Source organism: Schistocerca cancellata, chromosome 3 (genome assembly GCF_023864275.1).
Source record: "Schistocerca cancellata isolate TAMUIC-IGC-003103 chromosome 3, iqSchCanc2.1, whole genome shotgun sequence".
Classification (NCBI taxonomy): Eukaryota; Metazoa; Arthropoda; class Insecta; order Orthoptera; family Acrididae; genus Schistocerca; species Schistocerca cancellata.
The window spans coordinates 665594875-665739053 of NC_064628.1; positions in this window are offsets into that span (position 1 = coordinate 665594875).

Below are 144179 nucleotides of genomic sequence, written 5' to 3' on the forward strand. Positions count from 1 at the left end.
ACGTTCCATGCCTTGCACTCCATCTTCACAGAGCTGTTTCCTGGGCCCTTGGCGGACTGAGGCGTGCCGCGACGCAATTTGCGCTCGGAGACGTGCTCTACGCGTTTTTAACCGTCATTCTATGATGGCGAACATTATTCGTTATAAACAGTTGCTTGTGCATTGTCGTCGCGTTCTTCAGAATAGCAAAATCGGTAGCTGTGCTTCATTTACTAGTTTTTTAATAGTTCCGCTGGCTCTTCCGTGGTATTGGCAAAGGTCCGACGGCTGTCTGGGACCAATGTCCATTCCCCAATTTCCGGCCCAGAAAGGGCCGCCATACCCGTAGAAGTCCACCCGGTGGGATTCATATAATTTCTAGTGGTGCAAGAGGCAGTGGCCGCCTTTGATTCTTCAGAAGCGTAATCTGGTAATATGCCTGGTTAAGATCCATAAAAGAAAAATAGTGGGCACTGGAAAACCATGGTAAACACCTGTGTAGATCAGGAAGATGGACAGACTCCAAGATTATTTTATGATTAAGGACATAATAGTCCACAACGAGACTTAACCCCCCTCCCATTAATCTTGGCACCAGAAGTACTGGTAATGCATACGGGGAGGTGGACGGCCTTATAAGCCCCTCAGCGAGCATTTTATCTACAAACGCAATACTTCATCCTAGGTGCAGATAGCCAGTAGAGTGACTACCTGACTGGAAGTCGCTCCTAATTTATCTCTCAAGACTTCCGGGAAACCACACTGACTCTGAAGGAGAACCTCAGACTGATCGGGACGTGAGTGCGCAACGTCGAACTCCGCTCCACTAACGTTAGTATTGCAGAGACCTGCCCTCCTAGAATGGCGGCACAAGCGAAACTTCACGTCACGCCTAAACCGAAAACAGAATTTCCCAAGTGCATAATCCAAAACTAATCCGTTTTTAGTTACAAATCACACTCCAAGACGAGGTCGATGAAACCCTCCTCCACCAACACCTCCATCACCCAAGAAAATTCGTCGACATGACAAGAAATGCGCCTGTTCTACAAGTTTTATCCACTGGCTTTCAATTAGGAAACATACAAATGATCCAGTATCGGGAGTAACAACTACGACTCATTAAAGAAAGACTGCTGCCATAATCTAATGGCACGCAGAGTGGCTAATCATAAACGGACGCACATGCAAACGTAACTCCTTTTTTAGAAATAATTCAAAAGCCAAGATCGCTTAAATACTGTTTACTGGTTAACCGGTTTCAGCATACTAAAGGTGCCATCATGGGATCTGATGGCATCTTTAGTGTGTTGAAACTGGTTAGCCAATAAACAGTATTTAAGCGATCTTGGCTTTTGAATTATTTCTACAAGAGAGTGATCGTCCCACTACGCACTATGTGGTTACTCCTTTTACTTCATTATCTGCACTCAGCAACGTGAAAAGATGCCACGCTACCCTTGCCTAAGGCGCCATCTTTCGAAACGCCTTTTTCCGTTGGCCTCGCACAGGTGAGCAAAACGCCCCGGCCGACCACAGAGGTAACACCTACCTTAAAGGAATCTCATCTTACAAGCAGAAATGGCACCTGCAGTGGGTTTGACATAAGACCGAGGTAATAGTTGACCATGAACGTAAGTAAATGTAACATATTGTATATATGCAGGAAAAGAAAGACACCACTGTACAATTACACTGTAGATGAGAAACAGTACCTAAAACAAAATATTGAGGACTAACTATCTAGGGCGACCGTAAGTGGAATGAGCACATAAAACAAATAGTAGGAAAAGCAACTGCAGTTCATAAGAAGAATCTTAAGGAAATGTAACTCATCCTCGAGGAAACTGGCTTACACGGCGCTCATTCGACCGATTCTTCGGTCTTGTTCATCAATATGGGATCCTTACCAGTGAAACGTCCCCTTTGAAAAATTATACAAGACTGCTTAAACTGACACACAATATTTTTAGCGCAACACAATCTCACTTTCAGAAACCCCTACAAAAGAATGGCCCTGACTAACATTAACCTATGCGTTTCACAAATCGCTTACCTCACAAAAATCTTGGTTACTCGAACTACTGCAATACAGCGAGCGCCACTACTGCCAGCTAAATAAAAGATTCAAACTACAGAAGGCACTAACTACTGATAGGCATAGTTAGCAAATGAAAGATTTTAATAGAGAACAAACAATGAATTTACCTTAATAGTGTTGAAAAATCATAATATACATAGCAGTTCATGACCTCCAGTCTTACAAATTTCAAAACTCCGCCATTTCTCTCCCCACATCCACCACTGCTGGCGGCTCACCTCCAACTGCGCAACGCTACGCGCTGTTCACGTCCAGCTGCCCAACACTACAATGGCAGACAACAATGCAAACTAGCCACAGACTGCACACAGCACAGCCAGTGATTATCATACAGAGCGCTACGTAACGTTGCCAATAAGAAAACACAAACAGCCTACTTACATAGCCCCCATGCTCCCCACAAAAAATTTTACAAATTGTTTTGGGCAGTGGCCAATAATGATTTGATAAAATTTTTCATAATTACAATAACAAAGATATCAAATGCACACACTTATTTATACAATGTTGGTCAAAAGCTAAAATTTTCTCACAGTCCATAAAGACAGTCCAGATTGTTCATCACAGTAACATTTCAGTGTTTTTTTTTTCAAATTCTGAGCAGTAAAAGAAAATACACACGGAAGTAGTGGATTTCCATGCAGTCTTGAACAAGTAGTGCTGTCCTTCCAACGGAAAGACAGTGCTGACTCTTGACATGCAGACAGGTAATGGGCACAACAGAGCAAACCCACAGCAGAGTCAGTCGAAGTTTTGAAGAATATTGGTCGGTAGGTCATCACAGAGTAGACCCACTGTAGTCCTGGTAGAGATTACGGTATTGGTGGGCCACCAGAGGTGCAGACCCACTGCAGTCCTTGTAGAAATAATGGTACTGGTGAGTCAGCAAAGGTGTAGACCCACTGTAGTCCTTGTAGAAATGGCCAGCCGCCATCTGCTGCGACTGTGCAGGTGCACAATCACCATCGAAGAGTCTTGCAGAGAAGATAGCAAGTCCATAAACCACCACTTGTGCACGCACAAAGTTTTTGGAATTGTCCTTAGAAGTCTTGCAGACAATATAGCAAGTCCATAAACCACCACTTGTACACTCACAAAGTTTTTGGAATTGTCCTTAGAACCAGCAATGCTGTTATCCAGTCCTTTGCTGAATTAGTAACACACGTGCAAACACTAACAGTCCCAACTTCTCACATATTGTGCATTACTATGACCAACAGAAATGTGTGCAGTGAAATGAATGCTTACAAGTCACTTAATTTGATGAACTGGTGTCAATTACAATATTATAACATGAGAATACAATAACAAAGGTCCAAAATACATCATTAAAGAACATAACAATACAGATAACATTTGTAGTAATACAGGCTTTACAAAACAATAGAAATAAACATATGCATTAGTGTTACAGGAATTATGACGTAAGTAAATACATAAAAGATCAGAATAACTTTTGAAAAACATAAACTTCACACATGAGCATTAAAACAAAACAGAATAAATAATGTCTAAACATCTTTACAAAGAAAATAACATATTATCAGAAAAATTCTACAACATAGCTCTCATCAGCTATACACATAAAGACAGGAAAAAGACAAATAAACATGGGTACATAAACACATAGTGGGATAACACAAGGAAAGGACAGGTTTTGTTTTATTGCAGTATTTTGCAAACAAAACTTTCTTTGCTTCTTGGAGATCTCCCTTCATTCATCATTATTCCCAAAAAGTCCTATCTATACCTCCTTCCTGTATTCTATTCATATTACTTTCAAAATAATTATTTCTCATTGTACAATACTCATTTTGGCCCAAATCTTTTTCATATAACTTCGCAATGCATTCTTTACCTATTCTCCATAGTCAGTTTCTTATATAGTCTACCCCTCTTAAGCTAACTGAAATCTACTGAGCTCAGGTGCTAAACTAAGGGACAAGGCAATGCAGCAGCACAAAACAATTAACGCAAACAGCAATGAAAAAAATGCAGATTTGCGAAGCAAGCAGCATTATAGAAATTAGCAAAGCAATTGCAATATTACAACTAATATAAGGCAATGTGCAGCAAACAAGAAAAATAAATCAGTAGTAAACTGGCTTAGAAGAGTAACACAAAGTCAAATTCAGTAACACTATGCCTGGCAAACAGCAGCAGCAAATGAAATAACTTATATCTAAACATGACATAGCTCAAGCAGAAAAAAAACATTACACTAAAGACAATAATGCAGACAAGGGAAATGTATATTCACATCTTAATGTCTATGTAATTAAAGTGGTGCACCACAAGAAGTTATTCTACCAAAAAAATTACCAAGTAGTTGCAAAGAAAATTCCATATGCAATTCCTGTGAAGGGAAATGTCTTTTTAGGCTCCTTCGTTTTTTGAATAGGTCATAAAATTATTTACTGGATCTGTAGGCATAAAATATTTATATTAGAACATCTATTAAATTTTATTTTAACCAATGCTGCTGCAGCTAGAAACTTGATATTAAACAAAATGAGTAAATCAATACATAAAGCAAGCCATATGGCATTTCTCTCAACTAGCAAGACAATAACCATGAAATGTTTCTCATCGTTTCATTAGGCATTTTAGTAAAATCATAAATTAAGAGCTTCACAGTATAATCATATGTTTTCAAGTTTGAGCTTGTCGTATTTGCGATGCTTTCTACAAAGGAATGTCAATAGCGAGGAAATGGCCTCCCTTTTTTTTCTACCTGTGCCTCTGAAAAGGCACACACTAATGGCTTGTTCTCCAGGCATCTGACACAGATGGGTGCCCACGACACATTACGTGCAGGTGGTCACTTAACTTTCTTACGGAAATATTTACGACAGCAGTTTCCGCTACAGTGACAGTCTCATATAAAAATATTTCACAGGTCAAGAATTTGCGTTACAAATCTGTAGAAACAAAATCCTATTGATGTAACAGTGTCCAAAAAATTTTCGTCGGCATTGTGATACATTCAGGCATTTACATACATTTCATACGATTCTCGGTTTCCAACAACCTTTTTCACAAATCAGCGTCCCTAACCACTACTCATTATTCCTTACCTTATTACACATATACATATTCGTAGACATTCTTCAATATTTCATCATAATAAATACGTGGCATAATCAAATTCCTCATATAGGATCATCTATCAAATGGCTCTGAGCACTATGAGACTCAACATCTTAGGTCATAAGTCCCCTAGAACTTAGAACTACTAAAACCTAACTAACCTAAGGACATCACACACACCCATGCCCGAGGCAGGATTCCAACCTGCGACCGTAGCAGTCCCGCGGTTCCGGACTGCAACGCCAGAACCGCTAGACCACCGCAGCCGGCTATAGCATCATCTCATTGATCATAAACATACCTCAACAGCATAATACACATCGTCGTCATAATAATAACATCATAACAAATCATTCACATCTCAAAATCGTCGTAGCTTTCTGAATATTTTAAAACCTACAAAAAATTCTCTGCTCATTTCAAAAGTCTCATCTACCTCAAACGTACTTTAAAAATCATGATCCTATACCAAATACATCATTCAAAGCTCTCATAGTACCACAATGGTTCCAAATAAATATGAACAATTCACAAAGTACAGACGAAATACAATTTCGTAAGTGTGAAGTTATCCAACTGTGTAATTGTGTAAACATGTGTCACTGACATAGTAAAAATAATGTTTATCTCTCAGTTAAATGATCAGATAGCTGTGTAATTTGTGTGTTAGAGAAATATGGTACTGACGTGTAAAGTTGTATAAGCAAATACCATATTAGCTAGGGCTCCTTGTGCTTGCCAAACACATGGTACACAAAGTAGGCGTGTACCCCCTGAGGATTAATGTAATTATACCCTCAGGTGTTACAGATTACAACAATGGAATGAAATGTATTACGGAAAACCTTTGTATCATTGTACTTCAAATATCTTTAAAAATAAATGATTTAAGTACAAAATTAATCTTTCAAATACATGTCCTGTAGCGCTAAATGTGCGTCTTGTTGTAAGATAATCTCTGTGGAAGTGTCGTAGTTATCGTCCTCCGAAATCTAAGTTCTGCAGAAGCCAAAGTACTTACCTCATGATACACAAAAGTGAAATGCTTCGCGTATAGATATCTTAGTTATTATGCTTATTGCTGTGATGAGGAAAGTACTGTGCTGTAACGTATTGTTGTCCTACGGAAAAGGCTGTCTCCTTGTAGCCATAGCACAAAAGTCACCACTAAAACATGTCTCACTTTACAGAAGAATTCAGAAAAAACTGTGCAGATATAAAACAGATACACCGCAAAAGCAACATTGTAAATTGTCACTCATTAGTAGTGTCGTGATAAAATCGTGTAGCTGTCACATAAACTAACCACTGTGTCATCTGGTATCTCACAGAAAGTACTTTAAATCCAGAATGTATTTTCAAGTAAACCAAAATGTTGCATTAAAATCTCATTAGCAGTATATGTTCTAAGTATGTAAGCCGTATATATGTTACGTAATTGTGTAACTAACAAGGAAGAATGTATAAATAACAACACTGTGTCGTCTGTTTGCAATAACAATGCATTCACAATTACTTGTCTAAGTTACCTATGTTCTTGACTGGATAGTTTGTTAGCTTTAAAACATAGTTGCAGGTTAACAGTTTGTAAGTGTGACAAAGAGTAGTAGTAACGTGAAGTGAAAAATTTTATAGCAAAGACTAAATTAAAAAACAGTTTATCTCTCAATAAACGGTTTTACATGTGGGATGTGGTGTAACCCTTTGCTCTTTTCAGTACGCAGAGATTCAACTTGAATGCAATTATCATGTGGTATTCGTCCGTAAAGAATACTGGAATTTTGCTCAAGGTTAGCGTCAATGTTATTTTTCCCTGAGCCAGCGGGCGCAAGTGGCTGCCTGCGGTGCGAGTCATTGTCTGTTTCTTTGTTGGCGCGCGTCGTTATTGGGATTAGGAGACCTAAGTTCTACAAATTCGCCTTGCCGAGAGGGCCCAGCCCTGTTTAAATCCCGCCAGTTCTGATGAAATTCACGTCTGTCGTTACGATCACATCGTCTGTTATCATGTCGGTAGTTCCTGTAGTTTCTTTCTTGTCGGTTAAGTGGTGGAGAATTTCTCCCTGAATTATCACTGCACGGTGGACCGTTGCGTCTAAAGTTATTCTGTCTCCCGTGATAATAATTGTTTTGGTTGTCAAATTGTCTGTTTCTATGAGTGTCTCTGTCATATTCATTATTACGAAAATGCGATCTCTCTACTATTACTCTGCCAGTGGTTGTCATATGGGTGGTGTCTCTTTTGGTCACGATTTACGTTGTAAGAATAGAATTGTCGTGTCCAGTTATTGTTTCTGTCGTCACGGAATTGTGACGGATGTGACCTGTAGTGATTGTTTTCCTGTTTTCGCATCCCGCGACTGTCTGTGTCGATTTCTAATTCTTGTAAGAGTCCCTGAAAAGCTTCAATGTCGTCTTTGCAACGTCCTGCCAAAATAATATTTCTTAAATGTTCAGGCAATTTCACTAAGCAAATGCGGTTGAGTTCTGAGGGGCTGTATGGGTTTGACAGGTACTGATTCTTGTGCAACATGTCTTCAAAATATTTCACAAGACTGGAGAATTCAGATTGTTCGAAACGTTTCATCATTATGATGCTATGTTTTACTCGGTCTTGTGTAGCTTGAGACCAATACGCTGAGAGGAAGGAATGATAAAATTCTCCTTCACTGTGACAATCGTGAATGACCGATCGCATTCTTACAGCTGGTTCATTCTCTAAGTAGCCACACATAAATTCTAATCTGTGTTCTAACGACCAGTTGGGAGGAAAACAATGAGAGAATTGATGGAGCCACGCTTGTGGATGAATGTCGTTGGCAGAATTCTTAAACGTTTTGAATTTACGTGTAGTAATGAACAGCTTATAGTCAAAATCATCATGTCGGCGAGTCGCATGTCGGTCATTGTTACGTCGTTTCGGCGGTTCCATCTCAAAATTTGGTGTACCTTGCCTATTTCTTTCATAATTTCCGAAGTGCCCTGTGTTATTATTTTGTGGCTGTTCCGTATTTCTATGTCCCTCTTCCCGTATTGGAGCGCAAGTGTCCTCTTAAATATGTAATTCTTGTATTACCTGTGTCAGCTGATCTTGTACTTCCCGGATTTCTCTTTGGTGTTGCGTATTAATTTGATTCAGATTTTGTTCCAGTTTCCTAATTCGTTCACACTCTTCTGTGTCATTAAAGACTACCGGTTTTGTGTCATTCAGATTATCATCTACCTTCGTAGATAAATTATTTAGCTGATCCGAAAGTTCAACTACTTTCTCTGATAACGAACTAATTTCCTCCATGTGTCTTTCTGAACCAATTTTCAGAGTATCTACTGTGTCCTTTAAATTTTCTTGAGTTTTTGCAAGTTGCATAACCGAATCGGTAGATGCAACTGAGTCAATTTTAGCTTGCAGGGTCTCATGATTTTGAAGAACAATAATTTGCAGTTCTTTTATGGCTGCTTCGTGATTCTATAATGCATTTTCATGACGCGAAAAAATAGGTTGGAAATGCTCACAAATTTGTGTTTTACAGACTTCTGACATTTCGATTCAATGTTATGTAACTCAGTAGTTAAATCTTCACGTGTTTGTTCAAGTGTGGTGTCTAACCTTTGAAGCTTTTGCTGTATTTGTCTCTGATTTTGTTCCATTGTGTCTAACTTTTGAAGATTTTGTTCCATTGTGTCTAACTTTTGAAGCTTTTGCTGTGTTTGTCTCTGATTTTGATCCATTGTGTCTAACTTTTGAAGCTTTTGTCCCATTTGTTGCATTAATTGTAATAACAATGCACTGGTGTCTGAAACATGTTCCTCAGTGCTATTCGGCAATGCATTTGAACAGGCAATATTCGCAGTTTGAAAAGCAGAAAATGTGTCTTGACTTATTTGAGAAAACGGTGAGGACCCAAAACCTAAGTCTACAGTATTTGCAAGATTGTGTCCTGTCATTTCGGATTCCTGAGGCAAGCTGTTGCCGACCGATCGATCGATAATGCTTCCCTGTTCACTAATTGTTTCACTGTCTACACCATTGTTTGCAGCCCGCTCCATTTCCCTATGTACAATTACCAAATTGCTACTTTGAACATTAGTTAATTCATTACTCGGTGGCGCTAACGCACTGCTTTCATCTTCACTGTCATTTCTCAGTTTACTTTGGAGCCTAGTACTACGTTTTTCACACGCCATTATTGTCACAATATTTCACACGATAACACAGAAAAACACAATTTGAAGAGCAACAATAAGAGAACATATTAACATAGCACTGAAAATAATATCTCGTTAATTGCAAGCGCAGCTTTGAAATACTTGCTGCAAATCTACATGCGTGCCACAACTGTTTTACTGTACAACAATGAAAAACTACAACTACAAAGGAAATTCTCTCTATAATTACGTGCTAGCAATAAACAAAATCTACACTAATTACACAAACTACAAGAAGAAATCAGAAGATCCCAGTGAGGTATCCTCGGCTAAGGGTCGACATATGAAACGTCCCCTTAGAAAAATTATACAAGACGGTGCTTAAACTGACACACAATATTTTTAGCGCAACGCAATCTCACTTTCAGAAATCCCTACAAAAGAATGGCCCTGACTAACATTAACCTATGCGTTTCACAAATCGCTTACCTCACAAAAATCTTGGTTACTCGAACTACTGCAATACAGCGAGCGCCACTACTGCCAGCTAAATAAAAGATTCAAACTACGGAAGGCACTAACTACTAGTAGGCATAGTTAGCAAATGAAAGATTTTAATAGAGAACAAACAATGTATTTACCTTAATAGTGTTGAAAAATCGTAATATACATAGCAGTTCATAATATCCAGTATTACAAATTCCAAAACTCCGCCATCTCTCTCCCCACATCCACCACTGCTGGCGGCTCACCTCCAACTGCGCAACGCTACGCGCTGTTCACGTCCAGCTGCCCAACACTACAATGGCAGACAACAATGCAAACTAGCCACAGACTGCACACAGCACAGCCAGTGATTATCATACAGAGCGCTACGTAACGTTGCCAATAAGAAAACATAAACAGCCTACTTACACCAGGTAAGACTGATAGAAGAGATAGAGAAGATCCAACGAAGAGCCGCGCGTTTCGTCACAGGATCGTTTAGTCAGTGCAAGAGGGTTACCCAGAAGCTCAACAAACTCCACTGGATGTCGATACAAGAGAGGCTTTGTACATCGTTTACTACGTACATCAATTTACTATTGGAATTCTGAGAGGACACTTTCCAGGAAGAGTCGGACAATATGTTACTTCCTCTCACTTTCTCTCACATACATCTCGCTTAACGACCATTAGGAGGAAATTCGAGAAATTAGAGGCAATACAGAGGCTTACCGAAAATCATTACACCAACGCGCCATTCGCGAATGGAACGGAGTAGGATGGATCAGTTAATGGGACCAGACGTACCCTCTGATGCGCATTATAGGTAGCTTGCGGAATATGATGTAGAAGTAGGTGTAGATGAGTTTATATGGCTAGAAGACGTCAATGTTAAAATATTTTCAAGGAGCTGCTTGGAGCTCAATAGACCGAGGTGGCTGTAGTAGTTTGTGGCGGATGTAATTTCTATCAGTGTGTGCACTTATCGAGTTGGAAGTACGCCATCGTCATTTATCAATAAATTTGTTTTGACAGAACGAAACGCTTTGAAAGGGCTTTCAAGGGCGTTCCCAGGCACCTGTGTGGCAGCCTAGTGAGTCTCCTGGTTCTATAGGCGAGTTTTCCAGTTCGTTCACGTACTTGGTGGGAAATGCGAGCATGGGAGAGCATGGAGCCATGGGTTAGCTGAAACTTGTCTTTAGGAAACGAGGTGGAATTAGCGAGGCAGTGTTGAAGCAAGTTCCCTTTTCTTGGAAATTTGAAATGTGATATTTATTTGTGTGTATCTTTCTCCATTTTGACTTTAAACAGAGGTCCTGTTGTTTTGCCACTGGAGGTGGTGTAGTGACACTTACCGTACGTTTTCCATTGTAGTGGTCGGGTCTAGAAATATTCTTTGAAAGAGATTAAACTGCTGCAGAGCGTTTATTAGTGGTTTTAGGTTTATTGGCAATTTTAATCCTGTCTATTTAGTCAAAAAAAGAGGCTGGTGACCTTTATTTACATTGATTTAGTTCCATAGGAGTGCAGAGAATTAAGCCGGGTTCTCAAGTATACGTATCAGAATAAAGCTGTGGTAGATTACATTGACGGCCGGAGTGGCCGAGCGGTTCTAGGCGCTACAGTCTGGAACCGCGCGACCGCTACGGTCGCAGGTTCGAATCCTGCCTTGGGCATGGATGTGTGTGATGTCCTTAGGTTAGTTAGGTTTAAGTAGTTCTAAGCTCTAGGGGACTGATGATCTTAGCAGTCAAGTCCCAAAGCGCTCAGAGCCATTTGAACCATTTTTTACAATAGATTGAGTAAATTGTCGTGCGCTCTGCAAACCGCCACGAAAGCTCCGAGGACAAATCGAAAGGAATGTTACGTCTTATTTTAAAGTTTAGCACGCCCATGCATTTATTATTCAGTGGCGTTGAAAATATAAACTATAATAATTTTAACTGTCAATTAATATTACGTTGCTGGATGTATGTGGGTGCCCCAGTGGAATGGTACGAGAATGTAGTATTTGGTTCTGAGACTTTATTTCGAACACAGTCTCCATAGCCGGCCGGAGTGGCCGTGGGGTTCTAGGCGCTGCAGTCTGAAACCGAGCGACCGCTACGGTCGCAGGTTCGAATCCTGCCTCGGACGTGGGTGTGTGTGATGTCCTTAGGTTAGTTAGGTTTAATTAGTTCTAAGTTCTAGGCGACTGATGACCTCAGAAGTTAAGTCGCATAGTGCTCAGAGCCATTTTTGAACAGTCTCCATAAGGAAACTGGCTCGGGTGATCTTATTTTTAGTACGGATTTAATACGCGATGTGTAAGCGGCACTGGTGTATGTGACTAATTACAACTGACTGCTGGCCTGGGATTCGAGCCTTCATCAATGAGTAACGTGACCATTGTACTACCACATTCGCCATCCGAGCATACTCTACATGCCCAATCTATGCTTCAACCTGTCATAGGCCCCTCCCCTTTCCTTCCAAATTGTGCACATTATTGTGAAACTACTACCTCATACAGAACGGATATAGTGACGAATATGATAATGTCTTTAACCTCAGGGTTGTTGCAGATAATGAATTCTGTTACTATACAGAAAGCAGGACCATGTTGTGTGCTTATGTTTTCTCGGTATTCTTTGTTTTTTAGTCCTGCAGGCACGACAGGCAATAAGGGTCTGCAGTCGTGGCTGCCACGGGAAAATGGAGGGATGTAAGGTTTAGATAACTTGTTAACTCTTTGTTGTGATGTGCTCTACATTACTGTCACAAATCCACAGCAAAGTGGTTCAATATGGTTCAAATGGCTCTGAGCACTATGGGACTCAACTGCTGTGGTCATAAGTCCCCTAGAACTTAGAACTACTTAAACCTAACTAACCTAAGGACAACACACAACACCCAGCCATCACGAGGCAGAGAAAATACCTGACCCCGCCGGGAATCGAACCCGGGCGTGGGAAGCGAGAACGCTACCGCACGACCACGAGATGCGGGCCACAGCAAAGTGTTCCAATAAGACAGCAGGTCAATCTGCATGTCCTCTCCAAAATTGTTTAAGAATTATTCCATTATTTTGTTCCAGTTTGTTGCTTTTGTATTTACAATGATTACCGATTTCTTTCAAATATCAAACACTTTACGATTCACATTATAGATGGAGAGTACACTTCAGTTATTTTTGTGTTGTTCACGGCCTCCACATTCGAACTCAAAGCCCCGCGCGCAGCGACACACCGCCTTGAGGCATTTAAAATGCAATGTGGAGATGGTGTAGTGCAGGCCAGAGGTGGTTCTGCGATGTTTTTCTGCCCAGGATTTGCACACACTCATACAGATTATCATGAATTTGAGATGGGATGTGAGCCGTGAGGACCTGCGATGCTCTTGGCAGCACAGTTTCTCTGTCGAAGTTATGCGCTTTACGACGTTCTGGTTCTATTTAGGACGGCCGCGGCTTGGGAAGTGCGACTCGGTCGATGCAGCGACGGGGCTCGGTCGGGGACAGAGGGAAAACAGCGACGGAGCATCGTGAGTAGTCAGTCGGCGCTTGGTGTACTGCGAGAGCGCACGATGTTGACATTCCGGCGCCTGAGTCTGGCGGCGAGCGGAACTGAAGTGCAGAAGCAGTCACCGGTCAACATAGGCTCTGTTTAAGAGTCGTGTCCATCTCGAATCTTGAGGAGAGCGTGGGAATTTACCCAGGCGTGCATGTTAACAGGGAGCTCCTGGACTAACTTTAAATGGTGAGCACAGTCAGTGTGCTCCCTGCCGCCGTTGGATAAGCAGCTGCAGCAGCAAGTCGTATACTCCTAGCTCACTCGTTTGTTACATAGTTTAATTCTTAATTTCTTTGCGTGTTTTTGGTACTTGCATTGTTTAATTCATAAATTTCGGGCGTATTATAGTATTTGAGAGTTGTAGCATCGCGTTTCAGTACCTGAATAGTGTAAAATCGCGTAGTCTCCTTCCGCCGCCGAGCAGTGTGTCAGCAGTGCGCAAGTAGCAGCATTACTGCATTTACTAGGCAATCTTGTATTTTAATAACCGTTTAAATTTTGTGTCAATTTGTTTGCGCTCTCTGTAGATTAGTTCAGACGTTCTTTGCACAACAGTTTATAGCATGGATAGGGACTGCAACTGCTGTGTTCGGATGCAGGCTGAGTTGGCATCCCTTCGCTCCCAGCTTCAGGCAGTGTTGGCTTCGGTCACAAAGCTTCAGGCTGTTGCCAATGGGCATCACTGTGGGGGTCCGGATGGCGGTTTGTCGGGGACGGCCTGCTTGTCCCACGCATCCCCCGATCGGACTAAGACTGTGGTTTCCCGGGATACTGCCCGCATTGAGGCTGATCCCTCACCTGAGGTAGAGTGGGAGGTCGTCTCAAGGTGTGGCAGGGGGCGAAAGACATTCCGGAGGGCTGAATGGAAGGCCTCTCCAGTTTGTCTGACGAACCGGTTTCAGGCTCTGTCTCAGGCTGATACTGATCTTCGGCCTGACATGGCTGCTTGTCCTGTTCCAGAGGTTGCCCCTCAGTCTGCAAGATCCGGGCGGTCGCAGAGGGTGGGCTTATTGGTAGTTGGGAGCTCCAACGTCAGGTGCGTAATGGGGCCCCTTAGGGATATGGCAGCAAGGGAGGGGAAGAAATCCAAAGTGCACTCCATGTGCATACCGGGGGGACATTCCAGATGTGGAAAGGGTCCTTCCGGATGCCATGAAGGGTACAGGGTGCACCCATCTGCAGGTGGTCGCTCATGTTGGCATCAATGATGTGTGTCGCTATGGATCGGAGGAAATCCTCTCTGGCTTCCGGCGGCTATCTGATTTGGTGAAGACTGCCAGTCTCGCTAGCGGGATGAAAGCAGAGCTTACCATCTGCAGCATCGTCGACAGGACTGACTGCGGACCTTTGGTACAGAGCCGAGTGGAGGGTCTGAATCAGAGGCTGAGACGGTTCTGCGACCGTGTGGGCTGCAGATTCCTCGACTTGCGCCATAGGGTGGTGGGGTTTCGGGTTCCGCTGGATAGGTCAGGAGTCCACTACACGCAACAAGCTGCTACACGGGTAGCAGGGGTTGTGTGGCGTGGGCTGGGCGGTTTTTTAGGTTAGATGGCCTCGGGCAAGTACAGAAAGGGCAACAGCCTCAACGGGTGCGAGGCAAAGTCAGGACATGCGGGGAGCAAGCAGCAATCGGTATTGTAATTGTAAACTGTCGAAGCTGCGTTGGTAAAGTACCGGAACTTCAAGCGCTGATAGAAAGCACCGAAGCTGAAATCTTTATAGGTACAGAAAGCTGGCTGTAGCCAGAGATAAATTCTGCCGAAATTTTTACAAAGGTACAGATGGTGTTTAGAAAGGATAGATTGCATGCAACCGGTGGTGGAGTGTTCGTCACTGTTAGTAGTAGTTTATCCTGTAGTGAAGTAGAAGTGGATAGTTCCTGTGAATTATTATGGGTGGAGGTTACACTCAACAACCGAGCTAGGTTAATAATTGCCTCCTTTTACCGACCCCCCGATTCAGCAGCATTAGTGGCAGAACAACTGAGAGAAAATTTGGAGTACATTTCACATAAATTTTCTCAGCATGTTATAGTCTTAGGTGAAGATTTCAATTTACCAGATATAGACTGGGACACTTAGATGTTCAGGACGGGTGGTAGGGACAGAGCATCGAGTGACATTATACTGAGTGCACTATCCGAAAATTACCTCGAGCAATTAAACAGAGAACCGACTCGTGGAGATAACATCTTGGACCTACTGATAACAAACAGACCTGAACTTTTCGACTCTGTAAGCCCAGAACAGGGAATCAGTGATCATAAGGCCGTTGCAGCATCCCTGAATATGGAAGATAATAGGAATATAAAAAAAAGGGAGGAAGGTTTACCTGTTTAGCAAGAGTAATAGAAGACAGATTTCAGACTACCTAACAGATCAAATCGAAAATTTCTGTTCCGACACTGACAATGTTGAATGTTTATGGAAAAAGTTCAAGGCAATCGTAAAATGCGTTTTAGACAGGTACGTGCCGAGTAAAACTGTGAGGGACGGGAAAAACCCACCGTGGTACAACAACAAAGTTAGGAAACTACTGCGAAAGCAAGGAGAGCTTCATTCCAAGTTTAAACGCAGCCAAAACCTCTCAGACAAACAGAAGCTAAACGATGTCAAAGTTAGCGTAAGGAGGGCTATGCGTGAAGCGTTCAGTGAATTCGAAAGTAAAATACTAGGTACCGACTTGACAGAAAATCCTAGGAAGTTCTGGTCTTACGTTAAATCAGTAAGTGGCTCGAAACAGCATGTCCAGACACTCCGGAATGATGATGGCATTGAAACAGAGGATGACAAGCGTAAAGCTGAAATACTAAACACCTTTTTCCAGAGCTGTTTCACAGAGGAAGACCGCACTGCAGTTCCTTCTCTAAATCCTCGCACAAACGAAAAAATGGCTGACATCGAAATAAGTGTCCAAGGAATAGAAAAGCAACTGGAATCACTCAACAGAGGAAAGTCCACTGGACCTGAAGGGATACCAATTCGATTCTACACAGAGTACGCGAAAGAACTTGCCCCCCTTCTAACAGCCGTGTACCGCAAGTCTCTAGAGGAACGGAAGGTTCCAAATGATTGGAAAAGAGCACAGGTAGTCCCAGTCTTCAAGAAGGGTCGTCGAGCAGATGCGCAAAACTATAGACCTATATCTCTGACGTCGATCTGTTGTAGAGTTTTAGAACATGTTTTTTGCTCGAGTATCATGTCGGTTTTGGAAACTCAGAATCTACTATGTAGGAATCAACATGGATTCCGGAAACAACGATCGTGTGAGACCCAACTCGCTTTACTTGTTCATGAGACCCAGAAAATATTAGATACAGGGTCCCAGGTAGATGCTATTTTCCTTGACTTCCGGAAGGCGTTCGATACAGTTCCGCACTGTCGCCTGATAAACAAAGTAAGAGCCTACGGAATATCAGACCGGCTGTGTGGCTGGATTGAAGAGTTTTTAGCAAACAGAACACAGCATGTTGTTATCAACGGAGAGACGTCTACAGACGTTAAAGTAACCTCTGGCGTGCCACAGGGGAGTGTTATGGGACCATTGCTTTTCACAATATATATAAATGAGCTAGTAGATAGTGTCGGAAGTTCCATGCGGCTTTTCGCGGATGATGCTGTAGTATACAGAGAAGTTGCAGCATTAGAAAATTGTAGCGAAATGCAGGAAGATCTGCAGCGGATAGGCACTTGGTGCAGGGAGTGGCAACTGACCCTTAACATAGACAAATGTAATGTATTGCGAATACATAGAAAGAAGGATTCTTTATTGTATGATTATATGATAGCGGAACAAACACTGGTAGCAGTTACTTCTGTAAAATATCTGGGAGTATGCGTGCGGAACGATTTGAAGTGGAATGATCATATAAAATTAATTTTTGGTAAGGCGGGTACCAGGTTGAGATTCATTGGGAGAGTCCTTAGAAAATGTAGTCCATCAACAAAGGAGGTGGCTTACAAAACACTCATTCGACCTATACTTGAGTATTGCGCATCAGTGTGGGATCCGTACCAGATCGGGTTGACGGAGGAGATAGAGAAGATCCAAAGAAGAGCGGCCCGTTTCGTCACAGGGTTATTTGGTAACCGTGATAGCGTTACGGAGATGTTTAACAAACTCAAGTGGCAGACTCTGCAAGAGAGGCGCTCTGCATCGCGGTGTAGCTTGCTCGCCAGGTTTCGATAGTGTGCGTTTCTGGATGAGGTATCGAATATATTGCTTCCCCCTACTTATACCTCCCGAGGAGATCACGAATGTAAAATTAGAGAGATTAGAGCGAGCACGGAGGCTTTCAGACAGTCGTTCTTCCCGCGAACCATACGCGACTGGAACAGGAAAGGGAGGTAATGACAGTGGCACGTAAAGTGCCCTCCGCCACACACCGTTGGGTGGCTTGCGGAGTATAAATGTAGATGTAGATGTAGATTTTGTGGTGGAACTTCCAGATGTGACTGCCCCGTGTAGCCACTTTGATTTTCCCTAGTGATTCCTTAAACCACTTGCACGTGGGTCCGGGATACTTGGTATTGCAAGTCCACGTAAGTGCGCTATGCTCTGGTTCCATTGCATTTATCTTGAATTACAAGTGAGGCCGATATTCGACGATTACTTTTTTTATTATTATAATTTGTTAAGTAGCCAATTTTAGGAATCAAAGTTTATTCTCTGTATAAAACTTTAGCCACTAGTTTAAATTGGAACTGCTAACTTCTTCCTTGTTGGCAACTGTAATAGTAACCATTTTGCGCTGTCAAACGGTGCTTTCATATTTAAGGTTGTGTACAGATTGTCTGGCCATCATCACCTTGAGCTAGTTATGGTTTATACACTACTGGCCATTAAAATTGCTACACCAAGAAGAAGTGCAGATGATAGACTGGTATTCATTGGACAAATATATTGTACCTGAACTGACATGTGATTACATTTTAACGCAATTTGGGTACATAGATCCTGAGAAATCAGTACCCAGAACAACCACCTCTGGCCGTAATAACGGCCTTGATACACCTCGGCATTGAGTCAAACAGAGCTTGGATGGCGTGTACAGGTACAGCTGCCCATGCAGCTTCAACACGATACCACAGTTCATCAAGAGTAGTGACTGGCGTATTGTGACGAGCCAGTTGCTCGGCCACCATTGACCTGACGTTTTCAATTGGTGAGAGATCTGGAGAATGTGCTGGCCAGGGAAGCAGTCGAACACTTTCAGTATCCAGAAAGGCAAAACTGCAACATGCGATCGTGCATTATCCTGCTGAAATGTAGGGTTTCGCAGGGATCGAATGAAGGGTAGAGCCACAGGTCGTAACACATCTGAAATGTAACGTCCACTGTTCAAAGTGCCGTCAGTGCGAAGAAGAGGTGACCGAGACGTGTAACCGATGGCACCCCATACCATCACGCCGGGTGATAACGCCAGTATGTCGATGACGCATACACGCTTCCAATGTGCGTCCACCGCGATGTCGCCAAACACGGATGAGACCTTCATGATGCTGTAAACAGAACCTGGATTCCTCCGAAAAAATGACGTTTTGCCATTCGTGTACCCAGATTCGTCGTTGAGTACACCATCGCAGGCGCTCCTGTCTGTGATGCAGCGTCAAGGGTAACCGCAGCCAAGGTCTCCGAACAGATAGTCCATGCTGCTGCAAACGTCGTCGAACTGCTCGTGCAGATGGTTGTTGTCTTGGAAACGTCCACATCTCTTGACTCAGGGATCGAGACGTGGCTGTACCCACCGATTCCATATGATGCTAACAGTCATTGGATCTCGACCAACGCGAGCAGCAATGTCACGATACGATAAACCGCAGTCGCGATAGGCTGCAATCCGACCTTTATCAAAGTCTGAAACGTGATGGTACTCATTTCTCCTCCTTACACGAGGCATCACAACAACGTTTCACCAGGCAACGCCGGTCAACTGCTGTTTGTGTATGAGGAATCGGTTGGAAACTTTCGTCATGTCAGCACGTCGTAGGTGTCGCCACCGGCGCCAACCTTGTGTGAATGCCCTGAAAAGCTAATCATTTGCATATCATAGCATCTTCTACCTGTCGGTTAAATTTCGCGTCTGTAGCACGTCATATTCGTGGTGTAGCAATTTTAATGGCCAGTAGTGTAAATTTATCAAGTGAAGTTCAACGTCACTGGAGACTGATTAATGAACTATTGCTTTAAAAGTAACTGCGATAGTCACACTATAATGTTTAATATCTCTTCCTGTATTTGGCGCTACCCAGTGCTTGAATGTTGGTTTAAATCGTAGTATTTTAGTGAACTGTGTATTAATACTGAGTTTTTGTGTTCTAGAAACCGTTATTGGTGTGCGCAGTCCCTCCTGCTTGTTCTTGTCACTTGAGTTTTGAAGCACGGAATTCAGACGCGCGCCGATGTGAAGGCCAAACGTTGAGAATTTGCTGATTGCTGCGTAGATCTATCAGGCTACCATAACACCATATTGCCGAATGATTTCCATAATTGTTAGTTTAGGTATTTATGCGATCTTACTATCTGAGTATTTTTGAATCCTAATAGCTTCTATAAATTGTTATTTTTCATTTTCATAAGGCCTGATAATAGACTTAATTTCACAACTAGTGAGTTCAGATCTGTTAAAGTTATATTTGTCTAAAGTAAAATTTTATTAATTTAAAGTTTGTGCTATAAGGCTGTTTCTCTTTTAAATTTTTTTGAATTATTCTCATTGCTTTTATACAATTGAATAATCGGTGTAGATCACAATTTGAAAATGCTAATTAATCATTGTGTTGTTACCAGTGATCAATTTTAATTAACGTGGTGAAAGTAAATTTTGGTATCCTCAAATGGGGTCAGTATTCACTCCAGCAGCCCACGTGCCCTGCTTACCAATCCTATACATTACCAGGATATTTATTTGAACGTTCTCTGTGACCCTGCGTTAACCTTCCTTCTACAACTTCATCAATATTAGTATTCTGTGGATGCTACCTTATTCAAAGACAACAGCTTCTTTGACAGGGTTGTACGCATACTTTCCTGGCTTGACGACAACTCAGACAGCCTGTGGCACGTCAACTGGCAACGTAAGTCATCAGATCTTTATGCCGCATCTGGGTTTATAAGCTACAGCAAATGACAGTCAGCATGCTCACCTGGTAGCTCTATGGATCAAGTGACCAAGAACTCGGCTCGTGAGCCATGCCCTGAGAGAAGTACCATAGCACTCATCCTGGCTAGCACACTTTAGCTCACAGCCACGCCTAGATGTGTGTGCGCAGGGAGAAGGGAAACTGTGAACGTGTCAAATTTAAGTAGGAATGCTGTCGTACTGCATACGACTTGTTTTATATTTCAGGTTCCTCAAAAACACTGATAAAAAGTGGAACAAATTTTCAGTATTATTTAATTATTTTTGTTACACGGAAGACATAGTATACACTCATGCCCATAAATTAAGAATAATTGCGGAATGTGGTGCCACAGAACGTGGCACTACACAAAACTGGCGCTAATAGCATAGGCACATAGGGAGCACACACGACACAAATCTGTAAGTCCACGGTATTGGTGATAAGTTGAGAAAACCGTCCCGAAACACATGTGCTACAAAACGCCACTGTTTCCTGCCCATGTACCCCGACATCAATATGGGATATGATCACCATGCACACGTACGTAGGCTGCACAATGGGTTGGCTTACTCTGGATCAGGTGGTCGAGCAGCTGCTGGGGTATAGCCTCCCATTCTTGCACCAGCTCCTGAAGTGTCGTACGTCGACCGAGAGCATCCCAGACGTTCTCGATGGGATTTAGGTCTGGAGAACAGGCAGGCCACTTCATTCGCCTGATATCTTCTGTTTCAAGATACTCCTCCACAATGGCAGCTTGGTGGGGCCGTGCGTTATCATCCATCAGGAGGAAGGTGGGACCCACAGCATTCCTGAAAAGGTGGACATACTGGTGCAAAATGACATCCCGATACACCTCACCTGTTACAGTTCGTCTGTCAAAGACATGCAGGTAGCTCTATGGATCAAGTGACCAAGAACTCGGCTCGTGAGCCATGCCCTGGTACTTACCATAGCACTCATCCTGGCTAGCACACTTTAGCGCACAGCCACGCCAAGATGTGTGTGCGCAGGGAGAAGGGAAACTGTGAACGTGTCAAATTTAAGTAGGAATGCTGTCGTACGTGCGCCAATCAAAACCCCACCCCACACTGTCAAACCACGACCTCCATACAGGTCCTTTTCAAGGACATTAAGGGGTTGCTATCTGGTTCCTCGTTCATGCCAAATGAAAACCCAGAGAGAATCACTGTTCAGACTGTACCTGGACTCGGCCGTGAACGTAACCTGGGACCACTGTTCCAATGACCATGTACTGTGTTATTGACACCAGGCTTTATGGGCTCTCCTGTGACCAGGGGTCAGTGGAATGCACCTTGCAGTTCTCCAGGTGAATAAACCATGTCTGTTCAGTCGTCTGTAGACTGTGTATCTGGAAACAACTGTTCCAGTGGCTGTAGTAAGGTCCCAAGCAAGGCTACCTGCAGCACTCCGTGGCCGTATGCGGGCACTGATGGTGTTATATCGGTCTTCTTGTGGTGTTGTACACTGTGGACGTCCCGTACTGTAGCGCCCGTACACTTTTCTGTCTGCTGGAATTGTTGCCATAATCTTGAGATCACAGTTTGTGGCACAAGGAGGGCCCGTGGTACGACCTACTGCGTTTGACCAGCCTCCAGTCGTCCTAGTATTCTACCCCTCATAACGTCATCAGTATGTGTTCTTTGAGCCATTTGAAACACACAGTCACCATTAGCATGTCTGAAAACGTCTGCACACTTACTAGCTGCACCGTACTCTGACATGCACCAACACACCTCTGCGTATGTGGACTGCTGCCAGCGCCACCGTGCGAAGACCGCAGGTCAAATGCACCGCACCCTTAAACGCGCAAACCGCCCACCAGAGAGTTGTTTCGCCATGTATCAGCATTATCCTTAATCTATGAGCATGAGTGTATTTTGTCTGGTACAAACTGTCAGCATATAGACAGACGCAGACAGTGTCAAAGATTTTCGGATTCTGGTTGCTAAGTAACCGACATTTATTTCGTTTTGTAATACAAGAAACGTCTTTCACACACTTACGTTGCCCAAAGTACTGTAGCACTTTTGCAGTTTACTGTGGAGACGTGCAAACTCTACCTCAAGAAAGCACTGCAACGTCTTGAACATTTTTATCGTTAAAGGGATTCTTTTAAAACTGGAATGTCCTTGCAGATCAGTCAGTTACGTCTGTAGATGCACAGCGGCGCTTTCAACTGAAACAGCAAGTGTTCTCGAAAACGACTCGAAAACAGATGTAAGAGAGGCAGTGTCCTCCAAACGTTTAGGAAACTGTCCTTTTAATTCTTTCAAAGCCACGATAAATTCTTCAATTAACGTGTTTTATTTAATGCCAGTGGGTTAGGGAAATGGACTGTGTTTATCAGCATATGTCCCTTCTACAAGACTTTTTTTAAATGCATCCACATCAAAGAGGAGAGAAGTTGAAACTTATTGGCAGATTAAAATTGTGTGCTGGACCGAGACTCGCACTCGGGACCTTTGCCTTTCGCTGGCAAGTGCTCTACCAACTGAGCTATCCACCCACGACTCACGCCCCGTCCCCACAGCTTTACTTCTGCCAGTACCTCCTACCATCCAAACTTAACAGAAGCTCTCCTGCGAACCATGCGCCTCAAGCAGGAGAGCTTCTGTTAAGTTTGGAAGGTAGGAGACGAGGTACTGGCAGAAGTAAAGCTGTGAGGACGGGGCGTGAGTCGTGCTTGGGAAGCTCAGTTGGTGGCCGGCACGGTAACTCAGCGCGTTCGGTCAGAGGGTTAGCTGCCCTCTGTAATAAAAAAAAACTGAGTTAATGGAACAACGACGAACTGATATGGGTGTCTTGCGACGTCCGCCCCGAGCAGATACAACGAACGAAAACGAACTAAATGAGATTAAAAAATAAGAAAATTTTGGTAGAGCACTTGCCCGCGAAAGGCAAAGGTCCCGAGTACGAGTCTCGGTCCGGCACACAGTTTTAATCTGCCAGGAAGTTTCATATCAGCGCACACTCCGCTGCAGAGCGAAAATCTCATTCAGGAGAGAAGTTGTTTCTCACCTTGCAATGTCTTAATGTGGGCAGTATGCAACCAAGCCCACTTAAAATGCGAGGTCTGCAATTCATTCCGGATGGTCTAATTTTCGTTCGTGCGCTCTTTGATATTCATAATTTCTACAATAGTGAATTTTAAATCGAAAAATCGTTCCACGTATGACCCTTGACTTAAGGAACGTATTTTGCCGCAATGTTTGTTCAGTTTCGTTGGAAACTGTTGCAACTGATATGGGAGTAATGCGTACAACTTCAGAAATTTTACTATCGTACTACCAGTTTCTTCATGTGCCCCATGCCTGCAAATTTAGCACGATGTTCTTCTTTATGTAAAATACAATGAATCCTGTCTGTCGATCACTAAATTTTTTTGCGTTTCAATTAAAACTTTAAATTCTTTCTATGTGGTATTACAACGTCGTTTCATAGCAAAATACCCGTCGCTTATGAGACTGCATTGTATGTATTGACAATCTCTATACCCCTTTTCTGTGATTCCCATTCATTTTTAATGGCTTGAGACGACAGATCGCTAGACTGCCCCGTTCTGTGCAAACAGTCATTGGGCCTGTGTACGTCGTCCATACCATGAATGAATAGTAAAAGGGCAACATTACTGACACTTCACTTCTGGTGAACTGAAGAGAGTTGTGTCGACCGAAAAATGCCAAGCCGACATACTCAGTGAAATGTCATGCTGTTCTGGATACATCCGAGAAGGGTCGAGCAAAGCCAAGATACGTCGGCCCTTGGCCCGCACGCAAGCCACACATTCTGCATGGTCGGCTCTTGTCTACGGGATCTGATTATCAATGACAGTCTTCAACAATTACACCTACATATTTGAAAACCACAGTGGTATTCATGGCGGGGAGTAGCTAGCACTGTACACCATACTAGGGTTTTGGCAGGTTCCGATAACATATGAAGCATGAGAAGAGTTACTGCTTAACTACCCCTGTATGCATTGTAATTAATTTAATCTTGACTTCACGGTCCCTTCTGGATTGGAACATAGAACGTTGAAGAATATCTCCAGATTATTCACTCTATACCGGTTTCTGAAATGTTGTAAGGTAAGTTTGGCGCCACGTCAGGTTTTTTTGGTATGGTATTACTGTGACACTCTCCAGTGAGTCAAACATGTGACTGTTCTTTCCGCCTTTTACTGTTTATGTTGAATATCCCATAATTGTCCTAGCTGAGTAACCCTCTAAGATGGACACCAAAAAAGTGATTTGGTAAGCAGTCTCCTTTCTAAACTGACTACATTTTCCCAGTATCCTGAAAGTTCCCAAAGTATGTTACTATCCTTACCTGCAGTTGAGCCTTACAAATTTCATATCCATACAAACTATTATATCCAGATATTTGTACAAGTTGACTGATTCCAAAAATTGTGGCTCACTTACTCTGCGTTTTTTTTGTGAAAGAACAATTTTACATTTCTAATGACTGAAAACATGCTTCCAGTTTTGTGAAAGGAAGCATTGTCCGTAGTAGTCTATATTGCTACGCTATATTTTGTGTGATTGGCCAACATCGACTCTAAGTCATTTTCCACCACCTACAAAAACACATTAACATGGACAAGTATCACATTGTCATACATACACTATCATTAACTATAAGTGTAATTGTGTTTATATTCCACAGATACAGTCTTACTTACTTATTCATAAGCAGTATGTCTTTTGGCATACAAACATATTCATTCATAAATGGAAGACTACATCTGCCCCGCCATATGAGTTCGAAAACATCGTACTAGTAGGACACAGCCAATTCGTTTCATGTGTAATTCACAAGATTTCCACATTCAGACTGTGGCAGAAACCAGGTTATATAATTTCTAGCAAAGAATACACTCAAATATAAGACAGATGACTATCGATAATGTATGCCTGTTTACTTTACACGCTTTGCGGCATGCCACTATGTGCAATTTCATCTTATGTCTAAAACCATATTTTGTGAAACATTTATTACAATGTCAAAATGGAGTAATCAAACAAATAACACAGCTTACATTGAATTCCTGAAACAGTTCCGGTTAACTCGATATGTCATATGACATAGTTATGTGAAAATTTATGAATTTTGTTGATATGCAGAGCAAAGCATATAAACAACCCAACATTTCATGAATATAAACCACAAACACTCACACTAGTAATTGCAGACAGGTAATTTCCCCAACCCGAGCTATGGGATGGAGTTCTGAGGGGAAGGAGAATTGTACTACGGCACGCCGTCCCGTGTGGAAGGGACTCTTGCCACGGGATACATAATGGACACAGTGAGACACTGGAGCCACTGTATAGAACATCATCAAAAGCCGCCCCTTGTCCTTGCTTTTAACAATGACCCTTCGGAAAGCCTTTCTACATGAACACGGCGGGAGATGCCAGATAAAACGTCTGGAGAAACCCAACTCAAAACATTGGTGACTCACTGTAGCCACCTTTGTTAAAACTCGCATGAAAGATAAAGCTGTTTATCTCAGTGTCACGTATCAGAAGTTAAACTCTTCCCTACGAAAGAAACGACACCTGTCGTAGGCTACAAAAACTGTAGTGGGTGGAGATACGAGAGTTGGAACTTAAATAGTGGCAACTATTTATTCACAACCAATACAAAAGAGTTACATGTTTGCACCTGTTACTGTCCTTAAAAGTAGTCACCAGCGTTGTGTAGAACCTGTTTCCATCGATGTGGAAGGCGTAATGTACCGTTAGCAGAGCCTGTTCTGTTGATGGTGCGAATGGAGCGGCACGCCTGTCGAATCTCTGGAATATTTCTGAAGCGAATGCCACGAAATGGTTCCTTCATCTTCGGAATCAAATAAAATCCACAAGGACTTAAGTCCGGGGAGTATGGTGCATGGTACAGTACTTTCCAGTCCCATCGGCTGAACAGAGCAGCCACAGCTTGCGCTGTATGCGCCCATGCATTGTCCTGCAAAATGATGGGTGGGGTGCGTAGAAAGTGTCGCTGCTTCTTTCGCAAAGCTGTTCGTAGGAGCGAGAAGATTGCGTGAGGCAATTTGTGAACTTAACTCATAAGGAGTTAAACTGCAAAGTCTCCTAGTATGGAGAATCACATTCAGCACTGACAGTTAACGCTTGCGAGCGATTTTAGGGCAATGATATATGTGCTATTCCAGCCAAACAGCGCGTACCATGGCAGTTAGCTAGGGAATAAATAGGAGTCTCGACTTAAACAAAGATGTAGGAAATGTATCAGACTGTTGTTTAACAGTCGAGAGAGATGTTATAATAGATTCTCAGATTCACAGCTCATGTCGACAGCCGACATTGCCACGTCTGATGCAAAGTAATCACACTTGCTCACACCATGTCAGCGAGTGATGTTCAATTGACACTAGGACTGCAATCATCTCCGTCCCACCAAATTTCGTACATTCAACCATAACCTGCAGTTAACCATATTCACGACTGTCGCGCTTAACTGAAGCAGAAACAGGAGATATCCGATCTAACAAAAATATTGCTTCTTTTTGATTCCTCTTTACTGAGTCCCATTCAATTTTGGGTGTATTCATTGTACATTTTTGCGTAATTGATATTTCTAGCTCCAATTGTAATTAATTATTTTGTATTTTTATCGACCCCCAGATATGATCATTACCATTAAAGAACCTTATAACTGTTATGAATTTCGCTTCAATGTTTTACGATCCTGTACGTGATTTTGCTAACACTGCTATGTCATGAAGTCATACTTAGAGTAAAAATAAACCTTAATAATGAAAATGTAAGATTTTAATTTTTGTTAACATGCAGTTACGCCTTAACCTATATACTAATTTCTGTTAGCGATAACGTTTCCTTTACAGGGAGTGTAGTGGAACCGACATTGAGATCATTTTCTGATTACATCACTGTCCATACTGCTGCACTCTTCTGCTTTCTGCATTCGTGAGATGGTATCTTTCTACCTAGCAGGCTGTAGGTTCAACAGCAAATTCCTACAACACTCACAGAGCGCCCTTGCACAGCTGTGGTAGGAAGATAGATCAGAACCAGTCTCATGCATGTTAGAGATGTCATGGCGATAAAATAACGTACATAATCTTGCTGATAAACAAAGAAATGGACATCATTTTAGTTCACCTATAGGGTCCTTGGTGGCCGGACTGGAACAGGGTGCATTCAGCCACTTGACGCCAAATGTGGAACTAATTGACCGAGCAGTGGCGGCTCCAGGTCTCCTAACGTGGCAACGGCCAGGAGAGCTCTGTGCTCACCATACAACTCTCCATACTGCATCTTGATGACGACATTGGCTAAGGATGACACGGCGGTCGTTCGGGTCCCATACGCCTGTCTGCGACCTGAAAGGTGCTGATTTCCCTTTCTTCCCTTTCAGACAGGACTTCGTTATAGATAACAGCATCATCTGTAAAAGAAATCTAAGTTTCCTATTAACATTTGACTGCCACGTTATTAACATTCATTCAGCGCACTTACCTGTGGCACACCTAACATTACTCCCATCATAGATAACATGCTGTATCCTTCCTACCAAGAAACCCTCAGTCCAGTCACAAATTTTATTTGAAACCCCGTGCAAACATACTTTTGTTGATTAACGTTGATGTGAATATCAAGTACTTGGAAAAACTGGTGGACTCTCTCGCCGAAGTGAAACCATCATCAAGGCTAGAGGCTGTGTTACATGGTCTTGTGTACAAAGGACGTATGTAGACCAACAAATGACATAAACACATATGGTCAGAACGAGAGCGTAGTTGGTAGTCATCTGAACACTGACAAAGATAAAACATGAAAGATATTTTAATAATTTTACACGGGACCGCTAGTAGGTACCATATAAACATCCTAGAAGAAGTGGAAATCTTGGTTCATGGCAAAAGAGAACGATAACATTTGCTTAACGAAAAAAATGATTTCGTATTAAATTGGTACTCTGACATCTTGCAGGATTTACTAGTGTAGGGGAGGCTGGGTCGAGGATGGTGCTTGCCTGTGGTCCATCTTGACTGCATTACCGCGAACATTGCCAGGTGTGACAACGCTTACAGAGGCAACATCAAAAGTAAACACAACAGCCGCGAGATGATGACGGTAGCAAATTAGTACATCTGTAAAGATGTAATGCCCTCGCTTTAGGCTTTAATAAAAAAAGCATTATGGGGCCAGAATGAAATTTTCACTCTGCAGCAGGGTGTGCACCGATATGAAAATCTCTTCCAGATTAAAACTGTGTACGAGACCAAAACTCGAACTCGAGACCTTTGCCTTTCTCGGACAAGTGTTCTACCCACTAAGCTATCGACCGTCACAGCGTTGCTCCCACCTTGCAAACTCCACAGAAGTTCTCCTGCGAAACTTGCGGAAATAGCTCTCCTGGAACAAAGTATATTTACGAAACATGGCTTAGCCAATGCCGCAGGGCTGCGTCTTGGTCCAGCACACAGTTCTGGTGTGCCAGGATGTTTCAAACGCGTTATTCATTTTATCTTCATGTTACAAAAAGAAAAAAAAAAAAGATTGCGATGCTGCATATTTTACAGTAGAGGAAAAGATACGTTTTTCTCTGTCTTATTTAAGCCTTAATATTAAATTATTTTCATCTTCAGACTTTTCCATTTTATTACATTCTAAGGGGAAAAACACCTCGATGGATTTATCCTTGAATGTGAGCAAATCGGCAGATGTGATGAACGTGTACAGACAAACAGATGATTAAAATTTCTGAAGAATGGGTGATTTATTCAAGAAAAAGAGCTTCCCAAAATGAGCAAGCCAATAACGCTCTATTCCATCTGTGGCCCACATGCAAGCAGTTATTCTGCTTGGCACTGTCTAATTTTGTCGGATGTCCTCCAATATCGTGCCAAATTCTGTGCAATTGGCGCGTTAGGTCGTCAAAATCCCGAAATGGTAGGAAGGCCTTACCAATAATGCTCCACTTGGGAAGGATCCGGTGGCCGTGCTGGCCAAGGTGGCGGTTGGCAAGCGCGAAGGCAAGCAGCAGAAATTCTCGGGGCGTGCGGGCGGGCATTAACGTGTAGAAATGTAAGCCCAGGATGGCTTGCCGTGAAGGACACCAAAACAGGGTGCAGAATATCGTAGACGCACTGCTGTGGTGTAAGGGTGCCTGCTATGAAAAGAAATAGTGTTAGATGTCTGGCCGAATGGCGCGCAACAGTCAAGTTGATATCCCGCCACTGCTCGGAGCGTCTCCAGAGGCGTCTTCGGCCTGGAATCTCGTTGACTGAAGAATCGTGTTCCCGCTTCGAACTCAGCGTCAGTGAGTAGAGAAGACTTGTCTGTGGTAGGGGGCCAGCTTAACCCTCCCCCGTCATTCGGTCCGACTATGAGGAATGATGCTCTAAGGTGCCATTTCTTGTCATAGCAGGGCCCCCTTGTTTGGAATCCCTAACACCCTTACAATACAGCGGTACGTCGACGATAGTTTACGTCCCGCCTTTTTGCCCTTCGTGGCAAGCCATCCTGGTCTTACATTTCTACCTGATAATGCCCAATCACACACGGCGAGAGTCTCTACCGCTTGTCTTCGTGCTTCTCAAACACTATCTCGGTCGGCGAGGTCGCGGGATTTCTCCTCCATTGGAACATTATGGGCAGGGCCTTCCAAGCAGCTCGGGATTTTGACGATCTAACGGGGCCAACTGGACAGAATTTTTTTCCTTAGAGTTTACAGTATCGTTATTTATTATTAAATAACTGTTAATTGTGGATGTCCATATTACTGCATGTCCGCCCCCGGTAGCTGAATGGTCACCGTAATGGATTGTCAATCCTCTGGGCCCGGGTTCGATTCCCGGTTGGGTCAGGGAATTTTCTCCGCCCAGGGACTGGATGTTTTGCTCTCCTCATCATCATCCTATCATCCTCACCGACTGCAGCCCGCCGAAGTGGCGTCAAATTGAAAGACCGGCACTCGACGAATGGTCTGCCGGACGGGGGGGGGGGGGGGCTAGCCATACAATTAAATAAATCTTACTGCATGGACGAGGGACTTCAGCTGATGAAGTGTAAATATATATAAAAACTACCATCTCAGCTCTATTGAAAATATCTATTCTATCACATGACTAGCTTCAATGGCACATTACCGCCATGTTCAGGCCCCACCACTGCCAAAAGAGTATTTGATTTCCTTGGTTCATTTATTGTGGGATCCTTGTTACTAGCACATGTGGGCTAGCTTCAAAGAGGCGTTTATACTCGACACCGTGTTGTCTTCAATGCAGTCACACGTCAGGTACGTGTGACTGAGTTGTGCTACTAACAAGGATACCACAGTAAATGCGCCAGGGAAATCAAATGCTCTTTCGGCAGAGGTGGGGGCAGCAGTCTGCCGTCGAAACTAGTCGTGTGGCTGAATAAAGATATTCTCAAGAAACAGCTGTGGTGGTACTTTTTCTCATAGAACAGTGTGATTAATTTGTACTTATTAATTTTATTTTTAACGTGAAAAGTCCAATGATATTTAACGTAATCTAACGGCCACAGAATGTGACCTAAGATAGGTTGCCTTACTAAGCAACACCAGTCTAGAAGCGCACATATCAGCTGACAAGGTACAGTGTATAGGGATTTTAAGCGAGTTGTGTGTTCAGTTTATTCTATAAATGTATTATTATAATAACTGTAGAGACACTACTTCTCATTTGTTCTCTGTATTTGACACATTTTGATGACGGCTGTAGCTGAAACGCTGTAAGATGTAAAATTAAAAAAAATAAATAAGAAAGTGCAGCGATCAAGGCTGTGTTACACGGTATAAGCGAAATGCCTCCTAGAGTTGACTGGTGTGCCTACTTTTAAGTTTTTTCTGAGTTCATGAGTGCCACATGGACTTTTAAGTACGATTTTTATTTTTGGCTAAGAGCGACAGCATAGAGCGCTAAGTATGCCTTTGTTAAGAGGATTATTGCACGTTCATATCTTTCCCCTGGCACGCCTTCTTTCCTTTTGCCTAGCTCGAGGTCGTCATGCACTTTTCGTTAGCGCTATGGAAAGCAGTCAGTGTGAGCTCCGGTATTAGCCCGTCCACCACACGGCGGGTGTCGTAGAAGCGGGAGGCTAAGCGCAAAGCCGGCCAGCGGCTGCACTCCGCCCACGCCCAGCGGAGACCGCGAGGTCGGCAGGGCAGCTTAGGCGGGGGCCAGGCACAGGTCGCTGTTTCCAGAACACAAGCACAGTGGTGCAGTCCGGCCGGCCGCCCGGCTGAGCGAGAGGGCGGTCAGCTGATCGATGCGGCTCCGCCACCTGCGCGCCATTAAATTGAATTACTACGTGCGATCGGCCGGCGCCGCTTCTAAGCAGTCGCAATAAAAGTTTTAATTAAACAGTAATTGGCGCGCAGTTTTACGGTGGGCGCGCGACCGGTTGCCCCTGCGTTTCCACTCCCGTGCCACCTGCAGTACACCCTGTTGTACTGCTGTCCTCACCGGACAGTGCTTCGTCCGTCCCTGTATTCGAGACGTGGAAACTCTCCTGTTACTGGCAGAAGGGACCTTCCTGTTTTACACGTTGAACACACAACCACGCAAATGGCGACAAGTATCCATATTATTAGTCACACTTCTTTATTTTTGCTTTTATTTACTACAGTGAAGTTTTGTTAATCATCACACTTTTTTTTTTATCGGACGCATTTGAAGGAAGTACCTGGAATAAGAATTTTTAGCATATTGCAGCCCCGTCAGCAACTGTGATAGACTAAAATTTTGAAGGAATCAACTTCAGTTACGCAAATTTTCCGGTCTTTACCAAGTTTCGGCTAAATTAATCTACTCTTCTTCAGAAGCATAAAATTACTATAACATGAGAGAGTAAGGCACAGTCAACAATTAAATTAAAACCTATAGTACCGTGCCATGTCGAATTAAAATTACTTAACTGAAGCCAACGTACTTACCGCTGCCAACCGACCGCGTGGTGAAGTGATACCGGGGCTGGACTTCAGTTAAGTAGTTTTAATTGGACATGGTACCACGGTACTATAGGTTTTCATTTTAATGATGACTGTGCCTTACTCTGGCATTTTATAGTAATTTTATGCTTCTGAAGAAGGCTAGATTAATTTAGCCTTAGCCGAAACCTAGTAAAGACCAGAAAATTTCCGGAACTGAGGCTGATTCCTTCAAAATATTACCTGGAATAACCTAAAACTGCCAGATAATGTATAAAGTGAATCTCTATACGTTACCTATTGCTGTTGTTGTGCTGTATCTGGCTGAAATTCCAAAAACTAGCCATTTCAGCGTTCCAAGCTTCATTTGTAATGTACTTCCTGAGGAACGATTACATTATACAGCACATTATACATAACGTTCCGATAAGTGCTTATAATGTCTTGTTGCAGTTCTGCAATATCTTGTAGCCAGGCGACCAGTGCGAAATTTTCGTACTTTTTATAGTTTTAAATAATGACAGTTTTTATAATCCGTGTAGTCGTTGTAATAAGGATATTTGTGCGATGGAATCGAAAAAGTCATTAAAAAATGAACCGATATGTAATTATAATAATCATGAATTTATGTTACATACTTGTATATACATATTATACACTCCTGGAAATGGAAAAAAGAACACATTGACACCGGTGTGTCAGACCCACCATACTTGCTCCGGACACTGCGAGAGGGCTGTACAAGCAATGATCACACGCACGGCACAGCGGACACACCAGGAACCGCGGTGTTGGCCGTCGAATGGCGCTAGCTGCGCAGCATTTGTGCACCGCCGCCGTCAGTGTCAGCCAGTTTGCCGTGGCATACGGAGCTCCATCGCAGTCTTTAACACTGGTAGCATGCCGCGACAGCGTGGACGTGAACCGTATGTGCAGTTGACGGACTTTGAGCGAGGGCGTATAGTGGGCATGTGGGAGGCCGGGTGGACGTACCGCCGAATTGCTCAACACGTGGGGCGTGAGGTCTCCACAGTACATCGATGTTGTCGCCAGTGGTCGGCGGAAGGTGCACGTGCCCGTCGACCTGGGACCGGACCGCAGCGACGCACGGATGCACGCCAAGACCGTAGGATCCTACGCAGTGCCGTAGGGGACCGCACCGCCACTTCCCAGCAAATTAGGGACACTGTTGCTCCTGGGGTATCGGCGAGGACCATTCGCAACCGTCTCCATGAAGCTGGGCTACGGTCCCGCACACCGTTAGGCCGTCTTCCGCTCACGCCCCAACATCGTGCAGCCCGCCTCCAGTGGTGTCGCGACAGGCGTGAATGGAGGGACGAATGGAGACGTGTCGTCTTCAGCGATGAGAGTCGCTTCTGCCTCGGTGCCAATGATGGTCGTATGCGTGTTTGGCGCCGTGCAGGTGAGCGCCACAATCAGGACTGCATACGACCGAGGCTCACAGGGCCAACACCCGGCATCATGGTGTGGGGAGCGATCTCCTACACTGGCCGTACACCACTGGTGATTGTCGAGGGGACACTGAATAGTGCACGGTACATCCAAACCGTCATCGAATCCATCGTTCTACCATTCCTAGACCGGCAAGGGAACTTGCTGTTCCAACAGGACAATGCACGTCCGCATGTATCCCGTGCCACCCAACGTGCTCTAGAAGGTGTAAGTCAACTACCCTGGCCAGCAAGATCTCCGGATCTGTCCGCCATTGAGCATGTTTGGGACTGGATGAAGCGTCGTCTCACGCGGTCTGCACGTCCGGCACGAACGCTGGTCCAACTGAGGCGCCAGGTGGAAATGGCATGGCAAGCCGTTCCACAGGACTACATCCAACATCTCTACGATCGTCTCCATGGGAGAATAGCAGCCTGCATTGCTGCTAAATGTGGATATACACTGTACTAGTGCCGACATTGTGCATGCTCTGTCTCCTGTGTCTATGTGCCTGTGGTTCTGTCAGTGTGATCATGTGATGTATCTGACCCCAGGAATGTGTCAATAAAGTTTCCCCTTCCTGGGACAATGAATTCACGGTGTTCTTATTTCAGTTTCCAGGAGTGTATATGATACAGACTTGTATATACATTTTGTTATTACATGTGGTTTTCAATGTATGTTCCAGCCTGTACGGCGGGCACGGCTTAGGGATTGTCAGTAGTGCCACATAACCTGCAACTTTGACTTGACAAACATTTTCAGCTACATTGTGCACGTTAAGCCGTAGCAGCGACTCGTAAATCACAACTCGAGGCGACAATGCCAAATACGTTCGTTGTTGCGGAAAGTATATTATTAAGTCACACTAATACCCAAGAAAGGAATTAGGACCGAGCGAGGTGGCGCAGTGGTTAGCACACTGGACTCGCATTCGGGAGGACGACGGTTCAATCCCGCGTCCGGCCATCCTCATTTAGGTTTTCCGTGATTTCCCTAAATCGCTCCATGAAAATGCCGGGATGGTTCCTTTCAAAGGGCACGGCCGATTTCGATTTCCTTCCCAGTCCTTCCCTAATCCAACGAGACCGATGACCTCTCTTTCTGGTGTCCTCCCCCAAACAACTCACTCAAAGGAATTGGAGTAATCCACTGAATTACAAACCCGTGGCACTAACGTTTATTTGCAATGGGTTTTTGTTACCGTCTTCGACCATAATGAATTACCTCTAAGGAAACGATTTATTGACAACCAGTCATCACGGATTCGGAAAACATCATTCTTGTGAAACACAACTAGCTCTTCATTCCAACGAAATAATGAGTGCTATCGACAGGGGATTTCAAATTGATTCCATAGTTTTAGATTTCCAGAACACTTTTGACCCCTTTCCTCACATTCGTCTGCTAATCTAATTGCTTGCCTATGCAGTATCGCCTAAGTTGCGTGATTCGCTATGTGATGTCCTGTCAGAAAGGTCACAATTCGTAGTACCTGATAAGAAATCATCGAGTAAAACTGAAGTAATACCTGGCGTTCCCCAAGGAAGTTTTGTAGCCATCTACTATTCCTGATCAACATAAATGACATAACAGGCAATCAGAGCGTACTTCAGAGATTGTTTGCAGATGATGCAGCCATTTTCCGTCTTGTGAAGTCATCAGATGATCAAAACAAATTGTCAAATGATTTACACAAGGTATATGTGCGCAAATTGACTCTAAATAATGAAAAGGGTGAAGCCATCCACATGAGTACTGAAAGAAATCCACTAAATTTCGGTTGCGCGATAAAACACGCATATCTAAAGGCTGTAAATCCAGCTGAATACTTAGGAATTACAGTTACGAATAACTTAAACTAGAACGATCACAAAAAAATGTTTTGGGTAAACCAAACTAAAGACTGCGATTTATTGGCTGAACGCGGAGAAAATGCATCACGACTACTAAAGAGACTGATTGCACTACGCTTGTCCGCCGTCTTCTGGAATAGTTATGTGCGGTGTGGCACCGGCATCAGATGGGACTGACGGAGGACATCGAAAAAGTTCAAAGAAGGGCATATCGTTGCGTATTATCGCGAAATAGGGGAGAGAGTGCCAAAGACATAATACGAGAATTTGGGTGGCGCTCATTAAGAAAAGAAAAAGTCGTTTTTCGTTGCGGGAGGATCCTCTCGTGAAATTTCAATCACCAACTTTCGCATCCGATTGCGAAAATATTCTGTTGGCTCCCACCTACGTAGGAGGAAATGATCATCTTGATAAAATAAGAGAAATCAGAGGCCGCGCAAAGAGATTGAAGTGCTCGTTTTTCCAGCGCACCTTTCGAGAGTGTAACGGTAGAGAAATAGCTTGAAGGTGGTTCGGTGAATCCTCTGCCAGGAACTTAATTGTGAATTGCGGAGCTATCATGCAGATGTAGATGTGGAAAAGTCAATGTGTACGACAGGCAGAAGTAATAGACTACCGTAGTGGTCACGGCAATTATCTATGACAATGCTGTATACAAATTATTCAATTAACAAGTACTTTAGTGATTATAAGTTAGATTCGAAAATACAGGTGCCCTTTTACCTATAGTAGCTAAAAGTCTCTTTTATATTAAAATTTTCCACAAATATTAAGTTTTACCGGTATGCAGTCTCATAAGGTGGTTGAAAACCGTTCTAACAATACCTCATTCATCTCTGTATGATTACTATGTGTTGATGATTACTATGTGCTGAGAAGAAAGGGTGTGTTCCATCGGAAACTGTGTGACAAATCAGGTTTGAAATGCAGAATTCTCTGTATTGTGCGGTTCCAACGACATGTAGCACTGCATCACAACAACAGCAACAATAACAACAGCAGGTACTAACACGAGTCGACCTCGCGTCCTCAACCTCCCTTTTCTCTCACCCTACACCATTTTAGAACACGAACACATAAGGTACAGGTTAGGTTATACGTTATCAGTCACTTAGATTTAGATATTTCAGTAACTATTTTCATAATCATGCAATAAAACCGACGTACTATTAGCAAAATATGCTAGAAACTCATTATAATGCACTAAGTTAAAACAAAATAGTAATGTCATTGACGGCAGTAGGAAACCAATAATTTGTTCCATATTATGTCGCGGTAACTACACTTAGACACTATGGCCACATTTTGGTATACAAGTGATCTTGCAAGGAATAATAAATATTTGAAAGGGACTGATATAATTTCAAGTTCAAATTCATATAAGCGTTCGCCTAATTTTCGCTGCAGCATGCGGTCAATATACCCTGGATTGGTTCTCATTATTGTCAAATTTACTGCAATGAAATTACAGAGTTGGTGTTTAAAATTTTTCCCAACTTTTCATTCCTTGTTGACACCATAAAATATTTATTGTCGGTGCAACATGTAGCTCTTATAATATTTAACTTCCATGATTTAAATTACAATATAGTGTAGTAAGCCAGCCTTAGTTATATTGCATGAACTTTTCGAAACTGCGTCTATTTGTGGTAATTCAACTGCAGCAACTAAACTCTTCTTTCCGGTCTTGTGGTAACTCCCCGTCACTAATGAAGGTGACATTGACAATGTTTATAAAATCAAACGAGGATTAGTATTTTATTGTTTTTAAAAATATTTCTCTTTAACATCAATACATTGTTCCATTCGATAAAACCAGTCAGTCCTTAAAGCAATGATGCCCTTCTAGAGGCAATTCAGAAACCATATTTTTATAATGTTCCACTACTTCATCTGATGGCAAAAAGTCATTCCATGCATTTTATCTTTAAATTTATGAAATGAACGCACTACCAAATGAGTAAAAACGTTTTATCTTAAAAAGGAGCAGCCTGATGTAATAATTTCTTTAAAAATTTAGCTTTTCACAGAAACTGTTTTCGACACTGGGAAGAGTAAAATGCCTTCCGAGAGATTATGGTTGCATCCTGAAGCACTATAATTACTTCTTAGAATTAATGATAAAATACACTGAACAAACAATGACGGAATGCTAATCCGCATTTAACGACCAATATGCTTTGGAAAAGCAAAGCACAAGAGCTTCAAAAGTCGATGTTTTATTTAACGGCACATATTGAGAAAATAGAATAGTAGAATGGAGAAGTCATTTTCCTTACACGGAAGTTATTGTAAAGAAATTACAATGGTAGATGTTTCAATACGTTGATTACAGAGATAATACTTCAAGTTCTCTGTCCCGATGTTCATGACTGTAAATTACTTTTGTTCATTTATTTAATGCTTTTTTAACCTGAGCATAGTATGACCTTAAGACTTCTCTTGCATCTGACCAGGAGGAGCTTATAGAAAAGACATTACAAAACCTTCCATTAATAATAATAATAACAATAATGATATTAATAATACGACACTAATAAAAATAATTAGAATTATAATAGTAAAGACCAAAGTAAACATCGCAAAAAGTTTCACAAAATTCTCACATAAATATGGAGTACAGAGAAAATTCCACAGGAATGGAAATGTGCATTGATTCACCCGTTCCACTGAAAGGGCAGGGCAAGCACTCGTAATTACAAAGGTATCTCGTTATTACCAGTCACGTACAAAATTCTCTCCAAGGCATTACTCAACAGTGTAGAACACAAGCTGATACAAAGATAGCAGAATACCAAGAAGGCTTCTGAGATGAAAGATTCTGCATTGAACGGATCTCGAGTCTGCAAGCGCTCATGAAAAGCACAATGTAATTACGTTCGTGTACTTTAAGAAGGCCTACGACTTCATAGACTGGCAGACTCTCTTTGACGCACTAGAAGAATATTAAATAGGCAGGAAAACTAGGACACTCATAGGACATCACATCCAAAATAAAATTTACAGGAGAAATATTACACACATTCGAATTACGTACAACAGTCAAAAAAGGAGATGGTCTGTCACCGCTTTTATTTAACATGGTCTTGGACAAAATTATCAAACAACGAAGAAGAAAACGTTAAAGGAATTTAGTTAGGAAGAACATGTGGAAATAAGCAATCATAAAATGCCTAGCATTTGCTGATGACGTGGCAATACTCAGCAGCAATCGACAAGAAGCACAAAAAGCACTTACAGGAAGTCTCTGCCAAAAGAGGTCTACAGATATCATATTAGGAAAGAGCAACAACACACATGCCATGCACACAAAATACGGCAAGGTTAACAGAGTGGAAGATTTAAATATCTTGAATATTTTGAGCAATATGTACAATTAGGAGGATCAAACAAGGTATCCAACATAGAAAGAACAGAAAAACTTCAAAAAAGGGTACATGGCGGCATGGACCCCCTACAATAAAAAATGAAAAAAAATGAAAAAAAGTCTCAAGGCGGGCCAAACTCGGGCACTCTGCCGGAATCACTTTACGAGTCAGCAATCAAACACTGCAGAGATAGAAAAAACTGAGCGTAAATTCCTTGCACTATCTTAAGAAGAGGAGAGTGTTGTACCTTGGAAGACTTGTCAGTTTCGCCACTTGCCAGCTCTGTAACAGAAATGTAATGTATTTTCTTATTCCATTTTTTAATCATAGCACGCACTTTTGTGTGCAACAGTCTTTCTCTGAAAGTACAAAAATTACTCCGAAGTATTAACGTTTTTCCAAAGGTGAATAAATATTCTAAGGCAGACAGTAGTAAAAAACCTAGGAACAAACGTTCGATTGAAATTTAAAAGCGTTATAATGAGAAAACCTTGTCAGTATTGAATTTAATAGTTTTCCTGTTACATTTTTACTCCACTAATGACCAGTAAGTCAAGGACAACCGCCGTCGAGGACAAGGAACACAGTGTATCAGCTGCCTTATACTCCTTAATAAACAGAAGGTCGTCTCTAAACCGGAAAAAAGTCTCCTACTTTATAAATCTGTAACTTAACCAGTCACGTTGTAATCCTGCCCCATATGGGGATAAGCCTGGTCTACCCGTGTCCACAAACTTCAGGTTAGCATACTACTGAATGCTCCATGGTTCGTTAGGAATACCATGATTCACAATGATTTACAAATAAAGACTGTTCCAGAGGAGATCCGATCCAAATGTGAAAGCTTTCGTGCCAAACTTCCAGCCTCCAACACACAATTCGTGAATTGTCCACGTGTGATCACAATGGCCAGCACAGACATAAACCTCTTAAACTGCTGCTATTATCTCATCTGTAATCTAAGCTGAGGCTGCCGTCCAGTGTGCAATGTTCCAACCATTGTCTCACACATTTATGTATGTCCCAATCACACATCAATGTAAGTAATATTTTGTAATATTGTAAATTGTCATATTGTACATTACAAACTATGTTTTCCTCTTTTATTTCTCAATGTTTACTGTCCAACAGTTATGTATAACACTACTTGTAAATCTTCCATTATTTGCGGTTGCTAATGACCCAGTCATTGTAACTCAAAACTTGAATCTATGTTCTGCACTTAGTTGTATTTTGTGATGTTGTGGTGTTTTTATTGTCAGTCTGCCAAACGTTTTACGCCATTACTGTCACGTTCTAGTAAATGTAAGAAATGTTATATAGTTGGATCTAAGGACCCTCGGATCGGAAATATATAAAATAAAGTAAGTGACAGAAAATTAAGTAGTAGTATTACCAACAACCAATTACAAATAAAAAGCATTTTGAAATACAAGCGATTGAAAACTAACGCAGATCTTCAGTTTCAGTACAGGTGAAACTGTCAAGATATTAAAAAAACTCAGTCAATTTGCAAATAGCAAATTTTTCGTGGTAAACGACTTTTTCAGGTTTCAAGAAACAAGACTGTGTGACGGTGTAGTATTAGCTTAACGTTATGTAACTAGTTTTGAAAATGTGTAGGACTTTGCTCTCCATAAAATTCTATAACTTAAGAATTAAAATTTGGTTTAATATATAGGGTGTCATAAACTAAAGTTCCGGTTTCAAAACGCAGTGGGAAGAGAAACACTGCTCCGAATAACGTCAGAATATACACAGCGACAGTCTTGCGGCACACGGCTGTTCCTCAGTTTGGGTCCGAGACGCCCAATATGATTTCTCCATGAATAATCTCGCGCTGCTAGCAAAACAGAAAAAAATTAACGAATATTTTACCAATAGATGACGCTGTAAGTGTCATAAAGGCTACAAATGACAGCTGAATCGCAATGCGACGGCCACGGTTTGAGTTGCACATTATACCGTAAGTATATGTGCGTGACTGAACAAGTTCGGGAGGAAACAGTTGTACAATGTTAGTTACGTAAGCCCATACACCACGGTAAACACTTATGACGTTTGATTGCAAAAATCTGTTTTCAACTGTACTGAGGCTAAAAGACGCATAAAAAACGCAAATGACATTTTAATTGTCCTGGGGCCAGAAATATAAAGAGCGAAATAACATCGGTTTTTTATGGTCCTTGGGCCAAAAATGAGATATAAAGCGAAAGAAATCGGTTTCTAACTGTCGTGAGACTGGCGCAAGACATGTTCAATATCCTGTCCACCGTTTTCTGCCATACGTTGAAATCGAGAAACAGCACATTCCACAACGGATTGGAATGTCTCGGGGCTCACGTTCAGAATGCATTGGGCATTGAGTGCCCTCAATTCAGCTACGTTCATAACAACATCCTTTACACCGAAGCGCCAAAGAAACTGGCATAGGCATCTGTGTTCAAATACAGAGAAATGTAAATAAGCAGAATACGGCGCTGCGGTCGGCAACGCCTATATAAGACAAGTATGTGGCGCAGTTCTTAGATCGGTTACTGCTGCTACAATGGCACCACGAGCGAATGGACACATCATCTCTGAGGTAGGGATGAAGTGGAAATTTTCCAGTACGAGCATTTCAAGACTGTATGGCGAATATCAGGAATCCGATAAAACATCAAATCTCCGACATCGCTAGGCCGGAAAAAGTTACTGCAAGAACGGGACCAACGGCGACTGAAGAGAAGCGTTCAACGTGACAGAAGTGCTGCCCTTTCGCAAATTGTTGCAGATTTCACTTCTTGGCCATCAGCAAGTGTCAGAGTGCGAACCATTCAACGAAACATCACCGATACGGGCTTTCGAAGCCGAAGGCCCTCTCGTGTACCCTTGATGACTGCACGACACAAAGCTTTACGCCTCGCCTGCGCCCCTCGACACCGACATTGGACTGTTGATGACTGGAAACATGTTGCCTGGTCGGTCGAGTCTCGTTTCAAATTGCATGGCGCAGATGGACGAATAGGCGTAGGAAGACAACCTCATGAATCGTTGGACCCTGAATGTCAGCAGCGGACCTTTCAAGATGGTGGAGGCTCTTTAATGGTATGAGGCGTGTACGGTTGGAGTGATATGGGATCCCTGATAGTCTAGATACGACTCTGACAGGTGACACGTACGTATATACCCTGTCTGATCATCTGCAACCGTTCATGTCCATCGTGTATTCCATAGTCCAGAATTACTACAGAGTGGCTCCAGGAATACTCTTCTGAGTTTAAACACTTCCACTGACCACCAAACTCCCCAGACATGAAAATTATTGAGCATATCTGGGACACCTTGCAAAGTGTTGTTCAGAAGAGATCTCCACCCCTTCGTACTCTTACGGATTTATGGACAGTCCAGCAGGATTCATGGTGTCAGTTCCTTCCAGCATTACGTCAGACATTAGTCGAGGCCATGCCACGTCGTGTTGCGTCACTTATGCGTGCTCGCGGGGCCATATGCAATATTAGGCAGGTGTACCAGTTTCTTTGGCTCTTCAGCGTATAAAACCCCACAGCTAGAAATCCCAGGCCAGGCCAGGCTGTAGTGAAATGGCGGCTGATAATTTTAGCATTTCCGAAATGCCTCTTCAGCTGCCGTTGTGCAATGTACGGAAGAGCGCCATCTTGCATAAAAATGATGTTACCCACACACTCACGCTGTTGGCGGGTTGGAATGACGTTGGTGCGCAAAAGACTCTTACAGCTGTTACCAGTGATGTTACACGTAACAGGACTCGCAGGACTCATCTCCTCGAAAAAATATGTCTCTAAAATAAACGATGCCGTCAACCAGCGCCACACAGTCACCTTTGCACAATGAGGTGATACTGACTGACGTAGTGCGAATTTTCCGTTCCCCATATTCTGCATTTTTTGCGTATTGACATGTTTGTGGAGATGGAAATAGGCTTCGTCTGTCCACAGAATGTTCCTTGGCCATTTACTGCCCACTTTCATGCGAGCAAGAAATTCCAGAGCGAACATGTGCGACGTTCGGGCAATTCCCGGAGCACTACCTGTTTGCACACCACCGGACGACCCCGCCTGCAGCGCTGTGACACATCGTCGACGGATGTCGGAGAAACTGCTTTCCACCCTCTGCCACACTGCGCTTGAAAAGCACCTGTCATTTTCTCCAGACCCTTAGTACATATTCGATCAATGCCTTTTTTTCATGCCTTTGAGTGTTCGGGACTCCTACAGGGCTACAGGCGCACAGTTACCGTTCCTGTAAAAGAGCTTTGCCGTTACCGCGCCACCCTTCGTGGAGACAGTCATGTTGGGTACCTCAGACCCAAACTGAGGAACAGCTTTGTGTCGCCGGTCTGTTGGTGTGTATATTCTGATGCGCATATTCTGACGTTTAAGGTAAAACTTCTGTTTTTTTTTTTTTTTTTTTTTTTTTTTTTTTTTTTTTTTTTTTTTTTTTTTTGTTACTTGCCGTTTCAATCTGCGTTAATAATATGCTGTTCAAATTCGATGTTATTCCGAGAAGTAGTTCTCAGTCTCTAGCGTTCTGAAACTGAAACTTTAATTATGGAAATCCTGTATTATATAGAACTTAAATGTTTAGAACCAAAAATATTTGCACATTTTGCACAAAACACGACCTCATGTTTCACAACAACAAAAGCAGTGGGATAATGACCGGACCAGCTTATGGCGGTCTCTAGAGCACATTCCTTGACGTGGTTCTAAAACTGGTGTTTCAATTCTGTCAGTCTCTTGCAACAAAGTTACCTACTTATCGCGATACCACTTGCACGAATAGAATATGTTAATCAAATTATCTTCGGATGTTAGTGGCATGAACAAGTTGCTGAATCTCTGAAAACTATCCTGTGGAACTTAACGGGGAAGTTTCATTATTGGAAGGGCAGCCTGATAATGGATTCTCTGTCTCGCCTACCATTTGTCCGTGATATTCTAAGGAAGTAGGTTGTACTGTACGGTAAGGCAGTTACTCTGCCAACGCCTTTCTTCCCAATCTTCATTCCACGCGGTACATACCCTCCCTTTGCTCACCGATTTGGTCACGGATACATAACTGCTCGTTGAGCGTTGCGTCCATTGAGAAGACGTCCACGTTCTCACAGGGTTCAGTGGAGCTTCCTACCGCTTTTGCTGAGATACGTCTGCTTTATGTTCAAAGATAAACGTTCTTGTCCCTCCGTATTGTTGTGATGCTGACACTTGGTAATGACAAAATTGTTATGGTTTTCGTGGCCACTTCTTGGCAAACTGCCTGATGGTTTCTGCTTCGAGTTCTTCGGCCGACGTTTGTCTGATGATTTTTCTGATGTTTCTCAAGCGCGAGAGGCTGGCATTGTCAAAGATTCATCCTCCTTTGCTGTTGGTAGACTGGACCGAGCTCGCGGGCGCAGACTATCATGTATTTAGCGCGCCGACGTCCAAGGACTTCACCGCGGGCATTTCCGATGCGGTTCTCCTCTTCCTACCTGCAACGGTCGTTCGCTGCAGCACGGGAACCAGGATCCGTTTACACTGAGGCTTTTTTTTCTTTCTTTTTGAAGCTATTCTCGTGTTTGTGTATTTCTACAGCTTCTCTAAACAAGTGGGTGGGATAGCTCTTTTCTACAACCAGAACTTCCGTGCCGGCGAATTTTACAACGTGGTCGGTGTCACATACCGCGAGCTCTGCCATTGACGATTCCTCCGCCTGCCTCAACCTGCAATGTCGCTTATGTTCTGTGATCCTGGTGTTGATTGATGCCGGCCGGTGTGGCCGTGCGGTTCTAGCCGCTTCCGTCTGAAACCGCACGCCTGCTACGGTCGCAGGTTCGAATCCTGCCTCGGGCATGGATGTGTGTGATGTCCTTAGGTTAGTTAGGTTTAAGTAGTTCTAAGTTCTAGGGGACTGATGACCACAGATGTTAAGTCCCATAGTGCTCAGAGCCATTTGAACCATTTTTGTTGATTGATCGTCCAGTCGTTCTAACATAGACTTTCCCGTATGTGCATGGTATGCGGTATATTCCCAACATTGCAAGTAAGTCCCTTTTCAGCTTTGCCGATCTGAGACACCCTTTGATTTTCTTTGTCGGTTTGCAAATAGTCTTTAGGCCACGTTTGCACAATATACGTCCGATTCCATCCGTCACTCTCGCAATGTATAGCAGAAAGGCCGTATCCGTTATTTATTTTTCCAGTGAGTCACTTCGCCGAGCGTTTGACTCTGTAATACTTCTAATATAACTTGTGGAGTCCCCAATTTTCAGGTGTCGCATTTAGCGTGTGAGGTGCTGCGGCTCACATATTCATCCTGTTCACGTTACGACCTTCTGGCTCGGGTGGTGATCTGAAAGTTTATTCTGGTATCGGTCCGCGGGTGTCGGTTTTCTGTACACGCTGTGTCCCAGGTTTTCACCCTCCCATGTGACCAGCTCATCTAAAAACCGAAGTTGTTTGTCCTGGCCACGAAACTGTCGTGATTTTCGTAAATGTAAACTTAACAGAACAATTAAATTTTTGTCTCCTTTAATCATATCACAATAAAACACTGTGCCTGGAGTATGTCGAATTGCAAACTAATGAGCAAGAGACAGACGTAATATCAGAAAGCGTGCCTAGTATTACACTGCAGTAAAAATAATCTTTAACACGCAGTGTAGGATACAGATACTGGAACAGTCACTCATTTTCTATGGTCAGTTGTTCGGAAAAGATTCAAGAATTAGGTAGTTACTGTTTCTTTCTGTGGTATGGCTTCTTCAGTGACCTATTTTTTACGGATAAACTGGTATAACATCCAGTAATTTCATCAATTTTTACTGGCAATCTCATCGTTTTCAGCCGACTTTATGAAGGCGGAAGTGAAGTGCTGTGAATTATTATTCTACTGAAACTTGAGCAAAATGACCAACAGCCAACCATATCTCTGCGCAGTGCAGTGTAATTCGTGTTTGCGCCAGATCTTCCTAAATAATCATCACTGACTCTGTCTTGATTAAAATAAAGGGACTGAGAGGCTGAGTCTATTTCTCAGTGTTCCGCTGAGCATCTACAGTTACTGAAAACCTAGTCTGCTGCACGGAACTTACAACAGCTATGCCACGGATGTCTGCTGTACTAATTCTACGTCTGCCGGAGCAGACAAGTATTACAGGATGGTTTTACTTATTTTGTGCTCTGCAAAAATACCTCGAGAAGCACATGATTCATGGTACGATATTCGGGATGAGTGTTTGCCAATATGAGTTTCTAGTACAATACAACTAATCACCGGTCCGTAGCGTTGGCATAACAAATAGTTGCCTTTTTTTTACATTTGCTTAATGGCCTTACTACGCTATGTGTTCAGTTTGGTGGCATCTGATGGTGCTTATTGCCAATTTTACTACTGACGACAGCCTGTAATGGATCAACATTTTCGAACTGTGTGAAACCGCTAAAAAAGAAAGAAAAAAAAGAAACAGGTGTCCCTAGTAAAGGACTACACAACTGCTAATGCGGCTTGAGGAGTCTTCAGTCACTGTGAAACCCACAACTTTGTAAGAAGATTTTAGTGAAAAGAAACATTTTAAACATTTCTTAATATTAACAATGTCCTGTTTTTGGCTGTGGCTACCCTATGTACAAAATAGTACGTAATCTTTTAAAACAACCTCATTTATTCATCAGCCTCAGTTGCACACTTTTCAATGCATGTTATGTTTCAATCTCTCTATATCACCTTCCGATGTGTGTGGTTGTGCCAGGAGCCCATCATGTCTGCGTAAACATTCTGATACGAGGTTCTGACGGTTGTCTCTGACAGGTCGCTGACGCAACTGCATAGATATAAAGATGATCTAGACAGATCGAAACGTTTTCTGTATTTAAAAATGTCCAATTGCGGCTGAGGAAAAATGAGAATTTCCTTAAATATCAATACACTTGCTGTTTTCTCGCGACGAATGTGTCGGCCACAGCTACAAGCACTTTTGTTGTAAAATTCAGAAATACGAATTCTTTTCGCTATGTCTACGTGGCACAGAGGCTTCGATGGCTACAGCAGAGTCAGAGGGGTTGACTGACGTGCAGGCGTTAAGCAGAGAGAGAGAGAGAGAGAGAGAGAAACACCGTAGTTCCGGCAGAGAGTACAGAGGGCGCCGACTTTGCCGCACTATATCGCAGCGCCTGTCACGTGTGCGAAATTAGAGCATTGCTCAGTGTCCTTCCCCCTCGCTGGGCGACGACAGAAGAGCGAAGTGAACCGGAGTTCAACTCGAGAGTCAGCAGGTCTACTTCTGGGACCGACGTCCTGCCAGCGGATCACAGGTTATCACCGTGTCAGACGGCTGCCGCTCTGTGAATGAAATTAGAACTTCTGGACACTGTAAACTAACCTCATTACGATTTCGATACGAAGTGATTAACAGTCAAGTATTGTTTCTAGCGTCGATGCTCTTCAGACGTGAGTTAAGTGCTGTATATACAACACTGAAGCGCCGAAGAAACTGGTACAGGCACGTTTATTCGAATAGAGAGACATAGACATGTAAACAGGCATAATATGGCACTGCTGTCAGCAACGCCCGTGTAACACAACAAGTGTCTGGCACGGTTGTTAGATCGGTTACTGCTGCTACAATGGCAGGTTATCAAGATTTCAGTGAATTTGGACGTGGTTTGTAGTCATCGCACAAGCGATGGGACACAGCATCTCCCAGGGAGCGATCAAGAGGGAATTTTTCAGTACGACCATTTCACGACTGTACCGTGAATATCATGAATCCGGTAAAATATCAAATTTCCGACTACGATGCAGCCGGAAAAAGATCCTGCAAGAACGGGACCAACGACGACTGAAGAGAATCATTCAACGTGACACAAGTGCAACCCTTCCTCAAATTGCTGCAGATTTCAGCGCAGGACCATCAACAAGTGTCAGTGTGCAAACCATTCAATGGAACATAATTGATATGGGCTTTTGGAGTGCAAGGCCCACTCTTGTACCCTTGATGACTGCACGACACAAAGATTTACGCCTCACGTGGATCTTTCATGACCGGCATTGAGCTGCTGATGACTGGAAACATGTTGCCTGGTCGGACGAGTCTCGTTTCAAATTGTATCGAGCGGATGGACTTGTACGGGTATGGAGACAACCTCATCGCTCCATGGATCCTGTATGTTCAAGGGACTGTTCAAGCTGGTGGAGGCTCTCTAATGATGTGGGGCGTGTGCAGCTGGAGTGGTTTAGGACCCCTGATATGTGTATATACGACTCTGACAAGTGAGACCTACGTAAGAATCTTGTCGGATCACCTACATCCATTGATGTCCATTGTGATTTCCGACGGGCTTGGACAATTCCAGCAGGACAATGCGACACCCCGCACATGCAGAATTACTACAGAGTGGCTCCAGGACTAATCTTCTGAGTTTAAACACTTCCACTGGCCACCAAACGTCCCAGACATGAACTTTATTCAGCATATCTGGGATGCCTTGCAACGTGCTGTTCATAAGAGTTCACCACCCCCTCGCACGGTTACGGATTTATACACAGCCCTGCAGGATTCATGGTGACAGTTTCTTCCAGCACTACTTTAGACATTGGTCGAGTTCATGCCACGTCGTGTTGCGGCACTTCTGCATGCTCCCAGGGGCACCACACGATATTAGGTAGGTGTACCAGTGTCTTTGGCTCTTCAGTGTATATTCAGAAAAAATGTGGACTCTTACTCAGAACTGTCACTCAGTAGTTTTGCTAGCCACCTCGTGAGAACTGGTATAATATTTTATGAGTGCTCTGAGCAGCAAATGGTGGAAATGGAATATTTCACAAGCGCTTTATGTACCACATTCACCAATCTAATTCGAGCTGGCGTCCCTAAAAGGCCCGTCGCAGAAAACTGTCACAAAAAATGTCAAATGAAAGTCATGGAGGTAAAAAAAGAAGGGAGTTGTCATTACATCACAGACGTGAAGCCGACTTCCGATATCCTAAGCAGCCCAAAACGTTAGTTTCACTGCATTCATACCTCCATGGTTCTCCGCGGTGGCCGGCCGTTGTGGCCGAGTGGTTCTAGGCGCTTCAGTCTGGAACCGCGCGACCGCTACGGTCGCAGGTTCAAATCCTTCCTCGGGCATGGATGTGTTTGATGTCCTTAGGTTAGTTAGGTTTAAGTAGTTCTAAGTCCCATAGTGCTCAGAGCCATTTGAACCATTTTTTCTCCGCGGTGATACTTCTCCGTACCATCACCCAGACGTGCCCGTGCCCAGTTTCCACCGTGTTGGGTACTTTGATTGTGTAGAGACTTAGTTTTTCCATCAAAAATGTCATATTGCGTTGTTTACTGTCGTACTCAGCGATCAGATCTAATCTATAGTTTAAAGGAATCAGATTTCATTCCTAAGTGGAACCGTGAATGCAATATTCTGTCTCGTATACATGAATTTTTGCACTGTATACTTTTATTGTAGTGGTTTTATTTCTGTCATTTGACTTTAGAGTTGCCTTACTATACTCAGTGTCCCTTCTTTCTCTTCTTCCCTGTGTGTTTTTTTTTCATTGCCCTCCAAATCGCAAACGCTCCGCCACACCAACCACACTGTATCAACAATCTACACGCCGCACAACACACGGCTGCGTAGACGCGCTGATTTTTGGGGCATCATCTCATTTCCTAAAGTCCTCCCACCGGTTATTATTCATTGTTCGCATGGACTCCCTCCCTTAAAAAATATTCTGGCTAGAACAGCCGGAGACAACAACCGTGGGTGAGTTTTGTGTGATGATTGTATTAATGTGTATGTGTACTTTGCACCCTTTCTGAAGAACGTTTTTACTGAAAAATTATGCGAACACACTTCTCGTTGTGCCTGCTTGCTGCTCAGTGTGTGAGTAGCAAGCTATCCGTTTTACAGTTTAGTTATCCCTCATGAAGCTTGCTGTAAATAATCCATCGCACTGCAACAGGAATAATGATATATACAATTACAATACCGGAAGTAAAAATGACATTAAAAACGCCACATTAACGTTGTCTGTAGCACAAACAGGGCTTCACAATGCTGCAACCAAAAGTTCTGATCACTTGTCCATTGATTAAAACGACTGACAGCAAAGTAAAATTTGAAACTAAACTGATAACGTTTCTCTTTGACAGCTCCTCCTATTCAGCGGAAGATTGTCTGTTATTGTAATGTGTTAATCGTGATGGGTAGGAATTACTGATTAACATCTGTCTGACTTTAATCAAAAACCAAAAAATTAATAGATGATCAGCATGGAGGCATAGTTACATTTGAATGTAAGTTTGGTTATTGCTGAAAAACTGACAGAGTTACTGGCGAGAGATACTCAGGAAAAAGAAGCAAGTAATCTATTGCTGGAAAGACAGGCCTGCATCTTACACAGGCTGTGCTATCATTACCAAAAAAAAAAATTACTTTCATACATGTTATAGAAAAAGGTCCATTTTCTGGGGTCTTAAGCCTTTGAGACCATTCCCTTAATCACGTTTGTAGCATTCCGTAATGCTGAAGATGTGTAAACTACTGTGAGACTAATGCACTGACCATCTAACAAAACAAGAACTCCATTCCGCGTGGAGGCATGCCTCTACGCAGTTCTGCTTCTTTGATATGTCAATAACTGTACACTTTGTTGACATACGCTAGATTCAATAGCATGCTTTGCTTCTTTCTTCATTCCATAGGTTTATGGGCTTACAAGAACACGTAGGTACGTTTTTCGCAAACCTGAACATTATAAATGTTGTGCATAGTAGCAGTTACATTAACGAGACCAAATTACTAGAGCAAATTCCCATTCAAGAAAAGAAAAACGTTCGAAATTGCCTCCCCTGCATTATGTTATTCATGTAAGCACTGTAACTTTAGTATTTAAAACAGCTGTTTCTCGCACACGACAGAAATACTGAACAAGAAGCAATCGTCAACAGTGGTCTACTAATGTTTTGGGCTGTTTAAGATGGTGGTAGGCCCCGTCCATTTTGGTTTCAAACAACGTACTGCGTAAGTCTGTATCGCTATTTTCCTTCTTTTTTTACCTGCATGATGACACTACCATTCCAAAAAAATGGTGCAAATGGCTCTGAGCACTATGGGACTCAACATCTATGGTCATAAGTCCCCTAGAACTTAGAACTACTTAAACCTAACTAACCTAAGGACATCACACACATCCATGCCCGAGGCAGGATTCGAACCTGCGACCGTAGCGGTCACGCGGTTCCAGACTGAAGCGCCTTTTACCGCACGGCCACACCGGCCGGCACTACCGTTCCGTAATAATACCTGTGTACTTTGATATTTCTGTATTCCGCGCCGAATACATTATATCGGTTTTTGTGACCGTACTGACTCATTACAAAGGCTCGTTGGTGACTTCAAATGGCACTTGTCGTTAAAAGTTATGGCAAAATACAGTACCGTGCATTTCAAAAGTTGTTGCAAGTGATTTAGTACATCGGCTTTTACTGGTTTTTATTGTGGAACGATAATGAGAACTTATCATTGAATGTTTGGATTGATCTCTGTTATTTTTGGACGAAGAATAAGATGTTTACTTTCGTAAATAACAATTCGTTTATCCAACCCAGGTGAGTTAATTTGAGGAACAGGTAATTTCACACCAGACTTGGATCATTCCAAGTTCCTTCTCAGCCATTCCTGTGTAGTCAGATATAGTAAAACAAGGCTGGAATATTATCGGAAAATAGTGAATATTAGGGGGATAGTAACACAGGCTCAGCATTCATGTGGAGTTCCTTTAGGTCGATGGCTCGATCTAGGTGCGTTCAGGTCCCTTACGGAGTAGTTGTTTGATAAAACAACGTATCCTGTGTAAAGTTAGTCCACAGAAGAAGTCGGGGTGCCACAACAAGATCCACAGTGAAGTGACATACTGGCACTAACAATGTGTCATCTTGTAAGGAAATGCTGCAACAAAGTTGTTGGATATCTTGAAACTTTAAGAGTTACATTTGAAACGGTGCCTTACTCCCTTTCATTGTACACGATACACACGTCATAATATTTGTATAGGCATGTGTAAAAGAGCTTGTAACGTAGGATTTGGGTGGTGAGTGGTTCCAGCTCGTAATGTGCAGGAGTGATATTACGTTGGCAAACAATGTTTATTAAAAATAATTCCTCTAGAACGAATATAACACCAGACTAACAATCTGAACTCAAATATGCGGCCCAGTTATAGTTCATGAATTATTGGTATTAGAAAAAAACAATAAACGAATTAAAATTTCTTCAGCACAATTATAAAACAACATGAAATTCTCACCGCTCCGATATGGGATGATAACAAGAACACAAATGCTCACTATAGTGGGCCCTTTGGTCTGAAAATGCTATAAGCACAAAATGAAGAATAGCGTTCAACCAGAACTGTCTTAATTTAGTCAATAAATCAGGTTACCAGCTCTCAGACTTTATAACTTGGCAATCATACGTTTACAATAAAACCAAACACTCACCAGCTACTGACTACTAGCTAAAGTCTTACCAACCAACTAGGATACGACCTACGCAAAATCGGCAATTACAGTTCTGTGTTCAAATACACATACAATCTTGGTTACGATCAACGTAATGATTACACCGGGGTTTATGGAGGACGCCTAGCCTGCAGATAAACGCACTGAGCCATAAAACACAACGCTGTGAATATAGTCCCTACTATGACTTGCAAAATTGTTACACGCAGTGCGTATGCTTGCACCCTTCAATGTACGCTATTCACAACAGAATTAAACTGGTCGGATAGCATTGTCGGCCACCAAAGCAGTTAGTGATCTTCCTGTAATAAGGAAGCTTCAATTTGTGTATCCGGGGTTTATGGAGGACGCCTAGCCTGCAGATAAACGCACTGAGCCACAAAACACAACGCTGTGAACATAGTCCCTACTATGACTTGCAAAATTGTTACACGCAGTGCGTATGCTTGCACCCTTCAATGTATGCTACTCACAACAGAATTAAACTGATCGGATAGCATTGTCGGCCACCAAAGCAGTTAGTGATCTTCCTGTAATAAGGAAGCTTCAATTTGTGTATCTTCTGGAGTCACTGTCCTCTCGTCCGGAAGACAGACAAACTGCAATCCCGGTCTTTGTGCCCACACTCTGCGGCCAACCCAGCGTTAGTGGATTCAAAGTCCCGACTCCTCGGCACACCAGCTCTGCGGTCGACTTCGTTCTACATCTACATCTACATTTACATGGATGGTCTGAAAATGACATTTAAGTGCCTGGCAGAGGGTTCATAGAACTACCTTCACAATTCACTATTATTCCAATTTCGTAAAGCGCCCGGAAAGAACGAACATCTATATCTTTCCGTGCGAGCTCTGATTTCCCTTATTTTATCATGGTGATCATTTCTTCCTATGTACGTCGGCGTCAACAAAATATTTTCACATTCGGAGGAGAAAGTTGGTGATTGGAATTTCGTGAGAAGATTCCTCCTCAACGAATAACGCCTTTGTTTTAATGATGTCCATCCCAAATCCTGTATCATTTTAGTGACACTCACTCCCCTGTTTCGCGATAATACAAAACGTGCTGCCCTTATTTGAACTTTTCCGGTGTACTCCGTCAATCTTGTCTGGTGATCTCACACAGCGTAGCAGTATTCTAAAAGAGGACGGACAAGCGTAGTGTAGACAGTCTCTTCAGTAGATCTGTTACATTTTCTGAATGACCTCCCAATAAAACGCAGTCTTTTCTTAACATTCCCCACAACATTTTCTATGTGTTCATTCCAATTTAAGTTGTTCTTAATTGTAATTTCTGGGTATTTAGTTGAATTTACGGCCTTTAGATTTGACTGATTTATCGTGTAACCGAAGTTTAACGGATTCCCTTTAGCAGTCATGTGGATGACCCGACACGTTTCGTTATTTAGGCCCCATAGCAAATTTTCGCACCAAACAGATATATTTTCTAAATTATTTTGCAATTTGTTTTGATCTTCTGATGACTTTATTAGTCGATAAACGACAGATTCATCTGCAAACAGCCCAAAAGGGCTGCTCAGATGGTCTCCCAGATCGTTTATATAGATAGGGAACAGGAAAAGATCTACAACACTGCCTTGGGGAACGCCAGAAATCACTTCTGTTTTACTCGATAACTTTCCGTCATTTAATACGAACTGAGACCTCTCTGACAGGAAATCACGAATCCAGTCACATAACTGGGACGATATTCCATAAGAACGCAATTTCACTACAAGCTTCTTGTGTGGTACAGCGTCAAAAGCCTTCCGGAAATTCAGAAGTACGGTGTCCATTTGAAACCCCTTGTCAAAAGCAACACTTCGTGCGAGTAAAGCGCTAGTTGCGTTTCACAAGAACGATGTTTTCTAAATCCGTGTTGACTGTGAGTCAATGGACCGTTTTCCTCGAGGTAATTCACAAAGTTTGAACACAATATATGTTCCAGAATCATGCTGCATATCGACGTTAATGATATGGGCCTGTAATTTAGTGGATAACTCCCACTACCTTTCTTGAACATTGGTGTGACCTGTGCAACTTTCCAGCCTTTGGGTACGGATCTTTCGTCGAACGAACGGTTGTATATGATTGTTAAGTTTGGACCTATTGCATCAGCATACTCTGAAAGGCACCTAATTGGTATACAGTCTGGATCAGTAGATTTGCTTCTATTAAGTGATTTAAGTTGCTTCACTACTCCCGGTCGGCTGCCCACCGACCTACTGCCCCTTCACTTGCTGGGTGCTCGCACCTCCACCCTAACACCACTGGAGTCGATGACCACGCAGACAGCGAGCTATCTGGTGGTGCGCACCCGTAAAAGCAAACAGAACTCTCTCTGACCGAAAGCCAAGCGAAAAGTTCTGCTTGACATGAGTGATGTCCTCAGATCTTCATAGCAACTGCATATATTAGTATTTCTTTGATTTAAATGCCTTAGCGATGAGTTCAAATATTAGTAAGAGTGTATGATCCTCCGTTGCTCTTTATGGTCTTCTGTTTGGCGGCGTGGTACCCAACAGTCACGTACCTTTGAATACCCTAACCGAAGGGCTAGTGTGTCATCACTACCAACAGAGACGTGAAGTTGAGCACCGAGGTTTTTGATTGTGATCCGTCGATCATCTTGAATCAGAGTGTTCGCACGTTCCACGATTGCAGGAATCACAGCTGTGTGCGGCCAGCCGGCACGTGGGGGATCGGAGAGGTTTGCACGACCTTGTTGCGATGACGATTGAATCCTCGCTCGACGGCTCACCGTGCTTTTGTTTTCTGCCACATCTCCGTAAACATTTTGCAAGCGCGTTGGCATATCTCTGATAATCCGGTTTTCCGCCAAAAGAAACTAAATGAAAGCTTTCTGATTGGAACGCACCTCCGTAACAGACGCCATTTTGGACGCTACGTATAATGTCGCCACCTTCCGGAACTTCATGAAACTATAGGGGCTGCAGCGGGAACATTCCACGAATTCCTCGATGCAATAATTTACCAACAGGCGTATGTATTGTAGAAATTTATTTTATGATCTTACGTGCTACCAGTTTCGGCATTACATTGATGCTATCTTCAGGCCCCACACGTCATAGTCGTAAAATCGCTAGACGGAAGGAGCCATATAACTGGATCTGTGAATCTGTCTGTGTCACCTGGCCACCGAGAGCCATATAACTGGATCTGTGAATCTGTCTGTGTCACCTGGCCACCGAGAGCTGTTGCATAACTACACTACTGGCCATTAAAATTGCTACACCAAGAAGATGACGTGCTACAGACGCGAAAATTAACCGACAGGAAGAAGATGCTGTGATTTGGAAATGATTATCTTTTCAGAGCATTCGCACAAGGTTGGCTCCGGTGGCGACACCTACAACGTGCTGACATGAGGAAAGTTTCCAACCGATTTCTCATACACAAAAAGCAGTAGACCGGCGTTGCCTGGTGAAACGTTGTTGTGATGACTCGTGTAAGGAAGAGAAATGCGTACCATCACGTTTCCGACTTTGATAAAGGTCGGATTGTAGCCTATCGCGATTGCGGATTATCGCATCGCGACATTGCTGCTCGAGTTGGTCGAGATCCAATGACTGTTAGCAGAATATCAAACCAGTGGGTCCAGGAGGGTAATACGGAACGCCGTGCTGGATCCCAACGGCCTCGTATCACTAGCAGTCGAGATGACAAACATCTTATCCGCATGGCTGTAACGGATCGTGCAGCCACGTCTCGATCCCTGAGTCAACAGATGGGGACGTTTGCAACACAACAACCATCTGCACGAACAGTTCGACGACGTTTGCAGCAGCATGGACTATCAGCTCGGAGACCATGGCTGCTGTTACCCTTGACGCTGCATCACAGACAGCAGTGCCTGCGATGGTGTACTCAACGACGAACCTGGGTGCACGAATGGCAAAACGTAATTTTTTCGGTTGAATCCAGGTTCTGTTTACAGCATCATGATGGTCGCATCCGTGTTTGACGACATCGTGGCGAGCGCACATTGGATGCGTGTCTTCGTTATCGACATACTGGAGTGTCACACGGCGTGATGCTATGGGGTGCCATTGGTTACACGTCTCGGTCACCTCTTGTTCGCACAGACGGCGCTTTGAACAGTGGACATTACATTTTAGATGTGTAACGACCCGTGGCTCTACCCTTCATTCGATCCCTGCGAAACCCTACATTTAAGCAGGAGAATGCACGACCGCATGTTGCAGGTCCCGTAGGGGCCTTTCTGGATACAGAAAATTTTCGACTGCTGCCCTGGCCAGCACATTCTCCAGATCTCTCACCAATTGAAAACGTCTGGTCAATGCTGGCCGAGCAACTGGCTCGTCACAATACGCCAGTCACTACTCTTGATGAACTGTGGTATGGTGTTGAACCTGCATGGGCAGCTGTACCTGTACACGCCATCCAAGCTCTGTTTGACTCAATGCCCAGGTGTATCAAGGCCGTTATTACGGCCAGAGGTGGTTGTTCTGGGTACTAATTTTTCAGGATCTGTGCAACCAAATTGCGTGAAAATGTAATTACATGTCAGTTCTAGTATAATATATTTGTCCAATGAATACCCGTTTATCATCTGCATTTCTTCTTGGTGTAGCAATTTTAATGGCCAGTAGTGTATTTGATTCACGGGCCCAGTTATATGGCTCCTTCCGTGTAGCGATTTTATGACTCTGACCTGTGGGGCCTGAAGATGGCATCAATGTAATGCCGAAACTGGTAGCACATAAGAAGTTCATAAAATAAATTTCTACAATACATTCGGCTGTTGGATAATTATTGCCTCAAGGAATGCATGCCAGCCATTTTCCCATGGTCCATAAAGGATCAACGAAGACATTCCACGAAGTCCCACAGTAAATTCAGCATTTTTTCTACTAAATTTGGCGAAGAAAAGAAATGTTGCATTGCATATTAAACGCCCCTCATAATACCTCTGTCAGCAACAGTGGCTGCAGCCAGTATGGGTAGGAGGCGAGTTTTGATTAAAAGACTAAATCATCTGTATTGTTTATGCCAGAGTTCATAGATCTTAGTGGCTTGCATCTCTCTCAGCAACGCATGATAAAATGTTTTCAGTGGGTTGGAGACGTGGAGAACATGGTGACGACCCCTACGTCGACATTTGAGGGACAGCAAAGGATATCTGTTGAAAGATAGACACAGTCACCTCAGACGTAGAGCACAGACAACGGCATCAACACGTGAGACACGTAACGCCTGCAATACAAATCACGAGATATGCTTACAAGAGATTATCTTCATGTGTAACTAGTGGCAAGCAATACTATCACTCCAGGTGCTGACATCTACGACACGATGTTAACGTTCGTTCTCCATGGAGTCTTCTCTCAGGGAGATGTTCACTGTGATGCTGTACACACAGAGGAAACTCGATGGAAAAAAATTTTGCCTCTCCCGTATCCTGTGTTGTCGATAGGTGTACCACTCATGTCGTAACGTTGTTAAGCGTTGTGAAATGGAACAAGCACATTAAGCAGGTAATAGGGAAGAAGGATGATCTACGACGGATTCTTAAGGAATATGCTGCTCGTCTACGAATGATACCGCGTATAGAACACTTGTGCGGTCCATTCTTGAGTGCTGCTCGAGTATTTGTGACCCCCACCAGGTCGAATTACAGGAAAATATCCAAGCAGTACGGAGACGTGTTGCTGGTTTCGATCAACACGCAAGTATTACGGAGATGTTTCGTGAACTTAAATGAGAAGCTATGGAGTGAATACAACGTTCTTTACGCAAAACAGTATTGAGAAAATTTAGAGAATACGCACTTGCAGTTGACTGCAAAACTATTTGTACGGCCAGCAACGGACATTCCACGTAAGGACCGCGGAGTCCAGGTAAGAGAAATTACGGCTCGTACAGAGGCATGGAGACAATCGTTTTTCCATCGTCAGGAAGGGAAATGACTAGTAGTAGTAAGGGGTACCCACGGCGATGTATTGCAAGGTGACGTGCGGAGTTTGTAGATAGATGTGGATCTAGATGAAGTACGTCATGTGATACTAAGAGAATTAGATAAGACGCTGAAAATACTACTGGAATTTGATATTTGGGTAGACAATAATTGTTAATCGCCAGAGACCTGAAGTATAGACTGACACCATCAAGAAAGGCGTCCCCGGGAAAGACACATAAGTTAACGGACGATAATAGGTTTAAGTGCGAGAAGTCTTTTCGGAAACTGTTTGCCTGGAATATAACCATATGCGAAAATGAAGAGTGGATGATAAAGAATACAGATAGGAAGAAATGTGGAGACATAAATGAATGATACAATTTGGTGGTAGATCGGATTATAAATGAAGAGGAACTGGAACGCATCGGAAAAAATGGTATTTAAGGTACAACTCTTGATCAGACGCACCAAGAGGGATCAAAGAACAGCCAGTTGCGTAACGGAGGGAAATATGGTAGAGGCAGTGGGTAAAATTTTAGATGGCAACCAAGGCCTGAAGCAGTAAGCAAGTGCAAGTGTATCTAGGTTTGCAGTAGCAACGGAGAGAAGCTCGTTCAGACAATACTAGCGTGAAAAGCTGCATTAAGGCGAGGTTCCGGTCGAGACCGATGAAAAAATGGATTTCCTACGTAATTTGCATCCATGAGGTATATCGATTATGCCTACAAGAAGATTTTTTGAATGTGTAACTATTTTAGAAGCTACAGCTTGTTCAATGGAAACGAGAGTTGATCGAAACATAGACATCTGTAGGCACTCGATGAATCAGTTCAAGAAAAGATTCGACTAGTATACGAACTTCTGTTCAATCAAGGTTTGCTTAAAAGATGCACCGGTGCCAATACGAAAATGAGAACGAGAACTTCAAGGCGTGTGTTTGGGAACTGGTATCGAAACGTCTTCTTTGAGAGGCGAAAGACTGTTGAAATACCAGCCTATAGGGTGATTCAGTTGCCCCTATCTATAGGTTTTATTCACCCCCCCCCCCCCCCCCCCCCAATGCCTTCAAACACCACACGCAATATTTTCATATTTTGTCTTTCGGTATGCGCTAACTATGAGTCTTACAGGAAAAAAATGAAGAGGACCCTTTTGTAGGAAATTTAATGTAGGGAAGTTTTGTATTTTTACAACGGTACGTTTTCGCTGGAGGCTTCGAATTATTCAAGAAAACTATACAGAAGGGATCTTAAGACGCGGTTTTCTTGAATAACGCTAAAACCGGGGCCTCCAACGAAAACGTATCCCATTACAAAATTTAACTACATTAAATTTCCCATAAAAATATACTGTTCATTTTACCTGTGGGACTAACAGAATACGAAAATCTTACGAGTGGTTTTTTCATGGTGTTGCGGGTTGTATAAAACCTATAGGTAAGAGCAGCTGGGTCACTCTGAATATGGCTGCAGGAGAACTCAGTGTATGTCATTGATCATTTCTGAAGACCATAAATGTGTTAGGAATCGTTCTTCGCACAAACAGCGAAATCTTCGTGGAGTTATTTGACAGGAAACGTGCAGTCGCCGTGGAGCAAATTTGTTAAAGCAACCCAGACTGAAAAAATGCAGCACCAAATTCAGAACCAGAGCATCTCTGAGGAGGAGAAATGATACCTCTATGGTCCTGGGATAGCAGATTAACCGTAAGTTTTGAAACAACGTTTTTTTCTGCTACCCTAAACTTTAAACGCGTTTTCCGCGAAACAACATTTTTAAGCACACGAAGCACTACAGAGCCTCAAAGACTAAACGATTCATTTGATTCTTTTAAACGAAAGATAATTAAATTAAGTGATCTTAGAGTGACCTTTTTTATTCTAATTTAAAATTTCTTTGAACATTTGAACTCAGAAAATAACCAACGAAGTGACAAATTTTTCAAATAGGTACCACTTTTTTGAGATATTTTTGGAAACTCCGTCGTTATGCCCTCCCCCCCCCCCAAATTCATTCTGATTTCAAAATTTCCTATTTTTGTAGGTTTCAGAAATAGCCATGAGTCTGTATAGTGCTTTGCGTGAGGCGCATACTTTGACAAGGACTGCAGCTGCCATTTTTAATTTGTTATGAGGTAAAAAATGTATTTCATACACGAATCTGTGTACAATGAAGTGGTAAAATCCCCATTTTAATAAAGACAATCCTTATATGAAAAACAGTTCTGAACTTCATCCATTTTTCATGCCTCTCAACTACAACCGCCCTTAAACCAATCTCCGCAGTCAAGATTATGGAACCAACATTCAACTTGTACTTCTAAATGATGCCCACTTTTCCTATTTCTATCCGATTGAATAAAGATTGTTAGTAATTCAAAACTGGGACCCTTAGTTTCGAAAGGCTACAGTACGACTGGTCCACTACATACAGTTGTTATTTATCTGAAACAGCTTCTTTTTCCTTCAGGAGGAAAGCAGAGTAGGATATTTGCTACCGAAACGGTGCCACGTTACATTCACCCGGAGCGACTCCTGTAGATCACAGCGTACTAATATGAAAAAAATTGCGAAACGAGCCGTCTCTTTAGGCCGCGTCTCTGTGGGGTGGCTGTGATGCTGGCGCGGAGGGAGCGGTGCGTGGGGTGTGCCAAAGGCGGCGGTGGCGGCGGCAGCAGCAGAGGCGGCTGAATAAGCTAATGGAGGCGGCAGCGGTGGCGGCGGCGGCGGAGGCGGCCGTCCCTGGGGGGCAGTAAACTGGCGCGAGCCGCCGCGCCCGCCATCTCGGGGGCCGTGCTCACACTACGCTACCGCCCAGCGCCGTTCGCTTGGGATCTCTTTGAAAATGCGTCACATTCTCTATACTAGATCGGTCGGTTACTTAGGAGCCACTATACTATTTTGACTCGGGCCAGACGGCTCAACGTCATTCGTCCCGCACTCCGCACCTCACGTGACCATTCCCTCCACAATGGCTCCCCCCCCCCCCCACTCTCCCCTCTCAAAGTGAAATATCCATCTTGTCTGCACCTATACAAGAAAAGTACGGGAGTGAGTCTGTTCGTTTACGTTTAACATGTGAATAACATCGAATCTAAGTGGTATTAGGCGACAGTCTAAGAACACTGTGTACAAAATATATAATGTTTTCAAAGAGGTGGAAAACAGCCAAGAAAAATTTTGCTATTTTTTTTAGAGATACGAGAAAAACAATCGCAGAAGCATGATAGATCATGGTAAAACAGTACCACGCGTCAGCGAGGAATCCAATAAAAGTGTAATCGAAAATGAAGATGTCCCAGAGCCAAGCTTACCCTCTCAAATAAAATACATTACACGCCAAAAATCTGTCACAGGGTTAGATGATTTCCACAAAGACGTAATCCGTCGCTCAGGTCCGAAATACGAGGGTGAGTCAAATGATAACCTTAAATTTGTAATAACAAATCGAAATTTCGCGCCGTTATCCTGTAAGTGCGTCCTACAAACATCGTGCAGAATGGCCTGTAGGTGGCAGCATAGTGCAGATGCACACATACCGTCGCAATATCAGTATAAAGATGGCTGTCACACTTGCGACTTGCACCAGGGAAGAATAGCGTTCTGTTATTCGATTTTTGTGTAGTGAAGGTGTGAAACCTATTGAAATTCATCGATGAATGAAGGTTCAGTACGGTGATGCATGTTTGTCACAGCAGCAAGTCTACGAATGAAGTAGGAAGTTCGCAATTGGCGTGACTTAAGTGGAAGATGCTCCTCGTCGCCGGCCGCGGTGGCCATGCGGTTCTAGGCGCTCAGTCCGGAACCGCGCGACTGCTACGGTCGCAGGTTCGAATCCTGCCTCGGGCATGGATGTGTGTGATGTCCTTAGGTTAGTAAGGATTAAGTAGTTCTAAGTTCTAGGGGACTGATGACCTCAGATGTTAAGTCCCATAGCGCTCAGAGCCATTTGAACCATTTTTTTGCTCCTCGTCCAGGTCAGGCACAACGAGTTGTGACTGCACAGAACATTGCAGCAGTTGAAGCCATAGTGGAGGAAAACCGTCGAGTGACACTGAATGACATTGCAGCATGTTTACAGATCAGTCATGGGCCAGTACGCCACATTGTGCATGATGTGATCCAGTTTCACAAAGTGTCTGCAAGGTGGGTCCCACGGCAGCTGACTACTGAAATGAGAGAACGACGTGTTAATGCTTGTGAAGAAATTCTTCGGCGCTTTGAACGAGAGGGTGATGGCTTCCTTGCAAGAATCGTTACTGGGGACGAAACCTGGGTTCACATCCACCAACCGGAAACGAAGAGAGCGAGCAAGGAATGGTGCCATCGCCAAAACCAAAGAAGTTTCTAACAGAAACATCAGTAGGGAAGGTTATGCTGACTCTCTTTTGGGATGAAAAAGGCGTCATTTTGGAGCATTACATGCCTAGAGGGATCACTGTCACCAGTGCATCATACACAGATCTCCTAAAAAATCATCTGTGGCCTGCAATCAAATCAAAGCGACGTGGATTGTTGTCAGCAGGTGTCCTTTTGCAACCTGACAATGCAAGGCCCCACACTGCCCATACAACAGTTGCAACAATCACACACCTGCATTTTGAGTGTCTTCCTCAGCCACCATACTCACCAGACCTTGCCCCAAGTGATTTCCCTTTGTTTGGACCACTCAAAGACGCAATGGGAGGAAAAAAGTTCCGTTCTGATGAAGAGGTACGCCACGCAGTGCATGAGTGACTCCACGGACTATCAAAAGAATTTTTTCTAACGGAATTTATGCACTTTGTAAGCGCTGGAGGACTTGCATTGAGCGTGGGGGAGATTATGTTGAAAAGTGATACAGCTTTGTACACTTCTGCACAATAAATAACATTTAAAAAAATATTTAAGCTTTTCATTTGACTCGCCCCCGTAATATGATAATGGTGAATACTACCACTTAAAAAACATAAAACTATTTTAAAAGCTCATATAACTATGCGGCAGTCTTTGCGTAAAATGTTAAGAAAACTTGGCTTTAGACATTGAAAAGCTAATGACGGTCTGAGATTTTTTAAGGAGAGAAATGATATTGTAGCCACAAGAGCCTCATTTACAAGAAAATTGCAGAAGGAATTAAGGTCATCCTCTGTCTATTTTTTACATCAACGAATGGGGAATTCAAAACCACTCTAAAATTTTTATCTGGCGGGATTTTAAAAGAAAAGGTATTCTAAAGATCCGGTTAGAATACGCCAGATACGGTTTCGAAGAGGAGGCAGAATTGGTGTTTCAGTCTAAAGGCTGTGCTGATTCTCATCAAAAGATGAACAATGTAGTGTTTACGGATTGGTTTACCGATCTCCTTCGAAGCCTGGAAAGAAGGATGTGTGATAGTCATGGACAGTGCCAGCTATCACTGCATGCGTAACGAATTCCCAACACAAATTCCTAGAAAGCTGACATTTTAGAATTTCTACAAAGCAAAACATATCTCGTGACCCTACACACACTATAGCCAAATTGGTTTGCATTCTTAGGCAACACAGCAGCAATTACAGGCGATATGAGCTTGATGATCTAGTTGCAGAAATGGGATATGATGCAATACGGCTCCCTCCATATTACTATCAGTATAATCCTACTGAACTGATATGGCCTCAAATGAAGCGAGATGTGGCAGACAAGAATTCTACATTTGAAGTTAGAGACATCAGAAATTTCCTGGGGTACGCCATTAAGCACGTGACGATAGAAGATCGACAGAAATGCGTTGCCCGTGCAGAGCGACTGCAGTAAGAAGACTTTGCGAAGGAAGGACTTCGGAATGAACGCATTCAAAACATTCTATTAAATCTACGTGAAGATAGTTACGACGAATGTAGGAAAGATGACGTCGGCCCGCTATAATTTCTGTTGCTGGATAAAATTTAAACTATTTCTTTTCTTTCTCTTTATTGATATAACTATTTTAACGTAATAATCACTAGGCCCGCGTATAAACGCATTGAAGCGTGCGAAACAAAGTTCACAATAAATGCTTATTTTTGTTGGTACCTTGTTTAAGCGGCAATTGCTGTTGACTGTGCAGTGTGCTTGCAAGAAAGAAGGGGGGAGTGTGAAGTGATACAGGACGTGACCTTGGGCAGCCAGACCAGAGTGGAAAAGAGTATAATTTTATATCTTTCAGTGTCTTGGGATCTATGAGTGCAAGACACCTTTGGATAATACATTTAAAAAAAGAATGTCGTTACCATCATCACTTCACTGCCTGTTACGTCTTCAAAGGTTATTGTTGAACATATCTCTTTTCAGGCCTACAAGGATTTGTCTTCCCCTTTGCCTGTATCTCAGTAGTTGTTTCGTCAGTATTTCTTCTAGCATGCTGCTCATATGCTCTTTCCACCTAATTTTATACTTTTCTTTTGGGTTGCTTATCCCTTCAACATTCACATTTTCTCTAATTGTTATTGTTGAACATATCTCTTTTCAGGCCTACAAGGATTTGTCTTCCCCTTTGCCTGTATCTCAGTAGTTGTTTCGTCAGTATTTCTTCTAGCATGATGCTCATATGCTCTTTCCACCTAATTTTATACTTTTCTTTTGGGTTGCTTATCCCTTCAACATTCACATTTTCTCTAATTTTTTGTTGCTAATCCGGTCGGCGTTTGCAACCTTTAGAATTGATAGAGGAAATAGAGAAGATCCACAGAAGAGAAGAACCTTTCGTTACAGGTTCATCTAGTATGCGCGAAAGCGTCACGTAGGTCCTCAGTCAACTCCAGCGGTAGACGCTGCAACACAGGCGTTCTGCATCACGTTATGGTCTACTGTTACAGTTCCGACAGCATACATTCCTAGAGGTGTCAGTCAACGTACTGCTTCCTCCAACGCATATCTTGCTAAAAGACCGTGAAGATAAAATTAGGGAGGTTCGAGCCCACACAGAGGTTTCGGTCTTCCCGCAAACCACACGTCACCGGAACAGGGAAAGGGACAAGTAACATCGCTACACAAAATACCCACTGTCAAACACCGCAAGATGGCTTCCGGAGTATAGACGTAGATGTAGTTGTTCTTCGAAACCTCACTTCAGCTGACAATATTTTGCTCTTATCCATCTTTGTGAGAGCTCAAGTTTGACTCCTGTGCAGCTGAGACGTCGCTGAGGCTGTTGAAGCTTGTCGTCTGTACCTCTATTATGTTGGTAACTTATTTCATTTTCTAAATAATTAAAATGTTGTTCAATTATTTCGTTATTGATAACATCTGTTGATCTGATTGGTTCAACTCCTTCAAATGCCATTACCTTCGATTTATAAAGCAAGATTTTCGTATTATTTTCTTTTTCCAGCATATACTAACCCATTTTCATCATCAAATGTAATAAACTGACCGCCGGAAAGAAGAAAGGTGTTTGTATTTCCATACTGTCATGTCTGTAACTCAGGATGTACTTCTTGTTTCCGGCTTCTTAAGATGTCGTCAATGCAAACATTAAATAATGTCGGTGATAAACTACACCCGTGTCTTACACACAGATTTACATGAAATTTGTGCTACCATTTTATTATTTTAGTTTGTGTGTATGCTCCAAATATTTTCCTGTTTACACTATTGAAGGCTTTTAAGTAACCTAGAATAGCATACCTAGAAAAGCTGTTCGCTTTTCTATATTAAGACGAAACTGAATCACTGGCAATCTTCAGAGGAAAACAAAAAAAAAGAATGTAGCACATACTTTCCATTTTTCCAGTTAGCATGACATAGCTGAAACGATAGAAGCTGCGAACTGTTTCGATCTCCCCTTCGGCCTCTAAACAAAATCACGTCTTATTAACTATGACCGCCTGACCGTATCATTTCATCTACATCTACACGTTCACTTAAGCGTTTGGCTGAGGGTTCACTGAACCAATTGCAATAGCACCTGGGAAAAACGAGCACCTAAATATCTATCTACGCGCGAGATCTGATCTTATATTTTTATTATGATTCGTTTCTCCCTACGTGGGCTGAACCCAATAAAATATTTTCGCTTTCGGAGGAGAAAGTGCCTGAAATTTCGTGAAAATATCTCATTTCTCTTTCTTTCCGATTCCTGGACTTCTTTGAAGTTTTTTATGTCCTCCGTCAATTCTGACTGGTCTGTCTTCCTCTTTTTTTCGAGTCATCAGTCTGGTTTGATGCGGCCTGCCACGAATTCCGCTCCTGTGCCACATCTTCATCTCACAGTAGAACTTGCAACCTACGTCCTCAATTATTTGCTGGATATATTAAAATCTCTGTCTTCCTCTACAGTTTTTTCCCTCTGCAGTCCCCTTTACTACCATGGAAGATATTCCCTGATGTCTTAACCGATGTCCTACCATTCTGTCCCTTCTTTTTGTCAATATTTTCCATACATTCGTTTCCTCGTCAACTCTTCGGAGAACCTCCGCATTCCTTTTCTTATCAGTCCACCTGATTTTCAACATTCTTCTGCAGCACTACATCCGCAGTGCTTCGATTCTCTTCTTCTACTGATTTCCCACAGTCCGTGTTTCATTACCATATAGTGATCTGCTCCTAACGTACATTTTCAGAAATTTATTCCTTAGATAAGGCCTATGTCTGATAATAGCTGCTCTTGGTCAGGAATGCCCTTTTTGCCAATGGTAGTCTGCTTTTCATGTCTTCCTTGCTCCTTCCGTCATGGGTTGCATTGCTGCCACGGTAAAAAATTTCTTAACTTCAACCCTGATGTTAAGTTTATCGCTGTTCTGTTTTCTGCTACTTCCATTAGTTTCATCTTTCTTCGATTTACTCTCAGTCCCATACCACGCAGCAAACTTAAGAATATGAATAAGCGTAGTGTAGGTAGGCACTCTCACAGATTTGTTGGATCTTTTAAGTGTTTTGTCAATAAAACACAATGTTCGGTTCATCTTCCCCGTAAAGTTTTCTGTGCCGCAGTTCCAGTTTAAATTGTTTTAATCCCTATTCGCATGTATTTAGTTGAATCTACGTCCTTTAAACGAGCGCATGTCGTTAAGGTGGCTGTGTCGCATAAAACGTCATACACCATGTGAAGGATGACATTATTGGTCACAAAGTACGCATGACGCGATTCGTAAGTAGTTCCACCCTCGGAAATCCAGGTGCAAAAGTATCACAAGGACAAGAGCGTTTCCAGTTTTGTGCATAACATTTCGCTGGGGAATATAATGACCCACTTTTTGGCATTTTGAACAGTACTAACTCCTGTACCTTCCATCCTTCTGCAGACGCATCAGGGGTTGTGTCCTCGCAACGTTTCCCTTACGTCCTCTACGCTGCCGAAATGCCTAACCCACTTGCTCCTGTTCACCTCCATCTGTACGATGATAACACTGCTTCCATAGCCCTCTACCCTATATTTCAAAAATACTAACGATACCTTCAACTCCATGTCTATCAGTTTAACACGTGCTGGAACCAGTGGTTCCTCAAGCTCAGTACTCAGGCAATAACCATAGAACAAACCACCTGCAACTTCATCCCCCATGACTTGTAACTCACTTTTCACAACCCTCCTGTCCAAGTTACACAATAAAATACCTAGACTGTAAACTAAGATGCAAACTGCACTTTCTAATTGTATAATAAAGAGTCAACAATATACTAAAATTACTACTACTACTAATCACAATCCACAAGAAACCACTATAAGAGTATTATGACCTGACCTAACCTCTGCTACACCAGTGTTGCCTGTATCCACTCCACCGAAGTTCTGTCACTCCATCCAAATCCTTTCACAGCTTGCACTTTGCCTTACCTTTCACATCGATTTACCATCTCACATAATTCCATCTCTCCTTGCCCAAACTGAACATCCCCGTACATCCCACTTCATCTTCAAACTCCAGGTATGCTGCCACGCTTACATCGGCTCAGACATCCTCTCACTGCTAAACTCCAACCAAATTCCTAGCCTGTGCAATGAAAATTAACAAATAAATAAATAAATAAATACGCAGCTTTAGGTTTTTGGGGTGATAAGTAAAACTTAACACTACCCAGTGTACGTCTTTACGCCGTTCATTGCACATTTAGGTGATACTAAGTAACACCAACTGTGCATTAATTTGATAAAGTACTTTTCAAGATATCTTACTTTTGTAGTAAATTTCAGAGATACTGTAATCAACACCACCATGTTAGAAAATGTGTACACTCTAAGACAAAACGAAAGGACGCACTACGAAGGAGTTATGCAAATTGATCACAAATTGATGTTGATACAGATATAGACGGAAAATTCACCATTTTAAACTTTGGCTCCAGGTGGATGAATGTGTAACGCTGCAACGCAGCTTTATCGCACAGTCAGCAAGGATTGTAAACAGGAAATATGTCGATACCAGGGCATAAAGTCTTCGCGAATTCCATTCCGGTACTCAGTTCGGCAGTAACTATGCCTCGCAGACAGGCGTTTGAACAATATACGCAGATATCAGCATTTGAGAGAGGACGTGTGGTTGGGCTCAAAGAAGCCAGTCGGAGTAATCGGTGGACCGCTCGGCATTTGAATAGGATAGATAGCACTAGTCGCCGATGTTGGCAGGAATCGGTGAACCATGGCCGAACATACCATCAAGAAGGAAGCGGGCGACCTAGAGGGACGACAGAACGTAAGGACAGAGCTATCATCAGAGAGGCACTCTGAGCCCCGGATCCACCTTTATCATCGATCCAACATGAACTGGTGCTTCAGTGACCGCAAGAACCATCAAATGGTGTCTCACTGATAGGGAGTTGAGATCATGGCGCCCCTTGGGCCGACTACCGTTGACCTCTGTCTGCAGAGATGTCGTGCACATTCGACCTGGAATAACTACAGTTGGTCTTCAGTAATGAGGCCCACTTCGAGCTGAGCCCAAATGACCAGCGAAGACGTGCCTGAAGACGCCCCGGACAGTGATGGCAAGGGGTCCAACTTGACTGTCGTCCGCCATACGGTCAGACAGCCAGGAGTGATGGTTTAGTGATGTCATCTCATTTTATAGCAGGAGCCCTTTATTGTGATCTGCAGCACTATTACAACTCAACGGTACGTCTGCGATATTCTACGCCCCGTTTTGTTCCCATTCATAGCAAGCTACACTGGACTTAATTTTCAGGATGTCCACTGCATCTCTCCCCAACTGAGAACGTTTGACGCCTTTTTGGCAGCCCTCCACCAGCTCGAGATTTTGGTGATCTCACGAGGCAGTTTCACAGAATTTGGCAAGATATCCCTCAGCAGGACACCCAATAACTCCATCAATGAATTCCAAGCTGAATAGTTGCTTGCATAAGAACCAGAGGTAGATCAGCGCGTTATTGACTTGCTCAGTCTGTGAAGCTCTTTCACATGAATAAATCATCCAGTTCTTCTGAAATTGAAATCGTTTGTCAAACTGTAAATATTCATTTGTCTACACAAGTACATCATATCTACCGATCTCCGTTGCATTCGAATAATTAATTCGTGGTGCAACGGTTTTTTTGTCTAGTATATTACAGAAGCGCTCTGAACATAATTTAGCAATACTTTCAGTATTTTGACATCGCTACAATCTTAGCGGTTAGTTACTACACTTGGTAACCAATAGAAAGAGCCTGTAAATATCCAAAAACTTAATTATGAGCCTGCAGAGTCTTGAATGTGGTTAACTGGGAAGTTAGAAAATAAGTTTTTGAAGACGTTGGCTGCATTTACAATACAAATAATTCTAAGCAAAGTCAAAGCTCTTATAGTCCAGAAGGAACAAGATACATTTGGACGCCATTATTTGGATGCTGCGTTAAGGCGAAACCCTGTATATATGACTTTCAGATTGGCTATCCAGTGGGAATCGAAGGGCGCTCAATCGGAAAAGTAGGTTTGTGCTCAGAAAATGCTTAGTGCTGAAAGAGGGCACATATTCTCTGACAGAGAACCATTGTCGGCGGACGAAGTCTACAATTGGACTTTCCCAGAACCCTCAATAAAGTAAGATAAACACAAGGGGCTACCCGCAACACAAATAATGTAATCACTGTGTACAGAGTTGCGAATCAGGAGTACAGTAAAAGGAAACCGCAATTTTTAAATCCTCTTGTGATGGCTGTTGCGATTCCGAGTGTGTGAAGGATGATGTGTTGCCGTCTTTCAGGCTAATTACCTTCATAGTGTCAAAAACTATTTGCCTTATGTACATGAAAATCATGGACTCGGACTTTACACCACTTTGAGTGTCGGATGATGATGTTATGAAGAAAATAGTCGCAGCATATTATTACAAATAGCTGATTTCGGTAATACATGAAAAAAGTATTTCATGCAACATACCTGTATTGAAACTAAGGAGCACAATTTAAACACAGTCGTAAGGTAGCAGTGCTTTACCGCTGTGACAGAATCGACCTGCCCATCCAGCCCCTCACCGCTTTGTGTCTAATCTCATTTTATTTGAAAATCAAAGAAGGTAACTTCTTTTTAATAGCTCTATAAAAAATAAAACTTCCTTTTTAATTACACTGTATCGGTTTGCATTTATATTAAAACCATTAGGCTGAAGAGCGGAACGTTTGTACTGCTGACAGCCCATCCCCGCCCAACGGAACTGCAATGAATGAAAAAACGCCAGTAGATGAAAGAATGGAAAAAAAATTCCGCAGTAACACATTACTAGACTGGCTTGAATTTCTCCGTAGTTACTTATGCGACCTGACAGAAATTGGATTCTCAAATTTCCATCTCAACAAAACAGATGGCAGGAAGTGGTCAGGGTAATCAAAGCACAAAGAAAGTGTGTTTGTGACTCGGTATTACAAAAGGCGAGACGGGATGTTTAAAAGACCACATTGTTGTCAAGTAGTGTTCGAGTGACATGACGTTCCATTCCTCCTCAATCGCAGTTGAAAACTGATGGAAGGCCTTTAATGTGTGTGGACGTGCTGCAATATCTATCCTCAAGACATCCCACACGTGCTCGACAGGATGCAAGACGCGGGAACGGGTAGGCCAGCCCATTCGCCCGAATATCCTCTCGATCGAAGAAAACATCCACCTGCGTTGTTCTAAGCGGTCGTGTTTTGTCATCCATAAAAATGAAGTCAGGCACGAATGCACAGATGAAAACTTACACCTGAATTTAGAAAACATATTTGTGTACACATTTTTATGGCGTCACATTAGTAATTAAAGTCTGTGAAATGTGTAAAAGCAAGCATATACAATATCGCGGGGAGAAATGAATAAGAACCGCGCTTCTTGTATCTGGAGCCTGCGAGTTCTTCTCTGACGTTTCGTGGAAAGCATGTAAGTTCGATCTCTATGTTAAATTAATTTAAAAATTATTATATTATATTATATTATGTCGAACATTTCAATTCAGTTACCTGTCCGATATCTTCCCGTACGCCGTGTTTTTAGAATCGTAATTCAGGCTTCAGAAAAAGAGGGATTGTTGACGAATCGTTGGACGGTGATAGATCGAACGCTAATCGTATTTGCTTATTTAAATGAAATTAAAGCTTGCCTGAGATGTTTTGTACCGGAAATTCTTCATTAGCTAACGTGATATTTTTGGTAAGAATTGTAGTAGCTTGATCAGCCACCCGCCGTCTAACAACTTGCTCACTGGTCTGATGCATATGCATTAGTAGAGAGAGCTTTTGAGATAAAAATATTAACAGAATGTTAACTACCTCTATCACACTGAGACATAAGACGCAGTAAGGTACATTTCTGCCGCCATCTTTAATGCGGTTATCTCTAATACATATTAGTTCATTACAGCAAACCTCACAAAGGACACATTCGTATGTCTTCGAATGCTGTGGACGTTACACCTGATTCATCACGGGTTTAGATTACGACTCTTGACACAACTGAAGGAATCACTGATCCCTATAAAACGTCTACATTTGTTTTACTTCTTGAATATTGCATATCACGTTTCCTTGGGATGTGTATTGAATGATTCACATTTGAAATTTAGTTATTACAGTATTTTAATTACAAGCTTTAATCTCTTTAATCCTCATCGTTGCGAAAAGTTGTGATTAAAATGGCCACTTATGGGCAACACGAAAGCAAAATGGAACGTGTTGTCAGTGTGCTTTTTTAATATGGATCATCGATCTTGTCTTGTTGCTTGTGAATTAGCACTGCAGCACATAAATTACACAAACCTCTTTCTGTGTACTGTAAAATAATTAATATCAAGTTTATTTATTATTGTTGGGCATGTCTAAAACTAGGAAGATAGTGAAAATCGGCACGGTAAATGAGGAAAATGTTGAATTTGATGTGGATGGCAGCAGTAACGCCAGGCCGACATCGCCGGAAATAAATCCACGCATTTTCGAGATAGAATCGAATAAAGAGCCTCAATGTACTAAGGAGATTCTTCAAATCGCTCAAGATGTTGACCCATTTATTGAATTACTTAATAAAATTTCTGCCATGATGAGTGGGCGAAGAAATAATTTGCGGCACAACTTTCGACAGCAGTAAACACTACACTTGAAACGCGAAATAAAGAATTAGCCAACCAAATAAATGTTACCGTCACATGAGAGAGACAAAACAAACTGGCAGCACAAATTACGACACAGGTAAATACCACATGTAAAACTTGTGATAAAGAGAAAATTGCGAACTGAAGCGCGAGACAAAGAGTTGGCTGCACGGATAAATAATTGTCGGAAATGTCAGAACAAATTTCAAACGTAACGGAGACTTGCAAAGGTATACCTACTGGCGCTGAATAATTATCTAATGAAGTTCGGACACAGCGGATGGCTAAAATCGCAAATGAAAGTACCATACAACAGGTTTTTAAATATTTTCTTATTTATTTTCTTGAAACTTTTGTGATTTTGTTAGATAACTGGCTATAGACAGTAGAGAACTTGACACTCAGACACAAATCGGTGTTGTGAGTGTGTGTCGATGCTCAGGTGGAGAGAATTACAAATGAATTTACTAAACGGCTAGACGAGAAATATAAACAAATTAATGATAAAATAAATACATGCGGAGTGAAAGGAGGCCATGCAACGTACAGGTGCCGAAGCATTCACTGAACAGTCTGATTCAGGTGAACTGCTTCAGGTGAAGTTATACAAAAAGTGAATTAGAAAATACTAAATATGTGTTTAACGACGATATTCCACAATGGGGAAACGATCTTACCTCTCAGGTCACAGACATGCATCAATCACACTATCGCGGCTGTTCAGACCCCGCAGCATGAAGCGTCGCGCGTCGCTACTAGGGCTCCCGAAGTTAATGAATCGAAAGGTCCACGTTACCTTTCGTATCGTAGCTAAGATGGCTAAGTCAGCCCGATCAATGAATGTTCTACTGAACTGAATACTGCTGAAGAAATCCTCTTGAAGTATCGCCAGTTCCAGATGTTTACACTAAAAAAGAAGTCCAAACGGTTCAAATGGCTCTAAACACTATGGGACTTAATATCTGAGGTCATCAGTCCCCTAGACTTACAACCACTTAGATCTAACTAACCTAAGGACAGCACACACATGCATGCCCGAGACAGGATTCGAACCTGCGACCGAAGCAGGAGCGCGGTTCCGGACTGAAGTGCCTAGAACCGCTCAGCCACAGCGGCCGGCAAAAGAAGTCCACCCATCAGGTTTTCTTGTAAGAGCTTTCAGGAACGTGCCTCCGAAATCAAGGAATGTAGGACAAAAGACAAAGATGCATTCAGTCCGACGAAGCCTTACGGGGGATGGAAACCGCTGAAAATTGTATCACGCATGACCAATGTGAAAAAGACATATCTGGCCACATATTTTTCAGGATATGATCGGAGACGATTATTTAACCAGATATTCAATCCTTAAATTTATAACCCAAAACTGTAGTTTAAGGAAATACTTTGAGAGCTATGTTAGCAAGAAACACCACTGGGAGGATCAGATAGCTCACAAAGTAATGTTGAGAATTCTGAAGGCAAAATCGCCTCTCCGTACTCGACAGAAGCTAATCAGTGTAACAAATCACAATTTAAATTTGTTATGAATGTGGGATCATAAGAACTGGAACCTATCGATAAAAACGAATTGGATATGGCTCTGGAACAAATAATGAACTGTAAGGTCAGGAGATCAGATCACGTGCGACAGCCATGAAACTGGAGGAGGGATGAAGAAGAACACCTAATTCTAAAGGACGTTGTTAACAGAACATCCACAGCTGAGATGCACGGTGAGATTGAAAATCTCCACTTCAGTTGTAACTTTATTTTACTATAAACACGACCTTAAATCAATTCATTTTATACTTGGTTTGAAAAATTTGTACCGCACCCAAGCTATAAATTTGAGTTTCAAATATACGTATCTTCCACGTAAGCTTCGAACCGAGTGACGCATGTATTTCTGAACTCTAGAACACTTCCAGTGTCACATATGATAAACGAACACTCTCAATATCCTAAGTCTATCGTTGGCAGTCTGTAATAACTGGACAAAGATATCCAGACACCCCTTTATAACACTGGATGCGTGAGGAAACAAACATACCTAAAGCAGGACCAGGCACACTTTATCTACTGACAGGCAGGGGCCGTCGAGTATTAGAGCATTATGATTCGTGAGTGCCAAAGTGCTACTAGCAGCAGTCCGGGTAGTACCACCACTGAGCGTAGGGTCATAACTGACACATTTCTGTAGTTAGTGCTAAGTGACTCTTCAAGAGGTAAAAAGAGTGACGCTACTGGACAGCGAATGACTGGAAACGAGTGACAAAACACTCTATACCCTGTATCAGTCCATCTGAGTGGTGTGGATTTGGCAGACGCCTGGAGAATTTTACCTGCCATCATGTGTTGTACCAACAGTGATGTACGGAGGAGATGATGTTACCTTACGGAGGTGTCTTTCGTGTTTAGGATGGTGTCCCTTTATTATGCTTAATGAGATGCCAAATGCGAAGAGATATTTACAACCCTTACAACATTGTGTGCGCTATACGGTAAATGAATATTGCAGTGACATGACTGTATCTGGATGACAATGCACCCTGTCAAAACAGCATCTGTAAACCCAATGGAACACCTTTTGAATAAACGTCGATTTTTCTCTAGACCCCAGTGTTCAACATGACTACCTTATCTGGTTTCAGATCTTGAAGAATATAGGGCTGCCATTGCTTAAGAGTCATTCAGACACATCGCTGAAAGTGTCCCCACCAGAATTCAAACCATCATAAAGGGGAAGAGAGGGGTGATGGGGCGGAGGGGGGGGGGAGGGAAGGAGAGGGAGGACACCAAATTGTTAAAAAATTTTAATAGTCCTGATCGCATTAAGAAGTATTACAATTTGCTGATAAACGGTTTCGATTGGCTGGCAATCATCTTCAGCTTACTCGGCCTGACTACATTCAGAGCATTTGATGACGTCGAGCTAGTCCACATTACTCACAACACGGAAGAGCATGCAAAAGAATGGACACATCTAAGCTATAGAAACGCTGGATTGGATGACTCCAACAGCTATACGCCCCCGCTGCACTTCTCCGGATTGCGAAGGAAAATCGGCCACTGGCACAACAGATGAGGCGTCCCGCGCTGGCCCAGAAGTGTTTTCAACAGTGTGCAGCGCATCTGTTGCTAAGATGCAGAGAGTCAGCAATGAGGCCTGTTCCCACTTTCACCTTCCTCCCTGAGACACGTGAACCCACCGCTGTCCACTACTCTCTCTCGAGTGAAGACAGACCTGTTGATGGCTTTGTATCCGAAGACACAGCGAGAACAGGGTTGCCGGGGGATTCCATCGTCACCAAAGATGTCGCAAAGCCCTTAGACGCCCCAACGTCGTAGCAGTCTTGAACAGTGGCCTGAAGCCTGACAACGCTGGCCAACGCAGCTTCCAGCTGTTTACACCTCTAGTGTTTAGATGCAATAAACGGAGTTCCTATCCACATCGTGGTGTGTAACACAAAATAAAAGGAAAAAAACTGTATAAATTCTCAAAACTAAATTAGCCAGACTAATTAAGAAATAACAAACAGACCCCTATGGAACAGATCTGTAAAGAATAGATCTATGAAGACCTGACAACAGCAAAAACTTCAGAAACTACAAAATTTTCCTTAATACTAGGCGATTTTAATGCCAAGATAGGAGCAAAATACGCAGTATGCCATCCCTTCATTGGAAATTAAGCACTTTAAACGCCAAAGCAGAGGGGACAGATGATGGTGAATTTTCTTAACAAAGATCGTTTAAACTGCATCAACACATTTTACGAGGAAAATGCGAAACCAAAGTAGACTTGGGGAATCCCTGACGGGACAGTTAAGAATGAAATAGACTGCATCCTCACATCGAACAACCGAATGTGCGCAGATGAGCTTCAACACTAGTAGCGACCATCGGCTACTTACAACCAGCATCCTTATTAAAAATCAACTCGAGAGAAAGACTATGACGGAAAGGAAGAAACGATCTGCCATAAATAAACTGAAAGAGAAAATAGCCGAGCGGTTCTAGGCTCTTCAGTCCGGAACCGCGTTGCTGCTACGGTCGCAGGTTCAAATCCTGCCTCGGGCATGGATGTGTGTGATGTCCTTAGGTTAGTTAGGTTTAAGTAGTTATAAGTCTAGGGGACCTCAGATGTTAAGTCCCATAATGCTTAGAGCCATGAAAGAGAGAGACAATAACTGAGTTCGACTACCGCATAAACAAGGAACTACTACTAACAGAAAGGTTAAGAGAAATGGAACTGAATGAACTCTCGACAGAAATTGTCAGCAGTGTTCGAAGAGCAGCAAAGGAAATAAAAAAATGGTTCAAATGGCTCTGAGCACTATGGGACTTAACATCTTAGGTCATCAGTCCCCTAGAACTTAGAACTACTGAAACCTAACTAACCTAAGGACATCACACACACCCATGCCCGAGGCAGGATTCGAACCTGCGACCGTAGCAGTCTCGCGGTTCCGGACTGCAGCGCCTAGAACCGCAAGACCACCGCGGCCGGCAGCAAAGAAAATCATTGTACTTCAAAAACAAAAGTATTGGAGATTTAGTCTCTAAACAGAACAGCTTATAGAAGAAAAGTGAAACTCTGACAAAATGCACCCAGATAGAGAGACTTCATAAAAACGGGAAGAAAGCAACTAGAAGAAAAGTGAAAGCAAAACACAAAACATATCGAGGAGACCATCAAGATTAATGTGAACATGTGCGTCCTCCGTTCCAGTCAATCAAAAGGGAAGGTTGTCATCCACAACATTCGGAACTGCCGAGGGGAAGTTGTTACTGAAAGAGACAAAATTATAAAAACTGTCGTGTACTTTCATCGAAAGCTCTGCAGTAAATCACCGTCAAGCCAAAGCCTCCGTAATGAGTCACGAAGATTTGTTATGAATGAGGTATCGGAAGAACTGAACCCTATCGATAAAAACGTGCGAGATGCATGAAATTGGAGGAGGGACGAAGAAGCACTCGTAATTCGAAAGAATTTTGTTAACAGAACATCCCAAACTGAGCTGCACCGTGAGATTGAAAATATCCGCTTCAGTGGTAAATTTGTTTCATTACAAACACGACCAGTTTCGGGAAAATTTTATTCCCATCTTCAGGTGTACAAATTTAGTAGTCAGTTGCGAGATGGTTGCATGGGAAAGGTTCCCACGAGGAGAGAGGCCACACAAGGAGACACAGTCTCACATAAGGTATTCATCTTGGCTCTGGAGGATGTGACAGAGTTTGCACCCTGGGAACAAAAAGGTATGAACGTGGAAAACATTTCAACCATGCTGCTTTGCAGACGATTCTTTAGCAGTGACATAAATGAACAGTCAATAAATGTCCGAGAACTCAAAGGTGCTACCAAAGTTTTAGGTCTCAAAATTTACGTTCGAAAGACCGAAGTCCTGCCAGTGTTACGCACTCCATCGAAAACCATCCTCTGGAAGTAAAATACACTCCTGGAAATGGAAAAAAGAACACATTGACACCGGTGTGTCAGACCCACCATACTTGCTCCGGACACTGCGAGAGGGCTGTACAAGCAATGATCACACGCACGGCACAGCGGACACACCAGGAACCGCGGTGTCGGCCGTCGAATGGCGCTAGCTGCGCAGCATTTGTGCACCGCCGCCGTCAGTGTCAGCCAGTTTGCCGTGGCATACGGAGCTCCATCGCAGTCTTTAACACTGGTAGCATGCCGCGACAGCGTGGACGTGACCGTATGTGCAGTTGACGGACTTTGAGCGAGGGCGTATAGTGGGCATGCGGGAGGCCGGGTGGACGTACCGCCGAATTGCTCAACACGTGGGGCGTGAGGTCTCCACAGTACATCGATGTTGTCGCCAGTGGTCGGCGGAAGGTGCACGTGCCCGTCGACCTGGGACCGGACCGCAGCGACGCACGGATGCACGCCAAGATCGTAGGATCCTACGCAGTGCCGTAGGGGACCGCACCGCCACTTCCCAGCAAATTAGGGACATTGTTGCTCCTGGGGTATCGGCGAGGACCATTCGCAACCGTCTCCATGAAGCTGGGCTACGGTCCCGCACACCGTTAGGCCGTCTTCCGCTCACGCCCCAACATCGTGCAGCCCGCCTCCAGTGGTGTCGCGACAGGCGTGAATGGAGGGACGAATGGAGACGTGTCGTCTTCAGCGATGAGAGTCGCTTCTGCCTTGGTGCCAATGATGGTCGTATGCGTGTTTGGCGCCGTGCAGGTGAGCGCCACAATCAGGACTGCATACGACCGAGGCACACAGGGCCAACACCCGGCATCATGGTGTGGGGAGCGATCTCCTACACTGGCCGTACACCACTGGTGATCGTCGAGGGGACAGTGAATAGTGCACGGTACATCCAAACCGTCATCGAACCCATCGTTCTACCATTCCTAGACCGGCAAGGGAACTTGCTGTTCCAACAGGACAATGCACGTCCGCATGTATCCCGTGCCACCCAACGTGCTCTAGAAGGTGTAAGTCAACTACCCTGGCCAGCAAGATCTCCGGATCTGTCCCCCATTGAGCATGTTTGGGACTGGATGAAGCGTCGTCTCATGCGGTCTGTACGTCCAGCACGAACGCTGGTCCAACTGAGGCGCCAGGTGGAAATGGCATGGCAAGCCGTTCCACAGGACTACATCCAGCATCTCTACGATCGTCTCCATGGGAGAATAGCAGCCTGCATTGCTGCGAAAGGTGGATATACACTGTACTAGTGCTGACATTGTGCATGCTCTGTTGCCTGTGTCTATGTGCCTGTGGTTCTGTCAGTGTGATCATGTGATGTATCTGACCCCAGGAATGTGTCAATAAAGTTTCCCCTTCCTGGGACAAAGAATTCACGGTGTTCTTATCTCAATTTCCAGGAGTGTATGAATACATTTATTTGGGTCATAAAATACGACGCGGAAAGTATAAGCAGAGAGCAGAGATCACGTGGTGAATTGGCCTCACCTTCATAGCTTTGGGGAAATTTGGTTGTATACTCCGGAAAACGAGTTGAGCCGTGCCTCGTGCATCGATAGCCGTGTCACGCCTTAAGTGACATGTTTGCTTAAGAGGGGCGGAAGTGGTCTCGGGTAGCGAGCAGAGGCGATGGCCCTCAGTTGGTTCTTAGCGGGCTGGAGGGAGGCTTCAGAAGCTCCGAGACAGATCTAGTTACAGCGTGTATGGTGAGTTGCCTGTGCCACGCCCGCAACGGCGTGTCCGGAGTTCATTACTGACTCGAGGCGTGTCGGCGGCGCCTTGGGAACGTGAGGAAGGCTGCTTCACCGGGCTTGGATTACTCGCACCTTCCCAGTGGTGTTTTCAGCCGTCTACCGCGGTGGTTTCTTGATGTCAACTGTGCCTTTATAGCTGTTGTACCCGTTACGCCCGCTGGAAGGTTGTTCCCTGATATGCGTCTCTGAGCATCGCCACAGTCTCTGATTACTTGGTGAGCGGATCTTTACGTACTGCTTGGTGAACTGTAGCCTGCTCAACCTTAGCAGAATTTTGGAGAACACGTGACGTTAGTTTGTCCATCAATCCGTTGCCGTTTGTAGTAGTAGTAGTGCCGGGTTGCCTTGTGCACCTTTAGCCAGTGCTGTTTTGTGTTGAAATTGACTGTCGAAGACTCGTACTCTGCTCAGACTCTCGATTGATTAGCCTGCATAATTTCGCTTCGAGGAGCTTTGAAATAGTAGAGGGTGCTAATGTTTGTAAGTTGCCCTCGCTGATTAAGTTGGATCTGGTAGTCGCTGAATTGTTTCTTCTCGCTGGAGCCCAATGGACATTTTGTCCTAATAAGTTATTTTCATTATTGGTTTATGATATACTTCCATTGTGTGTTGTGGTCTGAAAGGGTGTTGTCATTTTGGGGGGAATAGTTCGGTTCCTTGAACCCACTGTTAAGGAATTTTTAAATGTGCTACTGGCTTCTGCCATTTATCTCAAGCTGTAGACATGCGGTTTACACTTAAGTGTGAACTAAAGAAATCCTTCAGTGTTATAATTAATATGTGCTTTGCATTTCGTGCATTCCCACTCGCCTTCTGTATTAAGTTTCATTTCCTTTGAAGGCGATTTAACTGTGTTTAGTAGAAGCTTGAGTTCTTCCAGGTTGCCTGTGTTGTAAGACGTCCCAAAATTTTCTGGTGACGTCAGGCTGGTATCTCTAGTGCCGGACATTTCCTTATTTGGTATATTTACCTCACATTTTGGTGTTACGATTCAATTGGTCAAGTCGGTCGTAAAGTTTATGATGAATTAATTTCATTATGTCAACTGATATTTCAAAAGGTTGTTTAACTTGTGAAATTTTAAGGGGTTGCAAAATTTCTGTTTAACTTCACTTTACGTTTTTTTTTTTAGGAAACAAAGCTGGTCATTTACTTGGGATTTAAAATTCATTCCTTAATTAGTTAAAATTAATATTCACTATTATTGATAAATGCTTATATGTATGATCCTTAGCAATGAGGATCAATCCTTTGGTTGTACTCACTCCTAGAAATTCAAAAAGTGTCTATCAAAAGGCACAAGAGAGAAGAGAGAGAGAGAGGGGGGGGGGGGGGATGGAGAGAGAGAGAGAGAGAGAGAGAGAGAGAGAGAGAGAGAGAGAGAAATGCTTGGAGTGAGGCAAAACCTAGTAGTCAACTCAATGATCACTTAAATCTTTGTTTTAAATGGATATGGACTTAGTGATAAGTTGTTCCCTCCTGTAGTGAATTATCAAAGCTATCCCATCAACAGGCCAATTTATGTCCGAGTTATTCTGAAACAGGATGTGTCCAGACTTGGGAACTATAGTCGTTCCACCTTTGATTTTCGACTTAGTGATTTCGAGTATGACCCATCTGATGTTCTGCAACTCATGTTCAAAAAAGCCGAGATGTTTACCAAGTCTCATGGTGCGAATATGAGATAAAGTTTTATTCAAGTTGTTCCTATTCTAGCCAGCCGAAGTGGCCGAGCGGTTCTAGGCACTTCAGTCTGGAACCGCGCGACCGTTACGGTCGCAGGTTCAAATCCTGCCTCGGGCATGGATGTGTGTGATGTTCTTAGGTTAGTTATGCTTAAGTGGTTCTAAGTTCTAGGGGACTGATGACCTCAGAAGTTAAGTCCCATAGTGCTCAGAGCCATTTGAACCATTTTTTGTTCCTATTTTCTTGGCATTTATTATGTTGTTTAATTTTATTAGTCGAGTTTTTGCTACCACCTCTCCCCTGCCCAGGCTCCATGGAGCAGACTGACATTTCAGTGCATAATTCCAATCTTGTAGTTCTATTCGCCTCAGGTACGCCTCTCTCGAAGTTCAACATTTCTGTTCTCGTGTTGGTCCAGTGTGGTTGAAGTATAATAGGAGGATTTTATAGGAATTAGTAGATATCTGCAGGGATAGACGTTTTGGGACATGTTGCCTTAAGGACAATGAGTGCTCTCTGTCTTTAAGCGTACTGCAAGATACAATGCTCTTCAGCATATACGCTTTTTTCTTTTATTCGTTAAGTATCGGAAGCGGTAATATTGTAATCATTACGAGTAGATTGTCCATCTTCTAGTACCTGTATACTGTATGACAATTTTGCTTAAAGAAGATTTAGTCTAGACATTACAGTCAGTGTTATGTTTTCCTTGCCCACTTTCTCTATGGCAACTAATGTTAGCTGGTTTGTGTTTCTCCACTCCTTTTCGAGCCAGCTTTTTCAGTCATGATGTTCGGTTTTCGTGCACAGTAGAATTTTTTCAATTGGTAGCTTACAAAGTGTCTCCGTGGATGTTCACATTCTGCAATCAATGCAGCTTCTATTCATTAGTGTTCCTATGTTTTGGGAATAGTATCAATGACAGCGTTCTTTAGAAAAGTGTGTTCAAAGCCTATAATGATCAAAAGACCTGTGGCGTATTCGTAATATTTATAGTGCAAACACTGGAAGGCTTCAAATATTTGAATCCCGTTTGGTGAATGAGCTTTGTAGTTTACAGTACGCTTAAGGCAGAAAAATACATATAACTGTGACACTTACTGATTTATGATGTTTATTTTTGCAGCTGGTGCTCTGATTATTAATAGTAACTACACTACAGTCCCTAAACCTTGTTACACAAGTGGAAATAAATTTTTACCATTGGTATTCAGACCTTCGGCAGCCGCATTTTTGAGATACAAACCGTAGTGACTTCAGAGCCCACTCAAGGAATTTATCTGGTATTCTTCCTGCTGGCAGTATAAGTGAATCTTGGCAACAATGCAGAACATGTTTGGCAACTTTGTGACCGATGAGTTACTTCTTTGTTAACACAGAATTATCCCGATGAATTCACTTGATTTTTAGTGTCGTTTCCACTATATAATCTTATGTGACATACGGTAATCAATGCATCATTTTGAGTCCTGGAAATTCGTTCCACACGGAAACCTCAACAAATCTCTTATTTTACATTTCGAGTTATCTGTCCTTGTGACTACAGGGGTAATAAGCGAGAGACGAAGATTGCAGTCCTTTACTAGCTCTGACACAGTATGGCCACCTGTAACGTTGAGCCTGCTTTGGATTACGTTTCCGGTCCCGCTGAAGGCCATATTTTTAGTCATTCTGCTGCGGATCAACAAACAGTGGCATCAATAATCAGTAAGGAAATCTTAAGGAAACATCCCCACCAAACGTCGTCTTGCTACTTGCAGTACCTCATAGTGTAAGAACGAAAAACTTATGATCCTGTACAATGGTAATGCCTCTTCCAGCTGCTGCTGACTAATTTTTGATAGCTGTGAATACACAGTTTTAGTGATGAGATGGCACATTTCCGCACTACCTGAGTCTGACATATCAAAACATGTAAACATAGAACAAAATACAAAGTACAAATTAAGTAATATATTACTAATTCATGCCAATACAGGCACTCTCGTTTTACAACAACTTTACGTTTTATTGAAATAGACTTTAGTTGTAAGGTTATTGTGGTAAGTTATGTTATGTAAGTATTAGTAAAATGCATATTTTAGTAGCGCTTTCCATTAGTTTATTGTGCGTAATAATAAACATCAGAAAGAAATTACTCAACAATGCATTCTGTCACATTATCTAAACTATTTTGACAATGATCAGGTGGTTTACTGATTTCACGCATTTAGAAACTTACTGGTTCTAGGTTAAAGACATCTTCGAACCAGATTTGAACTGCATTTCCTTCAGGAGCAGGAAAGGTAAACATTTGAGAGCATAAGATCAGAAGAATATGTGTATAATGGATGACTTCCCAAACAAACTCCTGAGAATATTTGTACGTGATATCAGTAGACTGTATTATTGTCTACTAGTAACACATGATGCTGTTTTGTCGGTCGTGTTTTTTACACTACGAGGGAAAAGTGTTTCATTTGTTGGTAACAAATATCAGTTGCGTGTCCAGGGGTACAGTTCGCAGCATAACTTTTTTTGAGCCTGCAGATGCAAACTATTATTTTCACACTTCTCTATGCTCCAGTATATGTGTTTGTTGGGGCTGAACTATTAATTTCTTATTAACAAGTTAACAAAGTTAACGTAAACGCATCATAACCCATCACCAGTAACAACTTTGCACGGGAATACTCAATGAGCGACATGATAGCGTTCACGAAAATATGCAGTGATATCACCCCTTTAGATTTTGTTGCTTTGAATCAGAGCATCCTGTTCTCGTAAACTGTACTTCTAAACCTTGTCTATTGAATCAAAATGTCACACTAAGCTTAAATTGTCATATGTCATCACATTTGTCAATTATCAATACTTCCTGCTTTTGGGATATCGCCAGAACGATTTTTCTTCAAACAAGAACATTCTTTTCTGGCTTGTTTTGTCTGCGTTTACTCTTCCCGCGCACAATACAATAGATTCGAACCGCCACGGTTGCATTCCTCTCTCTACTACACCCTAAGAGAACAATATGTCACATATGTTAGAACTTTTTCTACTTGCGACTCTGTTTTACGTGGCATAAACAACTGTCACAAGTTTATTTTTGGAGGGGATTCTGAACAAAATACAAGTTTTTCTTTTCATCTATTATCTAGACATGTTTCAGCATCATCAGTGGGCTTTTATTTTCTTTCCATTAAACAGGAAAAATGTTTGTTTACTACTTGTACACACATAAATTTTAGTTTCAAAGAACACAAATTTGAAAAATAGACACAGCTTTGTGTATACAATATACCTTTTTACCACTAGCTGTGGTTTTCCTGGATTTTTATGTTTGTGCTATGCTTGCTTTCCTTTCAGAGTTTGTCATCTGCATTCATGCAGATCTTAATGTAGAAAATTTATTTACTTCTAAATGTTTGCGTGTATGTGGGGGGGGGGGGGGGGGAGGGATGGATGGATGGATGGGTTGATGTTGGCTGATAGTTCTTTTAGGGCAGAGAACAGAGTTCCATTACAGAGAGCTGTGTATTCATTTGTTATTTGTTTTCCTTCTACTATGGCTCTTTGTATTTGATAGTGTTCTTCAGTTACCAGTTTTTGTTGCGGGATGTTGCTGCATTTGAGAATTTTCAAATCAGTGTTGATTTCTGTTGGGCTGTGTTTCATGTCCATAACGTAATCATCAAATGTAGGACGACAGCTGTTACTTTTTAATGCTCTTTTGTGTTCTGTGTACGTGGTACTAAACTTTCTGCTTGTCTGTCTTACATAAATTGATTTGTAGTCCTGGGATGTCAGCTGGTAAATACCAGATGTGTTGTGCCCTTATTTGTATTGGTTGCCCTCAGTTTCTTTATATTGCATTATCTGTTCTATAGCTAATTTTCACACCTTGTTTTTTGAGTATGTTGCCTATTCTGTGGGCTGACTTGTTGTGTTAAGCGAGAGTGTGCCATTTATATTCTATGTGTCTGTTTTTGTATGTTGGTGAGGAGTTGTTAGTTTCGTGTGCGAGATGCTCCATTGTGATTCGGTTTCTTTACAATGTTTGTATCGTTTTCATTCTCTAGAACTATTTGTTTGATTATCTGTAATTCATTATTGTAGTTGTCTTCAGTGAGTGGAGTTTGGTTCGGCCTGTGCAGTATGTATCAGATACCAGTTAGTTTGTCTGTAATCAGATAATTAAAGTATTTGTGTACGCCTGTGCTGGGGGTGGTGGTGACTTCCTGAATATGGAGAACTGGTATTGGTTGTAGTATCCGTGTATTGTGAAGTGAAGGAAATTCATTTCATCGTTTTCTGTGTCTATGACAATTTCATTTTTGGGTGAAATGTGTCTACGTGGTTGTGAAGTTGTTGGATGCGACTGGGTGTTTCATCAAGAAGGCATATGACGTCACCTGCATAGTGGTGCCAATATACTACCTTATGCTGTTTCAGTGCTACTATTGTTTTAAGTATTTGTTCTCAGAGTGACTGAGGAAAATATTGGCTAGGAGCCCACTGAATGGTAATCCCATGGTAAGCCCATTTTTCTGTGAGTAGAACTGGTGAAATAAGATGAAGTTTGGTCTGTGACTAGTTTTAGAAAGCTTGTTATTCATTTTATGTGTCATTTGAGAATGATTTTATTTCTCTAATTGCTATTTCATGATGTTAAGATGCTGAAAAACTTGCTAAAGATGAAGGATATATGTTTCAAATTAACCCCATTTTCAGAAAGTGAGTTGTTGGATTATTTCCAAAATCTATGGACAGGTTGTGACAGAATGTGAAAAATGCATATAGTGACAAGCATGTTGATCTTATATCAGTGGAAGAACAAAAGGTTGTTTAAAAAATCTAAGAACAGAAAATCCCCATGGGCAGACTACCTCAATTGAGATATCATTTAAATATCATTTGGGATCATTACTCACAAAACCACTGAGTTTTGTAAATAACTGAGTTTTGTAAATACGTGTTGGGAATACAGCAACATACCAGAGTACTGGCAAACAGCAGTTGTTATCCCATTATTTGAAAATAAGATCGCAGAAAATGTGACAGTTATCAAGGTATTAGTCTTCCGAATTTTGGATATGTGAAATATGCAAAATTAATACGAAACAGGCTAATGGTACTCCCACAAGCGTTTCTTACTAAAGAACAGAATGAGGTTTGAATTGGAATATCATGCTTAGACAATGTTTTCCAGTCTGCCAAATTACTGAAGAACAAGGAGAATAAAATCATCCCACATACATAATCTTCACTGACAATGAGGAAGCTTAGGGTAAATTTAACAGAGTTAAATTATGGCAAATTATAGAAAATAATAACATACACTAACATCTAACAAGCGTAATTCAAAGTACGTATATACACAACAAAATCAAAGTACAAAACGAAAGTCCGTTTGTTAGAAACATCTTTCAAGGAGTGACGTTATAAATACATGGCAGAATAAAGCAGAGCATCATATGAAGCTTAATAACAAAGCTATATATACACTCCTCACTGAGATGATCAAATGATCTCAGCGGCCTCGGAAAATAAATTACCGAGTGCAATTTGTCCTTGCACAGATTGGCAAATTATTTAAAAATGAAAATATCTAAAGGTGAATCTAAGATAATGGCATTTCGTGGTAAGAGCATGTAAGCCAAGAATAATAGTGTATGATAAGTTGCTAGAACAGATAAATATTTTTAAATACCTGGGGCGTAAGATCTTATGTATCACACACAACGATCATGAATACAAACTGCCAAAATTTCAGCAGCTGGTAGGTACTATAAATCGCGCTCTCCTCAAAAACATTGGAAAAGAGACAGTACTAAAATTTTACAATGTGATGATAGTACCAGTTCTGATGTATTGCTCAGAGACTTTAAGTGCCAATCAAAGGAGGATTGACGAGACCCTTAAGACCTCTATATGGTTGCAGACTCATAGATGGGATAAAAAATAGTGAAATAAGAAATGAACTGGATGTCAAAAGCATACTTCAGAAATATAGGAGTACAGAAAGAAATGGCATGAACACATTCAAAGGATGCCAAAAGATCGAATACCTAAAATAACGTGCAAATATATACCGCGAGGGAGAATGATGGTTAGGCATCCTAAGAAGAGATGGAGAGATTAACTATAATCTGCTTGAAACTGGAACCGTACAAGGATGCCTCAACCAAAACTGGATAAGATGAGATGATGATAACACGGCACAGTCCGACATGTTTATTGTGGAGCAGCCGACATTGGGCTGGCATGGCATGGACCAGAAAATGGCAGCCTTCCATGAGAAGCTAGCCTTCTGTTAAACATTTGGGTGTGACACAGATTGATGTGTTCACTGCGGAGCTGCCAGTGATGGATTAGGAAAGCACATACCTCAAAAGCCAGCCTTCCGTGAAACATCAGTCCTCGTTTTCACAAGTGGGCGTGGCAGAGTCTGACGTCTTCACCCTGAAACAGCAGGTGCCAGGCCAGCATGCATGGTCTGGGATATAACAGCCTTCCTTGAAATGCCACTGACGTGTTTGGCATAGTGAAATACCTGTATGTTCACTGCACAACAACCAACTCCAGGACGCAACATCGTGGGAGGGAAAACCCTAGCCTTTTCTTAAAAACCAACCATCCCTTGCTCTGCTGATCATGGCGCAGTCTGTTGTGATGCAAAAGAGACAGCCAGAGTTGCAACTAACACGGATGTTTATTTAGCTGGTGACCGGTTTCAGGATATGCCCATTCTCAAACCAAACAATAGCAAGTAAAATACCAGTTCAAACACTGATTAGTCTGAGAAGCCCTAAACCAGTCACTGACTAATTAAACGTGTATTTTAGTTGCAACTGTGGCTGTCTCGTCTTACATCATGATCTTAGATGGACTGCTGTAACACGAGCCCCAGCATACTGGATTATGACAGTCTGTCGTGTTCACCGCAGTGTTCGCCATGGAGCAGCTGATACCACGCCAGCACGACACGGGCCAGGAAATTCCAGCCTTCCCTGAAACGCCAGTCTTCTCTTACACTGCTGGGCGCCGCACAGTCTGACACGTTCACTGCCGAGGAGACAGAGCTGGCCTGACTCAACACGATCATGGATATGCCAGCCGCCTCTGAGACGCCAACCCTCAATTACAACGGTGGGCAAGGCATAATCAGACGTGTTCACTGTCCAGTGTGTTACACAAGGCCGGCAAGACATGGTCCAGGAAACACCAGCATTACCTGAAAAGCAATCCTTCCCCTAATCGCTAGGGTTTGGCATGGGGGGGGGGGGGGGGGCGTGAAGGAGGGGCATGATGTGTTCACCGCAGGGAAGCCGACATCTGACCCGCATGGGCCGGTAAATGTCAAATGTCAGTTCTCCGTCCCTCGCACTGCTGACCATGGCCCTATCTGAATAGTTCGCCGTAGAGCTGTTGACCTTCTGACGTCGGTCTGACATGACAGGGACCTATAAGGGGAAGGGAAAGACGAGAAGCTGGTCCCTGTAAGATCGACTCACATTTTACGAAGACAGTGGGGAGCTGCTTATGAGGACAGATGATTTAAACTCCAAATAACATCAAGAACTTGCCTTAATTCGTTCGTAATTAACCAGAATATTCTGGTACTAAGTGTAGGTAATGGAACAGAGCTGCAGACGCCGACGCCGACGTTTCAGTAACACCAGCGTTCTGTTAGAATGTTCACATAAATTAAGTTTGGCATACACAGTGAATTTTAGCGCAAACTAAATAATAACGATAGTTGTGTGAACTTCTACCTCCCTGATTTTGTTATTAACGTCAGTCACAAATGCCTAGACTAGAATCCTCTACCTTTCCTATTACATTATAATATAGGGTCGTTAATCTGTGAAAAGGACACTATATTTCAAAATTTTGTGTCAGTTTTCTTTTTGTTGAAATATGATCTAAATTATTCAGTAATCATACGTCACTAACTAATCAAATTTATTAAATATAACACTCAGTGGTAATACAAGTAATTATCAATTGAAGTATCAGTAAAGTAATTTTAAACGAAACAGAACTGCCAAATTAAACTCTGATTTTTCAGCTTGGCAAATCATGATTTATTTTGCGAAAGCTTTTCCTTGTGGTTCGTATTTTAACGTTGCAACTGCACTGCATTTTGGTTATTATTAATTAATGCAAAGACTTGTAAATGCCGTGAAATAGTGAAATTGTGTAATCTTTATTCGAGAAGTAAATGAGTTTTGCCTGTGTAGGTAAACGTTATTGTGAGGTGACACAATTCTGTTTTTAACAGTGATCTCACCATTTAACGGTTTCCGCAGCTATTATTTGCACATTTTTCAAATTTTTAAATTTGAGTTCCTTCAACAATTTAAACCAAAACTTAACATTTCTTTTTGTTAGTTCGTACAGTATTCTGTGTTGGTTTCATGTACGAAGTGTTTCGTTATCACATATTGTTCAAATAAGTTAGATAATAATTTACTGTTTTGATAACCGACTGATTAATGAACAGGGTTTGTCCACCTGGACTGGGGTCTATATTTATAATTAATTTCATTGATTTACTGTGTGTTGAAATGTGTCCGACAATCAGTACGTATTTCTGAACGGCGAGTGTTCATCGGAGACAATGATAGCGTCCGAAATGTGACAGGACAGCTCATGTTCTCCGTGTACAGAAACACTCAGCCGAACAATGTGAAACTGTTAGCTGTATACATTGTTGTGCTCTGCAAGGTGTCACAATTGAGTGTAGGAGAATTCAGGACTAAAAATAAAACCGTAAGGTATGCAAAGTTATTTTCGTTTAAAAATAACGAACTTTCATCCTTCTGGAGTAACATGGGTTAGTAAATTCTATTAATCCATAGAACAGAAAACCAGTTCAAGTTGCAAACGTTTTATTTTTCATTCGATGACTATTTTCTGGCGGAGACCCATTTTCTAATCAGCATAACAAAGTCAAAAACGGCGTTTCCGGAGATGTTAAAATATGCGCAATGTACATTTACAGTGCCCGAAACTAGTCATCGAATGAAAAATAAGATATTTGCAACTTGTACTGGTTTTTGGTTCTATTAAAAATAACGACTTTCACCGCGATTCAGGGCTGTCATTAAAGTACGAGGGACTGGAGATCTCTTATGAACACCACGTTGCAAGATATCCCAGATATTCTCAGTAATGTTCATGTCTGAGAGTTTGGTAGCCAGCGGGAGTGTTCTTGGAGCCACCCTGTAGTAATCCTGGACGTGTAGGGTATCGCATTGTCCTGCTGGAATTGCCCACGTCCGTTGGAATTCACAATGGACATGAATGGACGCAGGTGATCAGACACGATGCTTACGTACGTGCCTGTCAGAATAGTATCTAGACATATCAGGTTCCCACATCATTCCAATTGCACACGCTCCACATTATTACAGAGCCTCCACCAGCTTCAACAGTCCCCTGCTGACATGCAGGCTCCTTGGATTCCTGAGGTTGTCTCCATACCCGCACACGTCTATCCTCATGATACAACATCAAACGAGACACGTCCAACCGGGCAATATGCTTCAAATAACCGACAGTCCAATGTCGGTGTTGACCGGCCCAGGGGAGGCGTATAGCTAAGTCTCGTGCAGGCATCAAGGGTATACGAGTGGGCCTACAGCTCCGAGAGTCCATATCGATGATGTTTCGTCGAATGGTTCGCACGCTGACACTTGTTGATGGCCCAACATTGAAATCTGCAGCAATTTGCGGAAGGGTTGAACTTCTGTTACGTTGAACGATTTTCTTCAATCGTCGATGGTCCCGTTCTTGCAGGATCTTTTTCCGGCTGCAGCGATGTCGGAGATTTGATTTACCGGATTCGTGATATTCACGGTACACTCGTGAAACGGTTGCTCGTGCGCCGACTATAACGCCACGTTCAAACTCACTTAAATCTTGATAACCTGCCACTGTAGCAGCAGCAGCCTATCTAACAACAGCGTCAGACAATTGTTGTCTTATATAGGCGTTTCCGAATGCAAGCGCAGTATTTTGCCCTGTTACATATCTCTGTATTTTAAAACGCATGCCTGTACCAGTTTCTCTGGCGCTTCAGTGTAGAATTCCGGATGACTTGAACAGCATTTCTATATAGTCTGATTGGGGCAGCCTCAGTTAAAGCTGGATATCTGTCAGATCGGATGGTAAGAGAACACCTGTATTAACGACGCTGCTTAATTCAGTCACGTCTATAAGTATGTGTGTGCAGCATTGTGAAACAGTATGAAATGCACGAGCGCACAGTTGTAGAGAATGCAAATGACTACAGTTTACTGTAAGAGTACTACAACAGAGGCGGCGTATAGAATGTTTGTGCGACCCATTCTTGAGTGCTGTTCGAATGTTGAATTGAAAGAGGACGTCGAATCAAGTGCGTGCCGATAGATTTATTAAAGCTCCGTTCCAATAGTACCAGAGAGTTACGGAAATGCCGTCTGACAATCCTTGGAGAAAAGGACATCTTTCTTGGAATTCTTCTAAAGATGTTTAAACAAGTAGCATTTGCTACAGCAGAACAATTCTACTAACGTTTGTTTCACTTACTGACCGTGAAAACAGTGTAGGGGAGATTACATCAAACAGATGCATGCATGCAATATTTTTTCGTCGCTCTCTTTACGATCGGACGTGGAAAGACAATGGCCGGCCGTTGTGGCCGAGCGGTTCTAGGCGCTTCAGTCCGGAACCGAACTGCTGTTACGGTCGCAGGTTCGAATCCTGCCTCGGGCATGGTTGTGTGTGATGTCCTCAGGTTAGTTAGGTTTAAGTAGTTCTAAGTCTGGGGGACTGATGACCTCGGATGTTAAGTCCCATAGTGCTCAGTGCCATTTGAACCATTTTGAAAGACAATGACTGTGATTTGATTGAAATTAGTTAGCAGTTGACTCTTCATTCTTTTGAATTTGGATCCCCCAGTAAGAGTTTCCAACGCCATACAGGAACGGTGCGCTTTTGTCAGTCGTTCTCTTTCAGTTTACCAGCAGTGTTACCGGGAAATACCGGCAGTCTGTTTAGTCTTACCTGATATATGCTCTTATGTCATAATATGCTGATGAGGCTGCAAAGTGCAAAGTGTTTCCTTTCTGCGTAATGCGTGATGTAGCATATTTAAAGAAAATCCTCAATAATCTCTGGAGGCATTCTTGTGAGTTAGTGGTCTGGGTAATTGAGAGCAAGGCAGCATTTTTGTCGTTTTTGTTTTCGGGACTGTGAACAGTCCTTTCAAGCAACAACACGTTGTCGCACTGATTATTTTCATATATTTGCAGTATGTTGATATATTCTTTCAATGTGATAAAAATATGTAAGCATTAGATCATAAAAGCAATAGCTTTCCTTTACTGTGCTACAAAAGTGCTTAAAAAGTCGTGTTAAAATGTTTGTAATATTGAGGAGTGTACATGACAGAGCGGTTCTAGGCGCTTCAGTCTGAAACCGCGCGACCGCTACTGTCGCAGGTTCGAATCCTGCCTCGGGCGTGACTGTGTGTGATGTCCTTAGGTTAGTTAGGTTTAAGTAGTTCTGCGTTCTAGGGGACTGATGACCTCAGAAGTTAAGTCCCATAGTGCTCAGAGCCATTTGAACCATTTTTGTACGTAACAAATTATTTTATTTTCGCAGTGGTGTCACAAAATGCTAAAAATTAAAATGACTAAACGTTTCTCATTTTCGTAGCTATCCATTGAAAATATATTTTCTATTAGAAAGCACCTGGTGGCAAAGCGATAACCGATTTATACTCAGATGATGGTGGTGGCGAGATAGTTGCACTTATGACAAGTGATTTGCATTTTTTGCGAACCAGTTAGCGTTCTACACCGTATAACATTCGGACTGTGCAAAAGCGACAAGTACGTATTGCCTTACTGCGCTCTGGGCATTATCAGCTTGTGTTTCGTTTATTTCTTCTGTATGAATTACTTATCCACAAATGCAGTATATTAATATACTCCATCTTTTCCCATCAAAACTGAAAATAAAGAAGCCAGTTTTAAGTCTAAAAATAAACAAAAATCGGCAACTGCTTCGCTGTGTACTTTATTAATTGGCATGTTTTTGTGTTAGAAGTTGTAAACTGCAATAAATGGAAATACTAAACACAATTCCCGTCTTACTATATTTTATACACTAAACTGCAGAGTTAGGTTGCATATTTAAAAGTGAAGAAACCGATAATAAGTAGTTTGTATGAGAAGAATTTGGGACAAATTTGGATGAAGCTGGTTATTATAGGGCTAACTGTCGTCCCGACGCGAACAGAAACTTTCCTGTACGGCAGCTCGCTCTCTGTTATCTGTGTCTTAACTGAGGTGCAGTTGACAGACAAGGTGGCAACGTCATTAGACCACGAAAAGAACGTCACAAAACAATCAGTTTGAAGTAGTGTGTTCCAATGATACAAAATACTCTCTGCCACGCACTGAACAGTGGCTTGTGAAGTACCGTATGTATGCATATAAAGACATAGAGCCAGATATTCTAAATAGTTTGCACCATTATCCTTCCCGATAAAATCCATTCTGTTGCCTTCGGGATTGAAATACATCGGGAAAGCCTTATTTCAGTAACGGCTCACGTATTGCAGTTCCTTTGGTTGCTTTACATTACTACAGTGAATGTAACCAATTCTACTGGAACACAACGGAAACTGGCTTAACTGAAAGGCTAAGTCATTAATTAGAGTCATCCACTCTGCTGTGCAACAACCGATTTACGTCGCTTAGCACCCATTTACGCAGAATTTTTCTTCCGCGGCAATGTGTACGTCGCTTAGAACCCATTTATGGAGTGATTTTTCTTCCTCAGCTATGTGCGCACTAACGGACAAGATAGTTGCGAAAGATGATGAACGGTGTGTTCCGCCTCAGCTTAAGAACCGACGACGAGAGCAAAACCACCCAGGGCTTTTTGTATGATCTTCAAGAGGCTTAAATGGCCCTGTACCAGCATCATGAGAGTAACGAAGCCTCTTCTTCCACGGTTAATGAGGGAGCACGCTGTCACTTCGTTACGAACGAAACTGCGCCAAGTAACGTAGACGCTCTCAGTGCTGCGATGCTTTACACCGCTTTGTTTCAAGTTTTTCTAAGCTACCACTACACCTCTTTCCCGCTTCTGTTCCCTGATATGGTAGTTCCTTACATTCTTGTGCACATCCAAGCTCCCATGCCCTATTTCACAGAGGGGTACTGCTCTATATTACCTTCTTCGAAGCATGTTGCACAGAAATTCCGTTATAACTCGCAAACTCTCGAGAGAGCCGAACTGATGGCGCCATGATGAAAGACTTCTTAGTGAAACAGTTCCCAGATACGTCACACAGTTACAGACTTGTTACAAAAATTTCGGTTATTTATTCGTTCCTTAAGACAGACCGAAAACATTTTGTACCATACGGGTTTCTTTTCGTGGATTGTGAAGCATACTTCATAGGATTAACGGCTCTTTATTGTTACGGATTTAAAACGCTTACTGTAAAGTTCCACTTCCTTCACGCTGTATTTCGCTAGAATGATTATTGGTAGCGGGTGAATAGCCGTACCTTAAAGCACCCGAAGCGTATCTCCATATCAGACCAAGATCCCACGGCCGCCACACGTAACTTATTTTCTGAGTAACGAAATGTGTCGTAGAGAATAGTAGTAGTAGTTTATACTCTGAAAGCGTTCATACCTGATAGCTTGGGCCAGCAGCCAATTTACGGATACCACGTACATTAAAAAATTCGTCACTTTTCTTAAAGTCTGAGTGCTAACTTTTATGAAAAAGCAATACATCATTAAAAATTAATATTGCCAGACAGTTTCCGGTGGCAGTAATTGCCTCCAACGCTTTCAAGTTCGTGAAAGAATAACTTAATTTTACCTATAGTTTACGAGTTGATTTTTGTAAGTGTTACTTAGCGAACTACTTCAACACTGTTTGTAACCAGGCAGAGAAATATTAGGGTCCAAACATCCCTAGATACATTTAAATTGCGGCAATGAGCGTGAGCGCATGCTTGATAAATGTGATGCCTTTCTAACACAGCCGCATTACACTTTCTTTTTTTTTTTGTAGTCTAATGAAATTGTTCAGTTCGAATCGAACCATAATTTAATGCTCAATTATGAATTACTAATTACAATATGGTAATAAATTGTCGACCTACGGACGAAAGTTATATACTACGAGTACACCTGTTTAGAAAATAAATGTTTGTTAGCAGCTTTTAATCAGGAAATATTGATTTCCATTTTTTCTTACAAGATATAAAGAAATGTGTACACTAAATATGTTAAAAAGTTATTTAAAGATTAGTTACTTTTAATTAATAAGTGTATTGCTGTTCTTTCATTTTCGTACTCGTCATCGTTAATAGTTGATAACTCGTCATCCAGCCAGTCTTGGTACTGAGTACCTAAGTCATCATCATCATCAGCAGCATTATTTGTATCCGCCTCTGTAAAAACAAATAACATAATTAAGTGTGGAATACCTACAAATTTATAAAAGCAAAGTACCTGTACTTGTCTCAAGCGATTCACTGACGAATTGGTCTATATAATACCAGCTCAATTGATACGGGTTGTCTTCTAACTTCCATCAATTATTTTCAGGATTGAAAGTACCAACCACCTTTATATGAGCATTATTCCCGAGACTAGCGACGTAATTTGCTCTCAGGAACTGCTGTCGAAGTTCAGTCTTACACGGAGGTAAGTTACTCACATCAAAATTTTTAATATTTTTCCGATTAAACTTTCCACTTACGTTGGAAGCAGAGCAAGTGTTGAGGAACAATTAAAGTCTTGCAGCATCTACTTCTATAATTCCTGCCACGTCTTAAACATCACAAATGAATTTCAGAATTACGAGTAGATTGAAGGTTTTTTTCCTGTAGTTCGGTATCACTGAAGGACCCCAGCTCGGTAAATGCTTGGTAAATGCTTCTTGATACTCTTCGCTTTTTCTAAATATATTCAATGGCCTTTATTTGCCTTTCTTGAAAAAAGCTGGTTTGTAATCATAGCCAGTGATTGCATGGCAAACTTCGAGGTAAGGACGGTCCAAACTTTCTGTACATTTTTAAAATATCAGCGTATTTCAGTTTATTTCCAATGCCAGTTTACATCCATAGGGGAGTGTCATCGTTTATTAAATGATACATATTGCCCAGCATGACTGCTGCAATATCAGTATCAAAACATCGAATCACAAAATTAGACTCAGCATCAGTGTTACAGATATGGTACACAATTTTGGTGTCAGCCTCCTCATGATCTGGACACGACGGACTTTCTTCGATGTCAACCACAACTGTTTCCACAATAAGAGGGACACTGTTTACAACTAACGAAAACCCGTTTATTGGCAATGAATGCTACCATCTTGTAAGAAGCCGAGTACAGTGCAAGATAAAGAAATCGACAAGCGCCTGTTTGAATCGTATGGTTTCAGTTCTTTAGCGAACTTGATGGGGTCCAGTAATGTTATACTCCAGCTGTGCTGATTCATGCCGAAGAGATCTCTCATAATCTTTAATTGATGGTGAAAAGTTTTGGTCGAAACTGACGTTATATCTTACCACCTTTAATTGTATTACCATCTGCATCATTTTCTTTGAGATACTCCATAGATTTTAGGGACATTTTTCATAGTATTAATTAAGAGAAAAACCATCAGTTATCACAATATCTGTCTGAGGAGGTGGATTGTGCTCCACGTGTTTCTCCAGAGGTTACATTAAAATAGATTTTTCGGTTTTACAAATACCAGCACCGAAATGGCACATAGATAATGGCACTTGAGCTATGGGATATGACAAAATTTTGGCCATGTACATTCAGCAATGAAAGTCTTACGTTTAATCTCACCAGCTTGTTCCGAAGCTGCTTTGCCGGACGCAATATTTATTAAAAGACCTTTAGATACTTCAGATCGGAATGTATTGATAAACTGATCAAAGGTGTCAATAAATTTTAGTAATTGCTTGCTTTTATTTTTCATATTATGAAGTGCGAACATCTATTCTTTATGTTAACCCAAATCCTTATAAACATAACTAATTATGGTTGATCCTTTATCATGACTGGGAGCACGTCGTTAACGTGCTGAGATTCATTTGGTGAATTGTATCTTACCTGTGAGTTTCCTAGGTGCGTCTATGTTGATTGTTTGTTCCAGAACTAAATGAACTGGTTGTTTTGAAAACGATTTATTGGTATTTTGAGTGCCGAAGACAAGTCTTTGAAATTGGTCAAACAAATCAGGGTGTGTTTTGGCAACTTTTTGCAAATTTTCACTGTGTTTAACTACCCACCGAGCGTGATTTTGTTGATTGCATATGACAAATAAGTTGGTTATTTTTGGCAGTACAAATCTAAATATATAAAAATCTCCTGTGCGGATGCTTCTTGATAGATCTAAAGAATAATGAATCAGTGTAATATAACTCAAATAAAATTGTGGTGTCTTTCCGAATTCGGAGTTGAGAGTTTGTTGCTTGTAAATATTGTAGTTCATTTGTCTTTATTCTCTATTGTAAATTAAGATAATGAAGACCTCAGTTTCTTCATTTCTGCCGCCATTTGATCCTTGATCATGGTATTATTTACTTCTAGAAACGATCTTAAATGTCAATTCCCAAGCCTATAGTCATCAAAGGCTGAATCTCTTACATCTATTGAAGTGTTTTCCTTCAAGAAAACAATTTTTGGAGCCCGGAGCTAACAGATTACTCTGGAGCATAATATTGCTGAAGCCACAATCTACTATGATTTTGCCTACAGCTTTGAAATACGCCATCATGATATGGAAAGGCCCCAATGTATGAATCGATTATCTAGATCTGGTTTGCTACTTGCTTGGATTTGTGAAGCTACTTTAGCAATTGCGAGGTCCTAAAAAAAAATGGTTCAAATGGCTCTGAGCACTATGGGACTCAACTGCTGAGGTCATTAGTCCCCTAGAACTTAGAACTAGTTAAACCTAACTAACCTACGAACATCACAAACATCCATGCCCGAGGCAGGATTCGAACCTGCGACCGTAGCGGTCTTGCGGTTCCAGACTGCAGTGCCTTTAACCGCACGGCCACTTCGGCCGGCCTGCGAGGTCCTACGTGACTTTGATGTAAGACTGTTGAACTTCTTCACAGGCTTCCTGGCTTTGTTTCATAGTCTCCAAAACTACTGAGCTATTTGTTGAAGAATCATTAATGGGAGGCAGTTACGAAACTACTTGTTTTCAATTATCACTGTCACTCAGTAAGCTGTTGAAACCAACCCACATTAGAACATTTGCTAAGTGAAGAGTAGGGCTAATCATCCACATTGATCAATCATTTACTGTAATTGTAAAGTTACAGATTCTGTATTTTCATGTGCATGAGCTGATAAGGCTACATTATCTGTTTTTGTGTTTTTTTTTAACCGATGGGTTTTCCTCCACATCTAAAGATATAACAACAAGTGTTCTTTCCGCTCGTTTCTTCATGTTTGAGGTTATCTCGCTATTCACAGCAGGTAAATCTATTACTGTGCTTCTTCAGGGGCGTTTAATTCAACTTTTTGATAAATAATGCCAACGGTATCTTGTAACGTATTTTGTCCACTCTTTGCTTTTAAGAAACGAACATTATTGTCAAAAGCAGCACCGGTGCAGAGATATGGCTTTTTTAAAAACTGTTTCAAGATGTATACTTCTATAACGAAGTATACATCGACCCTGTTTCGAGCTCTTCCTCTCCTACATAACTAATGCAATGTCCATATCGATGAACAATATCAATGATTCTGCGACTGCTTGTTAAACCCTTCAAAGACATTCAAAGTGTAATATGTTTTGATTTTACCATTATGAACGGCATATACGATGTCTTCTGAATAAGATTTGACTTGACGAATACATTTAGGATTTTCCTTGTATTTTCGATTGCTGCCAGCTATCAAAGTGTAATAAAAATCCATTACTTCTTTTGGTACTAATGCTTCTTCTTCCTTTAAATTTTGTGCTGATATATGTTTCGGTAATTTTTTCTTCTCGATTTGGTAAACGGATTTTCTTAATAATAAAGCAGCTGCGTGTATCACGTCTTCATCCTTCAAATGTTCATATGATTGTCCATCAATACTTGTTAAATGTTTTGGAGCTAATAATTTTTTTGTTTTGTATGACAGACAATTTAATGTCTTTCTCAAATGATATCATCACTTAATTTCTGTTGTGTGAAATTCCCTTTGACTTCTCAAAATTTTCTTCTTCATTTTAATCCAATAGCTTCATGTAATATCTATGGATATAGTTCAAAAAACACTTTCCCTTTTTATTACATTTCCTTCAATAAAAGCACATATTTCTTCAAAAGCCATTTGATGATGTTCACGAAGATCATGAGAACGACATTTAGTTGTATTATTTGAAGATACTTTATAAGAAAAGTTCAGCTGACAGGTTTTATGATAGTACACTTTTAAACCTGGATAATTTGTTGTTTCATTAATTAATCTATATAGTTTTCATCCTGTTGATCGACGTTAGAAAGAAAATCTTTTTGTGGGTGAAAATAATGTCAGTCTTTTTCGATCTATGTTTTTTGGTCCTTTGTTCACAAAACATGTAAGTACCATTCTTGAATCGATACTTACATCACTTTCAGCAAAGATATTAATGTCAGATTGGGAAGCAATATTTTCCAGCATATATTATTTTCTTGTGAATTTATTGGGACTGGTTAGTCTACCTCAGATGCATTTGTTGGCTCAGACATTGCATTGGAGTCAGGTATAAGACAAGTTGCTGGACTTCGAGGCTGTGAAATAGACGATTATGGCTCATTCCACTGTGCATCTATCCTAATTCTTGATGAACACGCTGTCGATGGATTCTCTGTTTTATTTGACGATCTGTCCTTTGCAGTAGGATTTTCTGCATTTACCTTAATCGGCAAATAATATTTTTTCATCAGTCCTGTAAATGTCTTATAGCACTGTTTATTTTACCTGCTTTCGAACAGATCAACCGGAAAAACAACATCTTTAAATTTTTGGTTATATTCATTCCTATGTTTTAACACTGCTCGACAGTATATAAGGTCTCTTCCGTAAACTATATTACGTGCATATCAGGTACATATCCAGTAATAAGATGTTCCGTTAAAGAATTGTTGGGCATAAATTTTTGTCCAGAATTTTTTTTAGTGAAAAGACATCTAACCTTTAATAATCAAAAGTAAATGATATTCTAACTGTCCCTATCTTTAACCATTTCAAATTCCAAAACAGCAATCATGTGAAGGCAATTCAGTCTCAAATTCATTCAAGCAAGTTACTGCTGAAGAACATTTTCTCTTTACTATGCAAGTTCTTGGCTTCTGATCATACATTTTTCCAACTCTCAAATACAAGTAAACACAGTTCATAGCTTTTAGAAAATCTTTACTTATAAAAGCGAACACTTACTGTTTCATAGGCTTTACATAATACACACAAATGCACAATGAATGAAAATTACCGAACATTTACAATAAGTGCCTCAGTTGGCAGTTGTCACCAAATACACAAGATGTTCATCTTTATGTCTGTACTAAAGCTCATCGCTTGGTATATTGGCAATCATATCAGTACTGCCTCTGTTCTCAAACTTTTACACGATTTCACCGCAGTTATATTTTACATCGCTTTAATATAGAAAACTTTCACACATTCTTCTCACTCATTCCTCACCCACTATTTAATATGTCAGTAGCTCTTTAGTACTGAAATTTGTCCAATAATTGTTTAGCAATAACTCTTTATCTCCTACAAAACAGTATGTACACTATATACACACGATAGTGAAGAAAGAACAGAAATAGCAAAAGTTCGGAATGAAGAAGAGGTAGGTTAACAATACGAAAACGAAAAGGAAATAATATTGTCAACAAGTGGGATGATTCGTGTTCGTCAAACACCCGACATCGCAAAGAATGCGCGCCCCCTGCGGCCAGTTAGCTACTACTGTCCACATCATCTCTCTGTATATACTTCTTTAGGTCTATAACATACCTTTCTCTTTATTCATTGTCCCCCATAATATCCTCTTTTTTCCTCCAGCAACATATAGCTACATCTCATTGCTCACCTGCCAGATATTGCTTTCTTCCTGCAAATGGTATTGTCAAGCACTTCCCATCTACGGTAATGACAGCTTCGTTGTTCCCAAAATCGACATTCCCTTTGTATTTTTGCAAAAAAAATATGCCCCAAAGAACACCTCCACACTTAACCCGAAAGTTATCAGGGAATTCTGGTACAGCTGCTCAACCTGAATCTTTACGTGTAGCATGACCTCGCGAGCTACTGCTTTCTTACTTTTACCTGTGGCTACCACAATGATTGTTCTGGAGACGGATATAATAGCTATTTTTTTATGACTCGGAACAGCATGTATAATTTTTTTGACACTGCACATACATCTGAACCACTATCAAGTAAGCAAGGAACCTTATCAATAAAAACTGCAACCTCTATTATCGGTTGTCCTAAAGACAGTTTCAGGATCTGGTTCTTCCAATGAAGCCCTCACTACCTCACATCTGCTGAAACCTCTACGTTCTGTGGAAATAACACACATATTTATGAGATCTTTTTGCTGTTTAGTTGTGGCAGCTTTAATTAATCTGTATACTAGTGACAAGTCAAAATATTTCTCCAAAAACTCATCTTCTCTAATCCTTTCAGATTCTGCAACACTTCCTTCTGTGTTGTCAGAACTTTCAAGATAACCTCCATCTTTATCTACTTTTGTAGCTGCATCACTATCTGATGAGCTTTCTTCCACTCTACTTACATCTTCTTCGACATATGTAACTGCTCCATTGTTATCGGACATAATATCGTCTATTCTACCTAAAACTTCATATGCAGACATATCTTCCCCCTCGTCTCTAACTTCCCCATATACAGTGCTTTCTTCCACGCTCTCTATCGGATCCTCTTTAGTATTTCAGTGCTCAGTCATACTAAGGTTCTGCTTCATAATCTCATCAAACAACTCCTGTTCCTTGCTAACCTGGTTGCCAGATTCGTGACTTTCATCTAATCTTCTGCCACGTTTCGCTGAAAAGTTAATATTTTCACTTCCTCCCTTTCCTCCGGTAGATTTATAGTACTCATAGCACTACTGTATTGCTGTGTTGGTTGCTCGCTTAAAAACGGCTTTACTACTTTGTAGCTGATTACCACCCCCCATGAACCATGGACCTTGCCGTTGGTGTGGAGGCTTGCGTGCCTCAGCGATACAGATGCACGTACCGTAGGTGCAACCACAACGGAGGGGTATCTGTTGAGAAGCCAGACAAAGGTGTGGTTCCTGAGGAGGGGCAGCAGCCTTTTCAGTAGTTTCAGGGGCAACAGTCTGGATGATTGACTGATCTGGCCTTGTAACACTAACCAAAAAGGCCTTGCTGCGCTGGTACTGCGAACGGCTGAAAGCAAGGGGAAACTACAGCCGTAACTTTTCCCGAGGGCATGCAGCTTTACTGTATGGTTAAATGATGATGCCGTCCTCTTGGGTAAAATATTCCGGAGGTAAAATAGTCCCACATTCGGATCTCCGGGCGGGGACTACTCAGGAGGACATCGTTATCAGGAGAAATAAAACTGGCGTTCTGCGGATCGGAGCGTGGAATATCAGATCCCTTAATCGGGCGGGTAGGTTAGAAAACTTAAAGAGGGAAATGGATAGGTTAAAGTTAGATATAGTGGGAATTAGTGAAGTTCGGTGGCAGGAGGAACAGGACTTTTGGTCAGGTGAATACAGGCTTACAAATACAAAATCAAATAGGGGTAATGCAGGAGTAGGTTTAATAATTAATAAAATAATAGGAGTGCGGGTAAGCTACTGCAAACAGCATAGTGAACGTATTATTGTGGCCAAGATAGACACGAAGCCCACACCTACTACAGTAGTACAAGTTTATATGCCAACTAGCTCTGCAGATGATGAATAATTTGATGAAATGTATGATGAGATAAAAGAAATAATTCAGGTAGTGAAGGGAGACGAAAATTTAATAGTCATAGGTGACTGTAATTCGAGAGTAGGAAAACGGAGAGAAGGAAACATAGTAGGCGAATATGGATTGGGGGAAAGAAATGAAAGAGGAAGCCGTCTGGTAGAATTTTGCACAGAGCATAACTTAATCATAGCTAACACTTGGTTCAAGAATCATAAAAGAAGGTTGTACACATGGAAGAATCCTGGAAATACTAGAAGGTATCAGATAGACTATATAATGGTAAGACAGACATTTGGAAACAAGGTATTAAATTGTAAGATATTTCCAGGAACAGATGTGGACTCTGACCACAATCTATTGGTTATGAACTGTAGATTAAAACTGAAGAAACTGCAAAAAGGTTGGAATTTAAGGAGATGGGACCTGGATAAACTGATTAAACCAGAGGTTGTACAGAGTTTCAGGGAGAGCATAAGAGAACAATTGTCACATATGGGGGACAGAAATACAGTAGAAGAAGAATGGGTAGCTCTGAGGGATGAAGTAGTGCAGGCAGCAGAGGATCAAGTAGGTAAAAAGACGAGGGCTAGTAGAAATCCTTGAGTAACAGAAGAAATATTGAATTTAATTGATGAAGGGAGAAAATATAGAAATGCACAAAATGAAGCAGGCAAAAAAGAATACAAACGACTCAAAAATGAGATCGACAGGAGGTGCAAAATGGCTAAGCATGGATGGCTAGAGGACAAATGTAAGGATGTAGAGGCTTATCTCACTAGGGGTAAAATAGATACTGCCCTCAGGAAAATTAGAGAGACTTTGGAGAAAAGAGAACCACTTGCACGAATATCAAGAGCTCAGATGGAAACCCAGTTCTAAGCAAAGAAGGGAAAGCACAAAGGTGGAAGGAATATATAGAGGGTCTATACAAGGGCGACGTACTTGAGGCCAATATTCTGGAAATGGAAGAGAATGTAGATGAAGACGAAATGGGAGATACAATACTGTGTGAAGAGTTTGACAGAGCACTGAAATATTTGAGTCGAAACAAGGCCCCGGAAGTAGACAACATTCCATTAGAACTACTGACGGCCTTGGGAGAGCCACTCCTGACAAAACTCTACCGTCTGGTGAGCAAGATGTATGAGAAATACCCTCAAACTTCAAGAAGAATATAATAATTCCAATCCCAAAGAAAGCAGGTATTGACAGTTGCGAAAATTACTGAACTATCAGTTTAATAAGCCACAGCTGCAAAATACTAACGCGAATTCTGTACAAACGAATTTTAAAACTAGTAGAAGCCGATCTTGGGGAAGATCAGTTGGATTCCGTAGAAATATTGGAACATGTGCGGCAATACTGACCTTATTAAGGAAAGGCAAACCTACGTTTCTAGCATTTTTAGATTTATACACTCCTGGAAATGGAAAAAAGAACACATTGACACCGGTGTGTCAGACCCACCATACTTGCTCCGGACACTGCGAGAGGGCTGTACAAGCAATGATCACACGCACGGCACAGCGGACACACCAGGAACCGCGGTGTTGGCCGTCGAATGGCGCTAGCTGCGCAGCATTTGTGCACCGCCGCCGTCAGTGTCAGCCAGTTTGCCGTGGCATACGGAGCTCCATCGCAGTCTTTAACACTGGTAGCATGCCGCGACAGCGTGGACGTGAACCGTATGTGCAGTTGACGGACTTTGAGCGAGGGCGTATAGTGGGCATGCGGGAGGCCGGGTGGACGTACCGCCGAATTGCTCAACACGTGGGGCGTGAGGTCTCCACAGTACATCGATGTTGTCGCCAGTGGTCGGCGGAAGGTGCACGTGCCCGTCGACCTGGGACCGGACCGCAGCGACGCACGGATGCATGCCAAGACCGTAGGATCCTACGCAGTGCCGTAGGGGACCGCACCGCCACTTCCCAGCAAATTAGGGACACTGTTGCTCCTGGGGTATCGGCGAGGACCATTCGCAACCGTCTCCATGAAGCTGGGCTACGGTCACGCACACCGTTAGGCCGTCTTCCGCTCACGCCCCAACATCGTGCAGCCCGCCTACAGTGGTGTCGCGACAGGCGTGAATGGAGGGACGAATGGAGACGTGTCGTCTTCAGCGATGAGAGTCGCTTCTGCCTTGGTGCCAATGATCGTCGTATGCGTGTTTGGCGCCGTGCAGGTGAGCGCCACAATCAGGACTGCATACGGCCGAGGCACACAGGGCCAACACCCGGCATCATGGTGTGGGGAGCGATCTCCTACACTGGTCGTACACCACTGGTGATCGTCGAAGGGACACTGAATAGTGCACGGTACATCCAAACCGTCATCGAACCCATCGTTCTACCATTCCTAGACCGGCAAGGGAACTTGCTGTTCCAACAGGACAATGCGCGTCCGCATGTATCCAGTGCCACCCAACGAGCTCTAGAAGGTGTAAGTCAACTACCCTGGCCAGCAAGATCTCCGGATCTGTCCCCCATTGAGCATGTTTGGGACTGGATGAAGCGTCGTCTCACGCGGTCTGCACGTCCACCACGAACGCTGGTCCAACTGAGGCGCCAGGTGGAAATGGCATGGCAAGCCGTTCCACAGGACTACATCCAGCATCTCTACGATCGTCTCCATGGGAGAATAGCAGCCTGCATTGCTGCGAAAGGTGGATATACACTGTACTAGTGCCGACATTGTGCATGCTCTGTTGCCTGTGTCTATGTGCCTGTGGTTCTGTCAGTGTGATCATGTGATGTATCTGGCCCCAGGAATGTGTCAATAAAGTTCCCCCTTCCTGGGACAATGAATTCACGGTGTTCTTATTTTAATTTCCAGGAGTGTAGAAAGCTTTTGACAATCTTGACTGGGATACTCTCTTTCAAATTCTAAAGGCGGTAGGGGTAAAATATAGGGAGCGAAATTTACAATTGAAACGTCCCCTTAGAACAATTTATACACGTCTGTGCTTAACCTGACACACAATATTATTTAGCGCAACGCAATCTGACTTTCAAAAATCCCTACAAAAGAATGGCCCTGACTAACATTAAACTATACCTTTCACAAATCACTTACTTCACAAAAATCTTCGTTACTCGAACTACTGCAATTCGGCGAGCGCCACTATTGCCAGCTAAATAAAAGATTCAAACTACAGAAGGCACTAACTACTGGTAGGAATAGTTAGCAAATGAAAGATATTAATAGAGAACAAACAATGTATTTACCTTAATAGTCATAATATATATATAGCAGTTCATGACAAATTACAAAACTCCGCCATCTCTCTCCCCACATCCACCACTGCTGGCGGCTCACCTCCAACTGCGCAACGCTACGCGCTGTTCACATCCAGCTGCCCAACACTACGATGGCAGACAACAATGCAAACTAGCCACAGGCTGCACACAGCACAGCCAGTGATTTTCATACAGAGCGCTACGTAACGTTGCCAATAAGAAAATATAAACAGCCTACTTACATAGCCCCCATGCTCCCCACAAAAAAATTTTACAAATCGTTTTGGGCAGTGGCCAATAATGATTTGAAAAATTTTTTCATAATTACAATAACAAAGATATCAAATGCACACACTTATTTATACAATGTTGGCCAAAAGCTAAAATTTTATCACAGTCCATAAAGACAGTCCAGATTGTTCATCACAGTAAAATTTCAGTGGTTTTTTTTTTCTAAGTCTGAGCAGTAAAAGACAATGCACACGGAAATAGTGGATTTCCATGCAGTCTTGAAGAAGTAGTGTTGTCCTTCCAACTGAAAGACAGTGCTGACTCGTGACATGCAGACAGGTAATGGGCCACAACAGAGCAAACCCACAGCAGAGTCATTCGACGTTTGGAAGAAGATTGTTAGGTAGGTCGTCACAGAGCACACCCACTATTGTCCTGGTAGAGAATATGGTATTGGTGGGCCACCAGAGGCGCAGACCCACTGTAGTCCTTGTAGAATTACTGATATTGGTGGGCCATCAAAGATGCAGACCCACTGTAGTCCTTGTAGAGATGGCCAGCAGCCATCTGTTGTGACTGTGCAGGTGCACAATCACCATTGAAGAGTCTTGCAGATAATATAGCAAGTCCATAACCACCACTTGTGCACTCACCAATTTTTTGGAATTGTTCTTAGAACCAGCAATGCTGTTATCCAGTCCCTTGCTGAATTATCAACACACGTGCAAACACTAACAGTCCCTACTTCTCACATATTGTCCATATACTATGACCAACGGAAACGTGTGCAGTGAAATGTAACTTACAAGTTACTAATATGATGAACTGGTGTCAATTACCATTTTATAACATGAGAATACAATTACAAAGGTACAAAATACATCATTAAAGAACATAACAATACAGATAACATTTGTAGTACAGGCTTTACAACAGAATAGAAATAACATATACATCAGTGTTACAGGAATTATGACATGAGTACATACATAAAAGATCAGAATAACTTGCGAAACATCAACTTCACACATGAGCATTAAAACAAAACAGAATCTAAGCATCTTTACAAGGTAAATAACATATTATTAATGCCAATTATATTTGAGGAGAACAGTATTCCTCATCATAGTGAATGTAGCTTAATATTAAAAGAAGAAAAAATTCTATGAAACTATACAGAGACAGGAAGAAAACAAATACACAAGGGTACACAAACACATAGTGGGATAACACAAAAGGAAAGGACAGGGTTCGTTTTCAGTGTAACATTTGGTTTATTGCAGTATTTTTCAAACAAAACTTTCTTTGCTTCTTGGAGATGTCCCTTCATTCATCATTATTCCCAAAAAGTCCTATCTATACCTCCTTCCTGTATTCTATTCATATTTCTTTCAAAATAATTATTTCTCATTGTACAATACTCATTTTGGCCCAAATCTTTTTCATATAACTTCGCAATGCATTCTTTACCTATTCTCCATAGTCAGTTTCTTATATAGTCTACCCCTCTTAAGCTAGCTTAAATCTACTGAGCTGAGATGCTAAACTAAGGGACGAGGCAATGCAGCAACATAAAACAATTAACGCAAACAGTAATAAAAAAATGCAGATTTGCGAAGCAAGCAGCATTATAGAAATTAGCAAAGCAGTTGCAATATTACAACTAATATAAGGCAATGTGCAGCAAACAAGAAAACTAAATCCGTAGTAAAACTGGCTTAACAGCGTAATACAAAGTCAAATTCTGTAACATTATGCCTGGCAAACAGCAGCACCAAATAACAAAACTTATATCTAAACATGACATAGCTCAAGCAGAAAAAATATTACACTAAAATGGCCATGTCTAATACCTATGTCACATCTTAACACTAGAGTGATGCATCATGAGAACTTACACTAGCAGATAAGTTACCAAATCGTAAAGAAATTATTTATGCAATTCCTGTGAAGGGAAATGTCTATTTATGTGCCCTCGTTTTCTTGGAAGTAAATCATAAATTTCTTATTGACTGGATCTGTAGGCTTAAAATAACTATATTAGTACATATATTAAATTTTATTTTAACCAGTGCTGCAGTGCAGCTAGAAACTAGATATTAAAGAAAATGAGCAAATATGTACAAAGTAAAGCATAAGAACATCATTCAGTAGTCATGAGGCATTTCATAAGTTAGTAGAAAAATCTCTCAACTAGAGAGACAGTAGTATTAATCAGGTGTATAGACATAAAAATATTTCTCGTCATTTCATTAGGCATTTCAGTAAATATCATAAATTAAGAGCTCCACAGTGTAATCATATGTTTTCAACTTCGACCATGTCGTTTTTGCGATGCTTTCTACAAAGGAATGTCAACAGCGAGGTTAATGGCCTCTTTTTTTCTCCACCTAATGGCTTTCTTTTGTCAGACGACTACCTCTCAGCTGGGTGCCCACGATGCATTACGTGCAGGTGGTCACTTAACTTTCTTACGGAAATATTTACTACAGCAGTTTCCGCTACAGTGACAGTCTCATATAAAAATATTTCACAGGTCAAGAATTTGCGTTACAAATCTGTAGAAACAAAATGCTATTGATATAACAATGTCCAAAAAACTTTCATCGGCATTGTAATACATTCACGCATTTACATACACATTTCATAACTCTTAAAGTACGATTTTTGGTTTCCAACATCCTTTTTCACAAGTCAGAGTCCCTAACCACTATTCATTACTCCTTACCTTATTCGTCGACACTTCTTCAATATTTCATCTTAATAAATATGTAGCATAATCAAATTCCTCATATAACATCCGCTTATTGATCATAAACATACCTCAACAGCATAATACACATCGTCGTCGTAAAAATAACATCATAACACCTCAGTCAAATCTCAAAAACGTCGTAGTTTTCTGCAATAATTTCAAAACCTACAGAAAATTCTCTGCCCATGTCAAAAGTGTCATCTACCTCAAACGTTCTTTAAAAGTCATGATCCCATACCAAATACATCATTCAAAGCTCTCATAGTATCACAATGGTTCCAAAAAAATATGAACAGTGCACAAAGTACAGACAAAATACAATTTCGTAAGTGTGAAGTAATCCAACTATGTAATTGCGTGAACATGTGTCACTGACGTAGTAAAAAGATGTTTGTTTCTCTGTTAAATGATCAGATAGCTGTGTAATTTATGTGTTAGAGAAATATGGTACCGATGTGTTAAATTGTATAAGCAAATACCATATTAGCTAGGGCTCCTTGTGCTTGCCAAACACATGGTACACAAAGTAGGCATGTACCCCCCTGAGGTTTATTGTAATTATACCCTCAGGTGTTACAGATTACAGCAATGGAATGAAATGTATCACGGAAAACTTTCTTTGTAATTCAAAAATCTTTAAAAATAAATGTTTTAAGTACAAAATTAATCACTCAAATACGTGTCCTGTAGCGCTAAACTGTGCGTCTTGTTGTAAGATAATCTCTGTGGAAGTGTCGTAGTTATCGACCTCCAAAAGCTAAGTTCTGCAGAAGTCAATGTACTGACCTCATGATAAACAAAAGTGAAATGCTTTGCGTATAGATATCTTACTTATTACGCTTATTGCCGTGATGAAGAAAGTACTGTGCTGTAACGTATTGTTGTGCTACAGAAAAGGCTGTCTCATTGTAGCTGTACCACAAAAGTTACTATTAAACATGTTTTACTTTCCAGAAGAATTCAGAAAAACTGTGCAGATATGAAACAGAAACACCGCAAAAGCAACATTGTAAATTGTCACTCATTAGTAGCGTCGTGATAAAATCGTGTAGCTGTCACATTAACTAACCACTGTGTCATGTGTTCGTAATAACAATGCATTCGTAATTTCTGTTTGAATAAGTTCTCTTGGTTCTTGACTGGATATTTAACTTTAGACATTGTTGCATGGTAACAGTTTCTAAAGCATACTAGTAACGTGAAGTGAAACGTTTTATGGCAAAGACAAAGTTAAAAAGCAGATTATCTTTCAATAAACGGTTTTACATGTGAAATGTGGTGTAAACCTTTACTCTTCCTAGTACGCAGAGTTTCAGCTTCAACGCAATTATCATGTGGTATACGTCGGACTCTGTAAGGTCCATTGTAAACTAGAAAGAATTTGTGACTCAAGTGTTTCTTCTTATGTGACAATGAATGAGCTTTAATGAGAACTTTCTGACCAATATATAATTTCTTTGCATTTGCTTTACCGTGTGGTTTTCTCCTTTTGTCTGCTGCAGATTTTATATTTTTAAGAGCCAAATCAATTATGTCTTTGTGTCGAAGTTTACGTGTATTCGGGAATGGTACAAGCTCTCTGATTCTGTTCGGTGGTTCTTCATTCTTCAGTACAAGAGTAGGTGGTATAGCAGTGGAATCATGAGGCATTTCATTCAGCACATTTTGAAATAAGTGTAAATATCTGCCCCAATGCTGATGCTTTCTGTGACAATAAAGTCTGCAAAGCTTATTGTTTTCTTTCATAATCCGTTCAGACGGGTTACAATGTGGTGAGTACAATGAAATAAAAACAGGTTTGATTTTATGGTTCCGAAGCTTGCGTGACCAAACAGCAGATCTGAATTGCGGTCCATTATCTGAAATGACTTTACTGACGTGTCCAACTTCACGTAAGAAATTTTTAACAAAGGCGTTGGATACAGACCGTCCAGTGGCATTACGTAACGGTGTGAAAGAAACAAATTTTGAAGTAAGTTCAACAGCGACTAGAACGTACGAAAATCCATTCGATGTTCTGACAAGGGGTCCCAAGAGATCAACAGCAGCAAATTCTTTTAATTTAGAAGGAATAATAGGAAACAACGGAGCACGATGTGAGATAGTAGATGGTTTCGCCTTTTGACAAAGTTTACAAATAGACAAGACTCTTCGAATCCTCTTTTCCATATTGTTAAAATAACAAGTCGTTCGAAGAATATGATAACATTTTCGTGGATCAAAATGTGCGTAGCTGAAATGAATGTACCAAATGAGCTTATTAACAAAATCGTCTGGAATGCAAAGTACCCATAGCTTGTCATCAACAGTGCAGCGTTTGAAGAGTATGTTGTTTCTAACCAGGTAATAATGCCGAATCTGAGTGTGTGTCTTTTCATGCCATTTACTTTTGATGTCTTTCCAAATCGGATCTTTATCTTGTTCATGAGCAATGTCCTTTAAAGATGTGGTGATGAAGTTTTCAAAGGCGACTTTCTGAATGTAAAGAATACTGAAATTTTTCTCGAGGTTGCCTTCTGTGTTACTTTTCTCAAGCCCAGCCGGTGCGCGTGACAGTGCGTCCGCAACAATGTTCTCCTTGCCGGGAATGTAGACTATTGTGAAGCGGAATTCTTGCAGAAACAAAGCCCAACGTTTTAACCTGTCATGATTTAATTTTGAAGACATAAGAAATTGTAATGCACTATGATCACTGTATACTTTTACGTGCTTACCAGAAAGAAAGAAACTGAATTTGTTAAATGCTCAAACGATAGCTAAAGCTTCTAATTCAGTAACGGAATAATTTTTTTCAGATTTTTTTAGCACTCGGCTAGCAAAAGCAATGGTTTTCTGAACAGTAGTGTCATTTTCTATGGCTTCTTGAAATAAGTGGGCACCAAGACCGACTTTAGAAGAATCCGTGCTAAGGCAGAAATCTTGTGACAGATCTGGATGAGCTAGTATTGGCGCATGAAGTAACGCTTCTTTCAAAGAATTGAATTCCAACTGCGCTTGTTCGTCCCAGATCCAAATAGTATTTTTTCCAGTGAGAGAACAAAGTTTTGGTGTAACTAGAATTTGCATATTCAGAAAACGACGGTAAAAATTTACGAGACCTAGAAAACTGCGGACTTGTCTTTTTGTGGATGGAACTGGAATGGCTCTGATTGCTTCTAACTTTTCAGGATCCGGCTGAATGCCTTCAGAAGAAATAATATGTCCCAAAAACTTCACCTTTGACCTACCGAATTCAGACTTTTCCAAGTTAACTGTAATTCCAGATTCTGCAAAAATACGTAACAAACTGTTGAGGATGCGGTTATGTTGTTCCCATGAAGCTTCTGCTATTAGAATATCGTCCACATATAAGGTGATGTGACATTTTAAGAACTCAGGTAATATGGAATTTAACCCGCGAATGAATGCTGCCGAAGAAATGTTCAAACCAAAAGGAAGTTTCCGAAACTGATAACAAACGCCGAAACAAAGGAAAGCTGTGTATTTTCTGCATTCTGGATGAAGTTCGATCTGATAAAAGCTGGATCTGAGATCAATGGAAGACAACACTTTTACACCATTAAAATTTTGAAGAAGTTCTTCCATCGTCTGCGGCCTGTCTGTTTCAGGAATAATGATAGTATTGATTTGTCTCGAATCTAAGACAAGCCTGGTCGATCCATTTTTCTTCTCAACAACATGTAACGGATTGTTGTATGAGCTTACTGCAGGCTCAATAATGCCCTCGTCAAGCATAGATTGTGTTTCTATTCTAACACGGTCCCTATAATGTGCTGGAATTACGTATGGTCTAACACAAAATTTAGTATGCTCACGAACACGAAATTGGTATTGAAATCCCTTGATTGTTCCTGTTTTGTGAGTAAAAACTGTGGAATGTGCTTGTAAAATCTCAAAAAGGTCCTGCCTATCAGTGTCATTACAATCCTCAATTGTTTGAATTTTATTCTGAATTAACTCATTAATTTCAAATATGCCGTCGATATCATCCCTGTTAGTACTTGCAGAGTGATTGTTAGTGTCTAGTTCCGTAGAAAATTCCGAACTGTTGTCTAACAGAACGTAAAGCCGATTAATTTCCTCATCATGGTTTGAGAGCCAGTCTTCAAATTTCAAAGCTATTGACTTACCTTCTTTCTCTAAACTTATTTCAGCATCGTCAAAGCTTAAGATTGCTTTGTATTCATTCAAAAAGTCTACTCCCAGTATAATTTCCGTCGACAATAATGGAACAATAAGAAAGTTCATAGAGAAGCTGTGGCTTTGGCAAAAGAATTCTAAATTGGTTTGTTGGCGTACATCTACACTTTTTCCAAAGATTGCACCTTGTAATTTAATCTTACGTAACGGAAGTGTGGGGCAATCGTTCGATTTGTTGCATTTGCTAAAAGCTGTTTCACTAATTACAGAAATGGGACTGCCAGAGTCAAGTACTGCCGTAAATTTTACGTCATTTACAGTGATGTGAATCACAGGATATGCAATGTTGTTATGTTTTACGTCGTGTTCCTGGAGTAAGATGTCCCTAATGTCTTCCATTTTTACGTAATTACTAGCTACGGCAGCTGTGTCGTCAGTTTCATAAGTACGTCTTGTGGCTGCCAGCGGTATGAGTCATTGCCTATTGTCTCTTTGTTGGCGCGCGTCGTTATTGGGATTTGGAGAGCTAACTTCTACAAATTCACCGTGACGAGAATCCCGCCAGTTCTGATGCAGTTCAGGTCTGTCGTTACGATCATATCGTCTGTCGTCATGTCGGTAGATTCCATAGTTTCTTTCTTGTCGGTCACGTGGTGGAGAATTTCTCCCTGAGTCGTAACTGCGCGCTGGACCGTTGCGTCTAAAGTTATTCTGTCTCCCTTGATAATAACTGTTTTGGTTCCCATATTGTCTGTTTCTCTGATTGTCTCTGTGATAGTCATTACCGCGGAGAGGTGATCTTTCCCTGTAATTATTACTACTCTGCCAACGGTTGTCATACGGGTGGTGTCTGTTTTGGTCACGATTTGTGTTGTGAGAATAGCCTTGTCGTGTCCAGTTATTATTTCTTTCATCACGGAATTGCGACGGATGTGACCTGTAGTTGTTGTGCTCCTGTTTTTGCGTTACACGATTGTCAGTGTCAATTTCTAGTTCTTGTAACAGTCCCTGAAAAGCTTCAATGTCGTCTTTGCAACGTCCTGCTAAAATAATATGTCGTAAATGTTCAGGCAGTTTGATTAAGCAAATGCGGATGAGTTCTGAGGGGCTGTATGGGTTTGACAGGTACTGATTCTTGTGCAACATGTCTTCAAAATATTTCTCAAGACTGGAAAATTCAGATTGTTCGAAATGTTTCATCATTATGATGCCATGTTTTACTCGGTCTTGTGTGGCTTGAGACCAATATGCTGAGAGGAAGGCATGGTAAAATTCTCCTTCACTGTGGCAATCGTGAATGACCGATCGCATTCTTACAGCTGGTTCATTCTCTAAGTAGCCACACATACATTCTAACCTGTGCTCCAATGACCAGTTGGGAGGGAAACAATGAGAGAATTGATGGAGCCATGCTTGTGGATGAATGTCGTTGGCAGAATTCTTAAACGTTTTGAATTTACGTGTAGTAATGAACAGCTTATAGTCAAAATCATCGTGTCGGCGAGTAGCATATCGGTCATTGTTACGTCGTGTCGGCGGTTCCATCTCAAAATTCGGTGTACCTTGCCAATTTCTTTCACAATTACCGAAATGCCCTGTGTTATTATTTTGTGGCTTTTCCGTATTTCTAAGTTCCTCTTCCCATGTTGGAGCGCGAGTGTCCTCTGAAATATGTAATTCTTGTATTACCTGCGTCAACTGATCTTGTACTTCCCGGATTTCTCTTTTGTACTGTGTATTGATTTGATTTTGATTTTGTTTGAATTTTCTTATTTGTTCATACTCTTCTGTGTCAGTGAAGGCTATGGGTCTTGTGTCATTCAGATCATCATCTACCTTTGTAGATAAGTTAGTGACCTGATCCGAAAGTTCGGCTACTTTCTCCGATAGTGTACTTATTTCCTCCATGTGTCTTTCTGAACCAATTTTCAGGGTATCTACTGTGTCCTTTAAATTTTCCTGAGTTTTTGCAAGTTGCGTAACCGAATCGGTAGATGCAACTGAGTCAATTTTAGCTTGCAAGGTCTCATGATTTTCATGAACAATAGTTTACAGTTCTTTTATGGCTGCTTCGTGATTCTGTAATGCATTTTCATGACGCGAAAAAATAGGTTGGAAATGCTCACAAATTTGTGTTTTTACGTCATTACAGACCTTTTGACATTTCGATTCGATGTTATGTAACTCAGTAGTTAAATCTTCACGTGTTTTTCAAGTGTGGTGTCTAACTTTTGAAGATTTTGTTCCATTGTGTCTAACTTTTTTTAGATTTTGTTCCACTGAGTCTAACTTTTTAAGATTTTGTTCCACTGTGTCTAACTGTTGCTGTGTTTGTCTCTGGTATTGTTCCATTGTGTCTAACTTTTGAAGCTTTTGTCCCATTTGTTGCATTAATTGTAATAACAATGCATTAGTGTCTGGAATCTGTTCCTCTACGCTTTTCGGCAGTGCATTTGCACCAGCAACATTCACATTTTGACAAGCAGAAAATGTGGCTTGACTCATTTGAGAAAACGGTGAGGACCCAAAACCTAAGTCTACAGTATTTGCAATATTGTGTTCTGTCATTTCGGATTCCTGAGGGGAGCTGTTGCCGACCGATCGATCGATAATGCTTCCCTGTTCACTAATTGTTTCACTGTCTACACCATTGTTTGCAGCCCGCTCCATTTCCCTATGTACAATTACCAAATTACTACTTTCAACATTAGTTAATTCATTACTCGGTGGCGCTAACACACTGCTTTCGTCTTCACTGTCATTTCTCAGTTTACTTTGGAGCCTAGTATTACGTTTTTCACACGTCATTATTGTCACAATATTTCACATGACAACACAAAAAAAACATAATTTGAAGAGCAAAAATAAGAGAACACATTAACATAGAACTGAAAATAATATCTAGTTAATTGCAAGCGCAGCTGCGAAATACTTGGTGCAAATCTACATGCAACCCACAACTGTTTTACTGTGCAACAATGAAAAACCACAACTACCAAGGAAATTCTCTCTATAATTACGTGCTAGCAATAAACAAAAGCTACACTAAATACATAAACTACAAGAAAAAAATCAGAAGATTCCAGTGAGGTATCCTAGGCTAAGGGTCGACATATGAAACGTCCCCTTAGAACAATTTATACACGACTGTGCTTAACCTGACACACAATATTATTTAGCGCAACGCAATCTGACTTTCAAAAATCCCTACAAAAGAATGGCCCAGACTAACATTAAACTATACCTTTCACAAATCACTTACCTCACAAAAATCTTCATTGCTCGAACTACTGCAATACAGCGAGCGCCACTATTGCCAGCTAAATAAAAGATTCAAACTACAGAAGGCACTAACTACTGATAGGGATAGTTAGCAAATGAAAGATATTAATAGAGAACAAACAATGTATTTACCTTAATAGTCATAATATATATATATATAGCAGTTCATGACAAATTACAAAACTCCGCCATCTCTCTCCCCACATCCACCACTGCTGGCGGCTCACCTCCAACTGCGCAACGCTACGCGCTGTTCACATCCAGCTGCCGCTGCCCAACACAGCAATGGCAGACAACAATGCAAACTAGCCACAGGCTGCACACAGCACAGCCAGTGATTTTCATACAGAGCGCTACGTAACGTTGCCAATAAGAAAATATAAACAGCCTACTTACACAATTTGTACAGAAACCAGATGGCAGTTATAAGAGTCGAGGGACATGAGAGGGAAGCAGCGATTGGGAAGGGAGTGAGACAGGATTGTAGCCTCTCCCCGATGTTATTCAATCTGTATATTGAGCAAGCAGTAAAGGAAACAAAAGAAAAATTCGGAGTAGGTATTAAAATCCATGGAGAAGAAATAAAAACTTTGAGGTTCGCCGAGGACATTGTAATTCTGTCAGAGACGGCAAAGGACTTGGAAGAGCAGTTGAACGGAATGGACAGTGTCTTGAAAGGAGGATATAAGATGAACATCAACAAAAGCAAAACGAGGATAATGGAATGCAGTCGAATTAAGTCAGGTGATGCTGAGGGAATTAGATTAGGAAATGAGACATTTAAAGTAGTAAAGGAATTTTGCTATTTGGGTAGCAAAATAACTCATGATGGTCGAAGGAGAGAGGATATAAAATGTAGACTGGCAATGGCAAGGAAAGCGTTCCTGAAGAAAAATTTGTTAACATCGAATATAAATTTAAACGTCAGGAAGTCGTTTCTGGAAGTATTTGTATGGAGTGTAGCCATGTATGGAAGTGAAACATGGACGATAAATAGTTTGGACAAGAAGAGAATAGAAGCTTTCGAAATGTGGTGCTACAGAAGAATGCTGAAGATTACATGGGTAGATCACATAACTACTGAGGAGGTATTGAATAGAATTGGGGAGAAGAGGAGTCTGTGGCACAACTTGACAAGAAGAAGGGACCGGTTGGTAGGACATGTTCTGAGGCATCAAGGGATCACAAATTTAGCATTGAAGGGCAGCGTGGAGGGTAAAAATCGTAGAGGGAGACCAAGAGATGAATACACTAAGCAGATTCAGAAGGATGTAGGTTGCAGTAAGTACTAGGAGATGAAGAAGCTTGTACAGGATAGAGTAGCATGGAGAACTGCATCAAACCAGTCTCAGGACTGAAGACCAAACAACAACAACAGCTGATTTAACCTATGTTCTGGCAGTCTGCAAACTCTAGCACCCTTACAGACTGCTATTAGTTTTCTTCATCACCTATTTTGCCATTAGCTGTAACGTTCCATCCACTCGGGTGTCTGAAATTCTGTTCCGCTCTCTCAGATGATTGCTGATTTTGATAACTGTCATTCCTGTTCCTGTCATAATTTTTACATCCAGTAAAGCCCCCTCGTCCTCTGGACCTTCCACAGTGATAGTTAGCTCTCTGTACACCTATTTTGTTTACTTGCACCTCATTTTGCCTAGTAGGAGCCCTATAATCTCTGTTATTATTATTATTATGAACTTCTTTATATCCTATCTGGGTGCAGAAATGGTTTTATTTCGCCAGTACAGAGGCAACTTGTTTTATAACCTCATTACAGTTTGTTCTGTTTATAACTTGGTAGTCATGTAAGACAAATCAATTATCCACCTCTGCACAAACCTCTTAACAATGTCTTTCTTTGGGATAAACATTTCACCTGACCAAATGCTTTTAATACTTCCATCTTTAATTTTCCCCAGCGTTCCTCAAAGATCGCCTGTTCAAAAACTTCCATGTTGTCACACACGTCTACAGCTAAATTTCTCCAAACACGATCTAGATAGATTAGATAGAACAAAGCCTATTTTCTGTTTGTCATTCAATTATCTAGGCAACACGTCCTCAAAATCACTCCAGAACTCTTCGGGGTGCACACTATTATTGGCATCAAATCCCAAAAACTGTCTGTGGTTAACATAGGCAATCTTAGAGGACTCTGTCACGCTATTTATTATTACTTGACCACTACTGTTAGTAATTTTTTGTTCTACATTTGTTATTCTACGAGGGTTGTTTTTTTAAGTAACGGCCGTTCGCGCGTATAGTCCCGTAGTTCGCGCGGACGCCGCAACAAGCCACCGCGCCACTTGCCGGCATTCTTCCCGTTCACACTGATGCAAGTTGCAGCTCTGTAGCTGACGTGTACGCATCGCTGTGCTACTTTATAATGTTGACGATTATTGAATCGCCCGCCCCGTGTGAGATACGGTCAGTGATACGTTTTTTGACCGCGAGAAGCCTATCAGCTGCAGAAATTCATCGTCAGTTAACAGATGTTTATGGCTTGAATGCAATGAGTGAAGGTAAAGTGCGTCAATGGGTTAGAGAGTTTAAAAATGGTCGTCAAAACGTCCATGACGAAGAACGCTCAGGCCGGCCCTCTGTGATCACTGATGATTTGGTGGCTGCAGTCGAAACAAAGATTCGTGAGTACAGAAGATTCACAATTTCCACTCTTTCTTTGGAATTTCCACAAGTTTCAAGATCGGTTTTGTACAAAATTGTGTCTGAAAACCTAAACTTTAAGGAACAGCTGTGTTCTAGGTGGGTACCCAGACTCCTCACAGAGGCCGGCCGGTGTGGCCGTGCGGGTCTAGGCGCTTCAGTCTGGAACCGCGTGACCGCTATGGTCGCAGGTTCGAATCCTGCCTCGGGCATGGATGTGTGTGATGTCCTTAGGTTAGTTAGGTTTAAGTAGTTCTAAGTTCTAGGGGACTGATGACCACAGCAGTTAAGTCCCATAGTGCTCAGAGCCATTTTTTTCCTCACAGAGGACCACAAAGGGAAGAGATTTGCCACTTCGTTGGACTTTTTGATTCGTTACGAGGAAGAAGGGGATGACATGTTGAGTGAAATTGTCACTGGAGATGAAACATGGGTATCCCATATCACTCCCGAAAGCAAGCGACAATCGATGGAATGGCGACACACAACCGCACCCGTCAAAGTGAAAGCCAAACAGACGCTGTCAAAGCGCAAGATTATGGCAACTGTGTTCTGGGACCGGCGCGGTGTTTTGCTTGTGGACTTTATGCCACGAGGAACGACAATCAACTCATATGCCTACTGTGCAACTCTAAAGAAGCTCCGCAGAGCAATTCAAAACAAAAGGCGCGGCATGCTGACAAAAGGAGTTTTGCTCCTGCACGATAACGCTAGGCCTCACACCTCTCAAAAGACTCTGGATTTGATTGATTCTTTTGGCTGGGAAGATTTGGACCATGCACCATACAGCCCCGACCTTGCTCCTAGCGATTTTCACCTTTTCCGGTACCTGAAACACCATCTTGGCGGGCAGCGCTTCAATGACGACGATGAAGTGAAAGCGGCCGTGGACTCTTGGCTGTCGGAGCAGGCGGCCGAATTCTTTGAAGAGGGAATTAAAAACTTAGTTGTACGGTATGACAAGTGCTTAAATAAACAAGACAACTATGTAGAAAAATAGGTAAAAGTGTGTAGAATCAGAAAATAAAAGTTTTTTTACAAAAGTATTTGTATCTTTTTTAAAAAATAAAAACGGCCCTTACTTAAAAAATAACCCTGGTATTGTCATGCTCCTGTAGGTTACCATTTACTGCTGTACTAAATTCTGACAATCTAGTTTCTAGATCAGTTATTTTTGCACACACTTTCCTCCAAACAGTTTACGTTTATCACTTTCCTCCTTAATTTTATTAGCTAGAATTTAATGATCCTCATTATACTTTTTTTTCGACATGATCTACTTTGGCCTGTACTTTAGTCAAATCAGCACTTCACTGTTCACCTAGCTGTTTACTACTTTCATAAACTTGTTTTACATAGGTAGTTCGTTCACCTTTTACTGTTACAATATCGTTCTTATATTCTTGTTTCACATGACAAATTTGCCCTTTCTCGCATTCGTTAAACTGTGATGTGTCATTTTTTACAGAATCACTTCAGCCTGAAATTCTGTGATCCATTTCCCCCTGAATTTCCTCTTTAAAATTTTTCAATTTGTAATCAAACTATGCTGACTGTTTTATACTCCCCTTATTAATTTCAGAAACTAATCCACTTATTTTACTATCAACATCAGACACAAGTTCATTTATTTTAGTATTCATATTACTTATAATACTACTGAAGTGCCACCGATGTGTTTCATAGTGTTTTGGAACATGGTTGCGATGCTAACTTTCTGCTGACCAGTCTCCAATGCTGGATCTATTTTCGCTTCAATGGTAGTAAATGGTACTAATTTAACATTAGAACTACCTGTCTGTTCCCTACTTATTTCTTGAGTAGGAATAGTTATATTTTCTCATCAACTTCAACACATGACTCCCTTTGTATTTTTTCACAAGACGGGGTGCCAACTTAACATCAGCTTCCCCCATATCTTTTCAGTATCAGATACTGAATTTGGATAACCACTCTTATTAATTTGAAATACATCAAAACAAAAATTTCCTCTCATACTATCATCTGCACTTACTGCATCATCAAAATCTACACCATCCTTCCTTTCACTTATTACCGACTTACCAGTTTTCACCAAGTTGACAAGTTTCATTCCATTCAACATCAAACTGAGCGAAACCCTACTTAATTTTTTCTCCACGTTGTCAGCACGGCGATATGCTACTGAGAGTCTGTCCGCCAAGGGTTGCCAGCTCTGGTCCAGTTTCTTGGATCCCACACCACCGTCCATGGCTGCCAACTGCTCCTGGTGCCGATCTGCTAGGGACACTGCTCCCAGTCGCTTCCGTCGGCGTTCTGGAAGTTCGCTGACCTCTCTGCCTGCTGTGTCCTGAACCTCCGCTAATACTGTTCGCAGTTCTGCACTGGGTTACGTCCTCCTCCTGTCGCTTCAGTTTGAAAGCTTATTTGCACACGCATGGGTCTTTCTAACACGGTTTTTTCACTACTGCTTTTTAAGTTAATTCGACACTGGGGTTACTCTTCCAAGCTGCTAAATGCACCAAACGCGGCGGGGTGGATTGTTCTGTCACTATCCTTTAAACAATCAGTCCACCTGCCAGTATAGATATCAGGTTGTCTGCCCTTTCACTTTGTGATGCTAGATACTGGTTTAGCCGACAAAAGCAGCGTTGACGAAACGTCAGCTAAATACCTACCACGGAAAGTCTACATAACTCCAGTCCATGGGTAGCATCTGAAAGTTAGTTAAATTATCTGGCATTTTGGATTCTTGCACGACTCGTTTGAAAAAATTTCTAAAGTTTCCTGTAAGCTGATTTATTGTTTGAAAAACACAGGAAATGGCTACAAATACGTATTTGATATCCCGACACTAATTATGCAATGTTACTGTCTCTGTAAGAGGTTCATAGCCAAAGCAGCCAGAAGGTATTTAGTCCGACCCGATATTTTAAACGTCCTAAACCGTCACTGACCAACGACTACTTGAGAGTTAACACAGTCAGTCGTTCAGTATCCCTCTTGTACAGAAGTGCTCGCCATAATGTCTCGTAATTTGCGCGAAACACGCCACGCAAAGTTTATGTACGACTTGAAATTACCTAAAATAAATCACACACAAAGCTCAAAATTTCTCAAAATATTCAATAGCTTAGTAACGTTTCATCAGCTACACGAGAAACGACCAAACACGCAGGTTTCTTCATTTTGGTACAAGTTTCATCAGCGCAGTATATCATAAGTGTTTACTAGAAGACGGCTTCCGAGCCACTGTATCGACTCATAGATCTGAGGCACAAAGCCCTGCTCAAACGCGCGGGAAACGCTGAATTCCTATTGGCTAGTACGTTAAGTACCCAATCAGGTCATCTCGAGCACTTCCACAATCGCGGTATTTCTAATGCCAGCCAATCACATTCCCACAAGTAATTTACACTAGAAATTTTGTAATTCCGAAATTAAATAAAATTTAATGAAAACAAAATATGATACATTTCCACAAAATAATTACTAGTAAATTTAATAACCAACGTCCCTTTTGGCTGCCCTTTACAAAATCAAGCTCAATCGGACATACGTCACAAATTCCCCAATTACACAACTTTCCCATGCTTACATTTATATAGTCTTAATAAAATATAACATTCTCACTTCACGTATGTCCCCCATTAAATCTCTCAGTCTCTATAAAACACGCATATAACCAAAACGCAAAGAAATAATAATTTTTCAATGTACTCTTAATTACGTCAGAAATCTGTGACAATGAAAACAAAGAAAATTCCAGAAAATTATACAGGGTGAAAAGTATTTAAACCGACAAACTCTGGGAGGTTGTAGGGCACATCAAAATAAATATTTTTCTCTAATGTAATTTTTTCCTATGAGAATTACTTAAACCGGTGGATGCCGTATTACCTACTACGTAGTGCACCACAACGGACGAGCTGCACAGCGGGTATATGAACAATAATATCCTAATCGCCGTATCTCGCATCATACGATCTTTGCTGCTGTGTACCAACGTCTGCGTGAGACCAGGTAATTTAGCAGATTACCTGGGCAGAGACGCTGTCGTACGGTAAGAACGCTGCAATTTGAGGAAGCTGTCTTGCAGCACTTCAGTCAGCACTCATGCAACTGCATGTACCATGGGGCGAATCAGACGAATGTAAGAACAGTTCTTCGAGAGCAATTGTTATGTCCATTTCACTTACAACGTATTCACAACCTGGAACTAATTGCTCACCCAGAGCACAGTTTTCGCAGTGGTACCTGAAACAGTGTGAAACGCATCCTACATTTCCATCCTCTGTGTTGTTTAGCGATGAAACAACGTTCGGGCGTGATGGAGTCTTCAACACGCACAATTCGCATGTTTGGAGTGAGGATAACCCACATGCCACAGTTACTAGCGCTCATCAAGTGCGGTTCTTCGTTAATGTGTGGGTCGGTGTTGTTGGGGACTGTTTAACTCGGCCGTATCTGCTACCTAGGCCATTAAATGACAGGCACTATTACAATTTTCTCGCCAAACCATTGCCAGAATTGCTGGAAGACGTTCCGCTCTCTACAAGATAACGCATGTGGTTCCAACATGACGGGGCGCCAGCACATTTCAGTCGTCGTGTGCGTCGATTCCTGGACCGACGGTTCCCTGAAACGTGGATTGGCAGAGGTGGTCGTGTACCATGGCCTGCTCGATCCCCAGGTATGTCCCCTCTGGACTTTTTTGTGTGGGAGAGACGCGCAACCTTGCTTACGCAACTCCTGTTGCATCAGAAGAGGATCTGGTTGCCCGGATGGTAGCAGCAACAGGAACAATTCAGGATACTCCTGGGGTCTTTTCCCGTGTCAGACAGAACATGATCCGACGTTGTAACCTTTGTTCACGTGTCAATGGAGGCATTTTTGAAAATCTACTGTAATTGAAATTGGCTTGTGTTGTCTCTTGGTCATAAAATAATGGAAAAGTGTTTGTTGGTTTAATTAATTTGCCGCCAGAGAAATCTTCCTCTACCGGTGTAAATACTCCTCATAGGAAAAAGTGACACTAGGGGAAAATATTTGTTTTGATGTCCCCTGCAACCTCCCAGAGTTTGTCGGTTTAAATACTTTTCACCCTGTATTATATGAACCTACCCTCTCGATTGTAGTTTCAATTGATACTATAGATGAATACATTACAATACATAAATTGGTTTCACGTTGTTAGCACGGTTATTATTTGTTTTAGGTAACAATTTATATTTCCGAAAGTAGTGAAGTTATTGATCTGAAATTTTAGCATTATGGTTTTATTATCCACAGAATTTGGTACACTAAGTATGAAAAAGATAGGTTAATATTTAACACTACTTCTTCAGATTCATAGATAGTATGTATAACGTACTGCACGCAGCGTTAAGCAAGTACAACGGCTTGCTCGACCCAGCAGTCAGCGTCAGCTGTGCAAGCCTGAGAGCCAAAATCTGCTCTCCTCCCGGCTCGCGGCAAGCTACTCTTTCAATGCAAGGTGACAACTAGTAATAATTTCCTACGGTACAAAACGGCTGAATGGCGAAGAACGGGACGATACAATATCTTTGATTGAAGAACCGGCAATCGCCAGAAAAGTGGAGAGCCTGCGAATCGTTTTCAACACCTTGTATGACGTTTAGTATGTGACTAGGATTGCCACTCGCTGGGTTCCGCCGCTGTTCGTATATATTCCAGACCCGCCCGAACCGAGACAACAGTGTAAATGTTACAGCTGTGGACAATTGTACCACTACAACGCGAGGCAAAGGACCAAAGCCAGCAGTGGAGACACATGGTTTCACTGATGTGTATGACTGCATAGCAAATGGTAATGAGAGGTGAGCTATAGAGTGTTGCCACAACTGTTTGTAGGAAAGCTGGACAGGACCAGAGGAGATTGGCGAACAAGTTGACACACTAAACAGAAGATTTAGTTAACTCGTTTTTCTCCAACCAAACGATGATTCAATACAATTAACATTATAGACAATGAATTTGCTACTGGGTGAAAATAACGCGAATGTTATGCAATAGGGCGTACTGATTCGATTTTGCAATCAGAAATGTTTTAGTACGTCTGGATTTAAAGTTATAGCTGCAAGAAGAGAAATTTGCTAACATCGATTATAGATTTAAGGGCCAGGAAGTCGTTTCTGAAAGTATTTGTATGGAGTGTAGCCATGTATGGAAGTGAAACATGGACGATAAATAGTTTAGACAAGAAGAGAATAGAAGCTTTCGAAATGTAGTGCTATAGAAGAATGCTGAAGATTAGATGGGTAGATCACATAACTAATGAGGAGGTGTTTAATAGGATTGGGGAGAAGAGAAGTTTGTGGCACAACTTGACTAGAAGAAGGGATCGATTGGTAGGACATGTTCTGAGGCATCAAGGGATCACCAATTTAGTACTGGAGGGCAGCGTGGAGGGTAAAAATCGTAGAGGGAGACCAAGAGATGAATACACCAAGCAGATTCAGAAGGATGTAGGTTGCAGTAAGTACTGGGAGATGAAGAAGCTTGCACAGGACAGAGTAGCATGGAGAGCTGCATCAAACCAGTCTCATGACTGAAGACCACAACAACAACAACAGCTGCAATTCATGTGATATTAAAAACCTGTCCATGAGTTAATATATAGCTGCATCAACAAGCCGTGTTTGATGCACGATTGTGTGTGTGTGTGTGTGTGTGTGTGTATTCTCGAAGCTACTCTGCTTTATGTGTCTGTGGAATGACAAGTGTGCAGTAGTGAAAACAAACATGAGGATTTCGACAAGTTCTAACTTGTCCACGACAAGGTCTAAGTTGTATACGAGCTACAGGATGCAGGCAGGTTTCAACATGTTTTATAAAATTAGTTCCCATACTATTTCTCCTGTTCGTACATCATTCTAACTCGGAGGTGACTGAAGTATAGCTCGTGCTAATGTGGTTCTGTGTTTTATTGATCAACAGTCTCAGTATCATACATTTAAGTGATTTCGTGTGTAGTGATTCAGTAAACGATAGTTGAATAGGCGCAGTTGTGTGAATTGCCCGGACTTCTTTTGCTACATTTGTGACAAGTGTACGTGCCCTAGCAGCTCAGGATGACCAGAAAGCTACTCATAGCTTCCAAACATTCTTTCGGATGTGAGTAGGAGATCAAACAAAATCCTGGGCTCCTCATCTCTGTTGCACCATCTATTGCTCCATCCTAATCTAGTGGACAAACGGTAAGCTAAATCGAATGCCTTTTGCTGTTCCCATGATTTGGCGAGAGCAGTAGTATCACCACTTGCATTGCTATTTCCGCTTGAGCAACACATCCGGGTACAGTAAGAAGAATAAGTCAAAAATCGTGTATTCGGATTGTCAGTCTGCTCTGTGGCGCATGGTACAAATTACCCCGTACCAATTCATCCTTCAGGGAGGATTCAATGAACAACAGAGAAAGTGATACTGAAGGTAATGACAGTGACGCTGGAGCTGTGGAATACCCCCAATGATCCTGACAATTACATTAAAAATCACATGTGATCAGCCAGGCCCAAATGGACGACCTGATTCGCGATTTGTCCCTGTTGAAAGAAAAGTCTGAACTGGTGGGTTGCAGATTTACTCGAGAGAGATGCTATAGTTACGCATTTTCTAGATCGCCACATGACATTCTCAGCGTAGTATGCTGTTGAACGCTGTGTTTGCTTCTGTCATGAGGCGACAGGACTCGTAAAGAATCTAGACAACAAATACGAAGCAGAAGAGTGGAGACATTTTATTGACTCTAGCTCAAGCAGTCTCAGAGCTGCGCAACTACACAATGGCAACCAGAAATCGTAAGTTCCTATTGCTCATGCCGTGAGAATGAAGGAAACCTATGAAACAATGAACACCCTCTTGATACTGATTAATTACTTTGAGCATAACTGGAATATTTGCGATGATTTGAAGGTTTTTACCCTTCTGTTTGGAATGCAGACCGGGTATACAAAGCACATGTGCTTTCTTCGCCTGAGGAATAGTCGCGCTGACAAGAATCACTACATAGTGAAAAATTGGTCACCCAAAAATTTACCTGTAGGCGCAGAGCACAACTTTCAACATGTACGTCTTGTGGATCGTAATACGATTTACCTACCTCCACTCTATATCAAACCGGGTCGTATGGTTCAAATGGCTCTGAGCACTATGGGACTTAACATCTGAGGTAGCGGGGTCGTATGAAACAGCTTGTTGCAGCGATGGATAAAACAAGCTGTGATTTTCAGTACCTAAAAGACAAGTTTGGAAAGATTAAACCTGGCGCAGAACTGAAAGCAGGAGTCGTTGTGGTACCAGAAATACAAAAGCTGAATCGGGATCCACAATTCAGATTGGAGCTCACGGGACAAGAACTAGCAAACTAAGGCGCATTTGTGCTTGCTGTGTACAACTTTATTTGGGGCCACAGAGCAGACAACTACGCAGAAATTGTGGACAACTTGCTAAGAACCTTCCAGAACTTCGGTTGCCGAATGTCACCAAAGACTCATTTCTTGCATTCGCACCTCACCTTCTTGCCGTCAAATATGGGAGCCACGAGTGATGAGCACGGTGAAAGATTCCACCAGGGGACGCCCACCATGGAGCAAGATATCAAGGTCGCTTCAGTCTGAACATGATGGGGGATTACTGTTGATTTCTGCATAGAGCAACAGATGATGTCCACAGGCGGAAAGCACGAAACTCTACACACTTTTAAACCAAGCCATTGTCAATCTTATTGCAACCAAGGGTCCATGGCTCAGTGGTAAACAAACTTTTCTAATTCACTTATTAATTATAATGTTTAGTGTTTTCATGTCAAAATACGCATATTAATTTCCCAAAAATTTCTCTCATTCGCAATTCAACGTAGTTAATAACATTATCCTTCATAAACCATGTAAGTACATATCTTTTTTCCCTGACGTTCCAGAGAAAATCCGATTGCAGTTTGTATTCAGCGATTTGAAATACTGTAAGGAACGTATTTGCAACACAGTAGCAACAAATATATTGTTGAGTAATGTGATGCAGTAAGAAACAGAGTCCAGCTCTTCAATGTCAACCAGGAAGAGTCTCACGGAACTATTATAGGCACAAAGTATGGTGTTCGAGAGGCGACTAGACGGTGTCTGCTTAGTGTCACATGGTGAAGTGGCTCCGACTGCAAATTGGCTGAGTCGCAGCCGCCAGCTGCCCCATATTGCAGCGTCAGAAGGGGCTCAGAGCCCAGAGCAGCTGGAGGTGTGGCTCAGCGGGCTCGCACTACTGGGTCCGCCAGCTCTTGCGCATCCACTGTCTGCGTCAGATGGAAACTTGTCATTCCATTGCCAACTTCACGACGTCGTATGTGGTATCGATATGTGATATCACGTTCATCATGGGGATTAACCAAATGTCAGTGGGGAAGATGATGTTGTGGGGGGCTACTGTGGTGTGGTGCGAACAGATTATACTCGTAACGAGGAAAACCATCACAGGAAGAAGCTACGGAAATGTCTCGCAAGGTTAGGAGAAGCGATCAAGTTGAAGTGTTGTGGACAGCATTCAAATCATGCTTTTTACTCCACAATAACTTCCCAACTCTCTCAACGCAGGACACAGTAGCACATGCTGCTTCTTTGGGCTGGCAAATTCTGTGTATTCTCAGCATTCTCACGTAACAGCACGCAATCATTTCTCCATCCACATTTACATCTACGTGATTGCTCTGAAATTCACAATTAAGTGTCTGACAGAGGGTACACTAAGCCATTTTTGAACTGCACGAGGGTAAAACGAACACTTAAAACTTTCCGTGTGAGTTCCGATTTCTCTCATTTTATTATGATCATCACACTGGACTCGCATTCGGGAGGACGACGGTTCGATTCCGCGTCCGGTCATCCTGATTTAGGTTTCCCGTAATTTCCCTAAATCGCTCCAGGCAAATGCCTGGATGGTTCCTTTGAAAGGGCACGGCCGACTTCCTTCCCCGTCCTTCCATAATCCGATGAGACCGATGACCTCGCTGTCTGGTCTCCTCCCCAAACAACCCAACCATTATGATCATCATTTCTCTCTAGGTAGGTGGACAGCAACAAAATATTTTCGCAATCGGAGGAGAAAGTTGGTGATAAATTTCATGAGAAGATCCTGCCGCAACGATGAACACCATTGTTTTAATGACTACCACCTCAATTCGTGTTGTATATTCATCGTGCCCTCTCTCCCCTAATTCGTAATAATACAAAACGGACCGCCCAACACTGGACGCTTTCAATGACCTCCGTCAGTTCCATCTGATGAGGGTCTGACGCCGCACAGCAGTACTCCCGAAGAGGGCGGACAAGTGTGGTGTACGCAGTCTCGTTAGTAGGCCTGTTCCAGTTTCTCAGTGTTTTCCCAATAAATCGCAGTCTTTGGTTTGCTTCCTCCCACAACATTATTGATATGAGCAATTTCAGTTACTCATAATTGTAATCCATAAGTATTTCGTTTAATTTACAGCCCTTAGATTTGTGTGAGTTTTGTCCTCTCGCTTTTAAGAGGACGGTAGTTCCAGGATGACGACGAAATAATTTTTGTGGTGAAGTTTCATGAACAGTCTTCTACAGTCCAGGTCTCCGTCCAGTCTTCCATCGTCGGAAAAGATGCGGCACATCGAAGGATGGGAATGTAAAGTAGTGCCAACACAACCATCGCGTTTCATAGCACCAACTAGACTTTTTCGAAGTGATAATAGAAACTTTATTCTCATAAGTGGTCACTGGTAGCTACAAAGAGCCTCCAGTCGTCAGCCTGTCACGTTCTGTGTGAGATGTCTGGCTGGAGGAGTGGCAGGCATGTGGAAGCAGGAGAGAGGAGGAAGAGGAGCAAGTTAATGCGGCAGGCGCTCACTAATGTCGCAGGTGCGAGCCACAGCCCCAGGGATTTGTCCCGGTAATCGAAACGCCGGCTGCCCTGGCGTGCCCCTAAATGCGAATTGATGGGGTATTTCTTGTGCTCGGAAAGTGAGGCCGAAAGAGAAAATAGAGAGAAAGAGGGAGAGAGAGAGACAGACAAGCAGACAGACGGGGGAAAATGAATTTAAGAAAGAGAGGGAGGGGGGAGGTGAGATGGCAGAAGAGAATGAGTGCCAACGAAGGGGCCGGGTAGCAGTGTTCTGGCTACAGCGGTGCGCGTGTCTCGCCCGAAATAACCTATTAGCCTGAGAGTTATCCCCGCTCATAGCGGAAACGCAAGACGGCGTGTTTAGGCAATCATTCTCGTGAGGTGCTTGCTTCTCCGTTTGCTCCCGCGCCCCCTCCCCTCCCAGTGACGGGCTCGTCCGGCGCAGCTGAGGCAGCGCCGGCGGCCAGATTTATAACCGTGTGGCCGATGCTTAAACAAATGCGGCACAGGGAGAGGGGCCGTAAGCCAGCCTTAAAGAGGCCGCCCCGGGCTGGGCCGGGTGGTCAGCGCGGTTGCCTTGCGGTCGGGGCCAGCCGCTCTCGTAGTCCGACGCAAAGTAGTTGGCGTTTAACAGATAGCTGGCTGGACTGCTCCCCTCGTGCCATGCACCAATGGCAGCATGGTACTGTCGGTTGCCACTGTGTTTCCAGTTCTACCGCCCAAAACAGCAACACGGCCATTTCGCTGTGAGCGGGTGCAGTAGCCCATTGGTGCCTCACGATGTTCGACAAAACTACTCGCTAAAGAAACCTACATCGTACATTAATTTAGGATTTTTACGCGATGTTTGTAGGAGAAAGTGAGTCCATAATTTTGACAAGTTAAAAATCGACAAAACAACAAAAAGAAACAAAAGTCAACAAAAGCTTAGATACACAAGTTTGAAAAAATTTGTTTCCACGCTTGGTATTTTGGTAATCAACGAAAAAGTAAGTATTTTAGTGTGTGCAATCAGTATACAATCCTCCTCTATGTCGTTAAAGTATCGAATTCCCGTGAATAAAACAGCTGCAAAAGTATGATACCTTTACAAATGATACAATGTGTTAAAAATGTGATGTTAAGCACTTAAGTGAGAGGAAGTGTAGAAAAGGTTTGAAGTAATATTTATGTTGTATTGTAAATCGCTAAGTACATGACGTCTACATCTACATGGATACTCTGCAAATCACATTTAAGTGCCTGGCAGAGGATTCATCCAACCACCTTCACAATTCTCTGTTATTCCAGTCTCGTATAGCGCGTGGAAAAAACGAACACTTATATCTTTCCGTGCGAGCTCTGATTTCCCTTATTTTATCATGGTGATCGTTTCTCCCTACGTACGTCGCCGTCAACAAAATATTCTCACATTCGGAAAGTTGGTGATTGAAATTTCGTGAAAAGCCTCCTCCGCAACGAAAAACGCCTTTGTTTTAATGATGTCCATCCTAAATTCTGTATCATTTCAGTAACAGTCTCTCCTCTATTTCAAGATAACACAGAACGAGCTGCCCTTCTTTGAACTTTTCCGGTGTGCTCCGTCAGTCCTATCTGGTAAGGATCCCATACCGTGCAGCAGTATTCTGAAAGAGGACGGACAAGTGTAGTGTAGGCAGTCTCTTTAGTAGATCTGTAACATTTTCTAAGTGTCTTGCCAGTAAAAGGCAGTCTTTAGCTAGCCTTCCCCACAGCATTTTCTGTGTGTTTCTTCCAATTTAAGTTGTTCGTAATTTTAATTTCTAGGTATTTACTTGAATTTACGGCCTTTGGACTTGACTGATTTATCGTGTAACCGAAGTTTAACGAATTTCTTTTAGCACTCATGTGGATGACCTCACACTTTTCATTATTTAGGGTCAATTGCCAGCTTTCGCAGCATACAGATGTATTTTCTAAATCTTTTGCGACTTCTTTTGATCTTCTGATGACTTTACTAGTCTATAACCGACAGCGTCGTTTGTAAACAACCTAAGACGGATGGTCAGATTGTTTCTCAAATCGTTTATATTGATAAGGAACAGCAAGGGGCCTATACTGCTACCTTGGAGAACGCCAGAAATCACTTCTGTTTTACTTCATTATTAAACACATTCATTATAAAATACTGAATGAGTATAGTCTGGGTATCAAAAGCTAGATCTTCACGCATGTGCCTGTTTTAGGCGACATGTCTCCCGAATATACATCGTACGGTGATACATTCCTGTAAGTAAATCCCGTTGTATATGCAGATAGGGTCTGCAAAATGTGTTGCGAATACTGCTAGTAGTAAATAAATAATAAATTAAATTTCACACGTTATGGTAGAGTTTTACTGCATGAACAGCGAAAATGTGGTAAGTAATAGGCTCTCTTTTTCCCTCTCATCTTTTTGTAGAGGGTGTCAGAGACAATAAGTTTCGCGAAGGTTTGAAATTATGTATAAAGTTTGCTGGGAGTCGTTAGGGGCTCTGATCCCTAAACACTGTATAAATAGAGTCTGGGTACAGGCTTCCATTGCCTGTGTCATTTCAAATAAAATAATTTTGGTTGCAGGGTCTTCAGGACGGTTCACTGCTGGGTACCAGTAAATCTCTTCCCTTATACACTATTTCGGTTATCTGGCGGAAGCCGACGCCACATTTCTGGGATGTCACTGGACAATTTGAAGAGAGGATGTTACAGAGGGGGTAGCTGTGTGGTAGGCAGACCATATGTGAGAGGCGTGTAGGCGTGAAGGTAAGACTTCGCTCGCAAGGAATCAAACCTACATTTCAGAATAGTAATATGGTCCGAGATATGTTAAGGCCCACTAAGGATCCCATGAATGTTCTCCACGCTGCAGGCGTGTGCGGACTTCGGTGTGAATGTGACGAAGTGTATATCGGTGAGACCGGCAGACCCATTAGCTCTTCCTCTGGGCGTTCTATCAGTTTTCAAGAATGTCGAATGCTTTCTCTGAAACCGAGGATGCAGCAGCGAAAAATAAGAAAGACTATTGAAATAAACGTCCTAACAACATGAACAGGGAGCATGGCTACAAGTTACACGCGGTCTGGCTACGAGCGGCTCCAGCGTGGCGGACTGCGTGTGTTCGCTAGCCAGCAACATCAATCACTTAATCCGGGTTCAGCAGTATAAGCTGCGGCCGCGGCAGAACTGTAGCACGGCATTAACGCTTCGCTGCAGGAAAACACTACCAAGTGCATAAAAGCTGCCGATTTGCTGTTGCCATTCAATCACCACGAGAGAGAGTCTAGCAATCACTTGCCAGAGTAGCACAGGCAACAGCCAGTCGATACGCTGCTTCTTACCAACCACCTACCATAGCAGCCTTCCAATCAACCACCAGGAGAGCACAGATAATAGCCTATCGCACAGTCTCTCCCTCCATAAGTCTTCAAATTGTGCCGTGACATTCCAGATATGTGGCGCCAATAGCCATCAGATGATCGAAATAGGCAGCATATAAGTGAAGACATTCACCAGAATCTTGTGAACCGCCCTGAAGAGGAGAGAAGCAAATCGGTCGAAACGTCAGCACTTTGTTGCTTTAGTAATTTATTACGACGCAGCCTAAAAAAGAAAATAATTTCATTCGAAAAAGAGTCTAATTAACGCGCCTTGAATTACACTGATCCAAGTCGTAGATACTGTTGCTAACTGTGATTCTGGTCTGAGCGGATTAAACCTTTAACAGTAGCTTATATCTCTTACTGTCTAATATCTCTTTCTAATGATTAGATTATACCAGTACTTCGAATTTTTAAATTTTTTGAACAATCCTACGCAGTAATTTGTATCAAATTTTTGTTGTCCCTGGAATCTGTTAGGCAGGCAGGCTGCAAATGGGACCGCAGACCATGCACTGGATTAGGCGGTTAGAAATGTACGTAGTTTTTAGATAAGATATGTTTTTGAAGCAGTTCCCCAGGTGGGAAAATTTCACCCTTTTGAAGAAAAGCTAAGGTTTACCTTTATTAAAAGTAACAACAAATTTTAACATGCTTACATGCATTAAAGGGGTCCACTCGAGCTGTGTCTATTTTAGACGTTTTACATAATTTTTGTACGATATAGAGACTTTAAAGCAATTTTCTGTCGTTGGGAGCAATGTGCTATTTATATCTGTACACGCAGACCCCTTGCGATTGTGTTCGTACAGCGCACAAGAAGAAGCATGCGTGCTTGTAGGTGCAGTCCTCCTCCTCAACATGTGCACATGCGTCACTCCATTCACATCATCACGCACACTGTTCCAGTGTTCAGGATGTTCGTTTTGGTAGCAGCAGCTGTCGCCACAACTACTCGTTTTATATTCTTAAAACAAGAAGACGAAATCGCACAAAGAAGCGCAAACAATGGGCTAATTGGTAACTTCTGCTTAATGTATATGTGAGATTGGTGGAAAAGATAAAGCAGACAAGGAGTATTCCATTTAATAACTGTATTTGTGATTCAGAAGTAATAATTCATCCTTAAGTCTGTATCTACACTACTGGCCATTGAAATTGCTACACCAAGAATAAATGCAGATGATAAACGGGTATTCATTGGACAAATACATTATACTAGAACTGACATGTGATTAAATTTTCACACAATTTGGGTGCATAGATCCTGAGAAATCAGACCCAGAACAATCACCTCTGACCGTAATAAAGGCCTTGATATGTCTGGGCATTGAGTCAAACAGAGCTTGGATGGAGTGTACAGGTACAGCTGCCCATGCAACTTCAACACGATACCACAGTTCATCAAGAGTAGTGATTGGAGTATTGTGACGAGCCAGTTGATCGGCCACCATTGACCAGACGTTTTCAATTGCTGAGAGATCTGGAGAATGTGCTGGCCAGGGCAGCAGTCGAACATTTTCTGTATCCAGCAAGGACAGTACAGGACCTGCTACATGATGTCGTGCATTATCTTGCTGAAATGTAGGGTTTCGCAGGGATCGAATGAAGGGTAGAGCCATGGGTCGTAACACATCTGAAATGTAACGTCCACTATTCAACGTGCCGTCAATGCGAGCAAGAGGTGACGAGACGTGTAACCCATGGAACCCCATACCATCACGCCGGGTGATACGCCAGTATGGCGATGACGAATACACGCTTCCAATGTGCGTTCACCGCGATGTCGCCAAACACGGATGCGACCATCATGATGCAGTAAACAAAACCTGGATTCACCCGAAAAAATTACGTTTTGCCATTCGTGCACCCAGGTTCGTCGTTCAGTACACCATCGCAGGCGCTCCTGTCTGTGATGCAGCGTCAAGGGTAACAGCAGCCATGGTCTCCGAGCTGATAGTCCATGCTGCTGCAAACGTCGTCGAACTGTTCGTGGAGAAGGTTGTTGTCTTGCAAACTTCCCCATCTGTTGACTCAGGGATCGAGACGTGGCTGCACGATCCGTTGCAGCCATGTAGATAAGATGCCTGTCATCTCGACTGCTAGTGAAACGAGGCCGTTGGGATCCAGCATACAGTTCCGTATTACCGCCCTGAACCCACTGATTCCATATCCTGCTAAGAGTCATTGGATCTACACCAACGTGAGCAGCAATGTCGCGATACGATAGACGGCAAACGCGATAGGCTACAATCCGACCTTTATCAAAGTCGGAAACGTGATGGTACGCATTTCTCCTCCTTACACGAGACATCACAACATCGTTTCACTAGGCAACGCCGGTCACCTGCTGTTTGTGTATGAGAAATCGGTTGGAAACTTTCCTCATGTCAGCACGTTGTAGGTGTCGCCACCGGCGCCAACCTTGTGTGAATGCTCTGAAAAGCTAATCATTTGCATATCACAGTATCTTCTTCCTGTCGGTTAAATTTCGCGTCTGTAGCACGTCATCTTCGTGGTGTAGCAATTTTAATGGCCAGTAGTGTACATCTACATCTGCGTGATGACTCTACTATTCACAATAAAGTGCCTGGCAGAGGGTTCAGTGAACCACCTTCAAGCTGTAACTTCCTGGCAGATTAAAACTGTGTGCCCGACCGAGACTCGAACTCTGGATCTTTGCCTTTCGCGGGCAAGTGCTCTACCATCTGAGCTACCGAAGCACGACTCACGCCCGGCCCTCACAGCTTTACTTCTGCCAGTATCTCGTCTCCTACCTTCCAAACTTTACAGAAGCTCTCCTGCGAACGCTCTCGCAGGAGAGCTTCTGTAAATCATTGATCCTATATATATATATATATATATATATATATATATATATATATATATATATATATATATTTGGACACTGCTGTAACCCCGTATCTGTTTTACTGACGGTTCTTGAGTCAGCCGTCGGCATCGCTGCAGCAGAGTAACGCCTCACTGTCCCATTAGTATCACTCTTCCCATCGTCACCGCTCCAGTTGCCTTGCAGACAATATGAATGGTCTAAGCTCCAGGTAAGAACAATCGGCTTTAGCTTTACTAGTCTTTGTCTACCAGCTACACTCCTGCTAACATTCCGCCTTCATAGTCTGAGCGGTCAGCTTGTTTGATTGTCATATCCTGAGCTGTGGGAAACTTCCTGAACCCAATTTCCTCCAGCGTGGGCTCGGTACACATATCTCCTGGTCTTTGCGACATTTCGTGGCCTGGAGCCGCTAATAGTCGGTCAAGTTGCTCCTTCATTGGCATCACGAAGTTGAGTGCACACCGTTACGTCACCAGCGCATGGCGGCTCGGATAGTTACATGTCCAAGAGCCTACCGCGAGCCGGCTGCGGTGGCCGTGCGGTTCTGGCGCTGCAGTCCAGAACCGCGGGACTACTACGGTCGCAGGTTCGAATCCTGCCTCGGGCATGGGTGTGTGTGATGTCCTTCGGTTAGTTAGGTTTAAGTAGTTCTAAGTTCTAGGGTACTTATGACCTAAGATGTTGAGTCCCATAGTGCTCAGAGCCATTTGAACCATTTTTTTGAGCCAACCGTGATCGACGGGCTTAACTTCGATGATCTGGCGGTAACTGGTTGTAACTGCTGCGGCACGGCCTTTTATTACAGCAATAACAAAGAAAAGGATACACATAACTAGATTTTGTAAACGATAATATTTTTGTTTTAGGCTACGAGTATAAGAACCTGCAAAAGTATATGGCAAAATGAAACAGCATAGGCAGGCAACGTTGTAACAAAGTGAAAAAAATATTGTGGTGCATGTTTAGCACTGAACCAGGCCTTGGAGGAATCTACAGATTTCGATCAACTGCAGCTATTTACACCTACTAAGAAATGTACAAAATGAGTTGGAGGTGATTGGAGAGCTATTAGTTCTAATTTCATTGAACTAGCAGTTTGTCCCGACGTCACACTGGTAGCACTAACAAGAGAACCCCAAGGGAAATGGATCTTTCCAGTTTTTTGTACTTTTGGGGCGTGATGCAAATTAAAAAATTCTCGAGAAAATTGACTTCGAAGCTTTCCGACCGTTGTTAATATGCTAAGGCAAGGTTAATTTCTCTCGACAGACGGCGTGACTGTGGTAGAATTCTCGCCTGTCACGTGGGTGTAAAAAAATCAGTAGCACTGCGGACTGGAATCGCTGATTTGACTCTCGTTTCACTCATTATTTTTTTTTCGTTTTTGTCGTTCAGTTCCAATACCTCCATCGTTTAAATATAAAACTCATCAAATACCTGCTAATTAACAGATGCATAATTGCTATTTTTATGAAAACAGTACATCTTCTTATTCCTGGTAATTTCATATCACACACAAAAATCCAGTTCTCATTACAAATATTCATTCGTTATTACTGATTTTCTACGAAAGATTTTTGAATTAAAAAAGTTGCAAATTAAATTCTTTTTCATCCCTATTTATTTTACAATTCAGGGGCATGTTCAAGGAACATACACCTTATAGTTTTTCCAAGGCCTCACACATGGTAGGCGAGCATTCCGTTACACAGCTACATCTTTTTATCGGATTGACTTGGTACTTCCATGAACCATAGTCAAAATTATCATGTAATATGAGCTGCTAATTGAGAAAACATACAATTATTAGTAAAAAAAAGATAAAAATCTGAGTAACCAGGAAATTATCTCGAGAGTTATAATCTTCTTCTAAATTTTATTTATTTAATTCTTTTATATTTATTTTAATTTTTTAATTATTTTTATTTTTATGTATATAACGAAGAAAAGTGAACGAAACAAGGCTTTGCGTTTACGTGATTGGGCACCAGAAACAGGAGGAATCAAGGACCTCAGGCGAACTTAACCAACATGCTTTCGATTAAAAACAAGAAAAAGCAAATTTGGTAAAAAGCGTGGTAACCGCAGCCACTTCCAATGTGCGACCTCCCGATACTGGTGAAAGACACGGTGATCTGGGTTGTTCCCTCCTTCAACAACGTAGTAAACGTAGTGACCCAGGACCCAGACGATGATATTCGTTTTCGTCGGAAGAAAAAACGATACGTCCAGACGAATAAGAAATGCAGGCTCTCGAGAAAGAAAAGCCAACTGTCAACGAATCCAGAGCCAATGATCACGTGGATCAATGATTTACACATATACACTACTGGCCATTAAGATTGCTACACCAAGAAGAAATGCAGATGATAAACGGGTATTCATTGGACAAATATATTGTACTAGAACTGACATGTGATTACATTTTCACGCAATTTGGGTGCATAGATCCTGAGAAATCAGTACCCAGAACAAACACCTCTGGCCGTAATAACGGCCTTGATACGCCTGGACATTGAGTCGAACAGAGCTTGGATGGAGTGTACAGGTACAGCTGCCCATGCAGCTTCAACACGATACCACAGTTCATCAAGATTAGTGACTGGCGTATTGTGACGAGCCAGTTGATCGGCCACCATTGACCAGACATTTTCAATTGGTGAGAGATCTGGAGAATGTGCTGGCCAGGAAAGCAGTCGAACATTTTCTGTATCCAAAAAGGCCCATACAGAACCTGCAGCATGCGGTCGTGCATTATTCTGCTGAAATGTAGGGTTTCGCTGGGATCGAATGAAGGGCAGAACCACGGGTCATAACGCATCTGAAATGTAACGTCCACTGTTCAAAGTGCCGTAAATGCGAACAACAGGTGACCGAGACGTGTAACCAATGGCACCCCATACCATCACGCCGGGTAATACGCCAGTATGGCGATGACGAATACACGCTTCCAATGTGCGTTCACCGCGATGTCGCCAAACACGGATTCGACCATCATGATGCTGTAATAGAACCTGGATTAATCCGAAAAAAGTGACGTTTTGCTATTCGTGCACCCAGGTTCGTCGTTGAGTACACCATCGCAGGCGCTACTGTCTGTGATGCAGCGGCAAGAGTAATAGCAGCCATGGTCTCCGAGCTAATAGTCCATACTGCTGCAAACGTCTTCGCACTGTTCGTGCAGATGGTTGTTGTCTTGCAAACGTCCCCATCTGTTGACTCAGGGATCGAGATGTGGCTGCACGATCCGTTGCAGCCATGTGGATAAGATTTCTGTCATGTCGACTGCTAGTGATACGAGGCCGTTGGGATCCAGCACGGCATTCCGTATTACCCTCCTGAACCCACCGATTCCATATTCTGCTAACAGTCATTAGATCTCGACCAACGCGAGCAGCCATGTCACGATACTATATACCGCAATTACGATAGGCTACAATCCGACCTTTATGAAAGTGGGAAACGTGAGTACGCATTTCACCTCCTTATACGAGGCATCACAACAAGGGTTCACTAAGCAACGCCGGTCAACTGCTGTTTGTGTATGAGAAATCGATTGGAAACTTTCCTCATGTCAGCACCTTGTAGGTGTCGCCACTGGTGCCAACCTTGTGTGAATGCTATGAAAAGCTAATCATTTGCATATCACAGCGGCTTCTTGCTGTCGGTTAAATTTCGCGTCTGTAGCACGTCATCTTCGTGGTGTAGCAATATTAATGGCCAGTAGTGTAATATGACATATCTGTATCCCGTGGCTTAGGACCAAACCATGTGCCCTCGGCACAGAGAAGTCCGCGAGTGGTGGGCTATTAAGCAGAGCGAAGTGCTGAGCTCTGGTCTCACTTGGAGGGCCTGGAGTGAAGGAGACAGGACGCTGATCGAGAACGGTGTGGACAGCCAAAACCGTGGCAGTTGCAAAGCTGACACCCACACAGCGCGATGGCGGCAGGGTAGACTCGACTGCTGGACCAGCCGGTGCAAATGTTGCTGTGTGGCCGAGGAACGCTGTGAGCTTCTGTGACTGCGTTGGTACCTAAACTTCCTTTTCTAGTGAGCGGACGTGCCGGGCGGGCTTTGACTGTTAAACTGTCGGACCGTTTGGTATAATTATTTGGTTCCCATATGCGTGCTGAGGAGGTGAACATTCCCCTTTAACGTTCGCGGTTTTAGCTAAGACAGTTGGGTTAATATGTGGCTGTTGCTTGATTGAGATTTCCAGTTAACGAAAGAAGTTGTCGACACTTCAATCCTAATTAACATTGAGCATAGCTTGCGATCACATTACTAAGTTTGCATGCCTAGGATTCTTCATTGGCATATTATTAATTGGACTTTTTCTGCTGTAGAAGTTTATGCATCGGGATTCTTGTAACACTTGTGTTAACGGGAGACTGTGAAGGACCTGAGCTGGGTTCTGGTCGTGTGGCGTTGTGCAATGTAGAGGCCGTGAAGCACCGGCCGTGTAGATTCATCTCCAGGGCAGCTCCACAACGCTACTATACAGGTGGTATGCCCAGGAGGATGAAGAAATTTTTTAACATCAAGTGGTTTTTGTTTAAGTGTTTCATGATTCATGTGATTGTTTTCTACACTCAACTGAGAGAATAGTTTGACGTATCAAAGATCTGATTTCTTGCTTTTTAAGTGGTATCATGCTTGTAACTTGGAAGTAATTTGAAGTGTTGTCTGTAAAACTGTTTCTGGATACTTGGGTCTTCTTGTAAATGGGGCTGAGACGCCCGAGGTCTAGGTTATTGATACTATCTTTCAAGGACAAAGTTATCTTCAAAACTGATTGGGCTTGTTATATTAGTTTCAAGAAAATTCAGGAAGAGAGGTTTCAGGGTATTGAAATTCCTGCCAAGTGTAAATTAAAATAAAGAAATGGGTTGGTGTCTGTACCTTTAATGTATATGAAACAGTTTTTTGCTATTTTTTATGAGTACTTAAAATTGTCCTACTACAATTAAGCAATTAAAATTAGATGTCAGATCTCATTTTAATTCCCTGTTAAATTTCATTGTGAATTCGGTGACTAAAGCTGGTATTGGTCACAGAGTCTGTGTCGTTAACCCTTCTAGTTAAGTTGATGTTTGGAACTGCTATTTGGGGAAGAAACAGTAACCTTGTTTTTTTTAATATATTCTTGAAACATCGAGCCTTATCAGGAGACCTAAGAAAGGGTATTTAAAATTTTAATTGTTTTACCACTGTTTTGCTGGACTGTCTACGAAAGCCGGCCTAAGTGGCCAAGCGGTTCTAGGCGCTACAGTCTGGAACCACGCGACCGCTACGGTCACAGGTTCGAATCCTGCCTCGGGCATGGATGTGTGTGATGTCCTTAGGTTGGTTAGGTTTAAGTAGTTCTAAGTTCTAGGGGACTGATGACCTCAGAAGTTGAGTCCCATAGTGCTCAGAGCCGTTTGAACCATTTTTGTCTACGAAACCGGAATGGATTGTTTTAACCGTTTTTAAGATTTAAAGAAGTTTCACGTTACTGGTGAAAATTTTGAAAGCTCAATCGCCGTGTAAGCATGTTCGGAAGATAAATGGTATGTTACATAATCAGCCGCCTTTTCACACCAGAATCCTGGATTCAAGTATACGCGCTCAAAGGGTTACCCTCCTGTATCCCGTTCTTTCCAAAGGTGAGTTCCAGTTTCGTTTTCTTGAGGAAACTAGTTGTCTGCCTTACGCTTTATTTCTGAGATGTTCCAGAAAAACTATACCACAGGTCGTTATACAGGATGGTCAGAAACGATCTGAAAATCTTGTAAGTATATTGCAGTATATGGTGCGCTGAGAAATGACTGTTACGAAAAAAAAAAATTCTGTACGTTGCGCCTTTTCCGAGATAATTAGCACTGATGTCAGTTAGAGACGGCGTCGCGACGCGTGTGCTTCGTTTGGTTTTCTAAAACCGAACAAGAGAGCGATATAATAATTGGAAGGCTCAGCAGCCTCGTGTGCTGTCATCAACGCTATGAGACCAACTGTCTCTAGTAGTACCTGGAGGGCTGCTCGAACAGACGTGCGCATCGGTTTGAGTGGCTAACTTCAGTTCTAATTGACTCGGAAAAGACGCAACGTATCGAATTATTTTCGTATCAGTTATTTCTCAGCACAGCCTACTTTGCAACACGCTTAAATGGTTTTCGGACTGTTTTGATCATCCTGTACACACGCATTTGTATTGTTGGAGATCACACAGAGAGAAAGACAACTAACTACTTCCTGGATGATAAATATGTAAGCCACTGATCTACTTCAAGCTGCTGTAAGCCATCGAAACGTATAGTACAAGAGTCACACAGATAACGGTTTTCATTTGTGTTTTCCATCGCCGTCAGATTTTCCAAATTATAGTCAGTATAACAATACAGCCTATCTACCAAATAAAAGCAGTTTTGCGCACACTGCAAGTACAATGCAGTATAACGTGGCTAGCTCCTCATTTATTTCCACTTTTGTATCGCTTTTTATTTCAAAATCGACATTTAGTAGACGTTTGTAGTGGCATTTGTCTTATGAGATTGACAGAGAAATGAAACCATAATTGGTGATCCTGTTTTCAAAATGTGGTAGTACGATAGTATTAGGCAGCTACAGTCAGAAGCTTGACATGATGAAATGTGTGCTTCATAATTGTCACTGTATTTTGTCTGCAAGACCTTGTAGTGATCTTGAAGAAGATTTTTATACATTACTTTCCGCGGCACATGTGACAGAGAGTTAAGGGAATACAGTAAACAACAAATGAACAAAAGTTATCAACAAAATACCACTTAGCACCTTCATCACAACGTTCTGTGAAAGTGCTACACATAC